Here is a 125,107-nt window from a genome sequence, read left to right on the forward strand (position 1 = left end):
CGAAGAAAGCAATAGCTGAAATTACATTTCAGGGTCATCGTTCAGTGTTTGATTTTTTGCACATGGTTCAGATTGATTTAGAAACAGAGTTACAACAGCCAATTGCTTGGATTGATGAGTCTGGTGGCTGCTTTTTTCCAGAGTTATATTCTGATGTTGACGAACCACATGTCTGCTTTTGCTCTGGGGGAAAAAATAATCAAGTTCATTTAAGTTCAGATCCAAATGGGACCCGTGAAATTAACGTACATCTGGATATTACAATTAATGGCAGTGACAGCTCAAAATCAGGAGAATATGGTGAGGCATCAATTTCTCATGTTAAGCGGCTTAAAGTTGAAGGAGAACCTGCAAACAACCATTATGAGTTGGAGGAGAATTACGGCAATTATGGTAAAGCATGTGGAGACGTTAACGAGACAATTGAAGAAAATGAACCATGGGCACTTTCTGCTTCACAAAACCCTGAGTTTGAATCTATACTTGGGAAATTGACCAGATTGGTTAGAGGTGGGAGCGATTTTTATACTGTGCAGGACAAGTTCCTTGTAGGTTTGGGTTCCTTCGTTGATGTAAACAACATAGTTGGAATTTATCGTGGCCCGGTGACAAGTTTTTCAGGGCAAACACGGCTGCAGTCTTTTCTAAAGCAGGTTGAGATCACTAAAAAAGATCGGGGCAATGCAAATGTTCGCTATGCTTGGCTCGGTTCTTCCAAACAAGATATAACAAGGATCATGGTTCATGGGTTTTGGCCCAATGAGAAGCCCCAATTTAAGCTTACGTGTGGCATCGGTATTCATCTAGCACCGGCAAACTGCTCCCATATAAGGTGTGCATTTCTTTTCAACATAAAAATCCCAAGCCTTTTCTATGAATTCCTCTTGTAGAACTATTATTGTGGTTACATTGATTTTGCTGTATTATTATTTTATGCAGTGCAAGTTATTCCGATGTTGACGAAAATGGCGTGCAACATATGGTGTTGTGTCGCATAATATTGGGGAACATGGAACACGTTGATCTTGGATCTAAACAGTCTCAGCCCAGTAGTGAAAATTTTGATAGTGGCATTGATGATTTTGAAAATCCAAACCATTATATAATATGGAATTCTCATATGAATACCCACATATATCCAGAATACATTGTGAGTTTCAGGGTGCCTCCAAGTGCCAAAGGTGATTTCTTTGCACCATACTTGTTAGGTTCTGTTGGTTTATTTATATTATGAATAACTCTTAGCTTCAACACACTACTTGTTTCTCAATGTTATTACAGAGTCTTCGGCTGGCAATGATAGCAAATCTGATGTGTCAGGAGTCACATATTCTTCTCATCATAGCCAATTGGTAAACATTTGCTTCTTTCATTGTTGATCTCCATAGCTCTAAATTTTTGTTGTAGAAGGGCAAGGAACAATATTAGTTGAGAATCTGACTTTGAAGAGTTTCAGATTAACCAGTGTGGACATGGCTGTAGGTAGCTTTAGTTTTTGCTGATGGAAATTCAAACCTTCGAACCTCCATATAACACTTTACGAGTATCGTGTTCTTATTTTTTGCTCTTTCATTTGTTTAGCAAAGCATCTCCTCTGTTCTCAATTCATCTTTTCATTTCTTAGGTTGGGGTTTGCCAGCGAGTTTCTCCTTTGGTTAAGCGATCTCAAGAAAAAGCTAGGGGGTTTAGTGTAAGAGTTCCAAAGACTCCTACATCACCTTGGATGCCTTTTCCTATGCTGTTTGCTGCAATCTCAAATAAAATATCTCCTGAAGATATGAGCTTAGTTGATTTTCATTATGATGAATTTAAGGTGTGTCCCGTCCAAGGGTTGGCTGTTTTTCTTTTGTATAAATGACATCTTATCCTCGTGATTACATTTTCATCTTTATCTTTTATCAGAGGAAAAAAATAAGCCGGGATGACCTAATTAGAAAGTTGAGATGGAGAGTTGGGGACAATCTGCTGAAGTCTACAATAAAGAGTCTCCAGTGCAAGGTAAGCAGCCGAATACTATTTTTTGCATTTCATTTTCTCATGATTATGAGGAGACAGATCTACATTTGATTTCTTTTAAAAAAATGTTTAATTTTTGGCAAGTAAATAAATTTGGGGTATCCAACTCGCTAGTCAAATTTTGTGGCATGTTAGTGCTTAGTATTCTAAGCATTAAATGTGAAGGTTTCTTTGTTATCTGTTGATTGAGTGAATCTTTTATATTTTTCTTAGAGTAATGGTGCATGTGGTTCATTTGTATTGGGTATGCGGAGTCTGATTGTTGCTAGACTGCCATTCGTGGTCAAGTGATTATGGGATCCATTCTGGATTGACTTGAGTGAGTTTGGCTTATTTGAATGGGCATCCTTCTAAAGGGAAACCTCTCTTGTCAAGGTAGCTCAACTCTTAGTAGGTTTTGTACAATCTTATATCGTTTACTTTTTTTCCCCTTGAATGACAGATATTTTATTGATTAGGAAGAAGAGAAGCGAAAGGGGAGAGAACCCCATGGCCGAGATGGTCTATACTCTCTACAACTGAAAAGCAAAACCACAATCAACAGAAAAAGCAGACTTAGAACAGAGCATAAAGATAAGGAGTTGAGGAAGAAAATCGAAAATATAAACTCGGGTCCAGTCAACCCCTGATCGAGCCAACCTGTCTTCCTCACTAGTAGCGAGATCCTAATATGGTGAAACTGGGCCGAGTATCTATCAATCTGATCATGAATCTCTTCAATAACATCGGTAAACCTCCAAGGATATGGGTTCCTCCTATCCATCCACCTGATGACATTAAGTGAATATCCTTCCTTGATCAATCCACCCATGTCTCTATGCTCGGCGAGCCTGATACCTTGCATAACTTCCCCCATTTTTGTCTCATTGGAATCCTTGACTCCAATAGATCCAAAGAAAGCCTACCTAGTCAAACCCAACTCATCCTTGAGAACATCCCCACTCCAGCCGATCCAGGGTTACTGAGACTAGATTATCAAAGTTGAGATTCACCATGCCTGGGTACGGAGGAGTCCATCAGGATAAAGACTCTTCATCCCACTCATTGATAAAGAAAATCTCCCTCCAATATCCTCAAGTCATATACTGGATATAAACTTAAAGCAAGGCAAAACAATCACCCACATGATAAATTTTTAATGAGGGCTTTGGAGGAATTTTTGAAAATGCGAGCATTCCTCTCCTTCCAAATAAACCAGATAGTGCCCAGAAGCATCACCCTCCATATTATTTCCCCCTTTTGAGGCCACACGGCATACAACCAACAAATCAACAGATCTACAACCCCAAATCTCCAAAGGATGCAACACTAAGCGTCTCTAGCTACTCTGCACTAAAGCAAGGCATGGTCTATTCCATTGATTCTCCAACGTCTACACAAAGGACGTAATGATCGACAAACAAGATCTTCTGGTTGTGCAAATGATCCACCGTCAAGATAGTGTCTAGAAAAGTAGTCCAACCAAACACACGTACTCTAGGCGGTGCAGGGATACGCCTTATTGTGTGCGAGCTAGAAACAATATGGTAATAGAAAGACTATGCTAAAAACCTCGGAGAAGTTCCAGTTCCAAGCCCTTTTGTTGCTTCCTTCCCACTTGATGAACATGGACTCAAGAATGTTCAGGAATTCGGAAATGCTCTCAATCTCTCTATCAAAGAAGTTTTGCTCGAAGTTACCTTCCAAGAGATCTTCCCTTCAACCCACTCGAAATACTCTTAAACGTTGGCATCTTTATCAGTGGCCACAATATAATGATTAGGAAATGTCTTCCTTAAAGACCTCTCTTTGCAACATCTATCCCTCCAAAACTTGATTCTATCCGCTTTGTATGCTCTATATCTGATCCCTTCTAAGAATTTATGGTATTTATCTTATCCCTTTTAAGAGTTTATGCTTTTGTCTCAAAATATCTATCCATACTATCAGGCCTCCACTCTTATACTTATGGTCAGAGTCCCAATTACATTTACAAGCACTATACTTGTTCTCTATGACTTGCGTCCAACGGTTATGCCTCTCCTTCCAAACCTCCAAAGCCATTTCCCAAGCAGAGCTGTATTTAGACCTCGAATATTGTGGATGTCTAGTAACGCCGGCTTTCATAGGTTTACACACCTCCCACCCTACAAGATGAAACTTCCTTTTTCCCTTCGAATCACCCCAGAAGAAATTCCTATGGATCTGCTCAAGACCCTTCATGACTCCAATCTTGCATCTGGAGAAAGGGAGGGAGGGAGGGAACCCACTAATACCGTGTTAATGCGAGTGATCCTGCCTCCGAGTGAGATAAGGTTTCACATCTACGACGCCGACCTTTTTTCCACCCTTTTGACTATCAGATCTCACATCCTCTCTTCTTTGGTTTCCCCTCACATAAGGGTAGACCTAGGCAGCTACTTAGAAACTGATCTATTGAGCACAAGAAGATTCACAAATCTCTCTCACTCAGCATCCAAGAGATTGCAAAAATTGGACCTTTGTCCTGTAAAGCTGTAACTACTTCATAACAATGGATTCAACTTGACTCATGTCTTCGTATTCCAGAGAAGCTCAAGATAATTTAGAGAAGTTTCTTATGGAAAGGTGTTCTTTATATACTTTGTATCATTATTGTACAGTTTATTATATTTGTCCGTTTTATGCTCTTAAATTCTTAATTGATGATATGTCCTTTTTATGCCCCATTCATATTGCTCAACAAGAAGTTGCTTTGATTTCTCTCAAATGATTTTTTTCAAAAGCTAACATGTTATAGGGGCAACGCTGGCCAACCCCTTATAACATACTACAGTTTTTGTTCTTTTGCAACAATAACGAAACTTTATGTAAAAACAATAGACTAAGAAGCTTACTCAGGGACCATTTCAAAAAGAAACTTACTCAGGGTGTCATTAATGTAATTTTTTATGCTTAAATCAACCGTATAATCCATTTTTAATGAACGGTAGGCTTGATTGCCTGTGATTCCTTCTGTTCAAGCATGGTGATGTCGACGTGTGATCCCCTGCTCCTGTTGTCTGTTTTGTTTCATTATACATTTGGTTGAATTTTGGCTTGGCCCTATTCTGGTCCGAGAGATGTTTTTTTTTTCTTTTTTTCTTTTTGAGTTAGACTTCTTGTGGCATTTTTCCAAAGTCACTTCTTCCAGCATTGCTGCTTTGCTGTGGGGTTTTTTGAAAAAACTGTTGTTTTTTTTTTCTTTGACTTTTCACTATTCTGTTTTTGCTGGTATGTTTGGCATTATTCAAATAATTTCTGTTTAGCTAAATGAAAATTTACTCCTTGTGGACAACGAGTTCCTTCTCAAAGAGCTTCAGGGTGTATTATGGAAATTCTTGATGGAACTATTACAATACTTCAGTGAATAATGTCCTATGCTCCAATCCTTGTTTTTTTTATCAGTCTTTGTTATTTTGATATGATTGGTGAACTTTATTTAAACAAAATAAACCAAGAAGCTTGCACAAGGGCCAGAGATTACCCTACAGGTAAAGGAGTCCTACGAACACCCTCCTTCACCAAAGACTTTACAACCTTGTTCTATTCTATCTGTTGGAGTTCTCTGCCACCTTGGTGTCAGTAATGGAATCCTTTTTTTGTTCAAATATCCTGTACTGTCCCTTTAATGAAAGGTAAGTCGGTTGTATGCGAACCCTTTTCCTGTTCATGCATGGTTATGTTGACAACATACGACCCCTTGCTCCTTTATTCTGTTATATTTCAATATACCTTTGGTTGCATCTTGGCTTGGCCCTGTTCTGGTCGGGGAGTGAATTTTTTTTTTCAGCTCCTGATTTCTTTTGGCATTTTCCCCCGAATCACACTTCTTCCAGCATTGCTTGGGTTTTTTGAATGTATTTTTTGCTTTTATTTCTTCGACTCTGCACTATTCTGTTTTTGTTGTTATGAGTTGCAGTATATAAATAATTTCAGTTAAGCTAAATGACAAATTTACGCCTTGTGGACTCTTAGTTCCTTCTCCAGGAGTTTCAGGGAGTATTACAGAAATTCATGACGGAACTATTACAAGACTTTGTTGGACAAAATCCTATACTCCAATTCTTTTTGTGCTTACTTTATCCTTGTTTCTGAGCACCAAGATAGTGAAAAATCGCCAGGAGGGCTGTTTTTATATTCTTATAATCAGTTCTCTTTTAATTGTGGGCAGATACCAGATGTTACATGTGAATCTGGCCGAAACCTATATGTTTTGGCCAATTCTATAAAAGTTCAATACAACATAAATATTTATACTAATAAAAGTGATGGTTAAGTTTTCTCTTAACCATCTTGGTTAGAAGTGTCATTCATCTCTTCCATCAACTGCTGAGGTTAATTCCAATTTACACTATCTAATTTCTGTTTAGATTCACAATTATCGATTGATGATAAATGAAGATGGTCATGTAGCAAAATCATCTTCATTGTGATTGGCGCACTTCAGTGGGCCCAGTAGGCATGTTGTCTTCATTTTTATTTTTTTTGAAGAGTAACAATTTTGTTAATAATAATGCAAGGGTTACAATCATGGGGACAAGATGTCCCTGCCAATAACAACAGTGGCTACATTAAGCCAAACCCCAACTATGTGCACTAATCCAGCCCCAAGACCAGAGTCATTAGAGATACATAATTACAAAATGAAGACCAGAGTCTTCATTTTTCTTTTGGGTGGTTCCCTTTTACATTATCAATCGTTACATGCCTATCATTCCCTATCTAATAAAACTAGGTATATCAAAATCATATTCATGTGCTCTGCACCTAGACTAATGTTAAAATAAGGTCATATGATACCCATTCTGTGCACAAGTAACAAACATGTTAACTTATGGGAATATTTGTGTTATTACTAAAAGGTGAGATTGGACTCTGTCAACATTAGGCAAGGACATTGGACTTCCCCTATATTTTCTTTCTAATTTTTATATTCCTGAAGAGCACTTCAAATTCTGATGATTTACTTGCCTGTTTCTCCACAATTTTTTTGCAGCCACCCTAGATCCCCAGTCGGTCTTCGTCGAATGAAAGTTGTCAGTGGCTTCAAAAGTATCTTTGATTTTCCAAGTATGTATGTACGATGTTGAATTCAGAGGTCATTTTGAGGGGCATTTCTACATCATGCTTGTTTCCGCAACCGTTATTTCTCCATGGCCGAGGAGGTTTTCTGTAGTTGGTATAGTATATTTTGCTCCATATGAAATGTGTCCACCTGAAAAACTAAATAGTAATACAGGCCACCCCTTAGGACAATGTGCAACATTTGCTATACTGTTATTTCTTTTGTTTGTCAATGACACTTGGTATTCTGTTATGTTAATCTTAATCGAATATGCGAGTATGTTGGTATGAGTTAACTGAGTGATCATCCATCCTTTGTCGTGGTGGGTTTTTCTGCCTGAAAAAAAAATCAGCCAAATGGCTCTTTCAGGAAACAGTTTCCTAATTTCTGGGTCAAATATAACGAAAACAGGCCAGTGTTTCCAGATGTCTGCATGTGTGAGGTGCATCAGCAGCTAGCTTTCCTCCAATTTTATTCAGTTTTCCTGTTGTCCATATTTTTCAGGGTATCTTTTAGGCTCCGTTCACTTGCGTTCCCAGGAAAGCAGATCCCTGGAAAACAGCCTCTTTTTTCCTTGACAAGACAAAATTCTGGCGTTCACTTGCTTTCCCGGGAAAATAGAATTACACATGTGGAATTTCTACAATAAGTCAAAAAATGACATGGAAAAGCCCATCCCCCCCCCCTCCCTTTAGGGATTTCATTTCCAACCAAAAACACTCGGATTTCGTTTCCCGGGAAAACTAGTGCAAAAAGAAGGGCAAGCAGTTTCCCTGGAAACCTTTTCCTGTGCAAGTGAACAGTCCAGAAATAATCAAGGGAAACCTTTTCCTGCACAGATTCCCTGGATTTCTTTTCCTAATGCCACCTCAGATTCTCGGGAAACATTTTCTTTTCCTTTCCCGGGAAAACAAGTGAACAAAGTCTTAGGGGCCGTTTGCATATGCGGATTTTAGAATCCAGGTTTTTAGTTTCAAAATAGTGTAAAAGAGGGTTCATGACAAGCTGCTGTAACGTTTCTTGGATTTTAAGTGAGAAATTCAATTTTTTAAAATCTCTTCTGCATCCTAAGATTTCTAAAACGTGGAAAATTGGGAGGATCTGCTACTCTCTTGCTGTCGGAAAGAAGGGCGAGAAGTAAAAAATGATGGCTGGTTCGCTTCTTCTCTTGCCTCTTGGCTACAATTTTGAAGAAATCCCCGATTCTAGATATGCGGATTTTAGAATCCAGGATTTCTTCAAAAATGTAGAGGAGAGGCAAGAGAAGAAGCGGACCAGCCGTCGTTTTCTGATTTCTCGCCCTTCTTTCCATCAGCAAGAGTGTAGCAGATCATCCCAAGTTTCCAGGTTTTAGAAATCTCAAGTTGCAGGAGAGATTTCTAAAACATGATTTTGTTACTTAAAATCCAAGAAACGCTGCAAGGCCAGCACACAGCAGCTTGATCATGAACCCTCTTTGTCACGCCCCCAAACTGAATTCCGGTCTAGGCACATAATAGCGCCACATATTCATCAACCCACGAATATGTAAAGCATTCTTACTAGGATGCAGTAAACAGAGCTACTAAAAAAATAACCAATTAATTAACTGTCAGAGTAATCAATGTGGAAACTAAAAATCTTTGTTTAACGGACTACATCAATTCAAACCGAATTAAATGACTAAATGTTCACTCAAATTATAGCTAATGTCTGAACTACTGAAAAATAATAAAGCTCTTAAACTGTCGTCCTTGCTCACTCCCAAGCCCACGAAATTATGCATCCTACTGTCCATCACCTGTAATATAGAATGCATGGAATGAGCTAATGCCCAGTGAAATAGATATGTCTACACTAAAAAAAAACATGATATCAATCAATAAAACAGAATAACTGGCAATATATGCAAAAGCTGTAACTGGCATAGCAATCTAGCTAGCAAATTGTATAACTGGCATAACTATGCATAACTGTATCTGTAACTGTGACTATAACTGTGCATGATGCCTAGTGTAGTGAGACTAGTACTGCTAGACTATATAGCCAACGGAACCTGCCTACTAACTCGTAGGAAGCTGAATCCCAACGATCTCGTACGGGATTACACCCTTGAAAATACTGCGTAGGGTGGTACTGCAGCTTGATCCGTGACTTTCCTTCGACGGCCTAGAAAAAGTCTCATACACTAGTAATCATGCAAAACACTTCGTCTCAAGGACGTTAAACTGTAGCATCCTTACTCGGACAACACCATGTCCTGATGCAAAAACCGTGACCCTCGTGTACACTAATACAGTCAATATCATCCTTACCTGGCACATACGTGCATATGGTAGATCCGAACTAGGAGTTAATACCACACTATGACTATTGACCCTCGTGTACAATAATACAGTCAATATCAATCAAGAACACGCATAACTTGCATAAGAAATCATATACAATATGTAGAATAACTGTGGTAGAACAAGTCTACTCACATGTAGTTCTTGTTTGATTTGTCTCCCACGAACAAGATCTTTAAATCACCGTGGAGTATCACCTACAGTTCATATTAATCCTTAATTAATGCCTTGGATTAATATCTAGGTCTTACGGAACAAATATGTGTCCCAAAACTCACTGGAAAAACCTCCCAAAATCGGCTCCTTATAGTGTGTTCGGGTGTCCGAGCCACCCACTCGGGTCTTTGAGATTTTTCCCCTCTCGGGAATTCTCCGGTTCACGTCTACGGGCGCCCGACCCTTGCCCTTCGGGCACCTCCCTCGGGCATCCGAACATCGCGATTTGGGTTTTCCAGAACCCGAAAGAACGCAAGTTCCTTTAGATTTCACTATCCGAAAATCCATCTATATTAATCTCCTCAATTGATTAGGGCAGATAACGCGAAAGAGCGCGAAGATCTTCAGGGAAAATCAATTTTCCTCAACTGTAATCAATGGTTCTTCAATCGAAGAACACAAGGCTTGATTTCATCGCTATAATCACGCTCTATTCTTTATTCCCAAGAGATTTGAATCTCTTAAGAGAATCAAATAAACCATAATTATATTACATACCTCTTGGAAGATAGATTTCCCAAACTTTTCTTCGTTCTCCTCGCTCAAAAGCTGCACACAGTTTCTCTTTAGGGTTTAAAGTTCCAAAATCTGTAGCTTAAGAGTTTATTTATAGACTCTTGCTTTTAAGAGTCCTAATTTAGCAGGCTTTTTGGAAACCCTAACTCATTCTAACTAGAAAACTAACTTGTTTCTAATTTATTTTAATTAAATAAATAAATAATATTTTTGGGACGAAAATAACACCCCCCCCCCCCCTAAAACGTCCAACGTTTTGTGGTATTTCCACTCTTTTACACTAATTCCATACTGAAACCTAGATTCTAAAATCCGCATATCCAAACGATAGTGTTTTAATTTTTAACAGTTCAGGAACTATCCATCCATTTAAAGGAGAACTTATTAGGGCACGTTTTGGCTACCGTGAGTTTTTTTCCTTAAATATTAGCTTACCCAATGGCAAGGGAGGCTGAGAGAGGGATAGCTACTATTCTTACCTGAAAACAAGGAAAAAAAAACTGTACCCAAAATATGATGACTTTTTCCTTGTTTTTTAGCCACTTCTCACTCTCTATTTATTCTTGCCCGCTCCTCCCACACGCACTGCCTCTCTCTCACCACTTGGATAAAATAATTTCATGAAAAAAAAAAAATTCATGGCGGCCAAACATGGCCTTGGGTCTTCCCCTCGCCCCTTCCCTAGGATTGGTGGGACTTACTATAGGGTAAGGTTTTAAATTTCGATTTCGGTCTATAGGGAGACAAAAACATTTCAATTTTTGTTTCCATCTCTATTGAAACACATGCCTTTGTCCCAAACTAGTTGGGGTTGGCTAATAACATGTGCTAGCATATTATGCTAGTATATGTTGTTTAATTATATTTATATGAATTCAATTGAAATGTGTTGTTATGTATTTTGTACAAATACTCATGTGAAGTCTATGTGAAATATTGTATGTGATCAATGATCAGAGAACGGTTGGTCGTAGGTGAGTTGAAGATGATAAAATGACCCTTTCTCACCTTACTCACTGCTGGCTAAACTAATATTATGTTACGTTCAATTCCTAATTGGCCATAACACAAGTAAATAAGAAAAAAGATAGAAATAGAGAAGGGAAAGAGATTGATTCGAGGCAATCAGACCTCCTAATGGCTCGATTCGAAAGGGACCATGACTCTCCTAGAACAAAGTCTCCTTTGTACTGTAAAATTCTTCTCTTCTTCTGATTTCATAGAATTGCTACTACATAAATACAAGCAAGATGGAATGCCACATCACAAGCTCATTTACCCACTAACAAGACACATCACAAATAACTAACCCCACAACCCTAAACTACATACACACAACTACATTAAAACTACCCATAAACATATATCAACTATCAAATTCCTCGATACGAATCTACAGAAAACTAGAAGAAGAAAGTCCCTTGATGCAAAGAAAACGACAGGGAAATATCACAACAACCCCTCTACTTCAGGGTCTGTTTGCATTAGGAACCCTTTTTTTTGAGTAATTTTATGGAAGATGAATTTTTTTGATGTTCGGCAAACTTATTTTCCATGGATTTTTTTTTCTCAAATCGAAGATTTGCCTGTTTTCAAGAAAAACTGCAAATTTCCAGACCCCTTATAAGAAAAAGTGGCACTGCCACCATCTAGTTTTTGGTACTTTCCACCCCACATGTTACTGTCGGGAATGAGAAGGACTAGGCAAACGAGTAATGTGGGGAACAATGGTAAGATGCAGTTTTCGATCCAAGACGGGGACATGCATGTTAAATCAGGACCGTTGGTTTTATAGAACATCATGATGTGATCCACATAATCTTGGTCCCACTCCGAACGGACATCCCATGGGAGATAAATGACTATAAATCAACGGTTCAACTTTTCTTGGCAAAACACTGAATTGATCTCTGAGGTTATGATCATCCGATCAAGGTATTCTTGACTGCTATGGTTGCCATTCATTTCAACGGATCAGATCATTCACATAAAACACAAGCGAGTCCAAGTGTCAAAACTGAAGGAGCATGATAGTCTGTCCTTTTACAACATGTGGGCCAGCGCCTAGATCAACGATCTTGATTAAACATCCCATCTGTTGATTATCAATATTTGCTCCTAATGGGGCTATTCTCCATGGGATAGGAAATCCTTGGTTAAGTTGTTCATGGGATTGGCTATCCTGCTTGGATAATTTTATCCTGATTGTAGAGAATATCCAATCCAATGAGGCTGTTCAGTGTTCACCACGAGGATTGTTAGCCTGGGTTTGTTTTATCCTTGTATAGACTTGCTATCCTATCCATCATTCTGGGATAAAACCTTACCATAACAAAATTGATGAAAAAAGGACACAATATTTTGAAGATAATAGTAATACAAGGAACATCTTATGAAAGGATTTGTATAGCCAATCATGTGTTTGGTTGGGATGATCTTAGAATCTATAAATTAAGTAGGGAAAAGATAAAAAGACTCATCTGTGTCAGAGTATTTCCAAACAGCTCTCTTAATGTTGCCATCTATATTAGGGCTGCAACTCGGGTCGGGCGGGTCGGGTTTTGGAGAACCTAACCCTACCCGAGAAATATCTCGGGTCGGGTCGGGTCGGGTTTTTTTCCGGAAAACCCACGATTCCCAAACCCGGCCCTACCCATGATAAATCTCGGGTCGGTTCGGGTCGGGTCGGGTTTTTTCACGTTGACGCAAATTTTTAAGGAAAATTCTTGTTTGGCAAGGCAACTCAACTCATAGAAGCAGAAATTACACTCACATTACACTTGAATCAAACAATGATGTAATTACACTCACATCACACTTGAATCAAACAATGATGTAATCAAACAATGTTGTAATTACAATCAAACAATGCTGAATCAAACACTTGAATCAACTCAACTCATAGAAGCAGAAATTACACTCACATACAGTAACAGTGGGTGCGTGGGTTTTCACTTTTAACTTTGGGATAATTACATTTACACCCCCTCTAGTTTCTGACACATCCACTTCTACCCCTATAGTTTAAAACGTGACAAATACACCCCTGTAGTTTCAATTTGTTTAAGGTTTGCCCCCTCAGCTGAAGGTTCGTCCATAGATTGAAGGGTTAGGATGATCCGATGGAGCTGATTTTTTGGGCACACCATATCTATGTCAAGACCCATCAAATGAACGCTTTGGATCATCCAAATAATGTGGGCCCCTACCCGATTCCAAACACTACCAAAAAATCATCCAAATAATGTGGGCCCACATTGTTTGGATGATCCAAAGCGTTCATTTGATGGGTCCTGACATAGATAGGGTGTGCCAAAAAAATCAGCTCCATCGGATCATCTTAACCCTTCAATCTATGGACGAACCTTCAGCTGAAGGGGCCTACCTTAAACAAATTGAAACTACAAGGGTGTATTTGTCACGTTTTAAACTATAGGGGTGGAAGTGGATGTGTCAGAAACTAGAGGGGGTGTAAATGTAATTATCCCTTTAACTTTTAACTAACAATAGAAAAAAATGTACATACTATAACTTATGTAACTCGGGTCGGGTCGGGCCCCTTCAAACCCGGCTCGACCCGAGATTCATGCGGGCTTTTGAATGCTGAACCCGGCTCGACCCAAAACCCATGAAACCTGAACCCGACCCAAGCTATTTTCGGGTCAGGTCGATGCGGGTCGGGTAAAACCCGGCTCGAGTTGCAGCCCTAATCTATATCATGGATTTTTATCTGACGTGCTTGTGAAGTCAAGTATTTTTCGAAAAGCACATTGGGGCCCACTTCAAAGAATGATCCAAACCATTCATTTGTTGGACCACAACATAAATAGAATGTACCCTACAGATCATCTTCATAGTATCAACAAATGAACGGTCTGGATCATCCTCTGAATTGGAGCCCACTATACTTTTTGAAAAATAATGGACTTCACTCACACACCATATAAAATCTCCTATATCAAAATTGGGATATGTCCATCATTTTATGATGTCTTAAAATGATGTCATAAAATGATGGTACCTAATATGCTCGGACCGGGTTGGGTTGGGTTGGGTCCAGACCTAGCCCAACCCGAGGTAGTATTATCCTGTTCTCAACCCTAACCTGACCCAACTCGAGCCTCGGGTCAAAGAAAGTCAACCATAACCCAACTTGCCTCCAAATCACTTAATCCTAACCTAACCTTTCTAACCCAATTTATCAAATCGGGCTAAGTTGGGTTGGGTTGCCTAGAGCCTCAAACCTAAACAAACCCTATTGAATTGGGTTGTCTTTTCCTAACCCTAACCTAACCTAAACAAATAAATGCAAACCCAACCCGAGCCGAAATGTGGGGTTGAACCCATCGGGTTCGGGTATTGAGCTCATCCCAAGTTGCAACCAAGGTTTTAAATTTCGTCAGTAATTCGAAATTTCGGATTTCGGTAATGACCGAAACCGAAATTTCAGAAATTTCATTAATGTCGGCAAAATATAAAATAAAAAAAATATTAATTTTTTATTCCTTTCCTAAATTTCAGCCAAAATTACCGCAATTTCGGCCAAAAAATTGACATTTCGTGTGTCTTTACCGAATTTTGGTTTCGGCTAGGCCCGAAATTAACCCCGAACGGAAATTTAAAACCTTTGGTTGCAAGTTGCAAGTGTGCAACCCAAGCTCTTTGGTAATGGTACGAGTGGAGTTATCAAAACAAGAATGGGGTGTCCATACCAACAAATTACCATAATTCCCAAACAAAAAATTTAGAAAGAGAGGTCACGTCAAAGGGTGTATGCATGTGAGCAGAGAACCGTACAGAGGCAGAAAAGGAAAAGCAGACACCACTCCGTTCTCGGGCGAATGAAAAAAAACAAATAATAATGAATGAATGATTCATTGAAAGTTACGCTTCTTTCTTCTTCTCTCCTTACCTAAACTCCGCCTTGAATGCCGGGCAGACAATGACACCCTGCCCGTCCCCGTCTCCGTCTCCGTCTCCGTCTCGTCCACATCACCCCCTTCTTCACAATCTCTGCCCGTCCTGCCCTTAAATGACGGGCAGGCAAAATCTGACACGGTCAGCACATTCTGCAGCGTTCAGGTCTGCCCGTTCGGTCAGCGAAGAAACAGGTCTCAATCATAAAGCAATGGAGTGCAAAATCATTTTATTTAGACTCGCTTCTCATTCGGTGCAGGCTCTGTCCGAGCTGACTCGGATTTTTTTATTTTACTCTTTGGATTTTAATGTCAACACGTCAAATCGAAACGTTTCTTATATATCGTTTTATACGGTTGAATGCTTTTTCTTCTTTCAAATATTCGTCGACGAGAATAATATTTACCATACCGTTGCTTCCCGCGTGATTCTCGCTTCTAAGAGAGAAAAAACCGCGAGTTCTTATTCTTTTTTCTTTTTGGTTCAAAAATCCTAGAGAGATGAAAAAAAAGTATTTTTTTTATTCTTCTTGAAATGCCTCCAAGAGTCAAAACTCCTAAACCCCATCTCATTTTGGCCCTATTTGATTTTAGGATAGTTTTATCTGGAATAAGGTCTTTTCCATAAGATTTCCAAATATCCAACCCTCATGGATCCTCAAATTGATAATCACACCCCCTATAAAATATTTTTCCAAATCCCAACATATAGAGTCCTTTTCTTCACTCATAATCACTGCACCACATCAACTTCTTCCTCTCCAAGTTTACCTCACCTTGACTCTAACCCTAAGATGAGAGCATGAATCCTAGTCATCCTTTTAATTTTGGTCAGAGGGATAGGTTTTCCTCAACAAAAAACTAAAGTGTCAATGTAATTGGCTAATTGGGTGTTGCCACCTCTTATCTCTTCCTTAAAACGCCCTCTCTACACCTATGTCTATCCCATCAACTCCTTGTAAAACAACCAATTTCTCTAGAAGCTTAGGCTGCAAGAGTTGGTGTTATTTAATCATTTATACTTTAATACTCCTCCTATCGAGTCTTTCCCATAAGCAAAAATCTACCAAAAAGCTCAAAAAAAATTTCTCTTTCGGTAGGGAAAAATCTACTTTAGTTGTCTCCATAGTCTCCCACTTCTTATATAGGTGTTGTAATATCTCGTTAAATACAAATTACTGTTACTCTCTCTAGGACCATCTAAAGATGGAGTTTTAATTTCTTACAACTTTATCACTTCTAATTAGTGGTTGTTCTTAAGCTTAGTTTATTTTTAGCTTTACTTTCAGAGGAATACTAAAACTGAAGGGTGCGCTTGGAAAAACCTGCCACATGGGCACCGCCTTGGAGCCGCATTCACCAATGTGCATTTCTTATTACTTTAATTTTATGCCTTTCCCTTTGTCGGGACTCTCAGGACCCAGGTAGAACTCACCCTTAAAAGCTAGCTGTTAAGGAGAGGATGTCAAGTCCTTATAAGCCCATCCACATCCACTCACTTTTCCCATGTGGGATCTTTGCTTTTGCTTGGAACCCCAACACACAGCTCACCTTTCACTTTAGAATTCCTCTTATTTTCATCCTTTACACAAGGAAGCTATTCTTTCCTTCTTTGAGATCTTAAAAAAGATGTGAGGATAAATGTACCGCATGTTTTACCGCAAATGCCCCCCTTTTAGCTATCTCCAACGATTTGGAAAGAAGATTGATTAGCCACAAAGGAACTATAAAAGAGGGGTGTTGCTAGTAAAAAAAAGGGTGCTCATTTATCCTGTAAAAGAAGTTCTTCTTCCACCTGATTAAAGCTGCTCTCTGTTTCAAAATTACTCAGCTTTAATAAATGAAAAGAAAAAGAAGTATTCTACTTAAAAACCGGTAAAAAAAAAAAGTAGATTTGCGGAAAGCTTTGAGTGGCTCGCCCATGCAAAAAGCACGATTTTTTTTTTATTATTTGGTGAAAACAAGGCGTCAAAGAAGCGTCAACTCACCCTGTCTTTTGTGCATTCATCTTTGCACGGTCTGACACTAAAACAGAGGCGTCAAAATCAAAACGATATGATATCGGCAAAAGAGAATGAATACAGAGTAGGGTGTCAAAATCAAAACGATAGGATTTGTGCCACGTGTCCTCATCGGCAGTGGGAATAAATGATAGAGTAATCATACTGAAATAATTTGACTCCCACCACTGCTAAAAAGGCAGAGTAGGTTAATAGCCTGCTTGTGTGTGCTGAAAAGGAGGGTGCGTAATGCGCATGGTGCGCAATAAAGGTTGACTCACCGTACAAGAGTCTCTTTACACCACTTTGCCTCCTAGTTTATGAGAACTGCTACGAACACACGCTCGTGTGTTCAGAATGTTCCTAGCAGCTATTCGTACTGCGCCACGTATCACATTGTCTATTAATTACTTGGGAAATGATATATTCGCCCCCTTTTCTTCCTCGGGCTACCCCTTCATGTGTGAAAAGAGTGGCCATAAATATAGTTGGGGAGGTGGTCCGGGGAAGAGAAGGGGCTAGGACGTAATTAAAATTCCAGGAAAATTAATGTAATACGAGAAGAAATGAGAGTCTGATACGGACCACGGATCACTCACATGACATTGGGATGAACTTGACCCCTCATCTGGTGGGTCTTATGATGGAAATTACGTGACTAGAAATATAAAAAGTCTCTCACTGTATAACTAAAATTTCAAATCGGTACAACACCAAATCAAAATTCAAATACTCAAACATATCAAAAATCAAATCCCTGTGGCCGAAATCGATTATTATGAGCCCATTCTCTACCCATTATAAGTATTTTAAGGAATATCAATTTTTTATTCTTATATATTTGATGTTTTAATCTAAATTTTCCATTTGAAAATGAAAAGAAATTTAAGATGGATGAAAACTGATATATCCAATTTTATTTTTCTTCATTATTTCCAATTTTAAGATTTTTTTCTATTATCTTTTTCTTCCTTTTTCTCTTCTTTTCAAATGATTACAATTCGTTTTATTTTTTCTTCTCCTCCTCAAGCATAATTTTGTCATATTAATTAAAGTTAGGAGGTTATATTCACCCTCCTCCCCCCTCTTTTTAAAAGTATTTTAGCCTCTTTTTTGTATTTTAGTAAGGGATTTGCTAGGGACCATCGCAGAAGGCATTTCACCGACCGGCTGTTGCATGAGAGAGCAGCCACATAGGCTCATTTTTTGACAGATTTTGTCCTATTCACGAGGTGGCTGCTCTATCATGCAATGGCTGGTCTGCGAAATGCCTTCTGCATTGGTCCCTAGTAAATTCCATTTGATTAAATATTACTACATTTCCAGCTCTTTCGTTTGTCTTTTCTTGAAAATAAAGTTATTTTAAAAAAAAGATAAACAAAAGGGTGGAAATATCATTTCGTTTCCAAAATGGAGATTTGTTGGACTTTGGCAATAAAGAAGGGGCTGATATTGCCATTCGTCACTTTATCTTATCTGCTTTTCTACCTAAATACAAACTGACATCCCATAAACTTGGGGACATGATTTTTTCACCCCCTAGGATTATGCGCCCCCCTTGTAACGTGGTTTGATGTAAAAAAGCGTTAAAGTCTGCCCACAATTCGTTGAAAAGGGGGGCGCATAATCCTGCAGTGGGGGGGCGGGGTGAAAAAATCATCTCGCTAATCTTGGGCTGTTTGGATGTAGGTAAATTTTTTCCGGAATTGTTCTTCATGGAAAATGAATTTTCTAGTGCTTGGAAACTCATTTTCTCATGAATGTTTTTCTAAAAATGAAAATTTTATTGTTTTTCAAGCAACACTGCGAACCTATTAGACCCTGAAAATTAATTTTCTACGGAGTATTTTTTGGGAAACGATATCAGCACTCCACTGTTTTGATATTTCAGCTCCACTTTCTTGTCTTTTAGTATTTAAAAGGCTGTCAAAAGGTTATTACAGATCCCAAAAAGCTCTCACAAGCCCTTTAAATGCTAAAAGACGAGGAAGTGGAGCTGAATTATCAAAACATTGGAGCGCTGATATCATTTCCCTATTTTTTTTCATATAAAATGTAATTTCTATAATTTTCTTCTCCCAACATCTAAACACCCACATGTGAGCTTGTTTTATTATATCTGCTTTTTCACATGTTGGACAATTACTAACTTAATTGTTATATTTTTAAGTGTATGAAAGTTGTAGTGGTTGTGATCCTGCCAATAATTAAATGCCCATAGTCTTCCATGGAGACTGAGATTTGGTTGTTGACATGTTGGTGATGAGGGAAGGGAATAGTACATTTAGGATTAAATATAGGACCACAAAATATAAGGTAGTTTCCACAAACACCAACATGGCTTCTTCCACCTCTTTTGAAAATGTGGAAAGAAGTTACAAATTTTTTTAAAAAGACATTACCATTTCATTTAATGTCTTGGAGAATAACACTATGATAAGCTTAATTTGGACCCACTTAACAGCAACATTGTTGAGAATTCCCTTGGAAAAATAATCCAATCTGATAGTGCACGAACAAACGAGAAGTAAAAATTAATAAAATCAAACCACAAGATGAACACTGAGATTTTACATGGTTCCATCCAGATGCCTGCATCCACAGGTGAGAAAACGAACTTTCACCAACGGGATTAATCCGCAAACCCGTAACCCATCCCTTGTCCTCCCAACCAAGACGGTAAGAGAACCTGAGAAAAAATCAATAGAAAACCTTCGATGGAAACTCTCTCTCCCTCTCTCCCTCTCTCCCCTTTTCTCGGTGAAGAGAGAGTGCTCCATATCTAGGTTTTTCAAAAAAAAAAAAAAAAAACCCTAAAGAGACATGTTACAGTCTTTAGTGGGGGCCCACCTAGGTATGGGACCCGGCAAGGTATGGGACAGGTTTAAAAGGCCTAGCTTAACGTGTTCTATCAGCTCTGGAACTTTTGGGGTATTGATCAGGTACCTAACATTTGGTAACAAAGCAATCGATCGATGGCTGCATCTTGGTAGAGTTTTTATTTGGTACATGATGATTATGGAAAGATCAAAGCACTTTTGTTTTGGAATTGATGGAAAGGCATCAACGATTTGCAGAGGGTTTGAACAAAATCAGCTTAGTGATCGAGGAAATGCACAAAGATGAAGAAAAGCATAATCTTGAAAATATTAATGTTCGAGTAGAGAAAATTGTGAGAATTGATGGCGACACAGATAGGTTAGTTGAACGCATTACCGAAGAGCATGTTGATTTTGTTCAACTATTCAATCTTCCTGTCATTTCGATGCGGCCCCGTGGAAAATCATATTTCTTTCCAACTTGGATCAAAACGGATTTTAAAGGCGGGATTCGAACCACTATTTTTGAAGAACATGAAAGCCTAATAATATCAACTATGTTTTTCAACAAGATTATGCCCAGTAAGATTTGGGACCCTGGTGGAATAAATTGTTTTCTCTAATAATCTAAGTTATATAACCTTGAGGACAAGGTTAACTCCAAGAGGGGTAGAATGTTATGTACACATCTTAGTGTTTTTATTCCTTTACTTTTGTACAGGTTTATTGGGAATTTTTATTGTGATGGAATCCTTTGTTGGTTGTGTGCTAGGTTGTTTTCTCCTATATTGTAGGAGTAGATTGGGAATTGATTGTTTGAACGAGTATTTGAAGTCGTAGGAGAATCTTCTATTAGTTGGTACTAGTCTTTAGGAGTTTTATAGGATTAGGTCTCTTAGTTATCAAGTGGTTTTATTTAGTATAAATAACTTGTAATTAGTCATTTTTCAAATTAATGAAACAATTTTTCTAGAAATTGTGTCTTTGAGCACAAAGGATGACAGACCCTTCCCTCTAAGTGGGTCAAGAGGTTGATCTTCCCTTTAAGAAGATCAATTCCGTTACAAACCAAATCGGGTTCGTAACATTTGGTATCAGAGCTGCCACCACGTCCTGTGTTCGAGTCACGGAAGGGGTGACTTGTGGAGAGGACTACATGGTAAAAAGCCAGAGTGAAGTTGCCACATAGTAGATCGCTGTGGAACGCCCGACCTGCGAATAGGGGTACTTGGAGAAAAGGCCAGAGTGGAATCCGTCACAGAATGGACTGCTGAGGAGGGTGGATGTGGAAGTGTGGTGGAATGCTATGGTCCTAAGTGGGGGCCCGCTTAGGTATGGGACCGGGTGGGCATGGGACCCAGCCTGGTACGAGACAGGTTTAAAGGGCCTAGCCTAACGCGTTCCATCAGCTCTGGAGCTTTAAGTGTATTGGTAAGGTAGATAACAAGACACTCTTTTTCTATTTTGGCTTTCACACGACAACTAGAAAATCTAGTTTGGGGAAACAAGACTGTTTCCCAACAAACTTGATATACAAATTTTATTTAGTTGTCTCAAGAGTGATGATGACATGGCTGGAAAATTACACTCATTTAAAGAACCCAACTGCGTGATTAATGACTTGTAAATGGATGTTTAAGAAAAGTGAGAAAAGATCCACATTCGATCGATTTCCATGATTGATTGTTAGAAATGTTTGAACCACACAATTTTCACATTACCATTTGCAAGTTGGTTTCCCTTGTGCCAAGTATTGAGATCATGTTGATATCATGTGGGTGTGCCCATGTCAAACTTCATATAGTTTTAAAACCCATAGTGCGTTGCAACTAAGTGCATTGCCCAGAAATTGTCTTGCCACTTTTTTGTTAAGGGCTGTGATTAAAACCATTTTTTAGTCAAATTAAGGTTAGCCGTTAAGTAAAAAAAAGAAGGAAAATGATATGGAGACCTAGAGTAGGACCTAAAACGGAATCTGTAATGAAAACATGCCATGTGTTAAAGAAGAATTTACTTTTGATGATTTCCCTAAACTTAAGGGATTGCTCACGTCACTACTGATGTTGTGGCGTGAAACAATTTGTTTGGTCCCCTTTTAGGTCCTACTCTCGGTCTCCCTAGCATTACTCTAAAAAAAAAGATGTAAGACAAGGGTTGGGCCTGTAGCTCAATGGTTGAGGTTTTGTATCTCAACCTTGAGGTCCGAGTCAACTCAATTAAGTAGTGAGTTGAGTTAACTAGGACAAGTTTTGAGTTGACTCAATGGGTTTTAGTACCGTGGCCAAGCCTTATTATAGAGCTATTTAAATCATAGTTGGCCTATGGACTACAAATAGGTGGAGAAAAACATAATGTATACTACAAGTAGGTAGAGAAAAACCTTATTGTGTGTATGATCGGGAAGAGTCGCTATCTTGACAAGTGCAACTTAGAAACTCTTCCTTTTGAATATAATAAGGGATAAATTAAGGATTGTAGTTCAATGGATTAACACATGGAATGGATTTTTTGGTAGCTCTAAAATTATTTGCATATTATCTTATTGAAATATATTCTTATATGTTAATATTGGTAATAATAATTTACACACACACAGATCCGAAGTACTCAGTCGTTTCTAAATAGGCCTTAATAATCGTATTTCGACATAAGATTAACTTGGAATAAGCTTATTTGATACATTTCGTTGGAGATAAAGTTTCGCAATGGGGTATTTATTATTAAAAAAAAAAATTTCTATGATTCCAAAAGGTTAATGAATCGATTTAGGGTTGTTTAGATAGATCAGTATAGTCATATTTTCTAAGTTTTCTGGTTCTGTTTAGGGAAAACCAACCCAAAATGACAGCAAAGGGCTCAGACTTAAAGTTTGTAATTCAGAAATTTAATAAAAATTATAGCTTCACTCTTTAGGAGCGAAGGGTGAAGGATGTCTTAGTTCATAAGGTATGGCTAAGGCAGTGAAGGAAAATGAGATGAAAAATAATAAGTTCCTGATATTGAGTAGAGGGTTGTTATCACAATTCAACTATATGTCTTGAAGATAATTTTATTTTCAATATATTGAAGGAAGAATCAATGCCAAAATTATAGGATAAGTTATAATTCAAACAGGTTGTGCCTAAAGTATTAATTATACAGACGAATGGGCAAAACAAGATTATTAGAGATATTCCTACAATCTCTACATGTAAAATCACTTCTCAAGATGAGTGGATATTAGATGCAGAATGTTCTGTTCATTTATACTACTACTGTGTAAAGAATACTTTGATATGTTCTAAGAGAGAAGGATCTCTGTAGTGTCGTTAAGTGATCAGTCTACTTGTGATGTTACACGAGTTGTGATGACAAAGATCAAAATGTTACATAGTGGTTCACACTTTAAGGTGCGGTGGGTCCCAAAGATGCAGAGAAATTTGATATTCCCTTAATAAGTTAAGACTCTAAAGGTTGCAAGTACTCAATTGTAGCCATAAAAATAACATGTGGTTGCATTGTTTTGATGAGGGAATATAACAATAGCAAATCATAAGATCTAGTAGGAATTATTACAGTGGCTAATAGTATTCCTTTGACCTTAATGGATGGCTGACAAAATCTTATGAAGGAAAGGATTTTAGGTATTGATCAGTGAAAATCCAATAAATTTCCTCTTTGTTTCTTTCTCATGCGAAATACGGTGCCTAATACTAATAGTATTCCTATCGTCTTGCTTGTTTCACACAACATTTTATCTTTGGAGTAGAGAAAATTGGCTTGTCCATTATCTCTCTTCATGTCCTGAAGAGCAAAGATATCTTATCTGGATCAAAATGAACTACTATAGAGCCATTGGTGTGAACTTCAAAGTGCTGATCTCAACATGTCTTGAAACTAGAGGTATGGGCCAGAATTTTGAGGGAGAAAGTGGATCACATGCTTATTCACTACAGGTACGCTAGAGAGGTATGAGCTAGAATTTTGGACTCGTTCGGGATCTTGTGGGTTTTTCCTGCTCACATATCAGAGCTCCTAGATAGTTTTATTTTGTGAGGTGGCCCAATAAGGGAAGGATCTTATGTAAGCTCATATTGTTTGCCTCTCTCCGTGTCCTTTGGAAAGAGAGAAATGCTCACATGTTTTTAAACGTAGTTAAAGTTGCATCTTGTTCTTATGCGAGGATCATCGCTTTAGCCATCTCTTGGGCTAAAGCCATCCCTAACTTCAGCTTCTATTCGGCCACATATACTAGACATTGCTGAAAGGAGATTTGCCTTAGTAGTACATGAGGCGATCATCGCTCCTAGATGTATCCCCGTGACCATAGATGGTTGAAGTTAAGTTTTGATGGCTCTAGTTTGGGCAATCCGGGGCCGACATGTATTGAAGGTGTTCTTAGAGACGAAAACGGTTTCTCCAATTTGGTATTCTCTAGGCCAATTAGAATCAAGGATTCAAATGACGCAGAAGTCAAAGCGATACTTGAGGGTATTGGGTTGGCGGAGGGTACAAATTTGGACAATCTAATAGTTGAGGGAAACTCCCTTCATGTTATCACATGATTGGATAGGAAATCTCCCACTCATGGAGATTCTCTCAGTTTATTGATGAGATATTTGACCGCATGAAGGGTTACCCAGTTCGTTACCATCAAGTTAGGAGATCGGCAAATGGAGAGGCACACCGGCTAGCTCAAGCTGGAGTGTCTAGACCGGCATTAGAGATTTTTTATCTTTTACCCCCCTTGAGTTCAATTGCACTTGTAGAGTTTTCTTCTCTTTTTCTTGTTCTCTTTGATCCCATGACTGCCTTGGTAGTGTTCTTATCTTTCTAATAAAATCTCAACATTTAAAAATTTTACATTTCTTGAAACTAATGTTCGCCTCTCTTCCGATTTTCTTGCTGGCCGAGTTTGATTGAAGGAGAATCATAAATCCCGACAAATTTGTTCTCAAATGCAAATTGCCTAATTTAAAGATCTAATTAGAGTACCCAAGATTTAACTTTGAGATGTCAAGATGTGTTCACATGCGTTTATATGGATTGCATTTTAAGGGCATGTTTGGCTACAACTGGATTCTTTTTAATGGAAATCCTTTTTTCCTTGAAAAATTTTCAGTGAATTTTTTTCTCAAGAAAAACACATCTATAGCATGCGTTATCTTTTTCATGGTTCTTTTGATAAAAAAAAAAAAAAAAAAATTTACCTAAAAAATGGGTTACCAAACCTTAGAAAATTATATTTTTCTCATAAAAAATTCAAGTAAATTGTTTTTAGTGTAACCAAATATAAAAGACATAATTCAATGCATGCCACCCCAACAAAAATAATCTCACAAATGAACAACCATAAGACATAATGATGCAAAAACACAGATGGTATGTTCCACATATTTCTATGAGGTGCTCATGATTTGGTCTGCCAACAGATATCGGCATGATCTAGTCCATTCATTTGGATAAAATTGCATCCCTGGATTGATCCTAACTGTCTAATTGGTACCATCTAAATGGATGATTTCACATTTGAGTCCCCAAATTGGATGATTAGCCTATCCATGGAAACCCCAAGGCTAAACCGATTGGACAATTTTCACGGTGGGACTAAACTCAAGGTTTCTGAAAAATGTCTGATGTAAGTCCATGAGATAGTAACATTCCCCTTAAGTAAATACTTGGTTAATTAGTAGTTTTTATATTTTTTTGAATGACTATACGGAAAAAAGAGTTATGACTTAGCTTTCCTAAGATTGACATTGCCATCAACTATTCTAAAGACTTCAGATCAAAGCCTCAGTTTAGGATTTGGAATGAGTTAAGGACATGCATTTGTTTTACCACCCCCCCTCTTCATTCCTGACACACCCCCTCTAATCCGTACGTAATTTCACACTTTTCCTTTGTTGGAAAGCTATAAAGTAACCACGTGACCATGCAAAGGAACGAAGAAAGCGCACCAACTCTTTTGTAAAAAATTCAAATTGTTTATCAGAAGGGCCGAATACAATTACCAAGGATCACTTCATGATGTTCTATATATGATAGTGAGAGGACATCTCTCTCTCTCTCTCTCTCTCTCTCTCTCTCTCTCTCTCTCTCTCTCTCTCTCTCTCTCTCTCTCTCTCTCTCTCTCTCTATGATAGTGCAACTTTTGAAATCAATTAGATTTCATATTTACGTAGAATAATATATATTATGCTTGGGCTCTCACAGCTAGATATGGACATGCTTTTTCACTCCTCTCTTTTTTCTGCTTTCTGTCTCTTTTGTCTCCTTGTCTTTCTTTCTTTTTTACCCTCTTTCTCTCTTTTTCTTTCTTCCTTTCTCTGATTTTCAAGTGGGTACCGGATTCTCATCACATTCCTCCAGAGAATGATTTGAAAATGAGTACCTGATATCAATGTGGCCTGCCCAAAGTGAACTCCAGATTGGGCTTCTTGGGGCTTGTTCCTGAAAGGTTTGCTTCATTCAAATCTGATACTATTTCATAGCTTAAGCATTTAGGGTCCATCTCCCTCTGAAAACCAAGGAAAAAAAACCCACAAAAAAAAAAAACTTTCAGAAAGGATAGTAGTAGTAGTAGTAGTACAAGAAGAATAAGAAGAAAAATGTAGACTATAATTCTTAATTTACAAGAAACTTGAAAAATCCTTCAAGATGTACCCATATTTCCTTGAATTTAGAGAAAATGACAAAAGTTTTCAAATGACCAAACAACCCTTTTAAAGATCTTTGTCTTTTCTGCTCCTTCCCTTTCACATATAATCTCATGGGAACTTTCAATATTTCTTGAGTCTCAAGGAGATGTCAGCACATCCCATCCATGTTCAGGCACATATCAGTCATTTCCATAGGGAATATAATACTTCAGTGATGGGTTTAAGTGGGTACCTCAAAAGAGAGTTTGCTTCCTGTGGAATCCTTTGTTTTTTCATGCAACCAAGCTCCTCTACTGCAAAACAGCATAGAGAATATTTCCATTGGTGGAAGTCCATGCATGAAAAAAGTATACTAAGAAAAGAAACCTCTCTTTTACTATTAAGCTGTTATAACTTGTTAGCTTTATCAATTATGCTGATTGAAAATAAAGTTGAGTCCCATGTGATATCCCATTACCCATAAGAAGAAACTACAAGGAAGCTTCAAGTTCAAAGGACTTTGCTTTTGAAACAAGGTTTCTATGTTATGGGGCCCATTTGCATGCCATAGGTGCCCACAAAATCTTTAGGACAGAGCTCTCCATTTCAGGTTGATTTTATCAAATGGATCAATGTCTTGGAATGAGAGATAGAGAATGGTTAGCTGTTGTCTTGTAAACTACTATCTGTCAAACCATTCAAAGGGATTATTATCCCATCATAGAGTTCCAATGTTCACTAGATCTTGGACATAGAGAACAAAAAAGCTGTAATACTATCTTTGCTACTTTTAATTTATGATCACTTGCTTGCAGACTTTATATATTTGGACTCCCCTCTTTATTTAAAATTTTTCTATTTGGATGTCCATAGCTTTTTGGGAATTGTAACAACCAATGAGATAAGTGTAAAATACGAGGGGTGTCAATATTAAAACAAGGGTATTGTCTGTCATCCCCCTATTTTGATGATTATACCGAATTATCTTAGCATCCTGCATGGATTTCCTTTAATATCCATGTGTCAAGTAGGAAACCCTGGCTGTATTCTAGTTGGGCTCTAATTTAAGGTTTTCTATCTAAGATAGAGCCCGAAATCATAACAGAATTCAGATCACCTTCTCCAGTAGATTAATTCGGGGGTGGCTTAATTAAATGCAAAGTTAATGTGGTTGCCTTTATTCTGATTTTTCACAAAATAAACAAATCCCCTAGGGCCCTTCAATTTGCTTTTGTTCCATTTGTATTTCGTACACTAATCTCAGTAGCATAAGATATATTAGATATTTTGATAGATATACAAGATTTCTTGAGTTTCTTCCTTTGTGAATGCCTAGACAGTTTAACTGTTCATTAAAACAGACTGTTACTCTTTTTTATTCAAATAGTTAAGTGAAAGAGACAATGATATGAAGGTAAATGAATGTAACGTAACTATCATTACCCATTTGGATTGGCAACGAATCAAAACTAAATATACCCTTCCTCTGGATTTTTCTGAATACCCAAACTCCAATAACAATTGGTTCTCAAAGCCCAGTCTCATTCTCAAGTTTTAAACTCAAAGCATATCATTTTCTTAAGGCTTTACTTTCCTCTTTCATTAAGAACTACAGACTAAGAATATGATCATAGAGTTAAGGCATATCTGTAACCATTATCTTACTTGCATATATATAACTCATCAGATTTTAAACCAGCAAATACAGCTAAACTAAAAAATAAATTAGAAAACTTGGTTGAAATTTAAGTACATTGTAAGTTCTTTCCTTAAAAGTCTTCTGTATGACTATGTCATGACACATTTTGGAGGATTAGGCTTTCAAAGAAGTTTCTCAAGTGCAAGAACCTAAATGCACTATTCACATCATAATAAACATAATAATATCTCAGCACCTCTGAACAAACAAATTTTAACAGACAAAAATATACACAAAAAGGACAGAGTTTTTTTTTTTTTTTCTAAATATGAGAAATGCAAAATTACCTCGAAGAATTGCTCCAAAGGCTCTGTTGGACTGCAAGATCGGCCCCATGTGGGTTGTGAATGTCAAGCAATATTTCATCAGAAATTTCTCCGGCCGACCCATTTTCAAATCCATCGGATTGGCCTAGGATAAAAATAACAGTAACCCACAATTATAAATGCTAACTTCACAAATAACAACATAATTTCCTCATAAAAATTAATTAAAGAGAAATCAAGCAAAATACAATTTGAAGGAACTCAAGCTGATATCACCTGAAGAAGTCGCGGGTCGATCGGTGGTCTTAACAGTTCGATACATCTGCAATTGTACATATAGATGCTTAAATATCACATATTTTTTGAATGATTAAATATTAAATATTTTACATAAAAGATTAAGAACAAAGGGAGAAAGCTCGATGCGATCCAACGGTCAGATCTTTCTTTATCTGAATACATTGGCTGATAAAGTCTCAGAATTTTCAATAAAAATTATTTCAAGAATGAAAATTCATGGTGTCACGAATCTGTGCAAACTGTGTCAGTTCGTATTTTTCAAAGAAAATGTCTAAATTAGTAAATACATACGTATAGATACGTGCATTTGCGTGTATGTGTAAGGTTAACTATGGTTTTAGGCTTGGTTAGAGGATGGAAGGAAAAAAAAATCATTGTGAAATGATGGCCTGTGACGTTTTCTATTTCCTGTTTTTTATTTCTCCATCTTTTATGGAGTCAAAGAGATGTGTTTTTTTTTCCATCACCGATGCTATAAAACACAATTTAAAATTATTACAAAATGGGTGCAATTTAATCTAATAAACTCATTCCAAGACTTGCCTAGGTTCCCCAAAGACTCAGCTTGTCCATTGATTTCCATAATATTTTTTTTCATGTTTCTTTTAGTAGCAGGTTTTCTGCTTCTAAGTAAAAAGCTGCTTCTTAATTTGCAAAGCTGAAACATCTCCAAAAGAAATCAAGAAGAAAAAAACAGGAAAAAGATGGCTCGGTTTTAGACCCTTTCATAGGCAATTGAATTTTCAAGGTCTCAAGGTAGAAATGCAAATGGGTATGCTTGAAAAAATAACCAAAAGAAAATAAATGGTGATTTTTTTTAAATTTTTTTTTTTTTGTTTTGCTGTTTCTACGATTCATTTCTTCTTTTTGGTGAAGATCACAAAACCTATTTGAGATTACTTCAGGAAAAAGTTTTTTTTTTACCTGTAAATGGGATTTCACATGAGCCAAGGTGAGATCTTTTACATCCATGAGCTCAAGCACTGACTTGGGTGTAGCTCCTAAAACCACCAAAAAGAACAAGGAACAAAAACCCATTAAAATTATTTTCTTCTTAGTGAAAAATGATAATCTAATAAGAAATCATGTGTAAAAAAAGAAGAGAGAAAAAAAAGCCTACTTTCATGTCCACCCAATAGCTCGACCGCGTGAACAAATCGCGCATGGAGGGTTGTAGTCCATCGCATTCGCGGCGCTCTCATGCTACGCTTGGCGGGATACCTCGAAAGGAATCGCGATCTCATGATCCCTTGTGAAGGAAAAGAAGTAGAAGTAGTAGTACTAGAATTAGAAGAATCACATGGATTTTGGTGAACATAAGGAAAAGGAGGGGTATGGTACACAGGAATTCCCCTAATAGGCCTTAAAAATCCAAGGTCTTGATGAAATCCACCTTGGTTTTGATGGAAATGATTATGAAGATGATGCGGTTGAATATGATGGGGATGAGTTTGAGGGGAATGAATATTGTTGGTATTATTATTAGAACTTGAAAGTCTAGGGTTTGATAAAGAGAGCTCGAAGGATGAATCGGGTTTCGTGGTTGAAGGGATGATGTTGTTGGTGTCTAGAGCTCTCCTCCAAAACCCCAAATCCATCTCTTCATCTGTTTGTCTCCAACTTGATGTGGGTTTACTGTTTGGAGGGCTAATTTGAAGTGATAAGTCTGGTTGTGCTGGAAATAGCTCCATCACTCACAAGAACCTTCTTAGTAGAGATACACCTATATTATCTTCTTTTCTCTTTGTCTTGTTATACGAATCCTCTATGTGGGTCTTCTTTTGACAGCTTTCAGGTGGCGTTGCAGGCGAGATTGGATGGATTTTCAGGTAAGTTTTTTTTGGGTTTTCTTCTGATGGGTTGGGTGAATTGAGTGTGTTGGAGAGAGAGGGAGAGATTTTGAGAGATGGGTGGACGAAAAATGACAAGGGGTGAAGTAGATTGTTTTTTTTCTCTTTGCTTGTTTGTGTGAACTGTGAAGTATATGCAAGAAAATGACACTTAAAGGCAGCTAAAAAAGAGACGAGAGACAGAGAGAGAGAGAGAGAGAGAGAGAGAGAGAGAGAGAGAGGAAAAGGTGGGTGTTTTTCTTTTGTGGACGTGGGGGTGGGAGAAAGGTAAAATAAAATAAAAAAAGTAAGAAGAAGAAATTGGCTTTGGACTCAGATTCCTTTAACGTGTGGGTATGTCTCTCAACCACTAAGGATACCAGTCATACCACCCCCTCTCATTAAATTGAAAGTTTGGTTGGGGCTCCTTTCCACAAACCCTAATTCTACATCTTTGGATTTGACTTGATATGAAACCCTAATCTTTGTGTATCTTGGGGGCATAAAATCAATCCATTTCTTGTAACACCCAATATCCATGTCACTTTCTTGTTTCCACCCACATTCCTTGTACCCCTTTCTAGTTTCCTTGTGACTCATGCTCACATATCTCATTCTCTCCCCTTCTCGGCAATTTCTCCCTTTCTTGACATATATACTGAACACTCAGTGTATATATGTTATTTCTCATTATATGTTCAAGATTGTCACTAGTGGTTGTGACTGGGCCCCTCTCCACAGCACCATTTGATAACCCGAACTTTCAGTATATGTACTTAAGCCATCTCTTCTCCTCTACAAAGCAGTAATTATATTTGTTTCTCTCTTTCTTTCTTTCTTTTTTTTGGAAGGGGAGGAGGTTGAGATTTTTACCTATAAATCCCTCCTATGGAGAATACATTCTAATTAGCCGTCAATAATCATGATTTAGCCAAAGAGTTTATAACTTTTTCTTTAAAAAAAATTGCCAATAAGTCCTAAATACTATTTAGGAGTAATATGTAGTAGTTACTAAAATTTCTTTGACAAAAGTTCCCTTTGAGTTACACTAAAAAAATGATATTTCTAGTCCAAAAATTTTGGTTCTTGTATTCTTATGAAAACTTTAACCGACTTCAGTGAGAGAAGCACTAAGGCCCTGTTTGGATTGCAGGATTGTTTTGGAAAAGTTTGGAAAAAAAACCTTTTCAAAAATTTCAGCTTCTCCATTGTTTGATTCTTAGTTTTATAACTCCCTTGCGTTGTTGTTGACTCGCCCAAGTCGACTCCCTTTTACCTTAGCCGCATTCTTGTCAAGCAGTCTGTATTTTACCTGACATAGTCAGTGAAAACTCCTTTGACTCTCCCAAGTTACGATTGCATGTATCAACCGAGTACTTGATCATGCCCAGCAGAGTCGACTAGGATTTGCTTTAGCCGTATTTTAGCCCGCATTCGCATTTTGAAACACTCCTCTGATTACGCTTGAAACAGGTATAACTTGAACCACCACATTTCAAATTTTAATTATAGGGACCTTTAATGTATAATGACACCATTCCAATTTATCAATTCCCTCTAAATTGTGTAAACGGAAAAAAAATTCTGGGAAAAAAATTCTGCAAGAAATGTTTAAAAACATTTAGGCAAAAAAAATCATGATTTTAGAAGTAATTGAAGGTTATTTTTGTCAACAAAAATTCCTTATAGTTTTTAGAGACGATGAAAATAAGTTATGAGAAGGTAAACCTGTTGGCCCAACCAATGAGTAATTGGGAAATACTTTGCAAATTTGGGACATGTAGGTAAAAAATCCTTTTTTTTTCTTTTTTGTCTGTCTTCATAAAATTTATTTTTTTAATGGGACAAGGCAATGCCACATTGCACGTAAAATGAGGTGACATGTGGCACCAAATAAGTGGAAAGATGATTTTAAAGAATTTAAGTTTTACGTACTTAAGAAACTTTCACCTAACGATGTCGAGAAATATGACTGATTTAATTAAAAAGGTAATTCTATAGGCCTGTATGTTGATTTTTCAATTTTATAACAACGTATTTCCAAACTCAAGCAGATTTTTACTCTGCTAGCACACAATTATTTTTGGGTTTATTACTGTGGTACTCTAATTCTATGTATTTATTACTTTTTACATATGGTACCAGTATTATGAATTCATTTGGAATATATAGAGGTATTTTACTAGGCAATTTCGCGGAAAGTCATTTTCGCACTTACTTTCGAAGAAGGGGACAGCCACAGAGGCTCACTTTTTAGCAGATTTTGTCTTATTCATTTAGTTTATCTAAGGTGGGTGAGCCCACAAAATGTTATTTGGCGAAATTGCGTAGCCAAGTACAAAACTCATCTTATCACACGAGATATAGGCATAAATTCTGGTCTATCCAGTGATAAATTGGTGAAGGGGTGTCTGTATCACATGGGGATAGTGACAAAGGAGATATACGGACAGAAATATGAACCATGCAATAGAGAAATAAGAAAAAAAAAAAACAATTCTCTGGTAGAAAGAAGACCCTTAGCTTTTAATGCCTTTACCGTGTCCAAAGCATCGATAAGCGTTATTGTTGGTAGTGTTCTTTGCTTTTAGTGCCCTTTCTATCATAGCTACATAGGCATTTGGAATCGTATGGGGTCCCTTCATTAACCGACAGTCAACACATGCCTACCCACAAAAAAAAAACACATTACCTTACCTCTCTCTCTCAATAGCTTACCCATCTAAAACATTACCATTAATTTAGGGTTTTTACACTAGTAAACCCTCTCTCATCAAATTTTTTTATCTAGGGAAAACCCCAAAAATGAAGGATCCTTCTCATGAATATCTTATTTTGCAAGCTCATGGAGAAGAACCCATCTCACCATATATAGATCACCCTTCATAGAAGTCCATCTAATAATCACATCTCAAATTGATGAAGACAGCCCAGTAGCTCTAGACCCTTCTCATGGATGTTGAATTTGAGGTCATCACATTTCTTATTCATGAGAGAAGGCCAATAATCCAGAATCCCATTAGTGCCATCCAACCCTAGTCATATATTTTAGGGAATCACATTTCATTTCATGGGAAAAAGCCTATATAATCTTAGATCCTTCATATAGATATACAAGGGCATCGCATTTGTTTTCATTTTTATGAGAAAAACCCAAAATTCTTAGCCCCTTCATATATCACAATTCTTATTTACGGAGGAAACCTCCGTAACCAAACTGAATCACATGATATCCACCAACTCAAGCCCAACCTGCGATAGCATTCCCTCAACCCTAACCTGACCCAACTGAGACTCGGGTCGAGGATGGTCAACCTAAATTTCTCAACCCTATCGCGGCCCGTCTAACCCTCTTTGTTTTTTCAAAATTGGCCGGGTTGGGTTCAGGTGAGCCTAGGTTGAAAATAGAAAAAATACAAAAAAAAATATAACCCTATTATTGGGAAAGTTGCCTTATTTCCCACTGTGCATTGTGGGAAGGCTGAAGGCAAATTTAGAAAGTATGATTCTTTGGGTTTTTTAGAAGACATAAAGTATATAAACCCTTGATTACACGAATAGGTGGAAGGAAAGAGAGAAAGAGAAGGGAAGAGAGAGAAGGAGAAAGACTTGGCCGAACCATGTAAAATCTCGGGTGTTCATCTTGTGGCTTGTTTGTCACTTTTACTTTTCCGTTTAATTTATGCACGATCGGATAGTTTGCCCGGCGGATTTTCTCAACACCTAAAATTTTGAGAATCACAATAAAATTAGAGGACAAAGGTCATGTCCGAGTTGGCCAAGGCCTCACTCATAATTAAATCGGATTGTCTTTGCCCAACCCTAACCCGACCCAAAATTAAATCGGATTGTCTTTGCTCAATCCAAACCCAACCCAACCCGAGCCGAGATCTCGGGTTGAACGCATCGGGTTCGGGTTGAGCCCAACCCAAGTTGCAACCCCGGTGAAAACCCAATTACCAAATATATTTTTTTATGTAAAGGACCTTCTCATTTGTATATAACCCAAACCTTCTAATTAGATGTAAAAACCCAGTAGCCATGGATTTTCTCAATGAGATTAACATGGGATCCCCATGAAAAAACGACAGTAGATGTTGCCTGGAAGAATCAGTTATTTAAAAACTCTTTGCTCCTCACAAGATTTCTGACAACATTGGAAGTCATGCCCTTCTGTGTATGCGTGCGTGTCTATGTCTATCTATCACTATTACTAAATTATATAATGTTGATGGCCCTAGACACAATGAAGATCAAAACTGACATTTTGTTTTCTATAGCAATATATTTATAGCCAAGGAGTTAATGTCATGAAAGGGAGCATTACTATTCTAATCAATCAATGTCAACTCTTCCTTGGAAATGAAGATTAGGGTTCTATATTTACATGTTTAAGGAACTTAGAAAGGGTAGAAGCATCTGACCATCAAAGAAAATTGGATGCTACAGACCATGTCTCTCTCCCATGGAACTTATAAGGAATCTTACATTAATACCTGAGAAACAGTGCTTAGAATATTGAGTTTCCCTTCACCCTTGACTTTAGAATGGTTAGACCACGTGATTTGGTTAATTATACAAGGAATTTAGATGAATTGAGAACAATGGAGTTGAACACCATTTTTTAATGCATTCAATGGAAATCTTGCTTGGGATGTTCATACCAAAATACCCAACATCACTATTACATATGAAAGACTGAAAGATATGGTGACAACAAAATCCGTAATTGACTTTTAGGTGTGTGTGTGTGTGTGTGTGTGAGAGAGAGAGAGAGAGACGGGGGGGGGGGGGGGGTGTAGAGAGAGAGAGATTCAAAACTCCACCACATAATCATGTACTCGCCCGAGTCGACTCCCTTTTACGTTGGCTGTGTTCTTGTCCAAGTCTGTGTTTTGCCCTATATAAATTCATTCAAAACTCTTTTTACTCTCTCGAATTATGAGCGCGTCAATAAAGTACTCAAATGTGTCAACCAAGTACTTGATCATGTCGTGCCGAGTCGTCTAGAATTGCCTCTGGCTATGTTTTGACCTGCATCCGCATTTTGAAACACTGATATATGAGGAAAGTGTTTTAGAGCCCGAGCTTAGATAAGCTTATCTGAGCTCGAGCTCAAAAACTCATGTGGGCCCACATTTTTTGAGGTGATCCAAAGCGTTCATTTGAAAGGCCCTTACATGGATAGGATGCCTAAAAAAAAGTAGGTCCATAGGATAATCCTAACCCTTCCATTCGTGGAGGGAAAAAATGGGCAGATCTGTGGAGAAACAGTATCTGTCCATTTTCCCTAACTTTGGTATGGGTTAGGATGATCCTATGGACTTGATTTTTGGTACGCACCCTATTCATGTAAGGGCCTTGACATTGAGAGAGAGAGAGAGAGAGAGAGAGAGAGAGTATCTGAAGATTTTCTGAAGAAAGTATTTGAAGATTTTCTTTTCAAGTGGTTTGAATATGTTCATGAAAGTATCTGAAGATTTTCTTTTCAAGTGGTTTGAATATGTTGATTACATAATACAAATTTGTAAGTAATTGGAAGGTGTTGCTGCCAACAGGTGACTGCCACTCTTTCAATGTCAAGGACAGTATTGATGTTTTAATTCAGTTATCTTGATGTGTGTATTTATAACTGAACTATAGAATTGTGGAAGCAAAAAGATCGGAAGGTAGATGATTTGTCACTTGCTAGTTGTGACTTGTGGATTGGGAGTTTGATGGCGAGTTCTTGGCTTTGAGAGATACTTTTCATTGGACCACATGTGACAATAGACGACAAGCAAATCAATGGAGAAAATCATTTATCTGAATCTGAAATTTAGATATGAATCAAGTTTCGAGAGAAAACACCAAGAAACTTCATGGCTAGGATGGATCTAATGAAAAACAGATAGCTCCAAAATGGAAATAGATATACAATTTTGACCTAGAGCATATTGTTGAACTTGTGTGCCCTTTAATTCAAACATAAACAGAACTTAATGCTCTAACTTCATTTTGCGTGGATTAAAATTATCATTATTTTGATATGGAACATATGGCTCTCTACCTTTGTTCTTCCTGGAAAACTATCATTCAACCATAAATTTAAGACCCAAGTTTACTTTTATGCTGATCACAAGTGTCAATCAATGTTTCAAAATGCGAACGTGGGTACTCGGCTGACTCGATCATAATGTGGGAAAGTCAGAGGAATTTTAATTGACTGAGAAGAATAAGAACTCGGCCAAGGTAAAAAAGAGTCGAATCAGGGTTCGATTAGGATGCAGGAGAGCTTTGAAATAGTGATATAGACCTTCACCCATTATTTAAACATAGTGAGGCCCATGGATGAAAAGCTCATTAACCATACATATGTTCATGTTTATGATGGAGATGGGTCTCACATCATCTAGTTTGTTTGGTCTGTCTAATGTATTTTTTTTCCATACAATAATTCCCCCATCATACCTAATTTATTATTAGATCTAACCATATGTCTCACGCATCGTCTTTTTGTCTTTTTTATTTCTCATTTTGAAGATTTTATGCTCATATTGTCAATTCACTACCCCACATGTTCTTGGTCTTGCATACTTTGTAACATTCTCAATATTTAGTTTGAAATCTCTATTGTTCGATTCTTTGGCTAACCTAACTCACAGGCAATTCTGTTCTTTGGAATGTGAATCAAAGCTTTCAAGGTCCCATCGAGTTATATAAGAGTATCTACGAGTGTTTTTCAAAGGGAACATATTACCTTGAATGCCAAACAGAGAGATGATGCTAAATGCTTACTCAATTCATCCACAGACATGTCAAATTGGAAATCTCTCCTTATGACTAAATGGATTTGTTAGAAAAAAGATCCTATGAAACGGGCCCATGTGAATGGATGATCTAAGCCATTCATTTGTTAATGCCAGCTGGTAATAGAATGATCCTGACCCTTCGATTTGTGGAGATTTAAATTGGACGGCACGGTGTAGAAACATTTACCAATTGAAGGGTTGGGATCATCCAATGGCCACCATTTTTGGGGCATAGCCTATCTATGGTGAGTATAAAAAAAATGAATGGTTTTGATCATCCATTCATGTGGGCCCTGTTTTACTTTTTGGCTGTACGATTACTGCACAGCCATGCACAGTATAAAAGGCTAAAAGCTCTGTTTTTTAGATCCCATTTCAGTAGGACTGTCAATGGAGAGGGCCGGACCGACGGATCCAATGGACTAGCCCACCTATAGTCCGGGGTAGATACAATTTCATATCTGCAGGGTCAGTCTAGAATTAACTTCAGGATCTAGTTAAGGCCCTGTTTAGGATTTTGAGAACCAATTTTGAGCCCAATATTGATTATTGAGAACACGTACTCATCATCCAACCCTTGATGTTTGATCCAACAGCAAATATCAAGGGTGGTACTTCCATCGTTCCACCTTTACGTGTTTATTTCTCCTGATTATTGGACTAAAAATTAAAGCTGTGTTTGTTCTTTTCTCCATTTTTAATAAAAATTCAAGCACTACTTCTATGAGAATCCCTCCTTTTCACTCTCATTCAAACAGAAATTTGAGTTTACTAGATACAAGTAGAGAAAGATTATAAGGATGATTGCGGTGCACTTTATACTCCACAATCGATCATAACCGCATTTTATACCTGCGAATCCGAACCACAATGCAGACAGTACAAGGGGATCAATGGTGACATCAATTCCAGTATCTCACATGGAGACCTATATGAAATCAAACCCTTGATCTTGTTGAAAGTTGACATTACTGTCTCAATTCACTCTTATAAACCATCCAAGCTTCTCCTTTTATTAAGTTAGTTCCTAAGTAAATGACTTGATTGTCATAAAGAATAAAGAACTTGAAGGGAAGCAGCAGACTATTATAGAGACCAGTGGCATAACCCACTTTCTCAAAAGAATTGATAAAACAATATACATCTGAACTGAATCACATCACTCTCTACCTCTCTCTCTTTCTGTCTGTCTGCTTGCTAGTTCCCCTGCCAATGATGAAAAAACCCGGCAGAGAACCGAAGAAGAATCCAATGATCGTGCGAAGGCCTCAATTTGAGGCTCTGCACAAAGAATCCAGTTTTTAGTCTTCTAAACTCACCCTGTTAATCGCCGCCCCCTTCAGAATCAATGTCTATTTTCTGTTGTTAGACCCCCCATTAGAAATGGAGTTAGTTCTGTCATGCCCTAGAAGACACCCCAAGCTTTCTGGATTTTTCCTCACTTTCTGGCAATCGACATTTTGATCCGGATTGCTCACTACTGGGAAATGACGGGCCTCTGACTTTCAGACGCTTTGACCCAATCTCAATAGAAGGTGGTTCTATGGCAGCCTTTCTAGTGTTAAGCTGAAAATTATCCTTTCTTATTTGTTCTACTGATCTAGGTTTTGTGGCATTACCCACATTGCCCAGTTTTGTGTCTGTTGATGGTGACTTGAACTTGGAGATTGGAGAAATTCCTGGGCAGGCCCTATTTGGAGCAGAAACTGGAGCTTCTTTAGAATGAATAGCTGAGCCTAAATGCAGCTCGGGCTTGTGGTTAATGGAGTCTGGCAATGGCAACTGATTGTGCCTGCCTTTTTCATGGTGTTTCTTCAGCCGTTTAAGCACCTATAAAGAAAAATTGATGCAATTGTTAATCACATATTTGCCCTGTTGAAAGTTTATACAGAAAGGAGGATCACATGCTTCTTTGTGTCTGTAACCAGAGACATGACAAACTTTGGCCCCAGATGATAAAATGATAATGCTTTATTTAAAATGGGTAAGTATAGAAATAACACAAAACCATCTTTAGATGAAACAACATATTTAAAATGAGAAAATGTAGGAATAAGAATTGCCCAAGCAACAGATACACATTTCATTTTATTTTTTTGGTAAGACCTATAATCTTCGTAAAATTCAAGAAAATAAAAGCTGGAAACATTACAAACATACAGTCATCAGCAGGCCAGTACAGCCATTGAGGAAAGAAATTAAGAAGAAAGGGTCATTAAAAACTCACTTCTTCAGATATAATGAATGCACCCACCCCCTCCTAAAATATTACAATAAAAAAAATGTCTACTGGTGTCCAACATGCAAACATCTACCAAGCCAACCAAATGGCCTGTTATTAGCTTTATTCCACAGATTTTCTATGAATTCTATCTAACCTTTTTTTTTGTTTGTTTGTTTTGAATGGTGAAGATTCATTAAAGAAAGGGAAGACTGAGATGGTCCGCCCAAAAAGAGTACAGACAGGTTAAAAATACAAACGAAGAAACAAGGAATATACAAGAAGAAAAAAAAAATTAAAGGAGGCAAAAAGTCAAACATCCTAAGGCCCAATCTTCCAACCCCTTCCCGTGCTAATCTATCAGCTTCACTATTAGCCGATCTTCACACATGACAAAAAAAGATGAGGATCCTTCAATCCGGTCCTGGATCTCGTCAAAAAAGTGCACAAATCTCCAAGGAGGCACAACCGTCCCTTTAAGCCAGCGAATAGCATCTAAAGAGTCTCCTTCTACTATTGTGTTATTCATTAAGCTTTGATCCAGATGCTTTATGCCTTGATAAGCCGCTCTAACTTCACTTTCACTAGTGTCAGAGACTCCAATAGGTCCCGAGAAGGCCCAAAGGGTTCCTCCATAGAATCCCTCAAAACTCCACCGATACCTACGGGGCCTGGATTGCCCAAGCTAGAGCCATCAAAGTCCAATTTCAAGATGCTTTCTAGCGGGGCCTGCCAAGCTTGATTGATCGTCAATCGGATTTCTCTATTGAAACACACCTCCAACCACCCCTCCCAAAGATCATATGCCGAGACGAATTGAAACAAAGGGGTGGTAGCCCTAACCCAGGCAATAACAGATGCAATTATTTTTATATAGAGAAAAAGGGGATTTGGCTCCCCGTCAAAGATTCTTGCGTTTCTCTCTTTCCAAAGGATCCAAATAGTAGCTAATAAGCAAAGGTCCCAAAGCACTTTACCTTTTTTATTCCACGGGGTTGCCACCCAACCTGCCAAGCTTGATGTGCAGGACTTAGATGTGGCACTAGTTTTTCAAATTCTATCTAACCTATGGAGTTTAAATAAGTGGGTTTTCAAAATAGGAGAATGACTCCAACTGGAACAGAAAAAAGCATGTCTTTCGGCCCTTGTCACTGGGGGTTGGTCTCTTCAACACTCTTTCAACATGTGGGTCCCCTAATTCTGAGGGTTCAAACTAATGTCCTTCAAAGTAATCCCACATATTTAAGAGATCATGAATACAGCTTACGATTCCAACTTGCTATGCTATTCTTCCTCCAAATTATCTAATGTTCACCTTGCATAGAATGCTTTGTCAAATCTCACTCACTGTCCCGAGATGAATTTAATGAAATTGGTAATAAATGTCTATCAATATGCCTACCCCTCCCTAAGTGTTATCAACAAGATGAGGGTCTTTCACCATATTGCCAGTGTTGCTTGGGCATGTGTACCAAGCTTCAAGTGTCTGGCACTGCTACATCCAGACTGTCACAAATATCTTTCTAGGGAATTCCTCAGAAAGGGAGATTCTCGGGACATATTAATTTTTTATTTGTGGGGTTTATATCATGGAAAAAGATAAAATAAAATTATTTATTATATATAAAAATATATAAATTAAGAAAAAATAAAAATAAAAAATATCGTAAAAATATCTTGATATTATTGTGGTAAATGAAAATATCACTATATTTTTAAAATTCTTGGAATTATTTTGGGATTTTGCCATTTAATCAAAATATCGTGATAAAATCGCTATATTTTGAAAATATCGGAGATATTTGAGACATAGCATCCAAAAATCTAGACATGGGGACAGTTTCCTAAAACAATAAACGAAAAAGTAAATGAAACAATAAAGAAAGAAATGAGACAATATTGAATTGAATAAAAAATTTAGGAAAATAATCCAATCCAATAGCAAAATACCTATTTCAAGAAGGGGAGTGATAAATCGACCCATATATCTTAAATCGACTCCCCATGTGTCTTTCTCTCTCCTCTGGGTTAGAGAGAAAAAGACACATGGGGGGTCGATTTAAGATATTTGGAAGTCAATATCACTGCCCTTTCAAGAAACCATAACCTACACAAACACCATGTGATGAAAAACCAATTGCTTTATAGAAAAAAAAAATAGAAAATCCCCGCCAATGAAAGGAAAAGAAATGACCCTTTGAAACCCCATGTGAACCCCAAACATGCCATATGACATGTGCAGGGGCATCCATCTCTAGTAGAATGCCTTGAAGCCCCAATGCACCTATGACCTAACACCACTTGATGCCTGAACTACAAACCCCTCGACTGCTACCGTTCTACTACCTTGCCCTCGCCGTGTCCAACATTAAGCTCGAACCTCATGACCATAGTTAGCAAAACTTCGTTTTAAACAGAAAAAATGCATTTTGTAGGTTTGTCGTTTAATACGTCGTTTAAGACTTTTATGGCTCTCTTTTTTTTTCGAGGAAAATGTTTAAAACACATATCACACATTTTTTGGCCAACTTTCCCATTTGTAAGTGGCAAAATTTTAATTTATAAATGACGAAATTGTAAACGTTTTTTTTTCTTGAATGGTTGCAATTTTATTCAATGAGAAAAGGGAGACCGAGATGATCCCCTGGTAATTACAAGAAGAATAGAAGAAACACAAAGAGCAAAAAAATGCAAAAGAAGAACAAAGTCATGGAGAAAGAAAGTCGAACATCTCTGGCTCAGGCCTTCCCACCCCTTCCCTTGCCAACCGATCTGCTACACTATTAGCAGCTCTACGAATGTGACTGAAAATAATCGACGACCCAAGCACCCGATCTGAAATCTCATTAAAGAAATGTGCCAATCTCCACGGAGGGACAGCCGAGCCACGAAGCCACTGAAAAAAAATGTTTGAATCTCCCTCCACAATAACCTTATCCAATAATGCATTGTCCAAGCAGTTAATGCCCTTGGAGACCGATCTAACCTCCCTCCGCCTAGATCCGCCTCGCTAGCGTCTGCCATGCTTGGGGGACCAAAAAAGGCCCAAATAATAGAGCCCTCAGAGTCTCTAAGGACGCCTCCAACTCCTGCAGGATCTGGGTTGCCAAGACTTGACCCGTCAAAGTTCAATTTGAACAGCCCACACGGAGGAGCCTCCTAATGTTGTACAATCAGAGGACGCCTCTCCACACTGAAACAAATCTCTTTCCACCCCTCCAATAGGTCATAAGCGGAAACAAAACGGAATGATGATAATGATCTCGCCCATGATATTGATAAAGCAACCACGAAATTTTAAACGCATTAAATGCATTTTTTTCGTGTTTTCGTTTATTTGACCGTTTTTATTGCTTTTTAAAAAAAAACCAATACTGTATTAAACCTGAATTTTTCAGGTCCCTTTTTTTTTATGTATTATGTTTTGTTAAGACTTGAGGGTTAGGAGCATAACAGAGAACATGACTGGATAGGAGAGAATGCAAGAAAATGATCCATGTCGACAAACCCAACTAGTGTCAGGATTTAGACTTAGTCAATTTGAGCCTGGGAGATCCTTTCACCTTCTTCACGGAAATTTTCTAAAGGATTCATTAGCCGACCCCAACTAGTTTGGGACAAAGGCTTAGTTGAGTTGAGTTGAGTTGAGTTGAGTATCATGTTTTGTTAACTATGTTCATAACCCTCCTGCACAACAACCCAACTGATACAAAGCCCTAAAGCGCTCAACTTTCCACATGGATGTGAGGCACATACGTGCCATGGTCCACTCCATCAAGTCCTAGACTTGGTTGTTCAAGGCATGAGGTTGTGCCATGAACCAATTTACAAGACCATATGCCATACACAAGCAATTAAAAGCCAACTAAATAGGAGACATGGTTATGCCACGCTCCACTCTGCCAAGTCATCTGACTCAATCAATCAAGGGACATGGCCATGCCACGAGAAGACACGCAAGACTAGAAATCTTGCGTAGAGAGCTAAAGCCTACATGGACAACAGGCATGACCATGCCACTTGTCCAATCTGCCAAGCACTTCAACTTGGTCGTTTAAGCCACAACAAAATGCCATGAACTAGCATGCAAGACCACCACCATCTCAAATGAATGGCCAAATCCAACCAAGTACAAGCTCATGCAAAGTCATTCATCGTTGCCACAAGAATAACTACGATTTTTTTTTTTTGAATGGTGCAATAACTATTTTGTTTAATGATGATTCTCCCCCTATCCTCAACATCGATCCTTGTGCATAATGCCGATTAGAACCCAACAAACCATCATTGTCCTTGGTCATCATCCTTCAACCAAAACAGTTGGGGTGTCCCTCAAGACAACTCGCAATTCGCACCCAGATATCCCTTAGGTATTTCAGAAATTCCACTGTCCAAATATTCCTCTAGCAAGGTCAGGCCCCACCCAACTCATCGCCCAATCATCACGGCCTCCCCCTTTGTCCTTTGGGTTCAAACTCAAAGTGAAGAGTTATCCGCATAGCTCACCACAGCATCCCTGTCACACAACCCAATTCCTATCATGGACCACCAAATGCCCTTGCATATAGCCAGTTGGCCTGCTCGACTCACGTGTTTGGGCCCAACTTGGCACTCTCAATGTGCACATCATGCCTGCGTCCCACCTCGTCACCAACCAACTGATTTGACCATTAAAACCCCCCTACCCCCACTTGATAACATCGATGCCCTTGTCAACTTCGAGCAATCTTCATCAATCGGCTCCACAACCACAAACAATTCAGAATTGTTGAGAACAGATTCCTCTAGACTAGGTGCTTCAACAAATTGACTCTTTCAAACCAACTTGCTCCCTCTGATTCCTATCTGACCCATTATGCACATCTAGTCTTCCTTGAATCCAGCCGCATTCCTAGGTTTGACATCCTCCCAGTCCTCTAACTTTTGTGCTAACACTAGTTATTCATTCCCTTAAGCTCACCATTACCCAACCCTCCATAGTTGTGCCCACTAAACACTACAAAATAAGTGAGTTGAACAATCTGACTTAAACTCATTTAAGCAATCTCATGATTCCCTTTGGATTCTCAGCCCCTAGAGCAATCTTCCAAAATAGCACACTTGCTCTAGTTTGGCTTCAACTCATGCAATCTTTCACATATTTTCCCACTTCAAGTCTCCAAAGGTGAACTGCACCTTACAATACATTCAACTGCCGATAGGACAAGCCAAAGAAACCAACTCAATGGTCACACCACCTCCGAGAAAACTGACTCTCCCCATGGGGAGAGGTCAACTCCATGCTTAGCCTAACATCATTCTTCACCTACACGATGACCTACTTGCTTAGATACCAACAATAAATAACAGTCTTATTGGGTCCCCGTTGACCCCTCGAGTCTTTGAGCCTTTCACCACGTACCCCATTTGCCAAGATCCATCGATGCTCTCCAATTACTACCTATGCAACTAATCTATCACCTAGTCCGAAAGGTCCTTTCGTCTCACGCACGGTAGTCTTCAAACTGGCAAGCATTGTATGAGCTCAATACCACCGCAACAAAAACACATGCTTGAACAAACCACACCATGAGACACCAATCAAGGCCTTCGAACGCATCATCCTAATTCTCAACAATCACGCCACTAAAGCTTCCAACTATCATAGCATTCTCGTATCCTCTTCACCGTAAGGATGTATCTTCAGCACTTGAGACAACGGCCAAGGTTACCCTTTATGGCTCTATGCTTTGTTACCTCGGCATTAACACTTCACTCCAAGATCAACATGCTAGTTCCTCAAACTGGTTAGCCTTCGCTTTGAGCAAACATTCAATAGAAGTTCCTCGCTCAAAATGATTTTCAATAGCATACCATTTAACCTTAAGCCACAATGTCAATCCTAAAAAGGGGACATCATTCCTTTGTTTTTTTTTATAGGAAAGCAGGGATCGAACCCCTGACCTCAGGGTGAAAGAACATATTCTTTACCAACTGAGCTCGAGGCTCAACCCCAAAAATGGACATCATTCTTAAGATATCGTAATAAAAATGTTTTGTATGTTCCGTCTACCATCGACTCATGTCAACGTGGTCGCGCACCACCACACTCTTCAAGCTCAATTCACACTATTTCACGCAATCCATCTTTGGTCTCCACCAATATACAACTTCACCACAAAACACACCATGTTTTGAGGGAAAACCATTAAGCACACACCAATATCATTTCCTTTGGCCTCTGCCATAATAGGAAGTCTGAACACTACTACATGGCCAACCCATCTCTCCTAGTTGTCTTTCACCTTCTGAAGTGCCGGCATATTTAGCACACAAATCCCTTTGGAGAAGCTTCGCTGCAAAACCAAAGTACCAAACCACTCCTTTATGGGTAAATCCCATCTGCCACTCTAGAACTTGTGTTGAACACATGGGTCCCCTGGCAAGTGCCTACCAATTCTCTAACAATTGTTAGTATTCACTTCATGAAGCTTTGAGAAAATTCATCCAGCAAAGTTCGCTACATCAAGAAGAACTCTCTGCTCATGCCACTTACAAAAAATGGTGCACTATTCAAAATATAGTGCACCATTTTTTGAGAAAATTCTCCCCTTAGCCTTTAGAGCAGTTCTTGCCTTACACACGACACAAACCATCCTCAGTATATTTTATGGTACCTACACTTCCACGCAGTTCTTGATACAGGGACGCATAGCGATTTGGTCATGGCCCACATGGCGTGGATGGATCATCCAAAAAGGACGAGACGCGCAAATCCGATGGGCCTCATTTATCCTTAATAGCATGTTTTGTGATTTCATTGCTTTCGCATGTGTGCTTGGCATTCACATGAATATGCATTGATCTCACATATGCTTACATTAGCATATTTTTGGGAAGTTATTACATTCATGATAACATTAGCATATTTTTAGGAGGTTATCACATTCACGTTAGCATTGCCTACTTTGGCTTATGCATTAGCATTATCTTCCTTCTTTTAGGTTATAGCAAGTTATTGCATATTTAGTTGCTCACATTTTAGCAATAGAAAGTTTTTAATTTTATTGAGTTGTTTAAGCAACAACTGCATGTTTCTGTTTTCTTGTATTATGTTATTTAGAATATTTCTTCTTCTACTTGTAAGGACATCTTGTTAAAAGGTAATGGGAAAAATGAAAAGGGAGATTTTTCCCTGAGATTATTTTCTGGGGCAACGTTTTGCCCTTTCACCCTTATATTGCCTAGGAGTTCACTCCTAAACCAGACGTTTCTATTGTTTGCAAATTCTCGTGACCTTCTCCACTCATGTTGTCATTCAATCTGCCCAATATCAGTTCTTGCCTTCCACACGACACAAATCATCCTCAATATATTTTATGGCACCTACACTTCCGCGCTTCTGCTCTTTACTCCCTTTTCCCAGAGCATCCATTCTGTCATCTTGCACTCACATGCCCACACTTCACATGGAAGCCCACACATTTTTTCCGTGTTCAATCTTATGTTCCTTAGACCCATCCCACACGTCAAATAGATTGGGCACCACAAACTCAATTTTCCAAGCTGCAAGAACAGGATTAAACATTTTAGCTCCCAATCCAACTTTAAGCTCCAACTCCCTTGTGGTTCTGCACCCGAGGGATGAACCAATGAGGATGACCATCATCACAGCCATGCTAGGTAGTGACACTTCCGATACCAAGAATCCATACACCAATGTGCCAAAATCCTTTGATACCAACTGGCATCAGACCATGCACACGCAAATGTGTCCTATATTTGCTATGATACCAACTGTCACATGGATTCTTTTTTTCTTTTTTTTTATGAAGGCTTGGTACCTGGATTCAATTTTTACTCCGCAACAATCCCATGTGGTGCCCCAACATACCATATGCCATACGTGCCCGACACCTGATGCCTCACAAGAATGGTCACGGCTCGCCCTTATCATGCCCAGCATTACGCTCCAACCTCTTCACCCTCATGCATCATGAGCTAAAGTGCTAAACTATACAAAGCCCTAAAGCAATGCACAAGTTCCCACCTGGAAGTGAGGCACATCAGTGCCACACTCCGATCCATCAAGTCCTACAACTCGGTCGTTCACACATGAGGTCGTGCTTGCAAGACCATAAGTCCTGCACGAGCGAAAATTCAATCGGGTACAAGGCATAGTCATGCCATGCTCCATGCTGTCAAGTCCTTCGACTCGTTTTCTCAAGGCACAGGGTCGTTCCATAAGTAGGTATGCAAGACTACATATGCTGCCAAGACAGCTAAAGCCAACCTGGGCATAAGATGCAACCAAGCCACGCTCCAATTAGCCAAGCCCTTCCACTTGGTCATTCAAGCAACAACCCATTCCATGATGAACTAATTTACAAGATCAATGTCTCGCATAAATGGCCAAAGCCAACCCAATTTGAACTCATGGCAAGTCATCCATCCCCACTATAATACGCATTGTGATGCTTACGATTAACACTCCTTCTAGCCTCAGCATTGATCTGCACGTGCAATGCCGCTTGGAAGCCAACGAACCTTTAATGTCCTTGGCCTTCATTCCTTAACCATGGAAGTTGGAACTTCCCTCAAGTTAACTTGCAGCCCACACCCAAAGGGCCCTTAGGGGCACTTCTGAAATCCAACTTGTTTCATGCATCACACCTCAAGCCCAACAAATTGGTTTGACAGGGACAATAGGGATGTTTTAGCAATGGGGCTAACCCAGTTGTAATTTCTTTATGATATTTTAAATAAAGTTCCCATAATAACCCAAAAAAATAATAAAGAAACATAAAGGAAACAAAACCCATGGCATCAGAAGGATTAACAATACTTTAAGTGGGTGGCACACTGCTCAAAGGAACCCCCTTTAGAGAGAATTAGCAGGTGAGACCATTAAGTAAGAAAAAGGAAGAAAGGATCAGCAGGTTGGACCATGAGAAGGTAAGAAATAGCATAACAAGCTGCACTTTACTGAGAGCAAGCAGAGTATGAACAAGCCTCAGAACAACTGACTAGAGGCTCTAGCTATCTGCAGAAGTCTGCGGATCTATCATAGTTTACAGGGCAATGGAGGATGAGCAGCAAAAGCAACGGGATCATATAGATCCAAACCCATAACTTCGCGGATGTTTCTCATAATTTAGGAGCAATATATGGTTTTATCTCAGTAAAACAGCAATATGCATTCCCAAATCAGCATAAACAAACCAGAAATATTCAAATATAACAAGGATTTTCAAAAAATACCAAGCTTCAAAATTCAACCATCAAAAGAAATCTAATTCATCCAATCAGATTCCATACTACCACATGAAGAAAACAATCCTCTAATGAATAAAAATCACATGTCAGGCAAATCTATCCAAGAAAATTAGATCTACTAAAAACCACCTAAATATGACCCAAAAGGCTTCATAGGGTAAGATAATAAGGAGTTGGAAATAGGTTCAGGTTAGTATGGGTGACAAGGGTAGAGCTGGTTGGGCCAGAACTAGGAGTAAAACTGATAGGAAAAGGGATAAAAAGAAGATGAAGGTTCAAAGGGTGATGTTGGGGGAAAATATGCTATAGAAATTAGAGGGCAAATGGATTGTACCCGGTAAGACGTGCCGGACCTGAAGCCTTGATCATCCGCTGCAGACAGTGTCGGAAGAGAGCAAGACAAAGAGAGGAAAAACTGGTTGTTCTCAACCGAGAGAGAGAGAGAGAGAGAGGGGGGGGGGGGGGGGGTGTAAGAAGGCGACTTCTGAACCCAACTGTGGGATGTGAGTGAGGAGTAAAAGGGGATAGCTTATGAATCCAACCGTGGGGGGTCAAAAAGAGTAGTAGAAGGGACCGGCTTACGAATCCAACCGTGGGTGGGGGAGTGCGTACCTACACACAAGAGGGGGCTTCCCTTATTTTTTTTAAATGGAAGGGGGCTTCCCTTTTTTGATTTCACAAAACTTGGGTTGAGAGGGGGGTGTTGGGTACTTGTGTTTTTATATAAAAGGGGGGGGGTGGCGTGATTTAAGTGGGTGAGCCCCTAAAGGAAACCAATGGAATAAAAGAGAGGATTAAGTGAGTAAGTGGTGGGCGCTTTTAAGAGAACCAATGGTATAAAAGAAGGGTTGAGTGAGGATTAAGTGGTAGGCCATGGTATGAACTTGGGTTTAAGTGATGGTAAGCTATGAGGAAAATGAGAGAATACGTTGATGTGAACATCCCCGGAAATAGGGTAAAAAGTATAAGAGAAATAAATCCTAAAAAAGAACTAAATAAGTCTCTCATAAAAATAATAAATAAACTAAAGTCTACAGATGATGGATCATATCTACGATGACAGAAATTGGACTGCACACCACAAACAGGATTAGATATCATCCATCAAAAAGAAAATATACAGAACATGAAATTATACCTGCTGTTCAGGAAATTTCGAGGTAGATATGTTGTCCAATGGTCTTTTCTCTACATTCATAGTGGCTCTACGCTTAACTCTAAATATTTCAGAATCAGAGTCATCGCTGTCTTGAGCTACAATAGGCATGGCCTGCACCCCAGAAGAACTGTCTTGATTGGTAGTAGAGTGTTTATTATAAGATGAAGAGGGTTGTGAAGAATCAGGTGCAGAGCCTGACACTTTTACAGAACTCTTCGTTGGAAAGATTTTTCCTTTGTTAACATTTAAACTCCCCTGCACAATGAAATTTAAGGAAATAATTTATATCATAAAAACAGCACAAATTTAAAATAGGAAGCCTGTGGTTCACCCAATGCACAATGGTTAGAAACATGGAAAAAACAGAGTATATCCACAATTAACCACTCAAAATGGAAAAGCTTACATCATCGTGCAAGGAAGACCTTTCATCTGGCACTACGGAAGAACATATGGTTGATGCAGTAGAAGTCAAAGTAGCTTCTGGCATATCAGAGTTAGTAAATTCTTTCCCAATATTCAGCATTGGTAGACAATGAGAAACACAAGAAGGACTTTGTGATTGTCCCTGAGCTGGTCCCACTAATTCAGGGTTCATATCAAATTTTATCTCACAATATGGAGTGTATCCATCTTCTTCAATGCAAGATGACAAATTCGGCTGCGGACATGAATCATCACCTTTTTGGATTTGAATAACCTCCTCTAAAATTCCATATTCTTGCTCAAACTTCTGGGATGCAGCTTCCATTTCCGGAAGACCGTCCCTTACAACGAGAACACGATTGTCGCCACATGAGCAATCCCTTGCCTCAGTCTCTGAATTGCACAAACAGGGAATCAGACTTGATAAAGAAAAAACTCCAAATATAAAATAGACAATGATTTGTGGACACGGACACGAGTGTCGCGTGTTGACATGGACGTAGAGTGTTGGACATGGCAAACCGCCAAAATTTAGAAGAGGACACGGCTAAAATAGAAAGTATTTATAATCATAATTTGTGGATACGAACTTGCACGTCGAGTTTTGACACAGATACAAGTTGTCTGACATGGCAACATGTAAAAATCTAGAAATGGTGACACATATATATAAAATTACTGATTACTATCATAATTTATAACAAGATAAACACGGTTCATTTAGCAAACTAATAGATCTTAGAATTAATCAACTATAATCTAAAACAAACATGAATTAATCAAATAATAACGCATTCATCAATTTGATCTAGTTCCCTTCCATCTTCAATATGCCACAACGAGAAAGGAGACCAAAATGAAAAATGAATATAATATTGGAGTAGGAGTTTGAATAGGGTTTTAGGTTTAGGAGAGAGGATATTACAGCAAATATTAGTTGAAGAAGATCTAAAAGAAGAAATTATAATAAAAGAAGAGTTAATGATAAAAGAGGTAAACGCAGTATTCTATGATAAAATAAAATGAAACTTGACACGGTACAAAAATGTGTCCGCACGCCCACATTTAAAAGTGTCCAAAGGAGTGTCGACACTGCATCACACGTGTGTGGGCAATAAATTCGAAGTGTCGGCTAAATCATAGAAAATAGATGATAACAGCACTTAGTAAGTCTACAAGCAAAATAGTAATAGACAATTACCATGGCGAAGGCAGATAGGATGCAAATGGCAGTTGCATTTGATGTATGTCACATAACAGTCACGTTTGCAAAGGCTGCACAGTACAGTTCCTTGGGAATTTAGAGAAAAGCTTGAGCATGCTCTTAATTTCATGATTGACCAGCGAGCACGATGCTGAAACCGCATGAGATGCACAAAGGAAAACTTTATGCAACGCTGAGAAATCAAATCTGTTGACGAAAGAACCAAATCTTTGGGTTCTGTAACTGACAATCTCTTAGAAAGCAGCATAGCTTCTTTACAAAGAAGCTCCTCATGTGGAAGGAGAGGCATCCTATTAAGAAGTCCATAACGTTGACTAGCCACTGCCCCCAATGGAAACCAATCACCATTTGCAAAGTTCACTGCCTCGCCACAATTAAAACCTGCAATTATATAAACAGAAAAGTAATTTGTAACAGAATTAGCAGAAAGTGGCATAACTTTACCTTAATAAGGATCAGTTAGTCATGGAACAATAAATTGGAAAATGAGTACCAGAGAAATAACAAAAAAAATTTTAAAAATAATACTAGAGCATCTTACCATGACTGAATCCAGCATGATATGCCCGAGGAAAGGTGATAATGAACTCCCCAGGTTTTTGTACAGCTTTATAGACGGGTACACCGTGTTCTAACAAAATATTTGGAGGGAACATGGTTGTCTTGCCCAAAAGTACATCGAATGCCGCATTATCTCCTTCCGTGGATAGAATTCCATGAGTGTAAACATGCTCCCGAACTACCGTTTCAAAGTTGGGAGCTGCATGACCTGGAATCCCATACCATGTTTTTGATGCGCCACAATGATGATAATTCATGCTGCCGGGGCACAAAAAAAGGTGAATAAAATGCATTTCAAACCAAGAATAATGAAGATATGACACCCAAACGCAAGAAAATAATAATTAGATACCTATACAAGTAGTGATCCTCCACATGCCATGCAAACATACTGAATAGCATTCCGATGTAAAGCATGGGATCTGTTACTCCCTGAAATGAACCTAATATGTTAAGAAAGACATTACAACCGCTATTAAATATAAGAAAGCGTAAGAAATGAATAACAGTACCGGAATATCAGTCTCCAGAAGTCGCAATGTAGAATTGGGTAGCCGAGAGAGCTTCTAAAAATCACAACATACACAAAAGTAAACCAACTATAACAGGAGATAACAAACAAAAAAACCTGGTCAATTGTGTTCAAATATTAAATGTAGATAATTAGAAGTGGAGCTAGATGCTGTGGAAACAGCTAGTATATCTCCCCAAAGAAACTGCCAAGTGTTACCAGGAAAACAAGAACTTGAAAAAAATTTAAACAAAACACAAATGTGGACAAGGAAACAAAAGATGGTTTAAATCTCTAGTACATCGGTATATCCCAAGTGGCAGCAACCAAGTACTCACAGCAGGAAAACAAGAACTTGAAAGAAATTTAAACAAAACACAAATGTGGACAACGAAACAAAAGATGGTTTAAATCTCTAGTATATAGGTATATCCCAAGTGGCAGCAACCAAGTACTCACAGCATGCTTTAAATCTTTAAGAAAAATAGACGCAGGAAGGAGAGATGACAACATTCATGTTATGCTCTTGTATCCCCATTCCCCACACAAAGAAAATTGGGTCGTGTTCGGCAAGCATTCTCATTCTCTCCGTAGAATCGGGCAGGAAACGGAACGATGAGAATCTACGGAGCGACTCCGAGTCGCTCTGCAGAATCCCATCTTTTTCTCAGGCAGAAAAGTAGAATTTTAAGAAACAGACCTAGCGGGTCTCTTTGCCGAACGAGAGTTTTGGCGATTTTCTTGCTGATGTCATTCTCCGCGTCTAATAAAACGGGTGAATCCATTTTAATCATGATTGCCGAACACACCCTTGATTTCCGATCAATCTAATTTTGGTTTTCATTCAACTTAAAAACAGGAGCAGTTTAGCATTGTTGAGTAAAGGACAAAGAATTTCCACTAGAAAAAAGGACATGAGAGTATGAAATTCTAAAAGAATCAACACCTTTAAGTTCCATTTGCTTTTTCCAAGTTGATCGTTAGGAGAAGATGAAAAGGCACTGCCATCAATATCGCATGCATACTCAACAGTTTCTGTCTTCCCACATGCTATTTCATGCCAAAATTCCTCTTCCAAGTACTTAGCAGGAAGACATCCAGCACTAAAGTATCTTCGAGCAAACACCTTGTTCGCCATTTTCTCAAAATCACGGAATGTATAATTTCTGAAAGACCATGTTGATATTCACAAACTATAGAAACTAAAAAGACAAGAAATTCTTTTTCTGTTTAAAATAATAACTTACCTTCCACTCATGAAAAAGGTCATCTTATCTTCTGTGTCCCACTCTGCAAGCCGTAGAGGCTGTACTCTAGTTGTAAACCTGAAACCCACTTTCTCTTTCATCAAAACAACACCCGCAGGGACGGAAGCACTCAAAGGGGATACAATCTTGCATATACCTGAATGTCAAGAGTATGGATTTACTTGCATGTATTTGAGCATAAGAAAAGCGAAAACACCTAGCATTGAGTGAGAATGAATTTTTCAAATAGTTGAACTAACAAAAAAGTGAAAAAAAGTACCGTTCACACTCCTGCGTATGTATAAACTGAATGAGAATAAATTTTTAAAACAGTTGAACTGACAAAAATTGAAAAAGTACTGTTCACACTCTCGTGTATGCATAAACTATAGACAACAACTATCCAAATAAATGCATTTGAAAGATCCATCACAGGATGGTATGCTCTGAATTGACTAACATTTTTTTTTATTCTGACCCCAAAACTGTAACACAAAAGAAGACAATGACCAAGACCAAATATGGCTTTCTGCAACATAAATATTATGGGACTAGTATTTATCTACAGAATAGATGACTTCCTATAACTTTAAATATCAGAGAAAGGTGGAAAGGTAACTGCAAGAACAGAAAAGAAAAGAAATATCATGTTACTACTACACAACAGGAGAACATAAATCAGGAAAGTATGATAGAACCAAAGTCACCTAACATCTTTAGGAGGTAGAAACTGACATAAATCCAACATGACTAGTGTGAATTTGAATCTACTCCTGAAACTGCAAATCTGTGTGAGAACTAGGCTGCCATTTTAAAGAGGTACCCCTAGCCAATCAAGATGGTTAATGAGAACTGGCATCTATACTGGCCCACCGTTTCATAAACAAATCTCTTCCTGAAAATAAATTGGAATATCTGAAAGAAATAAGCAACAATTTTAAAAAGTAGATATTTTTTCTAATGTTATTATGGTTTTAACATTAATAAGGATTTTGGTATAGGCACTCTTCAAAAACACAAGAGGTTTAAAAGGATCAAAAAACAGAATCTCCTGAGTGTAACCCATATTTCACTTGATTTATGAATCATGCCCTCCAGCACCTTTTCGGATATGTCTGATGTCTGATTCCCATTGTTCTCTTACATTTATGCATCTAGAACTGAAATACATGTTCTCAGAGATGACCATCTCGGAAAATAAAATATAGTGCCTTAGGTTTACTGAACCTTTTTCGACTATGAGAATGAAACTATCACCTCTCCCTTCTAAACCCTTACGCAATGTTTCAAAACGAGGATGAGGGTCAAAATGCAGCCAAAGCACTCCTATTCGACTCGGAACGAGGAGAGTCAAAGGAGTTTTGATGATTTCGTAGGGCAAAACACGGCCTCGGACAAGAACGCGGCCAAGGTAAAAGGGAGTCGATTCGGAGGATTCCACGATGGCGCTGGGGAGTTTTGAAACTATGTCCTTAAGGGAGACATGCTGTTTTTTCTTTCTCAGCTTGTTTTGACCTTTTATCTACATAATCAGCATTAACTCTAGGGATGTAGTATGGATTATGTCCTGCTGACTGGAAGGGAGCTATGAAAAGAAGATCCTTCTATTTATGCTGTTTATTAGGGATCATGAACGTGGTTATAAAGGTGCAGGAAAAAATTGGAAGTGAGAGATAGGTGTTTTTATTGGACCCCTTGTGTAGCACACTGCATAGACCTATTGCTGGAGAACCTGGAAAAACCATAAGCGTTCTCTATAATAATAGCAAAATACCATATTGAGAGAGCTTGAAAGATAACCGGGTTCATATAAGGGTGGTGCTACTAAAGAGGAACAAGTTTATTGGTGATAGCCACTGCGATGTTTGCCACAAACTTCTTAGCAACGCAGAGCCTTATTACTCATAAGAAATTTCTCCAACAAATGTTTGCCTCCAATAATTTGGCAGTACTTATGTCAACCTGAGCTAAGAATGGATATTGTTCAAATATTGTCGGATAATTCTTCCTAGTCCAGTGGATCACCAAGACAATCCAAGACAATCCTATTATGACGTATTTATATGTGGCCATGGATAAGGCCAAGAAAGCAAACATGTCAATTTGGAGGGTGATCAATAAAAAAAGCGTACTTTCACACCCTGCCTGATCTTGATTCATGAATTATCAGGACATCCACCTTCCTTTCCACTGTGAGATCAGCCATAACCTCCTTCGAGGTTGATCACACCCACTTTCACAAGCAGAAAAACACATGTCAAATATTTGGCCAGCAAACTTCTGGTGTTGCATCTCCTTGGCATTCATGGGACCATCTGGAACAGAGCACCAGCCCATGTTGAAGATAGACAACTGGAGCTGAGATTGCCCTTGGGAGTCCGAGGCATAATGGCCATGAAAAGCCCCAGTGGCGGAGAAACCTGAGTCGAAAGGGAAATCTGACCTGTAGAATGGGGTGCCAAAAAACAAATCCGACCTTCTCAAGGGTGAGCATGGGAAAGAAGAACAAGGTGGCAGAGATAGTGAATCCTGATTAGCGGCTGAGGCACTGTTGCAGCTTGAAAAAGCACCAACTCAGAGGGGTTTTGTCTGTGTGTGTGTGTGTGTGTGTGTGGGGGGGGGGGGGGGGGGGGAGATGGACCAAACATTCCTTGGGTTGGTCATAGCACATGGGCCAATCCCAACCAAATTGTGGCTTGATGTTTGGGCTTCCTTAGGACTAGTAACCAATACATTACCTTTACATATTCTAGCCTCAAGGAATTCGGACATTTCATTTAGCTCCTTGGGAGAAAAGACCTTCCAAGTTCCATCAACATAAGGCTGAAGTTTTGTAATTACACTTTTTTTTTTAATGACAAAGATTCCATTAAAGCAAACAGAGACCGAGAAGGTACCCGAGGATACATGAGAAAACAACCCGAAGAGAAAGAAAAAATACAAAACAAAACTAGGGGGTAAAAAATCAAAGAGTTCCAAGCTTTCTTTGAACACCTCAACTCTTGCAAGTCCTATCTGCTTTGGCATTGGCAGAGCGCCTAACATGTGAAAAAGAGATGGATGCCATCCCCACCCTATCCTTAATTTTATCAAAATAAGCTGCAAAACGCCAAGGTACTGTTTTTGATCTATGCTGCCATCCCCACCAACTACTAGTTTGTTTAAATCCACATTTTGAAGCGACTTGATGCCCTGATGGATTGCTCTAACTTCAGCCTCATTTGCATCTGCTTCACCAATGGGTCCTCTAAAAGCCCAAATCACTCCTCCCTCATCGTTCCTCAATAGTCCACCAATACCTGATGGGCTTGGATTGCCCACACTAGATCCATCAAAATTCAACTTTAGGATGCCACGAGAAGGAGGCGCCCAAGCCATGATTACTTTGGGCTCATTTCTATCCGCCCCACATATCTCTCTCCAACCATACCATAGATCGTATGCAGAAACAAATCTAAAGGACGGTAGAGTTTTCACAAACGACATAGTTAAAGCAATTGCTGTATTGAAGATAAATTGTCCTCCCTTTGTATAACCTTTGAAAATACTTGCATTTCTTTCCTTCCATAATACCCATATAGTGGCTAAAAAGGACACTTGCTAGAGAATCTTCCCTTTCCCTTTCCATGGGGCCATCCCCCAACTTTCAAAGAGCTTGAATAGTTTTGTCATTAAACTTAACAAAAATCTTTTTTTGGAGGTTTGCACATCACTACTAGTTTCAGATTCTGACACTCGTACCACACCCAAGAAACATAGCCTTGAAGCTTTTTCTATAGATGAGTTGGATTTTCCTTTCGGTAGTATTCTAATAAACTGTTAACAAACACGTTTATGCCCATAATCTGCAAAAGGCCCTGCTGTTGGGTAACTTGGTGCTTCAAATACATGTTTTTTTCACCAACAGAATCAGCATTTTGCATAAAAAGATAGGGCAGAAGTCAAATAAAAACAATTCAGTTACAACGTAAAGACTAAAGACTTGCATATGAAATGTAAACTCCAGAAACAATTTTCACCAAACTAAAAGAAAATGACACAATCAGAAAAAATAAGCCATAATCAACAACAATAGAATAGACACTCCTAAATTAAAACTTTGAAAAGTGCCAAAACACAGAATTCAATAAAAACAAACCCTAAAAGCTGAAATTTTCCAAATCAAATTATCAAACTATAGCAAATTAACATACAATTTAAAGCACCAAAATAGAAGCATTATTTTCAGTTAAACAAATGACGATATAGTTGAAAAAAGACACTTGAAGTTCCTAAATACAATACAGTTGGCAAAGTCAGACTCAAGCTGAAAAAGAGTTGACAGAAAAACACAACTATTAGCATTACTTCGAGTTGAACATATAGAACCAGATCAAGGAAACTTCAAACAATAAAAACCTTACCAAATTTTGAAGCAATGGGTGCAATCTGTTGCAGATAAATTAAAGGATCCTCAAATTCCTCCTTTGTGGGAGTGAATACAGGACAGTCTGGAATTTTATCTATCCATCCTAAATCAGTTGTGTCAAATTTATCCACTATGTGTTTTGAAAAAATATCCTTTACATCAGAAGCACCCCTTATCCGAGAAATTGCATCTGCATTTCCATGAAATCTCATTCCACACGATGATGAAGCTTTCAAAACATCGCCTCCACTTCTTGTCATCGTATTATTAACATTTACTCCTTTAGGCACAATGCCCAAATTCATTTGTTGAAGCCTTTTACGCTTCAGAATTTCTAGTGCATTCTTAGCCTCTCTGGACAAACAAACCCTTCCTTCCACCTACCAAACAAGTGAAACTAGGTCAGAAAACACACTTTTAAAGAAATATTTAATCGAAATGCAATTTACAGATTTATGCAAATCACGTATTTCGAAATAACAAAACCTAGCAAATAAGGTGAATGGCAGTGTATGCACTGAGACTGATAAGGAATCTATGTAGGCACTGAGACCGATAAGGAATCTATGTAAGCACCGAGACTGATAAGGAAACTATGAATTGTGGGCATGGACACGAGTATCACGTGTCGATACGGACACAGAGTGTCGGACATGACAAACTCCCAAAATTAAAAAATGGGAACACGCCTAAAATAGAAAATATAAGCACGCGGATTCGAACTCCACACAGATATGAGGTGTATAGCATCACAAACCCTAAAAATCTAGAAATGGTAACCCACCCATACAAGTACATACATATAAAATTATTGATTATTATCATAATTCGCAATTATATAAATACGATATTCATTTAACAAACAAATAAATCTTAGGAATAATCAACGATAATCTAAAATAAACATGAGATAATCAAATATATATGCATTCATCAATTTAATCTAGTTCTCCTCCGTCTGCAATATGCAGTGAAAAAAGGAGACTAATAGGATACAATGAATATAATATTAGAATAAGAGTTTGTTTAGGATTTTAGACTTGGGTAGGGTATATGGCAACAAATATTTAGTTAAAGAAGAGATAAAAGAAGAGTTTATAATACAAGAAGAGTTAATAATAAAAGAGGTAAACAGAATATTCAATAATAAAACAGAATATCACATTTGACAAGGTACAAAAAAGTGCTCTGACACTTCTAGCATTATATTTAAAAGTGTTGAAAGGAGTGTCGACACGTGTGGAGTCTGTGGACACATGTGTCAGCAATAAATTCAAAGTGTCGGCTAAATCATAGTAAGGGATGTACATCCATGTCATACAGAAACCTCAAATGCATGTATTTTGGCAAGTCCATCCCGAATAAAATTTCTACTACTTTAGATTCATCAAATTTCCTATCCAAAGTTTTAAATTTCGACCTAAATCAGAAATTTCGGAACACCGAAACCGAAACGTTCCAAAACGGAAATTTCCGAAACGTACCAAATTTCGGTCAAAATTTTGGAAATTTCGGCGAAATATAAGATAAAATATTAATTTCTTATTCCTTTACAGAATTTCAGCAGAAATTTCGGAAAAAAACGACATTTCAAGCGCCCATCATGGAATTTCGGGTAAAATTTCAGTTTCGGATAGGAGCGAAATTAGCTCCGAAAACCGAAATTTAAAACCTTGACTACATCTTACAACATGCTTTCGTAAACAATACCACACTTTTTACCCTACCCCTCCTTTTACTAGAAAAACAAAAGAGGAGAGAGAGAGAGAGAGAGAGAGAGAGCTGTTAACTTACCGACTTCTCCAAAAGCTTGTTATTTATCTTTTATACTTTAACACTCCTCCGCACGTGTGGCCCACTTGGCAAACACATGGCACATGTGGTCCCAATTTGATCCGACCATTGCATGTGGATTTTCACTATCGGGGAGGTTTGAACTCGAGACCTTTGGCTCTGATACCATGTTAACTTACCGACTTCTCCAAAAGCTTAAGCTGTTGGAGAAAGGCGTCACTTATCTTTTATACTTTAACAAGAGCAACTTAAGTTGAAAATCTATATGATTTTTTTTCCAACAATATTTTGGTACCCCTTTATTCCAATATATCCAACTATGCTCTTGGTACATAATAGGGTACATAATAGGTTAACTAAAAAGTTGGACTAACACAAGATTAAATGTTAACTAACCAACTTCTCCAAAAGCTTAAGCTATTGAAGAAAGGCGTTATTTATCTTTTATACTTTAACACTCCCCCGCACGTGTGGCCTACTTGGCAAACACGTGGCACATGTGGTCCCACTTTGGGCTGACCATCACATGTGGATTTTTGCTATCCAGGAGGTTTGAACTCGAGACCTTTGGCTCTGATACCATGTTAACTTACCAACTTCTCTAAAAGCTTAAGGTCTCGAGTTCAAACCTCCCAGATAGCAAAAATCCACATGCGATGGTCAGCCCAAAGTGGGACCACATGTGCCACGTGTTTGCCAAGTGGACCACACGTGCAGGGGAGTGTTAAAGTATAAAAGATAAACAACGCCTTTCTCCAAAAGCTTAAGCTGTTGGAGAAGTTGGTAAGTTAACAAAACCATAAAATTCATAATGCATAAATTTTTCTTTTTTATTCTTTTTGGATGGTGAGCTAAAATTGAACCTGCAACATCAAGGTTGAGGCACAAAGTACGATCCAATTGAACACACTATAGATAACATAATATGCCTATAATACCTATTACAGCAAAATGCAGTTAGACAAATCCATTGTAGTTATTGAATATGTTGCTATATATGTTTGCACCTGTGGACTGTGCATGTGTGAGATTTAGGTGCACTGCGATATACATTGGCCATGAGAAACTAATTTGACTGCAGTTGCAATGGTTGGATAGATTGAGAATTACATATGCAAGACGACCCTAGAACCATTTCTTATCAGTGCTCGAGACACATACAAGTACATATTGGTACAGAGGACATATTCGGGTATCCTGGGTTTGATTGAGAATCACATCCACAGGGCCCTCCGATCTCTTCTTCGAACCTAGAGGCAAGCTCCCTGACTGTGGTCATAACTTCGAAAAGGGTGTCCTTCTCACACATTGAAAATGCTCAAGCAATTTACCATGTTTTCTTTGTCTGTATTCGTCAAGGCATCCTTTCTACTCGCGAGAGCACAAATTTTGGAAATAAGGACAGTATATAGTAATGATAAATGTGCTTGGGTGATGTGGATCCAATGGGGAGCTCTTAGGAGATTTTTTGCAGGGGTTCCCTTCAGTTTAGTGTTCCTCCAATAATAATAATTTTAATATTAATAATATAAGTGTCTAGGCAATTTTTTTTTGTATAGTAAGTGTCTAGGCAATTTTGCAGCCCTTATTTTTCAAGATAGAAGTGCCACCTCATATGAATTAAATGAATAAGACAAATTCAACTAGGAGGTGTTCTTCTCTCTTGCAAAAGATGGGCCTGAATTGGCATTGCGCGAAATTAAAGACACTCCATAATAATAGTAATAAAAAAGATTATGATGATAATGATAATAATACTAGTAATAATGATAGTAATAATAACAATAATAATTATGATAATAACAACAATAATAATAATAGTGTGAAGAATAATAATCAATCCTAATGATAATAATGAAACTAATAATAACAAAAATAGGAATAGTAATTCATGTGTATACAATACAGAACCGAAAAATTCTCGATCTTGGATTCGTTTATTTATCGCAACGTTGATTCAGTTAAAATAAATATTTATTTGTAGATCAAACAGCCAAAAGAAGATATTTAGACAAAAATAGCAAAATAGTTCCTCTGCATATTTATTTGTAGATCAAACTAACAAAAGAAGATTCTTTGGACAAAAATAGGAAAAAATTTCCTCTGCAATTACGAAATTAACAACAATCCTAACAATCTATCACTTAAAAAACTTAAACGCCTATATGAGATCCAACAGAAAATCAACAACAACATAATGCGCCGTGAGAAAATCCGAATACAAAAAGACAAAACAAGAAAGAAAAATAAAACGGAAAAAAAAAAGAAAAGAAATCAAAGATTTAAACAACATACCATTTCATAACGCCTTTTCTCAAATCCTCCGCCGTAAAATCGAATCGGCAAAAGAAGAGCAAAAATCCTTCAAAACAAGAACCCTAAAAAACGATCTGCAACGTTTCGGATCCAAAAAACACGGCCTCAGGCAAAAGGCAAATCCACATTACACTCCAGATATAAAAATATGAACAAATCAGGATCCGAGATCGGAAGTTTCTTTCTGATGAGTAAAGGAACAAAAAAACGGCCGAAAAATTCGAAGGTTTCTTAGAAGAAAAGGGAAAAAAAGAGGCCGAAGGAGTATAAGAAAAGAAGATACCGGCGGAAAAGAAGGTTTTCCGGCGAAAACAGGAGGTTTTCCGGCGAGAAAAGAGAACAGAAGAGGAATAGTACGAAATCTAGAAAGGAGGTTTAGAATAAGAAAACCGAAAAAAAGGTAAGAGAGGGGTATTTAAACTAATCGAATAAAAAACTAGAAAAAAAACAAAAAATGGGAATAGAAAGCGGTAGTTGTTGGTGGTTCAACCAAACACCGTTTGACGGGAACGCGTAACGTTGCCCGACGTTCCGTTCTTTCCTTTTTACCCGACGTGGAACGGATGTAAGTTTACCAAAAAGGCCATTGTCCACATGTGACGGTTAAGATAACAATAATAACAAGCACAATTAATTGGGGGTATCTTCGTCATACAAAAAGGGTGTTTATTTCAGTTCATTAAAAGACGTATTTTAGTTTCGATCGGAGTCCAAACACACACACCTGATGTATTAAATGACCAAAATCGCCTTATCAGAACCCAAATCTCTTGGCAGTATTAGTACCATAGCGAATATTTAGCAGAGGGTTATTTTGGTCACTAAATAGTTTTTTCCCAAAGTATACGTTAGTTAACCTTTCTTCTTACCGGTCAAAGAAAATGGAAAGCTTCTAGTCCTAATAAAACGAGAAAAAGACGCGGGTCTCTATTTTCTCGCGCGAATAGAGCCTCAAACGAGGGAATTTCCATGGAATAAGCGGGGGGTGTCAATGGACTAATTCAATGGACACAAACAGTCCAATGGATCTAAATGATCCGAAGGTTAATGAACTGGATTCGATCTGACCGTGTCTATTAGATCATTATCCTACGTTCAAAATTATTTCGGATCGTCATCATACCATATTAGCAAAATGGTATTTTAAAAAAAATGTTTTAAAAGGATTGCCATTTTTTGCTATTTTTTGAACATTTTTGTAGGCTTGCCAATAATCCGTTTAAAACTTTTACAGCAAAAAAACAGATGAATACTTTTAAAAAACATTTTAAATATATTAAACGTGTTTATTTGCCCAAAATTATAAACTCAATAAACACGTTTTTCATGTTTCGGATTACAATGTTTTTGGAGGGGTGCAACTTGGGTCGGGTTGAGGCCAACCCGACCCGACCAGATTTCCAATCCGACCTGAGGAACCCTTTTATCCAACCCGAACCCAATCCGACCTAAGTTCAAGCCGACCCAACCTGAATTTTTAAGCTTACAAAAAAAAATCATAAAAAATGTCGGGTTGGACCATAATAAAACTCTATTTTAAACAGATTTTTTTTTGAAAAAAAAAAAAAAAAAAAAAAAACTTATTTTATTGGTGTGCCGTTTAATACTCATTTAAAACTTTCACAATGCAAAAAAAAAAAAAAAAAAAAAAAAACAAACGTTTTAAACACATTTTTTTTGCCAGCTTTCGAATTTTACCCCCACCATATTTTGTAAATGACAAAATTTTATACTCATTTTATTGTGTTTTCGTTTTTTTTTACTATGTTTTTTTTTAACCGATACCATTTTAAACTCGAATTTTTGTCGTCACGTTTTTTTGCCGAATCATGTTTTGCTAACTATGGGTTGAACTTAGGTCAGGTTGCTCGAACCCTCAACCCAAACCCGACCCGAACCCAACCCGGGTTGGGAAAACTCAACCTAAACCCAACACAAACTCAATACGACCCGACCTGACTTGACTTTTTTCGGGTTGAACCCGACTTGAGTTGCACACCCCTAGTTTGTGGAACCAATACCATTTTTTTAAACCCGAATTTTCCCCTTCCCATGTTTTATTTCCAAAAGATGTTTTTCTAACTATAACCCCAAAAGTAGCCACAAATCCGACAGAGCATCCTAAACCCAAGCCCCGCAAATAATGTAAGTAAGACCTAGGACACTTCGATGGACGGTCTAATTCGAAATGGATAGAGATCCCAATGGATGGTCCAATAATCCAATTTGAAATGGATGATTCCATTGGACGGTCCAATTTGACATCCGACCGATTAGCCCTCTAAAGTAGAGCAACCAAGACATGAGTGGATCCGATCCGAACTGGATCCATTGACACCCCAAGAAGGATCCATCCCATGCCAGGCATCTTATCGTGGGCCCAGGTCTTATAACGTAAGCGTGTGATACTATAGCATTTTCCATAAAATACAAAGATGGGCGAATGCCGAGAAATAGGTGACGATGCCAATACTCGCTTACTTTCCATAATCTCGCGGTATTTTCTTAGTTTCCCGCGAAATAAACGGAGGTGATTTGGAAAGAACTCCCCTACACTCTGTTCGAATTATGGAAGCCTAAACGTGGCGAAAAAATTTAGGTCGATGAAAAAATCAAAGGTTAACGAATCGCCACGTGGCAGTCGAAGAACGGGATTAGCTGGCGGTTACAGCTGGTATCACGCTGTATGACCGGCTAGCCTTCAGCTACTCTGGCGGTCACGAGAGTAAAACCGACAATGGTTTTATACTTTTCGGCGGTTTTTTGCTCGGGGGCGGTTTTGCTTTTGTCAGTTTCTGGTTTTTGCGGTTTTTTCATGTAGTCGTTCCTGATTTTGCTTTTGTTACGCGGAAGTTGGTGTAATGATTACTACGAAAGCGAGTTTCTGGCGCTCACCCAGTTTCGCTCGGCTCAACTCGGCTTTGACTCGGGGCTAAATCGGCTCCGTCAATGTTTTCTTTATTTGCAAAGGGAGTCCTCTACTTTGCTTTATTTGCAAAGACAGCCATCTAGCTTCCACAATTTGCAAATAGAGTCATCAAGTTTTCTGTTTGAGAGAATTTTGCAAATCAGGTCATGCCATTAATTTGTTACCAAAATACCTACTGTAGATGGTTATAGAGTCACAAAAGACCAAAATGTCCTTATACGGGAAAAGATGAAAATTAACTTGTAAAAGATCAAAATAGATATGTTTTGATGGGATGGATCCCACCAACTAAATTGAAACCCATGTCTTGAGTAGGGCCTACCATTTCGCCTCATGTTTTGATGGGGTAGGACCCACGATCTCCACCCGAGCCCATGTGGATGGAGGGGCCACAATTTTACACGTCATATTCATCATTTTCCCTCATGCTTTGATGGGGTAAGACCCACGATCTCCACCCGAGCCCATGTGGATGGCCCACAATTTTATGCGTCATATTCTAATAGGGTGGTGCCAAGTTGATAGAGTAAAAAGAGATGGGGGCAGATGAAAACAACTTGGGTAGAAACTATGAGGTAAGACTTGATGGCTAGGAACATAACAGAGAATATGACCTTGAATAGGATCGAGAGAATGGAAGAAAATGATCCATATAGACGAATCCAACTAGTGTCAGGATTAGACTCAGTCAATTTGAGCCGGATATATTCTTTTACCTTCTTCATGAAAATTTTCTAAAGGATTCATTAGCCGACCCCAACTATTATAGGACAAAGGCTTAATTGAGTTGAGTTGATATTCTAATAGGGTGAGCCCATTTTTTACACCCATACGTAAGAAAGCTAGTGTATGTAGAAATGATATTCACACACCCTTGATTCAATTTGGTCCTTTTATAATGTAAATTTTCATCTTTTCAAGTACGAGGACATTTTACTTTTTTTCGATGAGTCATAAAAACCTTTCATGGGTAATTTGATTACAAATTGATGGCATTACATGATTTGCAAAATTCACTCAAAAGTGATGACTCTATTTGCAAATTGGCAAACAAGAAGACTCTTTTTTCAAATAAAGCAAAGTAGAAGACTGATTTTGTAAAAACCCCTCCTTTATTCTCCTTATCCTTGTATCTTTGCATGTTCTTATGACATGACAAAAAATGCCTTTTAGACTTACTTAAATAACAGTATTGGATTACAAATTTACCCGAGTCAGCGGGATCTTTCTCAAAGAGAGAAACCGGAAAGACCAAATGACCAGAAGACCCAGGTTTCTTACTTAAATTATTGAAATGTCAGAGGTTCAGGTGAGTAATTGAGTAATGCCTTTATGCAGGCACGACCTCCCATAAATACAAAGAGGCAACCCATTACTGCTTTATAGTGGGCCCCACCATTTGGCTCATCAAGACTGTCCGTTATAGTGGGACCCATCCCTATATCTGAAATGTGGATAAAAGATTCTGATTCGATAAGAGTTCGACAAATGGTGAAGCAACCATTATATATATAGGTACAAATCCTTGTTCAGTGCCACAAAATCTATACTACATATCCCCGGACCCTCCCCCTCCTATATTTTAGTGGGCTTAAAAATTGTGCAGCTCACTTTTGGAGGAGAGAATAGCCTTTATTATATGGGATTTGCTAAGCAATTTCACAGAAAACCATTTAGCAGCTACATTTTGCATCTGAGAACGGCCTAACAGACTCCCTTTTTTAGCAGATTTTGTCTTATATATTCATTTAATTCATATGAGATGGAGGTTCTCTTGCAAAAGTAAGCCGCAAAATGGCTTTCCGTGAAATTGGCTAGCGAATGCATTACTAATAAATTCAGATTACCCGTTAATTTGCATTACTAATAAAAAATTAGGTTTAGTTTTCCAATAATTTAGACCCAATTGCCATTGGAATGTCTTAGATTTCCAGACTCGTTTATTATGAAAATAGGTTCAAATTTTTTGAACCATCCTTTAAGATCTGTTTAAGATATTGAATTTTTTTTTTCACGTCTCAATCTCGGCGATTGAACTATCCATTATCCGTTTGGCATCAGACCGGGACCTCTAGGTCTCTTTGTCATGGTCAATCAGATCAACGGTCGTGATCACCAAGCACATATGCCACGTACGCACTAAGTCATGGCTGATCAGATTTTCTTGCCATTTGATATCTTAAAATAGATAAAAATTAAAGGATGAAAGCATCAGAGCTAAGCAATGGTGCCAAAAAAATGACCAGTTGTTACAAGGAAAAATATTAGATTATGCTGATATCAACTAATTCCCTATTAAAATTTCACCAGTTTAAGCAAAAGTTGTTTGACCTTCAATCATTCAAGCTTATCTTAACCATTACACCTGCAACAACAATATATAACAATAGCATTAATATAAAAGACCAAAGTGGAAAGTGGTACAACAAACCTCCCGTAAGAAGTACATGTACTATAAAAAAATAGGGATTTGCTAAGCCATTTCGCAGCTCACTTTTGCCGGAGAGAACATCCACCTCAGATTAATTAAATGAATAAGACAAAATCTTCTAGAAAGTGAGTCTGTGTGGCTGTTCTCTCCGGTCAAAGTGAGCTGTGAAATTGCGTAGCAAATGTATAAAAATATACTTGAATTTTGGAGAGAGATATCTTTATTTATAACTCATTAATTTCATTAAGAGGAGATTGGGGGGGGGGGGGGGGGGGGGGGGGGTGTGGTGTGGGCAAGTAGGGCCAGGTTTCAATAAGGTTAGGATGTAGTGGTGGCAATGTGGAGGCCACAAGTTGCTCCAAGCTTAAATGGTGATTTGAGAGGATATGAGAATATTTCTTTTATACTTTATTCACATTCACGGGGGATTCGAGAAAGGATACTGTTCTGATTCTTGATTCTATCGATCCAAACGCAGCCTAAGGGTGTCTGATTTGTTTACTTGAGATGGGAGGTGGTTTCTCTTTCGTATTACTTAAAGTGGGAGCAAGGAGAAGGTTGGTGTGGTTCTAGAAAACACATGCTCGATGTGAGTGGAACCACAAGGAGCGCATGGTTTCACCTATAGCTTGACTATATATATATATATATATATATATATATATATATATAACGCAACTGTTAGGTTTTTATCTAACCTGAGGTGACCTTAGCAAATATCCCTTATGATCGGATTGTGACCATTGGTGAAGATCACCACACGACATTCTCCATATACATATTGCACACATACACATCTATTGATTTCTAAATTATATTTATATTTATTATTTTGTATAAAAGCCAATTTTCTAAATAATTGCCTTTATCAATCCCGGGGCATGTGCATTGAGGACTTTAGGAGAGGATGAGTGCCACATCAATTGATTAATCAGCTTGGTGTGACTTATCAGGTGGATGATAATATCTCAACTTGTGAGATGATAATTGTGTTTGGTGGATGTGAGTGATTGATGTTGGAGATGAAAAATCTGTCACGCCTCGGCCCCGCTGTGTAGATGTTGTCTGGTTCTGGGTTGCAACCCTCCCCGATTTTGTTTTTCTGCAGAAAATGTGTCTATATAGGGAGAGGAGAAATTCGCATATATAGCCCAGTAACTTTTCCCCCATTTCCGATGTGGGATCTTTCGATCCACGCCCTTAAGGCCCAACGTCCTCGCTGGCAAATCGTACTGGATGGGAGGTCCCGCTTTTATACCATTACGTCATGCCCCGGCCCCATTGTGTAGATATTGTCCGGTTCTGAGTTGCAACCCTCCCCGGTTTTTTTTTCTTTCCGCAGAAAACGTGTCTACATAGGGAGAGGAGAAATCCACATATATAGCCCAGTAACTTTTCCTCCCTTTCCGGCACTGCTATGTAGATATTGTCCGGTTCTGGGTCGCAACCCTCCCCGGTTTTGTTTTTCCGCAGAAAACGCGTCTACATAGGGAGATGAGAAATCCACATATATAGGCCAGTAACTTTCCCTCCCTTTCCAATGTGGGATCTTTTAATCCACCCCCCTTAGGGCCCAGCGTCCTCGCTGGCACATCGTACTGGATGGGAGGTCCCGCTCTGATACCATTATGTCACGCCCCGACCCCACTGTGTAGATATTGTCCGGTTTTGGGTCATCTACCCTCACCGGTTTTGTTTTCCAGCAGCACTAACCGTACCCTACCCACTCCGCGGGGCCCTCCCATTGGAGATGCTGAAAACGCATCTACATAGGGAGAGGAGAAATCTACATATATAGCTCAGTAACTTTTCCTCCCTTTCCGATGTGGGATCTTTCAAAATCTCTCCAAGTTGGAGCTGAAAAGTTCATCTTGAAAGCATCTTGGCCCTTGGTCCAAGGTAAAAGAGGAGCAGAGAGGACCGGCAAGGAACTTGGGAAGGCTGTGGGGCTGGAAAACAACAGAAAAGGAAATCATATTTTAATATAGGTATTTTGCTTTCCATCCCCGAACTAATGCTCTCCTCACTCACCACCTCCTCAAATTATCTTTGTCTATCACCTCTCTATTTCATTCTTATAGGTAAACAAATACTCCATGAAATATTTTTTCTGTGGGTTCCAAATATGTCTTAGAGTAAAATCAAGTTACTTCCTTTTCAGGGGTTGGGCATGTAGCTCAATGATTAAGGGCTCTGTTTCTCAACCTTGAGGTCACAGTTCAATCCCAGCTTAGCTACAAAAAAAAAGTTTCTTCCTTTTATCTCCCTCCTCTTCTCAATGATCAAGAGATATTTAGAAGTTGGGTGAGTTTGGCTCTAGTTTATGACATGTACTAGGAGTTTGGCAATGGAGTTGGTATGGCTTGGCTCCCTTCATCCATTGCATGTGAAGTTTGGCATGTTTTGCCCTCTTTTTTTTCTATGTGGACCCAAGCGACGTGGGGGTGCTATTTCCACGAGATGTCGCGATTGGGCCCACCCACATGACAACGGCTTCATCTGACCGTTGATCTAGTGGGCCTGGTAAGAAGATGTTACAACTGAAAAGCGCCTCTGAAGTGTGACCAATCATTGTATTATGCAATCTGCAAGTACTGATAGATATAACCGAATGCTTCTTGAAATTGAAGGGGGAAAGAAGACGAGTCACTTTCCAAAACATGTTCTTTAACAGTATGTCTAAATCCATCAACAAAAATGATAAATGTGGTCCATTTCAAATTGGACCATCCAGCGAAGTGTCTTAGGTCCTGCTTAGGGTTGAGAGAGAGAGAGAGATTTTGATTGTCAACTAAATGAAAAGCATGAAGTTGAGTAGGATTTTTAAATGTAATGAAAATAGCCCTCATAAATAGGCATAAATGAACAAACTTAGGAAGGGTATTTTTTACATTTGTGCCCTCCATTCGGATCTAGGAAATCCATCGAATTTCTGCTGCATCTAAGTCACGATCAAAAATAACTTCTGACAATTAGATACAGGTCCAATGGACAGGGTTCGGATCCAGCTGTTATGCCCAAATCAATCCTATCCATTAATGTTCGGATACTTTGGATCCATCAGACAATCGGACCTTTTGAGGCCATTGCCATCCCAATCTAATGCCTCTTAAACAAAATAGGGAAAATAATAGGAACACCCATGTGAATCACATCACCCACACAGTACAACCACATTTTCTTATTTGCAGTTCTTGTGAAACAACCAATAACTCCAAAAGCTTAACCTGTTGGAGAAGGCGTAATTTAATCTTTTATACTTTCACACTCTCCCTCACGCATGGCTCTCTTTGGCCATTGCATGTGGTTTTTTTACTATCAAGGAGGTTTGAACTCTGGACCTTTTGTTCTGATACCATGTGAAACAACTAGTTACTCCACACGTGAGGGGGAGTGTTATAGTATAAAAGATTAAATAACACCTTCTCCAACAGGTTTAAACTTTTGGAGTTATTGGTTGTTTCACACTCCACCTCACGTGTGCCCCTCTTTTGGATTTTGCCTACACGTGGCACATGTAGGCACTCTTTTGGGGTTGGCCAGTTCAAGTGGATGATATCTTGGAAGTTTGAACTCAGGACCTGTGCTCTCATACCATGTGAAACTACCAGTAACTCTAAAAGTCTTTTTGAGTAATTGATAGCTTAATGGTTCGAGCTTATCTTTTCTTTTTTAATTAGCTTGTGAGAGCTTTTTGGGAATGGTAATTACCTTTAGACAGCTCTTTATGTACTAAAAGACAAGATATGTTGGCACAAACATCAAAACATTGTTGTACTGATATCATTTCCCAATTGGCCTAGAATGATACAATCATACTTGGCCCATCTGTATAATGTATAATGTCAGCATGATCCCTGACCCTTTATTTACTGTTGCAATTCGGGCTTATGTTTTTGGAAATTCGGGTTGAACTTTTACAGGTTGATTTCAATTCATTTGTTTTTAGCAAAAGCTGAACGTAACAAAAGTTGCACCCATACATACCTTTATGAAGTATTCTTGACCTCTAGATGAAATAATGTAAAAAGCAGAGTGCGGGGGACGACCACGGAACGTTAGGGTTGACAATTCCTAGAACACAACACGCGTGGTCAACTGTCCCCCGTGCCATGGACGTGTAGAGAGTAGCCACCCTTACCTTGACACCCTCCAAAGGGCCTTGCTCATTTTTATTAGGAAAATGATTTGAGACCCCCCTGAGGGTTTGTTTGGATCAAGGGAAAAGAAAATTTTGAAAACAAAATATTTGTTTCCCTTTTTAGGGAAATTGTTTGTGAGCTTGAGCTCATATAGCTTATATGAGCTCGAGTGCCACAATCACATGAGTCTCACATTTTCTGGAGTGGTCCAAAGCATTCATTGGGAAGGCCTTTACATAGATAGGGTGTGCACCAAAAAATCAGGTCCATAGGATTATCCTAACCTATCCAAAAGTGGAGGGAAAAATGGACAGACACTGTTTGTCGATAAATCTGCTCATTTTGCCCTCCACTTTTGGAGGGGTTAGGATGATCAATGGACCTGATTTTTAGTACACATCCAATCTATGATGGAGCCTTACAAATGAATGGTTCGGATCACTGCAAAAAATGTGGGACCATGTGTTTGGGCACTCTAGTTGGTTTGCAATATTTAAAAAAATTATATATAATATTTTTTTATTTTGGAAAAGAATCTTTTGAAAATATAGAATGAGAACATGCCCTTACTGTACCAAACATGCGCAGGCAATTTTCTACTCATGTCTACATCATAACAGAGTGTACCAAAAGAAGGGTCCAGATCACACTAACATCAAGTAGGCTTCTCAAATTGCGCTTACCCAAGTGCGCCTCATTATAAGGCGTCTGATAGTATCACTCCCCATAAAACAATAAATAATTTCCACTCGGCTAAAGCCTAAAGCCGCAGCTTAGGGTCGGAGCTCATAACAAAGCGCGTAAAAAGCCTCGAGACAAGGACGGGGGTCGGTGTTCAAAGTTTTGTAACAGTCAGAGCTCAAACGCTTTACGCATTTATTATCGTCACCGAAAATAAAAACTAACGGTTATGAAACTCTCCACCACCTTTCCTCTTCAAAAGGAACAAAAAGAGGGCCCATCTTTTCATCATGTGTAACTATGTAAGCACTCTATCCAGCCCCTGTTTTTTCCCAATTTCTCTTACCACTGAAGATTCAATTCAGATCACATATGGGTTTGGTTTTTTTATCCCCTTTTGCCTAATTAGCCATTTTTTCTACCTTTTTTTGTCGTCTGTAGAGTAAAAAAAGTAATAGAATATCAGTTGAATTCTATGCATTTGGGACATATTTGCATTCAATGGTCAAATGAAAGTGTGGAGGGAGAAAGGTGTATTGGGAATTTGTACTTTAGCCTTTCCAAATCTCCATTGATTTTTTATTTTCTAGCCTAACTTTGACTGGTATTTGGATGGTGATGGGTACTGGTACAAGACATAGTCAGCCATGTGTGTCTAATTGAATAGTGATTTTCATTAAACCTTGACTAATGTCCGTGTGGAATGGAATTTTATTTGACCCTTTTATTCTGGCTGAAATGATTAGATTTTAAAATTTTCTTGTAGGTGTGAGACTCAATTTTGTGAAAATAATTGAAGAGTTTCTAATTGCTTCTCTCTCTCTCACAGAGATAAAGATGACATTCCAAATGGACAAATTTACTCATGGCAGAGCAATGAAAATTCATTAAATCATTTTAAATTGGTGAAAACAATGAGACCCATATCCTATTTGAATTGAGTTTCATTAAGGATTTGTTTCTTTTGGCATAAAATGGATGTAAAACAAATTTTACGCCCAATTTTTCACTTTAAAATAGGCATAAAATTTGTTTTAAGCCCATGGCAGAGTTGAATGAAAATTCATTAAATCACCTTAGATTGGTGAAAACAATGAGATCCATGTCCCATTTGAATTGAATTTCATTAAAGCTCTATTTCGTTCAACGGAAAATGGACATAGAACAAATTTTACGACTATTTTTTACTTTAAAATAGGCATAATTTTTTTTTTTATGTCGAAAGAAACGGAGCCCAACAATCCAGGTGAATTGACCCCATGATCTAATGTTACAGATGGTTAAGTGTGGATAATAACCTTTTAGTCTTAAACAACTATATTAGTATTTTCTGAATTTCTGTGTAAAACTCCTCCTCAAATATATATATTTTAAATGGCTTTGTCTGCATCCAAATGCCTCTTTAGTAGCTTGCTCTAGTGTGTAATGCCTTCTGCTTTGGCTTTTAGGGAGTAAGGGTTGCAATGTTGGGGTAATGGGGGCCAAAATACAGACCCAATTTACCACTTTAGTGAAGAGGGGAACAACCTTTTTGCTATCTGGTAGTGTTCTTAAAAGAATGCATGATGGGATTTGGATTTAGGATAATGATAGGGGGACACATAACTAGGATCCCTCTTGGGGACTACTGGTGACTTTTGGGCATTTGTCCCTGTTGCTTAAATGAGCAAAATGATTAATAGTTCACTTGGTTGCTCCTTAAAGCAATAGTGACATGTCCTCTTCTCATTGATCTGGAGTTTCTAGATCCGGGTTAGATATTTTTTATTTCTTATCACCTTGAGCACTGGTGTATTTGTAGTTGTTTACTTCTTTTCTTGTTCTCTTTGTTCCCATGACTGTATTGGTTGTGGCCCCGCATTTTTAATAAAAATTTTAAGGTCAATAATCCAAACACAGCCTTTGAGTTAATAGCTAAAACCTTAAAAAGAAGGAGAAGAACTTTCAGTGTAGATGGATCTTTAATGCAATGCGTGCTTAATTCTAATATTAAAGAAAGATGAGGATTGCACAAAATAGAAAAAGAAGAAAAGGGAAAGGTGGAAAAAGACATCTGTGATTGGTGGGACAAACTTGATACGAAATGAAACAGAACCCTTATATTGGGTGACACAAGTCCCACAGGAGATAATGTGCAGGTCCTGAAATTTGGCAAAGAGGGGACCTTAAACAGGGATTGAAATAAAGGGATAAGGGCAAGATGGCCAATGTGGGCTGCAGTCTATATTCCTTTGAAGCCTATAGAATATAAACGACCTTGTAATTTGTCCTTGTGCCCGTCAGCTAAAGGAGAGAACAGGGTGGCTTTCCTTTTGGAAAAGTTTCTTTCTTTTAGGAAACTGATAATCTTATACGGTACTATAGCTTTCCATGATAATTTACCCATGGATCATCATTACCCAATTTCAATTTTTTAACCATGAATTTAAGAGATGAGATTAGCAACTTAAAATAAGTTTTTTTTAATGGTGGTAAAGCTTCATTGAAAAAGAGAGGAAAATATAACCCCATAAATGGGCCACTTGTTCCGGTGTTTCAAAATGCAAACACAGGTCAAAAGATAGCCAAAGCAAATCCTAATCGACTCGGCACAACACAGCTGGGTACTTGTTGACATGCTCATAACTAAGAGTCATCAACGGAATTTTGATCGACTTTGTAAGGCAAAACGCAGACTCGGACAAGAACGCAGCCATGATAAATGGGAGTCTACTCTAGTCCATGATGACCGAGGGGTTGAAACCAGGATTTGTTCTATTATTTCATCGAATAATGAATTGGTACTTACAAAAAGGAACAGTCTTTCTGACGAACGGGAGATCTTCTAAAATGACAAGTGTTTCGTACACAAGACAACGTTTTGTCTTGATAGAGTACAGCAATTCCATTTCTAAAATCACAGATATAGACTTTTAAATGGTGAGTAGCTACTCGACGGCCTTAGATGTGTGTTCCTACTCAATAATTTTTGGATAACAATATATGGGATTGTCCTTTTAGGAGGAGGGTAGAGGAACCCACAATACAACAAAAAAAAGGAAGCCAAAAGGCCCAAAACATGACCTTCAATTGATCAGAGAGAACATGCTGAAAAACAATGCTCAACATGATGGCAGGGCTCACAAATTTCTCATCGCAATAGAAAATGGGAGAAAGATGCTGAATTGAACATTATGGTCCCCTGATGATCCCACCAATGTCCCAATGAGCTTCGGGTTTCATTAAAATGGGTGTTCTTTAGTTTTTGTGTAGGTGGACAAAATGAACTACTGATTGTTCTTGTCTTTGCTTGTTTGTTTTGTTTCTCGAACAGCTATAGATCGGGTTTTCTGCCTTTTTGTTACTGTTTGGAACTCTCCTAAGACAAGGTCAATTTAGGTTCTTGGGTACAATCAAATCTACTTTCTAGTTACATAAGTCTGATTTTTCTTTTGTTGAGAAGTTTGATTCAGTCAGAAGAGCACAATGATCAAGTCTCTCATTATTTTTCTTTATTGAAAAGGTTGCTTCAGTCAGGCTGAAACCAAACACACATTGTGTCGTCCTGGTCGTTCCTTTTATTCTGTTTTTTAGATGTTAAATCCCTAACCCGGAAGTCATTGACAAATTTCTTTTTAATAACTGTTGTTTATTTGATGTGTTTGACAGAATACAGAAATCAACTTTAGTAAACATATCTCAAGACTTGAATTCAAAATAATCACCATTATTAACTAATTTGGTGCATCTTAGATGCATGTGTCTTGAGCTATCTTAATATCCACAGCCATTTGTGGAACAATCTTCAGCTTGGCATTTCTTTGTATATTATAGATTTTTAAAATTTCTATAGAAGTCCAAATACAGTAAAAGAGGCTTTTAAAATATCCAGCATTAAATAATTCTTTATGAAGATAAGGAAATGGTAATAATGAATAAAAATCTACTTGTTCTAGCTTAAAAACAGGTATATTCAAGTCTCATGTATTCTGGCCTCATTCTACACATTCCACATGGGCTGAGATGACAAAAATTTTCATTCTATTAATATCAGAAGACCACCTTTCTGTCTCATCGGATCTTCGCCGCTGTCATCCCCTAGTTCCTGGGAATTATATAGCAAGATTCTTGTACCAGGTTTCCATGTAGGCTTCAACAAGGGTCTCCAATTCAGCGCTAAAATCTAGCTGCTAGTTTATCAACTGAAATTAAAAAAGGAAATTGCATTAGAATACCAAAGAAAAAGGAATATTTAAAATAACCCATCATATAATTCTTAAATACATACCCTTTGGCTATACTGCTCAGAAGAACAATAAGATCATCATATAATTCATAGACCAAATGAAAATGGGTTAAACATAAGTGGCATACAACTAACGATTCAAGTCCACTTTCCAGCTTTGCGACATCACAAGTGCCAAAAACTGGCTAGGACTATAATGCAGGATGGATAAGAAAATAATATTGAGCAAGAGTCTAATAAACCCCTCCTCTTTGTGTGTATATAGTCCCTTCTTTTTCCTGAGAAAGATAACCAATTATTCAAAAACAATGCAGAACGTGCTGAGTATATAGTCCTTTTTTTCTGAGAAAGATGATTATTTGTTCAAAAACAATGCAGAACGTGCTGAGATTGCCAATCCACAGGCGAATCTTTGCTTACACCAGCCTTCGTCAACAAATTGGCTAGACTGTTAGCCTCCCCAATGAATATGAATAAAAACGAAAGACCCCTACTCTATCCCTTGATAAGTTTACAATCATTTATTGTTTCTGACAACCCAGCTAGTTCGGAGGAACTTGATCTCCATAACACCTGTTTTAAACAAGGTTTTAAATTTCGGTTTCAGTGTCGGTTTCGGCCACTGCCGAAACTGAAACGTTTCGGTTTTGGGCCGAAATTTCGGCCGAAATCATGTAAAAATATGATTATGATTTCGTTTATTTTTTTTTTAATTTCGACCGAAATGTCTAAAATTTCAGTGTCAATTTCGGTTGAAAATTTGGCTATTTCGGTGGGAATTTCATAGATTTTGGTGGAAATTATAACATTTCAGTGTACATTTTTTAAAATTTCGGTGGAAATTTTGTAAAAATGTCCAAAATGAAATTTCAGAATTTCAGTGAAGGCGAAATCTTGTAAAGAAACAACTTCATGTGAATTTCGTTTCCGTTTGTGCCGAAACCGAACGTTTCGGCTGAAATTTAAAACCATGCTTTCCTTCAAACACAGGCTGAAAAAGGCACCATTGGCTTCCACTAACCATACCCTGTTTTCCACATCACCTAATGACGACAAGACACCGTCTAAGACACTCAACAATTGCAGCAGGCTAGTAGATTCAAACTCTTTGGGTTTCTACGAAAGGCCCACTTGTTATTGAAGACTCTTGTCCCTCAATCTCCACATTATCGTTTGCTTCTTCCTCAAAAATGTTCTCCAACATCTCCCTCGTTGCCTTCTCCTCAGCGGGACCTTTATCATCTCTTACTTTGATGTGCATTGCTAGGCTTCCCTCTGCTACACCATTGACAAGACCACTATCCTCATCCTTCTTGGATCAAGCTCTTCTCTGCTGCCAAAAACCTCCTCATCTATTAACTTAAGCAAAGTTACTGTGAAAGACCCTTCCTTTTTTCTGCCCTTAATTCTCAATTCCCAATTCCCAATACAACGCTTTTCACCAATCGCCCTTACAAAAATCTGCACTTGAGGAGTGAGAAATTGAGCCACATGGTGGGGAAAATCTTACCTAGCCATGTACTTCCAAGGCCACATCATTGCTTCGCAGGGAGAAGACCTCTTCCATGCAAAGTGAGTTGGCTTCACCCCCTATGCTTTTTGGAACAAGCACTCGTCGGTCGTCGCCTTCTTTAATCAATTAAGTTGCACTTTGGTCCCTGTGTTGCCGCCACCTCTAGCTCCAAGACACAGGCTCTTAAGCCATGTGCTAAGCGACAACAGTATGCAGCTCTGTTTAAATTTTTAAAATTCAATCCCTTGGTCTCATCCTGATTCATCCAACCAGGGTTAATCACTTGTCTGTGGAGCTGCTCTTCATCTTACACATTCGATCGTCTCATTTTCGACGACATTTTCATAACAAATGGTCAATTTCAACGCTTCTACCAACATTTATGTCCCTAGCTCCTCGGGGTGGATTCTCCTCCAATATTTCAACCAAATAATCTTCATCCTCCACATCGATTAAGAAGAACCCGGTGTTTTTTGAGCATGGTACGTTTTATAAACATTGCGGAAGCTCTGATTTCAAAAACTTCGCCCGTTAAATCGCTAAACCGGACACGTAATCACGCCGAAGCCGCAATCGAAACCACAATCTGACGGGATGGAAGATGACCGGAAAACCCTGAGGGGGTTTGTACGTACATCACGAGGGAGTTTGTAACTAAACACCCGTTAGATCTCAGTCCGAAGAAGATGGACGGGAGAGATCGAGGGTGGATAGAAAAGGTGTTAGAGGGAGAAGAGGGCGGAGAGAATCTTACGTGTGTGTAGAGAATGAGCCATAAGCTCACTTATACAGAAATAGGAAATTTGGTAATTCCCAAATTACCCCCAAAATCTCTACACTCAAGTACAAACAAAAAGCCCTCCTTCTTCGACTTTATTACAGCCGTGCCATTACTGATCTAAAATACCAAAATACCCTCAAGGCATCATGATAATTACCAACCTGCCTAACCCAAAAGGCAGTCAGATCAATGGCACAAAACTAAGCCTTTAGCAATTCTAACCATCCACACATGATCTCAAATACTGAAACCTAACAAGTGAGACCTCAGGGAACAATCATCTCCTCAACGAGAGCACCGTACCAAATCTCTATCTGACCAGAACGGCAACATCACAATCTCATCTAGCATGCCCTAGACCCACATGATATACACCGAGATGAACTGCTCTAATCCCAAAGAGTCCCCATCCACCTCAGCATGCACTTGTTCATTTGTTAAGCAAATTGATGTTTTGCAAAATTATTTTCCAAAATAACATATTTAACTATATAAATAGATTTAGAAAATAATTCGCAAAACGATCGATAAAAACCAGATAAAATTGCCACGACCGATAAAGATAAACATCTTGCACCTGTAGGTAGTGATCTATATCACGTGTCGCACCCAGTGCACACGCCATGGTGTAAATCTGGAAAGCATATAGCAATCCGGAACTAGATATATCGTCATGCGGTTACACCATGTAGGATCAGTCCTCAACGACTGTAAGGCCCTTCCGACTCATCTCAAGAATGCCTCATCCTGGCTCTAAAACAGGTCTATCGTCCTGATCTCCTGTGGAATCAAGGCAGCCAATCACTTATTCAGACATCCCAGATGTCAATGCGATCAGCCTCATCCCGCACATCCCAGATGTCAGGGCCGGTTTATGCCGTGTGAGTAGCAGACTGTACCTGTTGACGATCATTAATTAATCTCATCGATTAACTAAATCCATCTAGTTAATTAAAATGCATCCACATAAGCATGAGCATAAATGCAAAAACAAGGCTATCTCAAATAGCGAATAATAACTATCACATGTACTAAATATGAGCATCCACATAAGATAAATGTTAATGAAATAAAATTTTGAAAGGCCACAAAAACTCCTACATTTTGCGCGTACTAGCTTGCGTTGGCCTACTGGAAGTCCACATCCTGCACCTTCCCAAATGCTTCTCCCATTGCCAAAAGGGTACCCGTGAAGAGGGATCCCATAAATCCTAAGCCAAGCTGATCACTCAGTTACCGACTCCCAAATCCCAATCTCTACATGCTAAAAGGTATTTAAGAGGGTCAGAAAACCTTCTCTCCATCAATGCAAGAACTGCTTCCACCTCCTACAAAACAAAAACGCTAGGATATCGAAATGTCATGAAATGGTAGTTAGGGGATGGGTACAATATAGGAAACTTAAAGATTCTGAAATTGTATGCCTTCTACAATTGTTGTGTCTTCTTGAAGGATGTTTGGTGTTGCAGGTTATCTAGGACGAAAGACTATGGGCACTGGATGCAAGAGAAGAATTCACAGTGAAGTCATTTTACTGGTCCCGATTCCCTTTCGAAGGGGCAATGCTTAACTGGCAGAAGGTGTGGAACAAGCATGTCCCGACAAGAAATCAATCCTTATGTTCTGGTTACAAGTGAGCAAAACATATTGGTGTTTTGGTTTTCTTCTAATGTTTCTGCTCCTCTCAAAACGAACGAGGCCGAGGCCAGGGGACTTCTGTTCGGACTCCGGTGGTATGCCTCTCATAACTTTGGCCTGCTAATAGTGGAGGGGGACTCTTCTAATGTCATAGCATGGGCTGGTGATCAAGGTGGAGGGCCATGGAGATTACATAACTGAAATTCGGGATCTTGTTAGGAGTATTCGTCCACAACTTACACATCGGAGGAGATCTGCAAATTCCTTGGCGGGCACTTTGGCAAAAGAGGGAGTCAACCTACTGACAACCAATGTAATCTGTTCTGAATCCCAGGCCTCTCAGCAGGCATAGATTTGCTGTATAGCTATTTACGCTTATATACTGGGACATCTTGTCCCCACTTTATATTCAATAAAATTCCTGTTAATTAAAAAAACTAAAACACAATGTTTGGGGGCCTGCCCTTCATCTCCTCTTAAAACTTTTTGATTTAGTATCCTTCACCAATGATTCTTCCCAATATGTGCTTAGTGCATTTGGGTGTATGCTAAAATAGCAATTTGGGGCATTTGAGATTTCAGTTTTTTTTTTTTAATAATATTTGAGATTTCAGTTTACAGATAAAAAACAGAATGTAAAAAGCTCCTAGTTGCACCAAAATTGCAATTTGAGGTATAATACAAATACACCCTCATTATGAAGTAGCTTGAAATGCTTTTATTTTATTTATTTATATTTTTTTGAATGGTTGCGATTTGATTAAAAGAAAGGGCCAGACCGAGATAGTCAAGCCCAAATACAAGAGGAACAGAGAAGAGAAAGCAAGAGAAAAACAAACAAAATACAATCACGGTTTTATTTTTATTTTTATATCAATCCATTTACAATGCAAATTGAAGATTCTTCCATTTCCAAAATTCCATACATATTCCGAGATGTGTACCAACATGTCGGCATCCATAGGGTGTGTTTGGATGCACACCCAAATTGCCTTCGATCATCCATAGGGGTGGGGATGTATTTTATCTAGGTTTGGCATCTCATGGGTTTACCCTTTAACATTTTCTGAGTAGGTGCAAAATTGGGCGGGAAATCCATGGAAAAAGAAAGGAAAAGTTTTGTGGAGCCTATGCTTGCTAGCAACTATCTGGATCCTATGGAAAGAGAGAAACGCTAGAATCTTTGAGGGGAAAGCCAAATCTCCTCACTTCCTCAATATCAAATCATTGCTTCTGTCATAGCGTGGGCTCGATCCATCCCTATGTTCCAATCTGTCTCGGTTTATGGGCTTTAGGAAGGATGGAAGGAGGTGTGTGCTAGCAGGAAAAACCGTCCGAAGATCAATCAAACTTGGAAATGCCCTCCAGAAGGCATTGTGAAACTTAATTTTGATGGCTCTAGCATAGACAACCCTGGTCCTGCAGGCATCGGTGGACTGTTGAGGGATTCTGATGGTAGAGTCCTTTGGGCTTTTTCAGGGCCCATAGGACACTTAGATGCTAGTGAAGCTGAAGTTAGAGCGGTTCATCAGGGGTTAAAGATTTTAGACCAAGCTCTATTGGATTCCACGATTGTAGAGGGAGACTCTCTAAACACAATTCGATGGCTTAGAGGATCGGTTGTGCCCCCTTGGAGATTTGTCAGCCTTTTTTATGAGATCCAGGATCATATCAATGGAGCTTCTATTATCTTTAATCATGTTAGGTGATTAGCTAATAGCGAAGCTGACAAACTAGTAGGGATGGGGTTGCAAGATCGGGTTTAGAGATGTTCGGCTTCTTGCCCGCTGACGGATTTTTCCTTTTTTGTTGTTTCTATTCTTGTAATCTTCTTCTATTCTGTTATTCTCCGGGGTGGACCATCTCGGTCTCCCCCCTATTAATGATATTTTACCATTCAAAAGAAGAAAAAAACTTGCAACGTACAAAGGTCCAAATAGCAAACTGGATGCACATCCAAGTAAACCAATTACGGCTTTTTGGGTAAGTTCCATTTGATTTTTTTTGAATGATAGTTCTATTTGATTTTCTATGAAAATAAAAACATAAATAAGCAAGACAATATCTCTAGAGATTAGAGCAAGCCATGAAAAGACTCATCAAGGGGAAAAGTAGAAAAGAAAAAGAGAAAATAGTGTTTTGAACTGACTGGATGTATTTGGGGATTTCGCCTTTGCGAAGGATGGAAAGAGAGTGTTGAGCAGTGTCAATGAGATCGGCAATGTTGTGGAGGGAACGCTCCTCTGAGCCAAGCATAAAGATTGCACGGACCTCTGCTTTCTTGGCGAGTCGTGCTGCTAGATTCAATGGCAATTTAGGGGAGTTGAGGCTCCGCAAGAGTTGGCGATAGAGAGATAGAACGGCCGCCCGATTCGTTGCCAAATCCTCAGCCGTTGCCCATATCAGACTCCTCGCCATTTTACACGCCTTCTAAATCACTAGATAGTAATGAAATTTCACCAAACAGAGAAATTAAAGAGTGAGGAATTATGATAGAAAAATATACAACAACAAATGAAAATATGGGTTTTTAACATGTCTCTTGCTCAAAAAGAAGGATCAAAGAAACATTGAGAAAAATGAGAACAATAAAAAAATGCTGGGTGATCAAACGAAAAAATGGTGAGTTCTAATGAAACTACTTCAAACCGAGTTTGCAATAGTTTGTTAAATAGGATTCTTTGAATAGTGATAATTAATAGCAAATAAATCTCAAAACATTCGTCGAAGTTCAAAGGGCATACGAAGTTTATATTTTTGTTTCCAACTTATTGGCTCTCAGCATATGTATACATGTTGGTGTGATTTGGTTTGCAATAACGAAACATGTTCACAGAATTGTTCGGTTGATGATAATCTATATTGCAATAAGGATACATGTTCACGGAATTGTTCGGTTGACGATAATCTATGATCATTAAAAGGAAGTGTGAGCAAAAATAGACAAGGAGCCACTCCAATTAGACATGCTACAGAGCTGCCATTAAAGTTGTCTGGAACTTGGTGAGTGGTGATGTCTGCCTTTTGGTAGTCAAAGAAAATTACCCACTTAGATATGACAAAATTGCTTACAAGTTACAAATCCTGTAGTTTTTAATCCACGTTATATTACAAGTTATGTACACAAATCCACTTCTGAAATGTAATGTTATAGGCTTATAGCACTTATAGCGTTAACTTTTTTTTTGCATTTGGAATATTCATAAATATGTAAACCTGAGTATAATGGGGTGTAACGGCCGAACGTTGGTGCTGTTCTTATTGAACATCCCTCTACCTCAGATGAAAACAGCAACAAACACAGAAAAAAAATAAAATCCAATGATAGGATGAGAAAACCTCATGTCACTGCAGCCCAAGTTTGATTTCTTATTGGAAGAAATCCCATCCGTTTCCTCACCTTTCATCCCTTTGGCTCTGTTTGGATATAGGTAGTTACCTTGTAGATTAGTGGTATAAGCAGTCAATAGAGAGGGGACAAACATTTGATTTACCTTGTAGAATAGTATTAAGTAGTCTTTGATTGCCAACCTCCTAGAGCAGTGGGGAGAGGGTGTCATTACCAATATAGAAAGAAAACAGTGTGAAGGAAGAGAGAGAAAAGCAAAAATTTCCAAGCCAAATTCCTCCTTTTTTGAGAAATTTGGCCTGGAAAATATAAGGAGGGGACATTATTATTACCAAAAAGTGCATTTCAACCTCGGACCTCAAGCAGAGGCTCGACCCCACAATTTAATTATTTGCGAGATATCTTAAGGTCTTACTAATCCGTGGTTGGGTCCCGTGAAATCATCCCAGCCAGTGAAATTGAGTGAGAACGATCCTCTACTGTGCAAATCCCACAAAGAGATACAAGCCATAATCACGCTCTGACACAAACTGTACACTGTCCTAATAAGAGTGACTTGTATACCTTTTACCACTAAATATGAAGAATTCTGAAATTCTGGTTTGTAGGATTTAGAAAGGCGAAGATCCCTTCATATTGGTGATCAAATGGTTTGAAAACTCCATGCATAACATATGTGTTCCATGTCTATATTTGGGTTCTGCATTTGAGACATAATTGTATACTTCATTTGTGATTGTGTTTCACCTTGGTAATAGTGTACATAACGAAGCATTAAAATGAATTTGCAGGTTCTTCTGGATATGGCGCAAAAAAATGTATATAACAATTCCCTCATGTGTAAGACTTTTTTTTTCCGAAAATTAGTCAGTCTTTTGCTTCCAATTCAGTATATAGGCTATGTCAACTCTCATCTAGTCTAAGTTAATGGCTTTGTATTTGTCTTTATGGATTAAAAGCAACGACGAAAGAGAACAGGATATACTTGACGACACTCGGATGGTTAAATCCACCGCAGAAATAGATTGTTACTGATAAATATAGTCCAACAATAGCAAGCCATTGGTAGGGGTCAGTAGCTCTCCCATGTCAGGGAGATAGCTGGAGGTTTCAGTTTTGGTGCATTTTCCCAAAAGCTGTGATTTTTGCATCTTAACCCCGGTCACTGACATGAGCAATCAATCATACTGTCCACAAAAATTTACATTCATTGATATCCAATGAGCTACACCTTCCATGACATAAGAAATGAAAAACCTCAGAAGTTTCTAGTCTCAGTCACCAAGTGTAAATTGTGTAATGTCATGTCATTGACTATCTCCTAGATGATCTAGTAACAACGCATGACAAAAGAGGACAAGAGAAATGAGAGAAATTATATATTCTCTCAATAGGAAAACTACTATTTCACATTTTTAAACTGGAAACAGTAATTTACACATTTCCAAAAATTGCATTCCCTCATATAAAACGGCGCGCTTTCCACTGACATATCATATCTTAGTCTTCTAATTTGAAGACCCTAATACCAATAGGATCAGCGCCCTTTGCTGTTCTAAAATCCCAATACCCCCACCAAACAACATCACCATAGAGATGACAATTGCTACCACCATAATCTGCGTAGCAATACCCAAAACCTTATTACTCATTCTAATCAATCTTCCTAAATACCAAGACTCCTATTTCTCACCCAAACTCTCAATATATCAGAACCCTTAACCATCCAATCCCCCTAACAGCAAAACCAACTACCCTCAACATCATTCTAATTTCCTTGGGTATCCACAACCCAGTAACTCATTCCAAACCCTAAAAGAACCCATCACCTTAATCCTATCCCAGTTCTTCTTAAACACCAGACTCCAAATTCTTCTGCTGATTCAAAACTCAATAAGACCAAAGAAATATGAAGTAAATAACCTAGTCACACAAATCTCTATCCATGAAAATCAAAAGCCATTTGTAATCAGATCAATATCTCTCTAGACACCAATCACCCTAAAAACTCAAAAGCTATATGGATAACAAAAACAAGTAACATGCCAAAAGAAACTTGGAAAATCCTCATTATGCCCAAATACACACATCCAACAGGCAACAATCACAAAATCTGAAAACAGCATAAAAGCCTCAGAAAAAGAAGAAATACCCAGGAAAAAACAAAGAACATACCTTCTACAGGGAGAGGTCGGAATACCCTTGAATCTTGCCCAGAGGGAGAGATCGGGAGGGCGTAAAAATGCCCCAATGTAAGTTGAGAAAGTAGTAGTTGCTTGAAACCTTTTAGTCCCACATCGGATGAGGAGAGAAGTCTCCACCCCGAGCACTTGTATATAACAGAGTTGACGCTGAGGTTCAAAATCACGCAGCCTCGTGGTGAGCACAGAGCGAACTATTCTTTCGCCTTTTACTAAAGAATACCGTGTGCTCGCCACTTTAAGAGGTATACGCCTATTTTTGGAGGGCTATTTTTCACCCTACGGTGAGAAGGGCCCTAACAAATTTAATACAAAATTTTTCTTCTTACATAAGATGTTTTCGTAAGGTGGGGTTCATTGAAAAGTGAAAACAACTGTTCGGTGTTTCTTTTGAAGTGGTACTACCACCTTCACGTGACTTGACGCGGTCGGGCATCAAATAATATCTCGTAATAAGATTTTATCATGGTTTACCGAAATTTGGCAACCTTTACCAAATTTCAGTCCGAAGTTTTGAGAAAATGCCTTGTTTTATTTAAAAAAAAAAGTGTTACAAAATTTCGGAAATTTTGTTTCAAGATACCGAATTTCAGATTTCGATGGGGTCCAAAATCGGTACCGAAATCGAAATTTAAAACCTTGGTCTTTATATGGTGCCGGACCTCAAATACCGTCAAAACGGTACCCCCCTTCATATTTGATCCAACAGCTACCCACTTTTGAAGTACCACCTTCATGTGACTTGACGGTAGGCCATCATATAATTTCTCATAATCAAAAGAGGCGGATATATCGCTACCCAAAAGAAAAAATGGAATAAGTAAGGCGGAATTAACACCTGGGCAGAATTAGAGATGGGCGGTCGGAATGGAATTTTTATTAGAAATTTTTGAATTAAAATTTGGGGTTTTTGCAAAAGAAGTCTTGCACTTTGCTTTACTTGCAAAGAGAGTACTTTGAGAATTTGCGAAAAGAGTCATCTTGAGCAAATTTTGCAAATCAGGTCATGCCATCAATTTTTAACAAAAATACCCATGTTAGATTTTTGTTGACTCGTTGAAAAGACCAAAATCTCCTTATACATTAAAGACTAAGATTAAAAAGACCAAAATACATATGACAGTCAAAGAACAATTTTGAATCAAGGGTGTGGGAATATTATTTTTACATATACTAGCAGTCATATGCATGGGTGTCAAAAAGTGGGCCCACCCCATCAAAAGAAAACAACGAATTGGCTGTTTACAAACAAGCATTCAATAAAGCAATATGCAAATATTATGTTATGAACTTGATAGACCGGGTGAGCCATGAACATGAGCTATAGGGGTGACGGAAAGAGAGTAGACGTGTAAAGTTGTGGGGTCCACCATATAAATGGCTCTACCGTGGTACCTACCACATCAAAGCACAAGGCAGAATGGTGGGCCTCACTTAATCCATGGATTTGAATTGGGTTAGTGGGATCCACCTATCAAATCATTAAAGCATAAGGCAGAACGGTGGGCCTCACTTGATGCATGGATTTGAATTGGGTAGTGGGACCCACCTATCAAATCATATCACTGACTTTCATGGGTATTTTGGTCCTTTTGCTAGGTAATTTTCATCTTTTTATATAAAAGGAAATTTTGGTCTTTTACGATTAAAAAAATTATGGGCATTTTGGTCACAATTGATGGCATGATCTGATTTGCAAAATTCACTCAAAGGTGGTGACTCTATTTGCAAATTGTGAAATTAAAAGACTGTTTTTGCAAGTAAAGCAAAGTAGAGGACTTCTTTTGTAAAAACCCCTTAAGATTTTAATTTTGCTCCCCATCCTTTGAAGGGAGAGCAAGAATACCATATAGGGACCACATGGTCCAAGTCACAACCGTATAGGACCTCCTATTGGTGGAACTCTAAATGAAGCCTTAATTATCATGGGAGGTGTTAGGTCTAAAATTGGTAACAGGTTATGGTAGGGCTGGATGGTCCGAGCTAACAAGTCACGGCTGAAGGGCTGGTTGAGTCCTGCGCTGCACAAGGGTACAGACAACAAAAAAAAGGGTCAGAAGACCAACCTGGAGTGTTACTCCGGACGGGCGCTTCGACACTCAAGTCAGTATGAGCAGGAGTGCAGAGCAATGTCAGAGCAAAAGCTTAGTTTTTGATTCTCAGATTTCAGGATCCTCACCTTAGTACAAGTGAAGGCTATTTATAGTGATTCTGAGCCACCTGTCTAGGACAGGTGGTAGTTCTGAGCCACCTATCCAAGACAGGTGGTGGCCTCTGTATGGACCAGGTCTCATACCTAAGGAGGGCAGGTGGAAGTCCCTGATTGGTCCAGGTGTCATACCTAGTAGGGACAGGTGTTGGCCTTCCAACGGTCCTTGTGAGGGCCACGTGCCAGCAGCCAATTGGATGCTGAGTTCGGACCCATCAGTGCTGAGTCCGGATCCCATCAGTGCTGAGTCCGGACCCCATCAGTTGCCCCCTGGTTCTTCGAGCCATGAGAGTGGCTAGAAGAAGCAAAGAGAAGGTAAAGACAGCGTCTGACCGGCCTTAAGGCCTCTGGGCAGCTCAGGCCGGACTCGGATTCAACTAGGAGGAATCGTGGCCGGACGGGAGCCTCCGGGCGCCCTGGCCTGGCCTTGATGTTTGGCCTGAAGGAGCACGGCCGGGCAGAAGGCTTTCGGTTATCCAGTACGGCCAAATTTTGGACCAGAAGTCTGGCCGGCCAGGCTTCCTGGGCATCATAGCCGGGCGTAATTGGTTCATGCGGTTCATGCGGTCCTGTCCGGCTAAGGCTGTGGACGGCCAGCCGGGCAGGTCTTTGGTCTTCGAGCGCTTTGTCGTCTAGCGATTGCGCCATATCCTGTCCGGCTAAGGCTGTGGACGGCCAGCCGGACAGGTCTTTTGTCTTCTAGCGCTTTTGTCGTCTAGCGATTGCGCCGTATCCTGTCCGGCCAGCCGGACAGGTCTTTTGCCTTCTAGCGCTTTTGTCGTCTAGCGATTGCGCCATATCCTGTCCGGGCAGCTGGACAGGTCTTTTGTCTTCTAGCGATTGCGCTATATCCTGTCCGGGCAGCCGGACAGGTCTTTTGCCTTCTAGCGCTTTTGTCGTCTAGCGATTGCGCCATATCCTGTCCGGGCAGCCGGACAGGTCTTTTGTCTTCTAGCGCTTTTGTCGTCTAGCGATTGCGCCATATCCTGTCCGGCCAGCCGGACAGGTCTTTTGCCTTCTAGCGCTTTTGTCGTCTAGCGATTGCGCCATATCCTGTCCGGGCAGCTGGACAGGTCTTTTGCCTTCTAGCGCTTTTGTCGTCTAGCGATTGCGCCATATCCTGTCCGGGCAGCCGGACAGGTCTTTTGCCTTCTAGCGCTTTTGTCGTCTAGCGAATGCGCCATATCCTGTCCGGCCAGCCGGACAGGTCTTTTGTCTTCTAGCGCTTTTGTCGTCTAGCGATTGCGCCATATCCTGTCCGGCCAGCCGGACAGGTCTTTTGCCTCCTAGCGCTTTTGTCGTCTAGCGAATGCGCCATATCCTGTCCGGCCAGCCGGACAGGTCTTTTGTCTTCTAGCGCTTTTGTCGTCTAGCGATTGCGCCATATCCTGTCCGGGCAGCCGGACAGGTCTTTTGTCTTCTAGCGCTTTTGTCGTCTAGCGATTGCGCCATATCCTGTTCGGGCAGCCGGACAGGTCTTTTGTCTTCTAGCGCTTTGGAACCTGTGCCTTGTATTTAATGCAGACGGCGCATTTAATGCGAACGGCGCATTTAATGCGGCAGGTGACGTGGCGCACTCCGGCTGGCGGGAAAAGGGCGGGATTTTTCCCGCTCTTCCCAGCCTCTCTATATATACTGAAGTTTACTCTTCATTATTTACTTTTCATCTTTTACTCTCCTCCTCTTCTGCTCGGCTATTCAAGTTTTCTGCTCGCTTCGGATCAGTGAGCCCGGAGATCTTCGTCCAACACTTCAGTTCGGTAATCTCTTTTAGCTTTTCTTTTCTTCCCTTTTTAATGTCTAGCACTAGTTCGGAGACGGACTCTAGCTCAAAGGAGTCCGGTTCGACCAGTACCACTACGGGGTCCGGGGCGGCAGAGAGGGTGATGCCGGCCTCACCTATGGAGGCCGGTGTTGAGGACGAAGAGATAGTAATTGTACTAGACGAGGAGAGCGGTGAGGAAGTGATTGTGGACTTAGACACAATCCCGGTCCGTGGGGACGGACCGGACCGGGTAGAAACCAACGACGATGAAGAAGACGTTGAAACGGCAGTTCCTCGCTCGCCGCGCATGCCTGTCGAGGTGATAGCGGAGGCACAGATGGAAGCCAACCCACAGTATAACATCGGGGCCCTGTACGAGGTGAACCATCTGTGGCCGGGCAAGCTTCAGACCGTCAGGGACAAATACTGTATTCCTAGTCGGTACATTTTGAGGGCGGCTGTTGAAGGGGATCGGGCCAGCAACGATAGTGCAGACCTCTGCCTATATGAAGAGGCCTTACGGGCCGGACTTAGGCTCCCCTTCCACCCCTTTTTTGTTGACGTACTGAATTATTACGGGCTGGCGGTTACACAGGTAGTCCCAAACTCTTGGAGAACGCTGGTCGGCTTCTTGTACCTTCTGGGAGTCCGGCTCCGTAGGAACCCCACCGTGCCCGTCTTCAGGATGTGTGCGCACCTGAAGAGGCATAAGGACGGCGGCTGGATCTACATCAGCCAGAGGCCGGAAGTGAGAATGATCACTGGGATACCTACTTCCATTCACACATGGAAGAACAGGTTTTTCTACGTAAAGGACACCGAGCCGGGCTCCCACTGGCCGTTCTCATTACAATGGAGAACGCCAGACACTCTTCTCCTTAGTAAGAAACCAGCCCTTGAGGACTATGACCACATGACCTTCGCTCTGATCAAAGAAGAGCTCAAGCGAGGTCAAATACACTGCTCAGAATTCGAAGAGGAGGCCGAGCTGGTAGCGCTCGGGGTCAGTCGTGCGACGCCGGCACGTATGTAGACTTTTTAGGCCAGCATTTTACTTTCCTGAACTGTTCTTCAATTTTTTATAGTTCTGACTGCGTTCCGTTCTCTCTCGCAGAAATGGTGAAGCAGATGTCCCTGTTGGACAGAATCAAGCAGACCTCCCAAGCGTCTTCAGCGCAGGAGCAGCCCCAAGCCAAGGGCAAGAAGAGGAAGGTGCCGGAGTCGACTCCGCCGATGGTCGCACTGGCTAAGCCTCTAAAAAGCAGCCGGGCGACGCATAAGCTTGCCCTATCGAGCCGGGCAGATACCACGGGTCAGAGCTCCAGGTCTGGAGGGATGACAGGGCCGCAACACGGCGGGGCAGTTCTGGGCATCGCTGCCGCCACGACGGTTGGAGGCGACAACGTCTTCCGCCCGAACTGGGCCGTGCAGAAAACGGACACCGGTCTGGGGGATACCCGGGTGGCCACGGAATTGATGTACAAGGGCGTCCTCCCACGCGACCGGTTAGAAGTCGAGAAAGAGGTGCCGGAGACCTGCGAAGCGGCAATCAGCTCCGCCCTCTATCAACTCCAAGTCTACTCGAGGGACATGGCTAAGAAACGATATCTCTTCTCTGAGACGATCACAAAGATCGAGTCCGAGAAGGCCCAGCTCCAGAAAGAGAACAGCGAGCTCACCGAAGCCGTCCAGATCAAAGAGGCCGAACTCAACAGCTTACAAGACGAACTGCAGAGGGTCAAGAACCAGGCCGTGCAGGATCTCCTAATTTCGACAGAGAGAGCCGGAAAGAAGGAGAAGGCGGCCGTGGAGAAGGCCGTGAAGGAGACCGAGGAGAGGAAGGAGGCTCAGCACTTCGACTTGGGCCTCCAGGCCTATAGGGCGGGTTTCCTTCTCTGCTCCGAGCAGGTGAAGAGGCTTCACCCGGGCGTTTCTCTGGACGGACTGACCGTTCCGTATGCGCCTCCGGAGGGGGAGGATGATGAAGAGGAAGACGAACCGGACTCCTCCCGGCCTGTTGAGATGGATGCGGAGGTGACTGTGGCCGCAGTCTCCTCTGCTGAGGTCGGCGAGCTTGCAACCCTCACTCCTACAGAGGTCGTCACCGAGGGAGTGGCCGAGGAGGAGGCCTGAGTAGTAGCCCTCTTGCTCTTATCTTTTTTTTTGGTGGCATGTTTTTTGCACGGTTCGTAAGGCCCATTCTTTGTAAGCCAGCTCGGCGAAGAGAGCAATTTTGTAATATGAATACTGTGAATACAAATACACTTTTGTTCAACTGTTCGTACGGCCTTCTTGTTTTTTATACGCATAATTTCTGTGCTGCTTCCTTCTCTTTCTGTCGAACCGGAGTGGTTGTCCGTCGTTGACCGAGAGGGTCTGTGAGTCCTTTACAGCGAGAAGGTCTGCAAGCACCGAGCTGGGAGCTAAGTATGCAAACACTTAGATTCTTTGGAAGTGGTTTCCACTGCGGGCGTCCTCGGCTGGAACTGATCTCCAAGCCACTAGGATGAGCCGGAGTGCACCACTACTGCTCGTCCTAAGTCTGCGAGAACCGAGCTGGGAGCTTGGTACGCAAACACTTAGGATCTTTGGAAGTGGTTTCCACTGCGGGCATCCTCGGCTGGAACTGATCTCCAAGCCACTAGGATGAGCCGGAGTGCACCACTACTGCTCGTCCTAAGTCTGCGAAAACCGAGCTGGGAGCTTGGTACGCAAACACTTAGGATCTTTGGAAGTGGTTTCCACTGCGGGCGTCCTCGGCTGGAACTGATCTCCAAGCCACTAGGATGAGCCGGAGTGCACCACTACTGCTCGTCCTAAGTCTGCGAAAACCGAGCTGGGAGCTTGGTACGCAAACACTTAGAAAATATTTGAAAGTGGTTTCCACTGCGGGCGTCCTCGGCTGGAACTGATCTCCAAGCCACTAGGATGAGCCGGAGTGGTCCAGTGCTGTATGTTGGCGTTTATATAAGTGACTCAAAGAGGGACACTTGTTTGGGAAGCTTATTTTATTCATTTCGGAACTTGAATAATTACAGCAGTTCTTTACAAGTCTACGAAGGCAAACAAAATTACTGATAGTAGATCCGAAGATTTCTAGAATTCCAGGCGTGCGGTAGCATCTGTTCGTCAAGGGACTCTAATCGATAGCTTCCTGGGCGGACGACTTCTTTGACTCGGTACGGCCCTTCCCAGGTCGGAGAGAGCTTGCCTACTCTTCTTGGTTGGGAGACGCAGGCCTTCCTCAGGACTAGGTGGCCGGCACGGAATTCTCTTGGTCGGATCTTGACGTCATGATATCTAGACACTTTCTGCTTATAGGCCGCAGCCCTGATCTGAGATTCCTCACGAACTTCTTCAAGCAAGTCAAGGTTGGCACGGAGTCCGTCCCCGTTGAGCTGCTCATTGAAATGGACGATCCTTGGGGAGGGGACGCCGATGTCAACCGGGATCACTGCTTCTGTTCCGAAGGAGAGATTGAAGGGTGACTCGCCTGTAGCCGTGCGCGGAGTAGTCCGATACGCCCAGAGCACATGATAAAGTTCGTCAGCCCAACGCCCGGCCTTGCCATCCAGTCTCTTCTTTATCCCCTGCAAGAGGGTCCTGTTCGTCACCTCTGTCTGCCCATTCGTCTGAGGATGTGCCACAGATGTGAACCTCTGCTCTATCTGCAGGTCTGAACAAAACTTTCGGAAGTTCCTTGAGTCGAACTGCTTGCCATTGTCCGTTATGAGTACCCGGGGGATTCCGAATCTGCACACTACTGATTTCCAGAAGAAGTTCTGTACATTCTGCTCTGTGATCTTGGCCAGAGGCTCTGCTTCTACCCATTTGGTGAAATAATCGATGGTGACAACGACGAACTCACGGCCTCCAGAGGCCGGCGGGAAGGGGCCCAGAATATCCATTCCCCAGACTGCAAAGGGAAGAGGACTGATGATCGGGGCCATCAGAACGGGGGGCTGGTGGACGGCCGGAGAGAACTTCTGGCACTTCTCACACTTTTTCACAAGGCTCAGAGCATCCTTCCTCAATGTAGGCCAGTACAGACCTCTCAGGAGGACTTTAATGGCGAGGGCCTTGCCCCCGAGGTGTTCTCCGCAGATTCCTTCATGGGTTTCCTGCAGGGCTAACAAGGCATCACTGGGGCGGAGACACTTTAGATACGGGAGGGTATACGACCTCTTGTACAAAGTCTCACCATCCAGTGAAAACCTTGCTGCCCGCTGCATGACCTTACGGGCCTCCTTTTTCTCTCCCGGGAGCTCCCCGCTGCGCAGATACCTGATGATCTCATCCATCCAGCACGGCTCATCGTCGATCTGCATCACTACGGCGGACTGGCCATCGATACTGGACCTCCTCAGAAACTCCATGCGAATTTCTCTGAGAGCGGTGTAGCCTGATGCTGCAAGCTTCGATAGCACATCCGCCTTTACATTCTCTGTTCGGGGGACTCTGACGACCTCGAAGCTCTTGAACTTATCAGCCAGACTGCGAACCCTTCCCAAGTACTTGATCATCCGCTCTTCACGGGCTTCATATACCCCCTGGATCTGACAGACGACCAGCTGTGAATCGCAGTACGCCTTCAACCTCTGAGCACGGGTCTGCATAGCGAGATTCATTCCGGCTATGAGCGCTTCATATTCTGCTTCATTGTTGGACGCATGGAAACCAAACCTCAGGGCATAATTCAGGACGAAGTCCTCTGGTCCAGTGAGAACTAGTCCTGCACCACACCCTGTCTTGTTCGATGACCCGTCCACATACACTTCCCAGAGCGGCTCTTCCAAATCCGGATGCGCGCTGACGGACTCAGTCCCGTGGGGCGGGGCTGCTATGGACTCGATTCGCGGCTCGAATACAGCCAGCTCTGCTTCTGGAGAAGGAACTGCTACCAACCTGGGGTCTGGATCTGGAACTGTACACTCAGCTATGAAGTCTGCAAGAATCTGAGCTTTGATTGCCGGCCTGGGCAGATACTTGATATCAAACTCGCTGAGCTCCACCCACTTGACAAGTCGGCCTGAAGTGTCTGGCCGGTGGAGGATCTGTCTGAGGGGCTGTCCTGTCAAGACCCTGATCGTGTGCGCCTGGAAGTACGGCCTTAGCTTCCTGGCCGCCATAATGAGGGCGTACACGAGCTTCTCTACTCGCTGATATCTGGTCTCTGCATCGTGGAGGACCTTGCTGACATAGTAGATCGGCTTTTGCTGGTTAGACTCTTCTCTGATCAGCACTGCTGCAACTGCCAAGGGTCCCGCTGAGAGATACAGAATCAGCTCTTCTCCTGGCTCTGGCATGGACAACAAAGGGGGAGAGGATAAGTACTGCTTCAGCTCCTCGAACGCTGCTTGACATTCCGGAGTCCAGGGCGCTGTGGACCCCGATCCGAGAGAGTAGTGAGGTGAGGGGAAACTGGTCCCCACACCGTCCTCTGGATCATCCACGTGAATGAGAGCTCTGCCAAGGAACTCTCGAAACGGATGCCACCCTCATAGCATAGCACGAGTGGCGATATAAAAAGAAAGAGATATGTCTTGATCCGGAACCGGGGTTCGAAACCGAGACATACCTATAATAACTCAGAGTCGCCATCCATGGATAGGCCATGGAACCTAAAATCAAATCCTCTGTGCAATGGATAACCAGAAATATATATGGGTTCGTGCCTGGTTACGAATGGGGAAGGTCTGAGAGCACCCCCAATTCGCCCGAGTGCAAGCACTTGGTCTCTTATGCCATTTTCATTAATTCCAAAGAAGTTTGAGTAAAAATCATGTGAAATGGGAACAATCCTCAGGAATCGTCTACCTAAGCATGCATTTCCTGAGAATGGAGAAATAAACACGTAAAATGAAATGAAAAATGTGTCACCTAAGCAAAGCTAGGTTATGAGTGACATGCCTAATGGGTGTCTAAGTTTCTGGTGGACACGCACATGCAAGCTACAACCAAAGGTATAGTATCAGTACAAGAAAGTAAGAAAACATATCAAAACATGAGACACAAATCTATGCTATGTATGACGGGACAAGACAAGTCCTAACTCTAATGCAGGACTGGACTCGGACCAGAATGGCCATCCATCCTAGCTGCACTACGTATCCCGGCCTCGGGAAGAATCGGAGCCCACGTAGTTCGATGCCCTATTCAAAATTATGATGCCTAAGACACCTAGACCTCTATCCTAGACTCGATCTAAAAGACCGGACTAGTTATTAAAGCTTCTTGAACTATTATTTAAATTCCAATGAATGGTGGATTTTAGGACATCCTATATGCCCTAACTAAATGCAGATTGATTAGCCTTAAGCTAATGCAGGTGGTTCCTACAATCCTATGTGTAACTAGGCCGTGCAACCTAATGAAAACCACGGGATGACTATATGCCTAGTCTAGCCATCGGTTCGACTAAATGTCTAACCGATCGACTCGAGGCCTCCTAACTCTAGGGACACTCACACGACAGGACATACCATATCAATACAAATCAAGACAAACTCCTAACTCTAGAACACAACCTAAACAGCTAGGACATACTCCTAACTCTAGAGGAAGATCTTTTTGAAAATGGTTTGAATATTTTTGTAACTTTGAAAGATTTAAAATTTTTATTTTTAAAGGTTTGGCTGGACTTGGGATGTGGATCCCAAGCTGCACTACGTACCTCGTGGAAGAGGATCAAGCCAACGTAGTTCGAAACGAACTCTCTACCTATCAAACACTTACGGCAAATCAACTATGCTCTAATAATACTATTATAAGAGCAAATGAGTCAAAGACTCTCTAATGACAGTAACTGGAGAATAAATGAGTCAAAGACTCTCTAATAAAAGCGACTAAAGGATAAACGAGTCAAAGACTCTCTAATAAGAGCAACTGATAACAGTGAAATGAGATAACGAAGTCAAAGACTCTCTAATAATACTGCAAATAAAACAGATGAGTCAAAGACTCTCTAAAAACGGAAACACGAGTCAAAGACTCCAATGACACCAACTAAAAGATAAATGAGTCAAAGACTCTCTAAAGGAAAAGAAATACGAGTCAAAGACTCCACTAACATTAACTAAAGGATTAATGAGTAAAGACTCTCTAAAAGAGATAAAAAACACGAGTCAAAGACTCCACTAACACCAACTAAAGGATATATGAGTCAAAGACTTTCTAAAGGAAAAGAAATACGAGTCAAAGACTCCACTAACACCAACTAAAGGATAAATGAGTCAAAGACTCTCTAAAAGAGATGAAAATACGAGTCAAAGACTCCACTAACACCAACTAAAGGATATATGAGTCAAAGACTCTCTAAAGGAAAAGAAATACGAGTCAAAGACTCCACTAATACCAACTAAAGGATAAATGAGTCAAAGACTCTCTAAAAGAGATGAAAATACGAGTCAAAGACTCCACTAACACTAACTAAAGGATATATGAGTCAAAGACTCTCTAAAGGAAAAGAAACACGAGTCAAAGACTCTACTAACACCAACTAAAGGCTAAATGAGTCAAAGACTCTCTAAAGGAAAAGAAACATGAGTCAAAGACTCTACTAACACCAACTAAAGGATAAATGAGTCAAAGACTCTCTAAAAGAGATGAAAACACGAGTCAAAGACTCTACTAACACCAACTAAAGGATATATGAGTCAAAGACTCTCTAAAGGAAAAGAAACACGAGTCAAAGACTCTACTAACACCAACTAAAGGATAAATGAGTCAAAGACTCTCTAAAAGAGATGAAAACACGAGTCAAATCAGATAATATAAGATTGAAAATCTGTGATCAAGATGAGATGAGATAGCATAAGATTGCTTTCAACGGATGGATCATGAATGACTAATCCTATGAGATCTTTGGAAATGAATGGGATTTACATCCTAACCCCAAAGGAAAAGTTTTTTAATCTTCGCACATTTTATCAGTGTTACCTGAAGGCATCAACCCTAACCATAATCTAGCGGAGTGGAGAGAGGATCTCGACTCATGACTTTGTTTGTGTACCTAGGACCGATCGTAGCCATTGGAAGATGGACTACGGCCTAATCTAGACACAAATGGGTAGGATATCCTAAACTAGGCTCACACACGTGATGCACATGTGTTCGTATACTACATGCATGTGTGGGTTAATCTAGGGGTAAGGCCAAGAGTTCCCTTAGCGCGAATCCATGTTCGATATACTGTACCAGTGTCCGGCGTATCAGTACGTGAACAAGAGATCCGTTTACGTACCATAAAGGTACTAGGCTAAGGGTGGAATGCTTCTCTAGCACAGAGGCACCAGGTGATGAAATCCCAGTCAACCATGCTAGATAACACTCCGGGTTCCTAAAATAGGATGTGTGTGCATGTGAGATGCAGGTGTTTAGATGAAAGTGATGTAAGTGTGTGCAATAAGTTCGCGCAATCTATGATGCCTTCAGGTTTTGTTAGATTAAGTTTGAGTAAATGTGATGAGAAAATAAAGCATACAAACTAATCACAGCACCAGGATTTTACAAAGGAAATCAGTGATTCCTAAGGTTTCTATTTTGATAATTTAATGATTGAATATGTGATGGAATATTATGATCTGGAAATTTTTAAAACAATTTGATTTTAATTCAATTTACTCAAGGATTTTAAAAGGTTTCAATTCAGATTGTAGATTTACACATCAACATATAACAAATCTTTTCAGAACAAGATGAAATTTTTACAGTAACTTCTCCTTAATTATATAAGATTATAATAAAAATTTCATAGATTTTAAATATGGTTTGCTATTAGTTTTTCAATGTTGAAAGTTTCTGTCCAGATTGTGAATTAACACAGTAACGTATAGCAAATCAATTCAAAACAATATGAAATTTCTATAGTATGTTTATTACAATAAGAAAGGATTACTGTAAAAGTTTCATAAATTTTAAAAATGATTTACTATTAATTTACGATTTTACAAATATCCATCCAGATTATGAATTAACAAAGAAACACATAGTAAATCAAATCCAAATCAGTTTAAACTTTATGAAAACATGTAATTCCAGTAGTAATTATCAAACAAATATTTTCAGAAGTTTTCATTGCAATTTACTATTTTTATCAGATTTAATACAGCATGCATGATTTTACGTAAAAAATCATAAACAAATATCCAACAGAAACCAAAAATCTTGAAAAAATCACGGGAGATTAGATTAGATTTAATTTGCATCTCATCCAAATTTCACTTTTGAAAACATTATAGAGTTTTTGAAAATTGGTTTTTTCCAAAAATACCCCTAGAGTTAAATGAATTTTTAAACCCTTTAAATCAAATCAAGAATTCATAAAGAAATTCGTACTAATTCAAAATCTTACAATTATATTATGTTTAAATTTTCATTGATTTTGGATCTATGTTGACATCTTCTTAAATTCAATCTTTAGAATTTTACCCCTTTGAGGGTAAAGTTCAAAAGGTCAAATTACGGTCAAAACGAAGTCAAAATTCTTCGAAATTCCAGATTTCTACACTTCTTAATGTGCAAAACACTCAGAGATTGAAAAAAACATATTTTGAATAACAATAAGAAAAAATAAAAATAAATCACAAATTCTATCCTAGCATGCTTCTAGTTTAAGATATATGAAAGAGGGTTTTGGAATACCAACCTTGCTAGCTCTCCTTGTCTCTAGGGTAAGTAATCCTCGGATATACGCTTTGTCTTACCCTTTCAATTAGCAAAGAAAACCCCCAAAAAAAAATGTTGCCGCCGATCCGTTCCGCCGTCTTTCACTTTCTCTTAGAGGGAAGGATTGGGAGGTGATTGGGAGAGATAATGGAAGAAGAATATAGGGAAAGGGATTGGAGGGAGTGATTGGAAGAGATAATGGAAGAGAAAAAGATAATGGAAGATAAATCTCTCCTTTTTCTCCCCTTTTTTATGGATGGGAAGGAAGATATATATAGGGAGAGAAAGAGAGAGAGAGAGATGTGTTGGTGGAGAGCTCATCATGTTGTCCCTCTTAGTGGAGAATCCATCATCATTCTTCTTAGTGGAGGGCCCATCATGTTTCTTAGTGGAGAATCCATCATCATTCTTCTTAGTGGAGGGCCCATCATGTTTCTTAGTGGAGAATCCATCATCATTCTTCTTAGTGGAGGGCCCATCATGTTTCTTAGTGGAGAATCCATCATTATTGTTCTTAGTGGAGGGCCCATCATGTTTCTTTAGTGGAGAATCCATCATTATTGTTCTTCATAAGAGGCCTCACAAGAGGCCCTACTGAGGCCCCACAATGTGGGCCCCACAACGCGGGCCTCACAACGTGGGCCCCACAATGTGGGCCCTCGGTTGATTCGAATTTTAAACAAATGTTCAATGCGGGCCCACCAAACGGGTCCAAATTCTCCCTCGCTTGGATTCTTATGAATAATCTCTCTCAACCTCTCACGGAAAAATGCGAAACATGGCGGAAATGATCGGATGGGGTTTCTCCCAAGCATAGCGAACTTGGGTCTGGTCAAAATGGGGTGTCTACAGATGCCCCTCTTTGGCAGAGCGTGTGTAACACGCGAATGGCAAAGCTGAACAGACGACACATTTTGACTGACCCGAAACCAAAACAAAGCAAATTTTTGGGTTTTCAGTTTTAAAACGATATTCACAAAGATAAAACTCTACTAACAATAGGGAGATAGTCTCTCACCGACTCTTAACTCGGCAACTAAGACATCTCAAAGAGATAGTCTCTCCCTAATACTCATGACTCGACTAATTAATAAAAAACGAACGAACGATTACAAAAACACAAACATTTTTTCTTTTTCTCTTTTTTTTTATATATCAGGCTAAGCCAAAGTACACATAACAATTGCTCAAAGAGCACAAACCAAACAAACAAACCAATCACTTCAATTACTCAAAGAGCTTTCATTTTTTTTTCTTAGAAACCACGTTGCAATTTGTCTAAGACAAGCACAAACTCAAACACTTAAAGAGTTTTTCCTTTTTAGAAACCTGCAAAAATAGGCCAAAGACCAATGTATTGAAACTCGTCCAAAACAAGTTCAAAACCAAACACTCAAAGAGTTTTTCCTTTTTAGAAACCTGCAAAAATAGGCCAAAGACCAATGTATTGAAACTCGTCCAAAACAAGTTCAAAACCAAACACTCAAAGAGTTTTTTTTCTTTTTAGAAACCTACAAAAATAGGCCAAAGACCAATGTATTGAAAGTCGTCCAAAACAAGTTCAAAACCAAACACTCAAAGAGTTTTTTTTTTTTTTTAAATCATGCCGATCAGTCAAAGACTCGACCAATTATTAGGGTAATCGAATATTCAAGCTAAACTCAAACTTCTAATACCCGAGGCGAGACTAAGTCTCAAGCCCAGCGATAGTTATACAGATCATTGCTGAAAATAAATCTGTGTAACTATCCGAGTAACTCTGACTCCTCTCTTTCAAGGTAGCGAATCACTCCGGATCATGCGGTTCTGCTAAACAGTTCCACGTAAATCCAAATTCGTAGGTCCTGCTAAACAATCCCCTACAAACCTCTTCGCAGATACACATGACTCCTAACACGTTAGGAAGCTGCACATTGCGGAACGATGATTAGGTAAGTCACTACTTGACATTACAATACTAATCATCAGGGTACTAAATACCCGGGAGAAGGAAGAAAAGACCAATCCGTGTAACACAGGATCAGAAATATTTTCCCTATTAAAACATTTCAAAAAGACCAAACCGTGTAACACAGGTTCGGTAATTTCCATCTCTATTAAAATCTTTCAAAAAGACCAAACCGTGTAACACAGGTTCGGTAATTTCTATCTCTGTTAAAAACTTTCAAAACGACCAAACTGTGTAACACAGGTTCGGTAATTTCAAACTCTGTTAAAATCTTTCAAAAAGACCAAACCGCGTAACGCAAGTTCGGTAATTTCAAACTCTGTTAAAATCTCGTCGATCAGTCTAAAACTTTCTCGACCACTTATTAGGGTACTCGAATATTCGAGCTAAACTCAAACTTCTAATACCCAAGGCGAGACTAAGTCTCAAGCCCTCCTAACACGTTAGGAAGCTGCACATTGCGGAACGATGATTAGGTAAGTCACTACTTGACATTACAATACTAATCATCTGGGTACTAAGTACCCGAGACGAGACTAAGTCTCAAGCCTAGCGATAGTTATACAGATCATTACTGAAAATAAATCTGTTTAACTATCCGAGTAACTCTGACTCCTCTCTTTCAAGGTAGCGAATCACTCAAGGTCACGCGGTTCTGCTAAACAGTTCCACATAAACCCAAATTCGTAGGTCCTGCTAAACAGTCCCCTACAAACCTCTTCGCAGATACACATGACTCCTAACACGTTAGGAAGCTGCACATAGCGGAACGATGATTAGGTAAGTCACCACTTGACATTACAATACTAATCATCGGGGTACTAAATACCCGGGAGAAGGAAGAAAAGACCAATCCGTGTAACACAGGATCAGAAATTTTCCCCTAATTAAAAATCTTTCAAAATGATCGAAGAAAAGACCAAACCGTGTAACACAGGTTCGGTAATTTTCACATTCTATTAAAAACCTTCAAAAGGAATGAAGAATTTACCATCTTTGATCAATTTCACTAATGGGCCAGTCATCTCTTACCAAGAATAACTAGGAACGCATGATCTTTGCTGAAAGCAAAACTCAAATAGATTGATGAGATTTTCAGGTGCTGACTCTCTTTAACAGGTGAGAAGCATTTTGATGAGGTTTGAAGGATGCAGGAATAGATTCTATACTCCACTGGGAATTGAAGTTTCTGAAACTGACTCCAAAAGAAACAATTTGATCAAGGAATTCAACTCAAAGAGTATGTTCAAGCTTCTCTGGTTTCTATTTGCTAAGAATAGATATCCCAGTTATCATTGTGTAATATCTTTTATGACGCAAGTCATAAAAGATGCCCCTAGTATGATGTGCTTCCATGACAAAGTCTTAAGAAGGCAGAACCAAGGTAAGTAGAGAAAAATTGAGTTTGCATGAGTTCTTTCTTTGGTATAGTGGTAAAACCATTTCCACAAAGGCTGAATGTAAGAATTCTTCATTTTGCTCAGTGCTTGAGGCTTTGATGTTTCAGGCAGGTCTGAATAACAAATCTCTTGCCCTTCTTTGATTCTTAAACCAGGATCTACTTTGAATTTTCTTTTCACTTTGGAAGGTATACACCCATTCTCTCCAGTGCCAAACACTTTTGATTCTAAAAGAAAACAATGATAAACAAGGAACAGACTCCTGAAGACTCTTTCAAAGAAGACTTACAATATTCAAATGATTTGACTAAATTTTGATTCACTCTTAAATCAAATGTATCATTTTTTAATGGTAAGGTCAGCCACTCTCAGAGTAGTCTCAAAAACTATGTCAAGATGGCCTAATTTCCTCCATCGGGATCTCCGTCATAGTTATTACCCCCTTCGGATTGCTCAGTTTCAATGCCCCTAGTTTAAAAAGGTGTCAAAGTAAGCCTCGCTGACACTATTCGGATTTCAAGATCCTGCCTTGTAGAGGTTGCTTCTCGGTCTCCTTGATTTCTCTTTTCGGAAGAAGTCAAAATTAATGTCTTCCAAGTTTTCAGTCTAAAAGACCACTTGTTTCAACTTTTGCTCTTCAAGTTTTCAGTCTAAAAGACTACTTATCTCAACTTTTGCTTGCACCCAAACTTGGGAATTCTACGTAACTGAGGAACTCCTTCTGCTTCTATTCAACTCAACTTTTCATGAGAAGTATTTGCCTCTGACTAGATTGTCTCTTCAACTTTTCTATCCAGCAGACCACTACCCTTATTTTCTGATAAGTCAATCCCTTTGCTTGTTGACTTAGCAAGAAAAACAACTTTCACCTTTCTCTAAGTCGCCCTTTCGAGTTTTCAACCTAGCGGGTCTTCAGACTCTCATTCTTTTCTTTCTGTTTTTCTTTTCATTCGCCTCGAACCTTTGCTTGTTTCACCAGAAGGGCTTTCTAGGTGGGCTTTGGTTCAAAAGGGTTGAATACCTAAGGTTCTAAGGATTTGGACCGAATCTGGTCTAGCCAGACTACCTACGTACCCCAAAGATGGAGGATCAGATCCGCGTAGTTCGCTTTGGGGTTTTTCAAAGAATGGTTTAGCATTTAGCTTCAAAATTTGAAAGAGATTTTATTCCAAGGTTTGACCGAACTTGAATTAATCAAGTTGCCTACGTACCCCTGAAGAAATGGGGATCAGGTCCGACGTAGTTCGGGTGCATAAATGCCCCGGGTTTATAATGTGTTTGAAAAGAAATTGTTTAATTTTGCTTTTGGCCCAAAGGGTTTATAGAAGGATTTTTAAAAGTTGGGATTTTGGCTATAAAAGCTCAAACGATTAAGGATGGCCTCCTGATGTATTTGATGTACAAGCTTTTTTGCTTAAGGTTCAAAGCCTTTGAATTTTTTTTTTTGAGGAGTCTGGCGGTTTTCTGGCAAAACTTCAACCACTGTGCTCCACTCCCATCTCAAAGATCTTGAATTTATGCTCAAGATTCCACAACTCTGTCTGAAAATCTTCTCTCAATATCTCATCAGCTCCACAGGATGCCTGACGCGTATCTCTTTAAAATTTTACTCTTCAACTGGATGTCTAAAGCAGATGAAGTCTTGCTTTGCTCAACGACAGGGCAGTCCCCTGGTTTATCCTTATAGGATCAAGCAAAACTACCTCAAATCCCTCTAAACAGGTTTATCAATTCTTTGCGCTCCTTAGGAGATAAAGTTTTTCCAATCCATCCATCCCGAGTTTCGGATTTCGATACCACTATCAATGGCTTTGATTTCTTCTTTAAGTGGCTATGCTCGACGCGCTTCCTCTCGTTCGACCATCTTTCAGATCTCGAGGTGAATTTCGTTTGCATTCTCATCTGAGAAGGGGGTCTTTAGTTGTTTAAACATTAGATCTAAGAGTGAATCATAGAGTATCAAAGATATGAAATCAACAATTTTATTGAATTGAAGACTGTAAGTACATTGATGATTTTTGACACACCTCATTGGGCTCTTCATCAGTTCTGATAGAAAACAGAATACTGACTCCATATAAGAAAGATTGACAGACATGACTTCTTCTTTTTTCTTTTAACATCCACATGACTGAACTTTTTCAACTTAGAGAGAAGAAAGTTGATGTACGCTCAAAGACAAATCTAAAGATACAGGACACTTCTTCAAAGGTAGTGAACTGACACTGAAAGCTTATAGGTGATACACCTTTCCTCATGATAATGATAACTATAAAGTTCAATCCCGGAGTAGAAATCACAGAAAAGGCAACTCCACAAGGTCTAGGTTAAATGGGGCAACAAAAGGCTTATGTTGACAATGTGGGTAAAACAATAGACTGCCTGGATCAAGTATGATTAGAAATAGTCAGTCTTTAGAAAAAATGGTCTTTCGCTAAACATAGACTCTTGACTTGGAAGCACACACACTAGATCAATAGTCATGGGATAAAGATTCTGAACAAACAGAGAAAAGAGTAATCTTGAAATACACCAAAGGGTATTTTATTCTAAAAATCAAAGAAATATTGTCTATGAAGGTCAAAGCGAAATAGACAGTGATATTATGACCTACATCAACAGGGTTTCAATGAATTCTCAATCCACACCTTGAAGTCTCATTTGAGTATAACTGCTCTTCTTTTTGGGAATGAAAGAGTCAGGAACGATAAACATCCATAATCAAAATAAATTTCGATCTCAGCAATGATCATGCACTCAAAGAATACAGGTAAGATCAAACTTTTCCATTAATGATTTCGATATGATCCAAGGGTAAAAGATATATGATAGGTAAACATGGATCAAAAAATCAATGGCTCAGATAATAGACCATGGCCATAAGAATGACAAAAGTAGGGTCAAAGACCAGATCTAAAATCTGAATGATGGATATCAACAACTGTACGATCAATATGAGATGAAATGATAGACCATGGTCATAAGGACAGCAAACGAGCTATCGGCCAGATCTCAAGACAAACAGGTTGACAAATAAGGATCTAATCCTACTAAATGATGTATACATGAGAATCAAGACAAGGCAGACTGACTCCAAAGGATAGCAATCATGCTTAACATACTTTTGGATAAAATCCAGCAGCATAACGGCTATACGAGGAGGTCAAGGTCCAGACTAAGTAAACTGACTCTAAAGAGTAGCCGTCATGCTCAAAATGTTCTGGATAAAATCCGGCAGCATAACGACTATACAAGGGATCACCCTAGCTCAATCGAAAGGTATGAATAACGGTTACTAGAGAAGGGTGATCAACAGATGGACTAACCAAAGGTGAGAATATACAACAATGGGTCAAACCCTATAATCAACAGATCAAGGGCTAAACCCGGCCAAGGTAATGACGGTCAAAATCCACTGACTAGATCTAGATCTAAATTCGGAATGGATATAACCGACTGAAAGGAATAAGGAATCTCTGACTAAGAGGAGAACCATAATATACATAATCAGTATATATAAGTAAATACACATACACACAAATCCTAACCAGGGGCACCAGCCCTAATTCTAATCTAACGGAGTCAAGGAAGTCTCGACTCAAGACAGACTGGTGAGTGTACTAGGACAGTGTTGTAGCAATGTAAAAATGAGCTACCCTAGTCTACAAATGGGGCAAAGCTCCTCTAGGCTCCACATGTGTAAGCAACAGATGTTCGACCCTATATGAATGCAATATACACACGGGTACTCCCTAGTTGGGCTTCACTAGGTCAGTAAGTATATATATAATATATATAAAACAAAGTAGGGCTCCGGACTCAATCTAATGGGTACTATGCGTATGAAACATACTTAATATGCTGCAGCGCTGGCGCATAGCTTGGAAATAGATTCAACAGTACCATCAGGATGTAATAACATCCCAGTCAGGCACGCATTGAATCTATCCCATGGAGCCAATAATGAAAAACAATGAAAAATAATAAAAAAAATAAAAAATATGACAATGCATGATGTGCAGTGTGTGAATCCTTTGTTTTAATTACGCACCTACCTGGTGCCCCTGGATTCTAACGATAGAGTTCCCATTTAAAATGATTTTAGCTCAAATTTCTCCAAAGTTAATAAAAATGGCATTTTTAAAGAGTTAGGCAATGTTTCAAGAACTCCCCAGCAGAGTCGCCAGCCTGTGGACCCCGATCCGAGAGAGTAGTGAGGTGAGGGGAAACTAGTCCCCACACCGTCCTCTGGATCATCCACGTGAATGAGAGCTCTGCCAAGGAACTCTCGAAACGGATGCCACCCTCATAGCATAGCACGAGTGGCGATATAAAAAGAAAGAGATATGTCTTGATCCGGAACCGGGGTTCGAAACCGAGACATACCTATAATAACTCAGAGTCGCCATCCATGGATAGGCCATGGAACCTAAAATCAAATCCTCTGTGCAATGGATAACCAGAAATATATATGGGTTCGTGCCTGGTTACGAATGGGGAAGGTCTGAGAGCACCCCCAATTCGCCCGAGTGCAAGCACTTGGTCTCTTATGCCATTTTCATTAATTCCAAAGAAGTTTGAGTAAAAATCATGTGAAATGGGAACAATCCTCAGGAATCGTCTACCTAAGCATGCATTTCCTGAGAATGGAGAAATAAACACGTAAAATGAAATGAAAAATGTGTCACCTAAGCAAAGCTAGGTTATGAGTGACATGCCTAATGGGTGTCTAAGTTTCTGGTGGACACGCACATGCAAGCTACAACCAAAGGTATAGTATCAGTACAAGAAAGTAAGAAAACATATCAAAACATGAGACACAAATCTATGCTATGTATGACGGGACAAGACAAGTCCTAACTCTAATGCAGGACTGGACTCGGACCAGAATGGCCATCCATCCTAGCTGCACTACGTATCCCGGCCTCGGGAAGAATCGGAGCCCACGTAGTTCGATGCCCTATTCAAAATTATGATGCCTAAGACACCTAGACCTCTATCCTAGACTCGATCTAAAAGACCGGACTAGTTATTAAAGCTTCTTGAACTATTATTTAAATTCCAATGAATGGTGGATTTTAGGACATCCTATATGCCCTAACTAAATGCAGATTGATTAGCCTTAAGCTAATGCAGGTGGTTCCTACAATCCTATGTGTAACTAGGCCGTGCAACCTAATGAAAACCACGGGATGACTATATGCCTAGTCTAGCCATCGGTTCGACTAAATGTCTAACCGATCGACTCGAGGCCTCCTAACTCTAGGGACACTCACACGACAGGACATACCATATCAATACAAATCAAGACAAACTCCTAACTCTAGAACACAACCTAAACAGATAGGACATACTCCTAACTCTAGAGGAAGATCTTTTTGAAAATGGTTTGAATATTTTTGTAACTTTGAAAGATTTAAAATTTTTATTTTTAAAGGTTTGGCTGGACTTGGGATGTGGATCCCAAGCTGCACTACGTACCTCGTGGAAGAGGATCAAGCCAACGTAGTTCGAAACGAACTCTCTACCTATCAAACACTTACGGCAAATCAACTATGCTCTAATAATACTATTATAAGAGCAAATGAGTCAAAGACTCTCTAATGACAGTAACTGGAGAATAAATGAGTCAAAGACTCTCTAATAAAAGCGACTAAAGGATAAACGAGTCAAAGACTCTCTAATAAGAGCAACTGATAACAGTGAAATGAGATAACGAAGTCAAAGACTCTCTAATAATACTGCAAATAAAACAGATGAGTCAAAGACTCTCTAAAAACGGAAACACGAGTCAAAGACTCCAATGACACCAACTAAAAGATAAATGAGTCAAAGACTCTCTAAAGGAAAAGAAATACGAGTCAAAGACTCCACTAACATTAACTAAAGGATTAATGAGTAAAGACTCTCTAAAAGAGATAAAAAACACGAGTCAAAGACTCCACTAACACCAACTAAAGGATATATGAGTCAAAGACTTTCTAAAGGAAAAGAAATACGAGTCAAAGACTCCACTAACACCAACTAAAGGATAAATGAGTCAAAGACTCTCTAAAAGAGATGAAAATACGAGTCAAAGACTCCACTAACACCAACTAAAGGATATATGAGTCAAAGACTCTCTAAAGGAAAAGAAATACGAGTCAAAGACTCCACTAATACCAACTAAAGGATAAATGAGTCAAAGACTCTCTAAAAGAGATGAAAATACGAGTCAAAGACTCCACTAACACTAACTAAAGGATATATGAGTCAAAGACTCTCTAAAGGAAAAGAAACACGAGTCAAAGACTCTACTAACACCAACTAAAGGCTAAATGAGTCAAAGACTCTCTAAAGGAAAAGAAACATGAGTCAAAGACTCTACTAACACCAACTAAAGGATAAATGAGTCAAAGACTCTCTAAAAGAGATGAAAACACGAGTCAAAGACTCTACTAACACCAACTAAAGGATATATGAGTCAAAGACTCTCTAAAGGAAAAGAAACACGAGTCAAAGACTCTACTAACACCAACTAAAGGATAAATGAGTCAAAGACTCTCTAAAAGAGATGAAAACACGAGTCAAATCAGATAATATAAGATTGAAAATCTGTGATCAAGATGAGATGAGATAGCATAAGATTGCTTTCAACGGATGGATCATGAATGACTAATCCTATGAGATCTTTGGAAATGAATGGGATTTACATCCTAACCCCAAAGGAAAAGTTTTTTAATCTTCGCACATTTTATCAGTGTTACCTGAAGGCATCAACCCTAACCATAATCTAGCGGAGTGGAGAGAGGATCTCGACTCATGACTTTGTTTGTGTACCTAGGACCGATCGTAGCCATTGGAAGATGGACTACGGCCTAATCTAGACACAAATGGGTAGGATATCCTAAACTAGGCTCACACACGTGATGCACATGTGTTCGTATACTACATGCATGTGTGGGTTAATCTAGGGGTAAGGCCAAGAGTTCCCTTAGCGCGAATCCATGTTCGTGTAGACACCCCATTTTGACCAGACCCAAGTTTGCGTTGTCTGTGCGAGTCTCGTCAAATCAGTGAGTTGGGGTCCCAAATTGCACCCTGAGCTAGCTTAGGGTCCCACCAAGGTCCCTGTGAAATTTCGTCAAGATCCGACCACGTTTGCCTAGCGAACGAGCTAAGTGTAGACACCCCATTTTGACAGGACCCTAAACCCGCGTATTCGAATGAAATCCCGAGGTCAGACGGAAAATGAATGAATGTGGGGCCCGTTGATGTGGGACCCATTTGTGTGGGGCCCGCTGATGTGGGGTCCGCTGATGTGGGACCCGCTGATATGGGACCCGCTTGTGTGGGGCCCGCTTGTGTGGAACCCACTTGTGTGGGGCCCGCTGATGTGGGACCCGCTCGTGTGGGGCCCGCTGGTGTGGGGCCCGCTGATGTGGGACCCGCTTATGGTCAAAGAGAGAATAAGGACGGTCATCATTTCCCTTGTTTTTAAATTGCATGTAATGAGTATGTTTTGATTTTTTTTATGGCATCCAATGCATTTGATTATTGTTTTTTATTTTTTTTGCAAAAATATAAGGGAATTTGGGGAGACAAGAGGGGGACAAAAAAATTCTCATTTCTCCCCTCATGATGACTCGTGATGGGTCTTCTCTCGCGAAGAAGAAAAACCAGAAAAAAAAAGAGGCAGAAGAAACCAAAAAAAAGAAAAGAAAAGAAGGGAGAACGAGAGAGAGGACAGTGAAAAAAACCAGAGAAAGACCAAGGAAAAGAAAAAAAAGAAAAAAAAAAAAAAAAAGAAAGAGGGAGAGAAAGAGAGAATTGCAGAGGGAGAGAGCTCATCATCTCCGGCAAATCCGCCGGAGATCCAACCTTCATCTCCTCTTCCCTCAACGGCCGCCACCACCGCCTTCTCCGGCAACCTCTACACCTCCAATCCTACGGCTTCCATTTTCTCCGGCCGTGTTCTGATCGTCTTCCCCCATTTTCCTCCGGCCTTTTCTGCAAATCTGAGATTCATTTTTTCCGATCTAAGCTCCGATCTGAGATCCTTCTCTGATACTTCTCCGATCCATCTCCGATTCATTTCCGATCCAAACCTTAGCTCCGATCGTCTTCTCCGATCTTTGTAAAAGAAGGTATTTCCCTTCATAATTCTTCTCATTTTATTTTTATATACTTTCAATGCTTATGCTTAGAACTGGAAATTTAAATCATGTTTTCTCTGGATGTTAGCTTTTCCTGTGTGATTTTTTTTTTATATACAAAGTTTATGTTTCAGTTGATTGTATTTGAGTAGATTTGAATAGGAATCTGCTTTCGTTGTTTTAATGGATGTTCCTAACAATTTGGTTAAAAAAAAATAATAATAATAATAAGAGAAAAAAACTACTGTGAAAGGAAGTCTTCACTGGATTTTCTGAGATTTTGATATTTCTAGTTATGAGGGCCCGTTTGTGTGGGACCCGTTTACGCTGATGTGGGACCCGCTGTGTGTGGGACCCGTTTGTGTGGGACCTGTTTATGTAGGGCCCGCTGATGTGGGACCCGCTGTGTGTGGGACCCGTTTATGTAGGACCCGCTTGTGTGGGGCCCGCTGATGTGGGGTCCGCTGATGTGGGACCCCTTTGTGTGGGACCCGTTTGTGTGGGACCTGTTTATGTAGGGCCCGCTGATGTGGGACCCGCTGTGTGTGGGACCCGTTTATGTGGGACCCGCTTGCGTGGGGCCCGCTGATGTGGGACCCATTTGTGTGGGGTCCGCTGGTGTGGGACCCGCTCGTGTGGGACCCGCTAATGTGGGGCCCGCTTGTATTCAAAGAGATAAAAAGGACATCATCATTTTCTTTAGATTTTTGCATGATTTTTAAGCATTTAAATGATTTTAATTCATTATTAAATGTGTATGCTTAAAATCACGATCTGCATGAGTGTTTCAAATCCGTTTCGTCCCAAAATTTAATACGATGTTCTACTTGAATAGAGTAAAATAACTGTCAGATCGGATCGGACATTGGATCAAAGGTTTTCAAAAATTTGAGTGAAGAGTGGTATTTTATTTAAAATAAGGGTGAGTCTTAGCCTTGCTTCCCCCTTTGCAAGGGCAATGATAAGGTTACTTGGAGCCCATTTTTGTGTGTGTTTGGGAGACCCGCCCGGTCTCATTCTCTCGTTAGTCCTCTTTGTGTGCCGTTTGGTTTTGGGGAACACCCTACTCGGCTTGGCTTCATACCCCTACCCTTATGGGTATTGGGTTGCACATTTGTTGCACCCTACGGCTAGGTAGCTGTCCGGCCCGGCTGGGTGTTTCACCTTTGCTAAATATGCACAAGGTCTCTTATTCCTTTTAGACCCGCCCGGTCTCATTCTCTTGTTAAACCTCCTCTTTGTGCGCCGTTTGGTTTTGGGAGAACATCCTACTCGGCTTGGCTTCATACCCCTACCCTTATGGGTATTGGGTTGCACATTTGTTGCACCCTAGGGCTAGGTAGCTGTCCGGCCCGGCTGGGTGTTTTACCTTTGCCAAATATGCACAGGGTCTCTTATTCCTTTTTACGTCATTTGTGTCTCGGAGACAAGCCTCGTCTCATATAGAGAGTTTCCCCTTTAGGAGGCTTACCTAGCCTCATGTTAGAGTAGCCTCTCCTTTTAGAGTTGAGTCTTTAACTCGGTAGTGTTATTAGAGAGTCTCTGACTCATTTGTTCCCCCCCTTTAGTGTTGTTAGTTCGGAGTTTCTCCTTTAGAGTTGTTGATTACTTCGCTCTTATTGGAGACTAACTCAGTCTTATTAGAGCTTTGCTTGCTTGGGATCTTGGATCGTTTTCTCTCTTTTTGGGACACTATCTTTCTTGTTGTGGTTCGTCTCTTTGAGGCGTTAGTTGCTTATTCGGGGTTTCCCCTTTTGGATTTAGGGCTTTGCCCTAGTTTATGGTTGTTCTTGCGTGTTCCCTTTAAGATTGAAAACATTTAAAGATTCTGAGCATTGGAAAAGCTTTAAAATCCAAAAAAACATTTGAAAACTTTAAAAATATCAAAAAAACATTTGAAAATATAAAAAACCTTAAAAAAAATCTAAAGTGTTGAGTGTTTCTTTTAGAAGCGTAGTTTGAGAGTTCGTTTCGAACTACGTTGGCTTGATCCTCTTCCACGAGGTACGTAGTGCAGCTTGGGATCCACATCCCAAGTCCAGCCAAACCTTTAAAAATAAAAATTTTAAATCTTTCAAAGTTACAAAAATATTCAAACCATTTTCAAAAAGATCTTCCTCTAGAGTTAGGAGTATGTCCTAGCTGTTTAGGTTGTGTTCTAGAGTTAGGAGTTTGTCTTGATTTGTATTGATATGGTATGTCCTGTCGTGTGAGTGTCCCTAGAGTTAGGAGGCCTCGAGTCGATCGGTTAGACATTTAGTCGAACCGATGGCTAGACTAGGCATATAGTCATCCCGTGGTTTTCATTAGGTTGCACGGCCTAGTTACACATAGGATTGTAGGAACCACCTGCATTAGCTTAAGGCTAATCAATCTGCATTTAGTTAGGGCATATAGGATGTCCTAAAATCCACCATTCATTGGAATTTAAATAATAGTTCAAGAAGCTTTAATAACTAGTCCGGTCTTTTAGATCGAGTCTAGGATAGAGGTCTAGGTGTCTTAGGCATCATAATTTTGAATAGGGCATCGAACTACGTGGGCTCCGATTCTTCCCGAGGCCGGGATACGTAGTGCAGCTAGGATGGATGGCCATTCTGGTCCGAGTCCAGTCTTGCATTAGAGTTAGGCATGTCACCCATAACCTAGCTTTGCTTAGGTGACACATTTTCATTTTATGTGTTTATTTCTTCATTCTCAGGAAATGCATGCTTAGGTAGACGATTCCTGAGGATTGTTCCCATTTCATATGATTTTTACCCAAACTTCTTTGGAGTTAATGAAAATGGCATAAGAGACCAAGTGCTTGCACTCGGGCGAATTGGGGGTGCTCTCAGACCTTCCCCATTCGTAACCAGGCACGAACCCATATATATTTCTGGTTATCCATTGCACAGAGGATTTGATTTTAGGGTTCCATGGCCTATCCATGGATGGCGACTCTGAGTTCTTTTTAGGTACATCTCGGTTTCGAGCCCTGGCTCCTGATCAGGATGTATCTCATTCGTTTTGTATCGCCACTCGTGCTATGCTGTGAGGGTGGCATCCGTTTCGAGAGTTCCTTGGCAGAGCTCTCCTTCACATTGTGGAGATCTTAGAGGATTGCTGTGGGGACCTCGCGTCACTCGCCGCACTCGTCCTCTCAGGATCGGGGTCCACAGGCTGGCGACTCTGCTGGGGAGTTCTTGAAACATTGCCTAACTCTATAAAAATGCCATTTTTACTAACTTCGGAGAAATTTGAGCTAAAATCATTTTAAATGGGAATTCTATCGTTAGAATCCAGGGGCACCAGATAGGTGCGTAATTAAAACAAGGGATTCACACACTGCACATCATATGTTATCATATTGTTTATTCTTTACTTATTTCATTGTTTTTCATTATTATTGGCTCCACGGGATAGATTGAATGCGTGCCCGACTGGGATGTCATTACACCCTGATGGTACTGTTGAATCTATTTCCAAGCTATGCGCCGGTGCTGCAGCCGTAAACACTGGGCGTACTTGTGTTTACAGCAGCCGATGAGCAATGAAGCATACTATGTATAACATTGGGCGTACTTTTGTTATACATATTAAGTATGTTTCATACGCATAGTACCCATTAGATTGAGTCCGGAGCCCTATTTTGTTTTATATATTATGTATATACGTACTGACTTAGTGAAACCCAACTAGGAAGTACCTGTGTTTATATAAGTATATTGCATTCATATAAGGGTCGAACATGTGTTGCTCACGCATGTGAAGCCTAGAGTTAGGAGCCTTGTCCCATTTGTAGACTAGGGTAGCTCACTTTATGTGGCTACAGCAGTCCTAGTACACTCACGAGTCTGTCGTGAGTCGAGACTTTCTCGACTCCGCTAGATCAGGTTAGGGCTGGTGCCCCTGGTTAGGGTGTATATATATATATATGTGTGTGTATAGTATATTATTCTTAGATTAGGGCTTATCCTTCCGAATAAGGTTTCTCTATCTAGTTCAGTCGTACCATTCTTTCAGACCCGGTCGATGACTCTTGCTCTTGCTTGGTCATCATCCAGATCGCGGTCTACCCTGTCATCTTTATCATATGATTATTCCTATATCTCGGATTTATATCTGTTTTTGTCGGTTGAGATCGGGGCCTACTTTCTACTGAGATTTTCTGACCTATTATCATTGATTAGAGTTCGTTTACTATTTCAGTTTTGGATCAGGCCAATGATTCTTGTTCACCACCTTTTATAGCCTGGGTTCATTTCTTGATTCTTTGTTATCCATTCTTTTTGCTAGCTGTTAGACCAGGGCCTGTCTATCAATGAAGTTTTCTGGTCTATCCATTAGCCACATTGTTTCATTCCCCAGCCTTCAGACCTGGTCAGTAATTTTCCTCTATCATTATTCTAACTATGGTCTGCCTTTTGTCTCTCGAGTGTTTAGTTGTGTCGTTCCTTTGTACATAACTTATTTGCTGAGTCGATTTCTAGTTACCTTCTTGTACCTACACCATTTGTTGAGTTGATTGTCTAGATTAGGACCCATTTCCGGTGGGTATTCCTGGTCTAATTCTTCCTATCTACATTCTCTTGATTTGGTTGGTGGCATTTCCCTTGCCATTGTTGAAACCATAATCTGTCATCTCGTCGTCATTCATTGCCAGTCTTTCATGTGATTACATCTCCGTGGTGACCATATTCTGCTTACTGATTGTGTGCTTATCTTGCCATCATTATTTGAGTGCAAGTATCCTTGCTGAGAGTCCTACATTACTGAGTTTCTATTCATTTACCCTTATGTTGAGTTGTGAGGATCACCCTGTATAGCCGTCATGCTGCCGAATTTTATATAAACACCTTGAGCGTGATCGCTATCTTTTCAGAGTTATCGATAAGTCATGTGCTTACCCAACCATGATCCTTCTTACAGTTCTGCTGTTGGTTTTATCCAAGGGAGAGATGTGTTTGTATTATCTCTTGTTTCAACTTGTGTATAACATTTCCATAAGATTGCCTCATACTAAAGTCAGTGTCTGTCAATTCCATGACATGAGTCTGACCTAATTGACCTCACCCATTTGTTGAACCAGTCTCCTTTCATTTCACCTAATCAAGTCAACAGGACATATATCTGGGTTGAACCCCAAGTCATTGACATCATGGAAGAAGGTGTACTACTCATATTTTCAGTGCCAGTTCATCTGTATCGAAAAAAAAAATGTCATGTGTTGTTAAGGTTTGTCTTTCATTAAGTTTGTACCAACTTTCTTCTCTTAGAGTTGGTAAGTCTTACTATGTTAATGTCAAAAGAAAAAAAAAGAGTGTGTCATGTTTGTCAGTCGTGTTCATTCAGAGTCTGTCGTTTACGTCATTTGTCAAGTTTAATGTAGAGCCCATCGAGGTGCGTCCAAAAAACAAAGAAAAAAAAAAAGAGTTACTGATGTACTTAAGAGTCTTCAATTCAATAAAGTTGTTGGTTTCGAATCTTTGATGTTCTATGATTCACTCTTAGATCTAATGTTTAAATAACTAAAGACACCCTCTTGGATGAGATTGCAGACGAAATTCCCCTCAAGATCTGAAAAGGTCAAACGAGAGGAAGAGCGTCTAGCATAGCCACTTGAAGAAGAAATCGAAGCTATCGATAGTGGTATCGAAATCCGAAACTCGAAAAAGATGGATTGGCAAAACTTTATCTCCCGAGGAGCGCAAAGAATTGATAAACCTGTTTAGGGGTGTTTAAGGTAGTCTTGCTTGATCCTATAAGGATAAACCAGGGGAATGCCCAGTCGTTGCTCAAAGCAAGATTTCATTGGCTTTAGACATCCAGTTGAAAAGTGAAGATTTTAAAGAGCGAAACATCAGACATCCTTTGGAGCTGATGAAATATTGAGAGAAGAGTTTCTGGCAAGGAAGTATGATAAATTTGAGTCCTAAAAAAAAAAAAAAAAAAAAAAAGAAAAAAAAAAGAAAAAGAAAGACAAGGGGTTGTGAAACCTTAAGCATAAATTCAAGATCTTCGATGTGGGAATGGAGCACAGCGGTTGAAGTTTTGCCTGAAAAACCGCCAGACTCCTCAACAAAAAGATTCAATGCCTTTGAACCTTCTTCACTCAAAAGAGCTTGTACATCAAATATATCAGGAGGCCATCCTTGGGCGTTTGAACCTTTATAGCCAAGATCCCAACGTCGTAAAATCCATTTGTAAACCTTTTGGGCCAAAAGTCAAATCAAACCCTTTCTTTCTAGCCACAATATAAACCAGGGGCATTTTTTTTAAGAAGTTTGAACTACGTTATGACCTGATCCCCACCTCTTCAGGGGTACGTAGGCGTCTGATTAATTCAGATTCGGTCAACCTTGGGGATAAAAGCTGAATGATTCCCCTTTCAAAATTTTGAAGCCTAAAGCTAAACCATCCTTTGTTTAACCCATGGTGAACTACGCGGATCTGATCCTCCATCGTTTGAACTTTAAATATCCCACCCTTTTGAACCTAAGCCCACCTAGAAAGTCCTTCTGGTGAAACAAGCAAAGATTCAAGGCAAATGAAAGCAAAAACAGAAAAAAGAACGAGAGTCTGAAGACCCACTAGGTTGAAAACCCAAAATGGCGGCCTAAATGAAATCATGTGCTTGCTAAGTCATTAACCAAAGAAGTTGGCTTATGCAAAGGCAAGGGTAGCGGTCTGTTGGATTGAAAATTGATGAGATACCGAAGGAGTTCTTCAGTTGTGCAGAATTTTCAAAGTTTGAGTTGTGACTTCTTTTGAAGAGAGAAATCAAGGAGATGGAGAAGCAACCACTACACAAGGCAGGATCCCAAAATCCGAGTAGTGTCGGCAAGACTTGCTTTGATACTTTTCTAAACTAGGGGCATTAAGACTGAGCAATCCGAAGGGGGTAATAACCATGACGAAAATCCCGATGACGGAAGGAAGTGCCTCTTGACATAGTTTTCGAGATTACTGTAGGAGTGGCTAGCCTTACCATAAAAAAATAACATATTTTATCTAAAGGTGAATCAAAATGTAGTCGAGTCCCTTAAATAATCTATACCTTCTTTGATAGAGTCCTTGGGAGTCTATTCCTCATTCATATTTGTTTTCTTTCAAGGTTAAAAAGTTGTATGGCACTGGAAGGAAGGGGTGTATACCTTCCAAAATGAAAGATCCTGGTTTAGGTATCCTACTCGGACAGGCTGAATATGTCAAGTTTCATGCAGTTGGTGGTGGAAAGAGCGAACCTCCAATAGTGGTCAATGAAAGGAGAAGTCTTTGAGCTTAGCCATTATCCCATCTTTATTCCAAAGAAAGAACCCATGCAAATCCAAAATTTCTTTATCTATCTTTGTTCTACTCTCCTTGGGACTCTTGTCATGGGAGTACAATGCACTAGGGGCATCTTTTATGACTTACGTCATAAAAGATATCAAGCATACAAAGGCAATCAGTGCCAGTATTTACAACAAGTTGAAGTAAGAGAGATGCGAGCACGTCTTGAGCCAAATCTCCGAGCTCTTCAAATGAGCCCTCTTTCTTAAAAGAGTCAATTCCCAAAGAAAATCAATTTTCCCACCGGAGTTTAGAATTTGCTCCCGCAACCTTCAAACCTCAGCAGAATGCTTTTCACTTGTTAAAGAAGGGTAAACACCTGAAAGCCCCGTCAAGTACTTAAGTCTGATCCTCAGCAAGGAACTCATACTCCCAATTTTCTTGGCAAGAGAAAGCTAATTCCAGAAAAATCTAAAAAATCCAAAAATCAATTCTCCATTCAATAAATTAGTCCTCTATATTCATTCAAGGCTCTTCGTGGTCTACCATTTAGGAATACCATGGACCCTTGCTTCCCGAGTGGCTCTTCGTGATCTGACTTTCGAGATATATCATGGACCCACTATCCATACTCATTCTATTCATCTCCATTGCTTGTCATTATCCTTGTTCATCCTTGGCTCTTCATGGTCTACCAGTCAGGTACACCATGAACCCTTGCTCCCTGAGTGGCTCTTCGTGATGTGTCCTCTCAGATGTATCATGGACCCACTATTCATAGTCATTCCATTCATATCTTTTACATGTCATTGATCCTTCCCTTAATCATTGCTTCCTTGGCTCTTCACGGCTTATCACCGTGGACCCTTGATCCTTGCTTCCTTGGCTCTTCACGGCTTATCACCGTGGACCCTTGATCCTTGCTTCCTTGGCTCTTCATGGCTTATTACCATGGACCCTTGATTCTTTCTTTCTTGGCTCTTCATGGCTTATTACCATGGACCCTTGACTCTTTCTTCCTTGGCTCTTCATGGCTTATTACCATGGACCCTCGATTCCTTCTTTCTTGGCTCTTCACGGCTTATCACCGTGGACCCTTGATCCTTGCTTCCTTGGCTCTTCATGGCTTACTACCATGGACCCTTGATTCCTTCTTTCTTGGCTCTTCACGGCTTATCACCGTGGACCCTTGATCCTTGCTTCCTTGGCTCTTCATGGCTTATTACCATGGACCCTCGATTCCTTCTTTCTTGGCTCTTCACGGCTTATCACCGTGGACCCTTGATCCTTGCTTCCTTGGCTCTTCATGGCTTACTACCATGGACCCTTGATTCCTTCTTTCTTGGCTCTTCACGGCTTATCACCGTGGACCCTTGATCCTTGCTTCCTTGGCTCTTCATGGCTTATTACCATGGACCCTTGATTCTTTCTTTCTTGGCTCTTCACGGCTCATCACCGTGGACCCTTGATCCTTGCTTCCTTGGCTCTTCATGGCTTATTACCATGGACCCTTGATTCCTTCTTTCTTGGCTCTTCACGGCTTATTACCGTGGACCCTTGATTCCTTCTTTCTTGGCTCTTCACGGTTTATCACCGTGGACCCTTGATTCCCGCTTTCAAGGCTCTTCGTGGCTTATCACCATGGACCCTTAATCAAAATTTTCATTCAACTGTTGTTCTTTCTTGTCTAGTTTGGTAAAAAGTTGGACCGCAACTCTATCTTGTTATTTTTGTTGTTCGTAATGAAAGCCTGGGTCATGTTTTACATGATTCGTTGTTCTGCAGTATACCGCCGCCACCCACGTGTGGATTTAGGTATGCCTGCGTTTGTTTCTTTGGTATGTTACTATGTTATGTATGGTGAGAGTTTCTCTTATGTTTTGATTGCCGAGTTATGTGTCCCGCCTTTTACCAAATTACTCATAAGTCATGTTGAGTGTTGAATTTCAAAACCAAAATCCATTTTATCCTTGTAAGTATCGTTCTTAGAACCGAAAAATCCCAAAAAAATTTCTTTTGTTTTCGGGTCGATCAAAATGCGTTGTCTGTTCAGCTTTGCCATTCGCGTGTTACACACGCTCTGCCAAAGAGGGGCATCTGTAGACACCCCATTTTGACCAGACCCAAGTTTGCGTTGTCTGTGCGAGTCTCGTCAAATCAGTGAGTTGGGGTCCCAAATTGCACCCTGAGCTAGCTTAGGGTCCCACCAAGGTCCCTGTGAAATTTCGTCAAGATCCGACCACGTTTGCCTAGCGAACGAGCTAAGTGTAGACACCCCATTTTGACAGGACCCTAAACCCGCGTATTCGAATGAAATCCCGAGGTCAGACGGAAAATGAATGAATGTGGGGCCCGTTGATGTGGGACCCATTTGTGTGGGGCCCGCTGATGTGGGGTCCGCTGATGTGGGACCCGCTGATATGGGACCCGCTTGTGTGGGGCCCGCTTGTGTGGAACCCGCTTGTGTGGGGCCCGCTGATGTGGGACCCGCTCGTGTGGGGCCCGCTGGTGTGGGGCCCGCTGATGTGGGACCCGCTTATGGTCAAAGAGAGAATAAGGACGGTCATCATTTCCCTTGTTTTTAAATTGCATGTAATGAGTATGTTTTGATTTTTTTTATGGCATCCAATGCATTTGATTATTGTTTTTTATTTTTTTTGCAAAAATATAAGGGAATTTGGGGAGACAAGAGGGGGACAAAAAAATTCTCATTTCTCCCCTCATGATGACTCGTGATGGGTCTTCTCTCGCGAAGAAGAAAAACCAGAAAAAAAAAGAGGCAGAAGAAACCAAAAAAAAGAAAAGAAAAGAAGGGAGAACGAGAGAGAGGACAGTGAAAAAAACCAGAGAAAGACCAAGGAAAAGAAAAAAAAGAAAAAAAAAAAAAAAAAGAAAGAGGGAGAGAAAGAGAGAATTGCAGAGGGAGAGAGCTCATCATCTCCGGCAAATCCGCCGGAGATCCAACCTTCATCTCCTCTTCCCTCAACGGCCGCCACCACCGCCTTCTCCGGCAACCTCTACACCTCCAATCCTACGGCTTCCATTTTCTCCGGCCGTGTTCTGATCGTCTTCCCCCATTTTCCTCCGGCCTTTTCTGCAAATCTGAGATTCATTTTTTCCGATCTAAGCTCCGATCTGAGATCCTTCTCTGATACTTCTCCGATCCATCTCCGATTCATTTCCGATCCAAACCTTAGCTCCGATCGTCTTCTCCGATCTTTGTAAAAGAAGGTATTTCCCTTCATAATTCTTCTCATTTTATTTTTATATACTTTCAATGCTTATGCTTAGAACTGGAAATTTAAATCATGTTTTCTCTGGATGTTAGCTTTTCCTGTGTGACTTTTTTTTTATATACAAAGTTTATGTTTCAGTTGATTGTATTTGAGTAGATTTGAATAGGAATCTGCTTTCGTTGTTTTAATGGATGTTCCTAACAATTTGGTTAAAAAAAAATAATAATAATAATAAGAGAAAAAAACTACTGTGAAAGGAAGTCTTCGCTGGATTTTCTGAGATTTTGATATTTCTAGTTATGAGGGCCCGTTTGTGTGGGACCCGTTTACGCTGATGTGGGACCCGCTGTGTGTGGGACCCGTTTGTGTGGGACCTGTTTATGTAGGGCCCGCTGATGTGGGACCCGCTGTGTGTGGGACCCGTTTATGTAGGACCCGCTTGTGTGGGGCCCGCTGATGTGGGGTCCGCTGATGTGGGACCCCTTTGTGTGGGACCCGTTTGTGTGGGACCTGTTTATGTAGGGCCCGCTGATGTGGGACCCGCTGTGTGTGGGACCCGTTTATGTGGGACCCGCTTGCGTGGGGCCCGCTGATGTGGGACCCATTTGTGTGGGGTCCGCTGGTGTGGGACCCGCTCGTGTGGGACCCGCTAATGTGGGGCCCGCTTGTATTCAAAGAGATAAAAAGGACATCATCATTTTCTTTAGATTTTTGCATGATTTTTAAGCATTTAAATGATTTTAATTCATTATTAAATGTGTATGCTTAAAATCACGATCTGCATGAGTGTTTCAAATCCGTTTCGTCCCAAAATTTAATACGATGTTCTACTTGAATAGAGTAAAATAACTGTCAGATCGGATCGGACATTGGATCAAAGGTTTTCAAAAATTTGAGTGAAGAGTGGTATTTTATTTAAAATAAGGGTGAGTCTTAGCCTTGCTTCCCCCTTTGCAAGGGCAATGATAAGGTTACTTGGAGCCCATTTTTGTGTGTGTTTGGGAGACCCGCCCGGTCTCATTCTCTCGTTAGTCCTCTTTGTGTGCCGTTTGGTTTTGGGGAACACCCTACTCGGCTTGGCTTCATACCCCTACCCTTATGGGTATTGGGTTGCACATTTGTTGCACCCTACGGCTAGGTAGCTGTCCGGCCCGGCTGGGTGTTTCACCTTTGCTAAATATGCACAAGGTCTCTTATTCCTTTTAGACCCGCCCGGTCTCATTCTCTTGTTAAACCTCCTCTTTGTGCGCCGTTTGGTTTTGGGAGAACATCCTACTCGGCTTGGCTTCATACCCCTACCCTTATGGGTATTGGGTTGCACATTTGTTGCACCCTAGGGCTAGGTAGCTGTCCGGCCCGGCTGGGTGTTTTACCTTTGCCAAATATGCACAGGGTCTCTTATTCCTTTTTACGTCATTTGTGTCTCGGAGACAAGCCTCGTCTCATATAGAGAGTTTCCCCTTTAGGAGGCTTACCTAGCCTCATGTTAGAGTAGCCTCTCCTTTTAGAGTTGAGTCTTTAACTCGGTAGTGTTATTAGAGAGTCTCTGACTCATTTGTTCCCCCCCTTTAGTGTTGTTAGTTCGGAGTTTCTCCTTTAGAGTTGTTGATTACTTCGCTCTTATTGGAGACTAACTCAGTCTTATTAGAGCTTTGCTTGCTTGGGATCTTGGATCGTTTTCTCTCTTTTTGGGACACTATCTTTCTTGTTGTGGTTCGTCTCTTTGAGGCGTTAGTTGCTTATTCGGGGTTTCCCCTTTTGGATTTAGGGCTTTGCCCTAGTTTATGGTTGTTCTTGCGTGTTCCCTTTAAGATTGAAAACATTTAAAGATTCTGAGCATTGGAAAAGCTTTAAAATCCAAAAAAACATTTGAAAACTTTAAAAATATCAAAAAAACATTTGAAAATATAAAAAACCTTAAAAAAAATCTAAAGTGTTGAGTGTTTCTTTTAGAAGCGTAGTTTGAGAGTTCGTTTCGAACTACGTTGGCTTGATCCTCTTCCACGAGGTACGTAGTGCAGCTTGGGATCCACATCCCAAGTCCAGCCAAACCTTTAAAAATAAAAATTTTAAATCTTTCAAAGTTACAAAAATATTCAAACCATTTTCAAAAAGATCTTCCTCTAGAGTTAGGAGTATGTCCTAGCTGTTTAGGTTGTGTTCTAGAGTTAGGAGTTTGTCTTGATTTGTATTGATATGGTATGTCCTGTCGTGTGAGTGTCCCTAGAGTTAGGAGGCCTCGAGTCGATCGGTTAGACATTTAGTCGAACCGATGGCTAGACTAGGCATATAGTCATCCCGTGGTTTTCATTAGGTTGCACGGCCTAGTTACACATAGGATTGTAGGAACCACCTGCATTAGCTTAAGGCTAATCAATCTGCATTTAGTTAGGGCATATAGGATGTCCTAAAATCCACCATTCATTGGAATTTAAATAATAGTTCAAGAAGCTTTAATAACTAGTCCGGTCTTTTAGATCGAGTCTAGGATAGAGGTCTAGGTGTCTTAGGCATCATAATTTTGAATAGGGCATCGAACTACGTGGGCTCCGATTCTTCCCGAGGCCGGGATACGTAGTGCAGCTAGGATGGATGGCCATTCTGGTCCGAGTCCAGTCTTGCATTAGAGTTAGGCATGTCACCCATAACCTAGCTTTGCTTAGGTGACACATTTTCATTTTATGTGTTTATTTCTTCATTCTCAGGAAATGCATGCTTAGGTAGACGATTCCTGAGGATTGTTCCCATTTCATATGATTTTTACCCAAACTTCTTTGGAGTTAATGAAAATGGCATAAGAGACCAAGTGCTTGCACTCGGGCGAATTGGGGGTGCTCTCAGACCTTCCCCATTCGTAACCAGGCACGAACCCATATATATTTCTGGTTATCCATTGCACAGAGGATTTGATTTTAGGGTTCCATGGCCTATCCATGGATGGCGACTCTGAGTTCTTTTTAGGTACATCTCGGTTTCGAGCCCTGGCTCCTGATCAGGATGTATCTCATTCGTTTTGTATCGCCACTCGTGCTATGCTGTGAGGGTGGCATCCGTTTCGAGAGTTCCTTGGCAGAGCTCTCCTTCACATTGTGGAGATCTTA

The 125,107-nt window shown here is 39.8% G+C and overlaps 4 protein-coding genes and 1 non-coding gene across 7 annotated transcripts in view; 2 read left to right on the plus strand and 3 right to left on the minus strand.

Annotated features, from left to right (window-relative positions):
- LOC143884857 (inactive poly [ADP-ribose] polymerase RCD1-like) overlaps window positions 1-7,371 on the plus strand; it is an 18,384-nt gene extending 11,013 nt beyond the window's left edge. Inside the window, exons 2-7 of one of the 3 annotated variants that reach the window (XM_077388678.1) lie at window positions 1-832; window positions 940-1,181; window positions 1,282-1,352; window positions 1,625-1,813; window positions 1,903-1,998; window positions 7,013-7,371. The exon at window positions 1-832 is cut by the window's left edge and continues 511 nt beyond it. In XM_077388678.1, the coding sequence (XP_077244793.1) occupies window positions 1-832; window positions 940-1,181; window positions 1,282-1,352; window positions 1,625-1,813; window positions 1,903-1,998; window positions 7,013-7,021 (1,439 nt within the window). In that variant the 3' untranslated portion in view covers window positions 7,022-7,371. Of the gene's footprint in view, window positions 833-939; window positions 1,182-1,281; window positions 1,353-1,456; window positions 1,540-1,624; window positions 1,814-1,902; window positions 1,999-7,012 lie in introns of those variants that run through there. The other 2 variants (XM_077388679.1, XM_077388680.1) reach the window with 2 other exon arrangements.
- An 18,426-nt stretch (window positions 7,372-25,797) lies between these two features.
- LOC143884858 (putative transcription factor KAN2) lies at window positions 25,798-30,867 on the minus strand. Its single transcript, XM_077388681.1, has 6 exons — window positions 29,881-30,867; window positions 29,685-29,761; window positions 28,737-28,782; window positions 28,482-28,605; window positions 26,749-26,809; window positions 25,798-26,374 (listed from the first exon to the last, which is right to left on the minus strand). The coding sequence occupies exons 1-6, from the start codon at window positions 30,449-30,451 to the stop codon at window positions 26,255-26,257; spliced, it is 999 nt and encodes a 332-aa protein (XP_077244796.1). The 5' UTR covers window positions 30,452-30,867; the 3' UTR covers window positions 25,798-26,254.
- Window positions 30,868-38,360: 7,493 nt separating this feature from the next.
- On the minus strand, window positions 38,361-62,888 carry LOC143884859 (lysine-specific demethylase JMJ13-like). Its single transcript, XM_077388682.1, has 11 exons — window positions 62,483-62,888; window positions 58,389-58,773; window positions 53,986-54,142; window positions 53,685-53,904; window positions 52,740-52,793; window positions 52,580-52,659; window positions 52,208-52,485; window positions 51,643-52,047; window positions 50,422-50,834; window positions 49,995-50,270; window positions 38,361-39,210 (listed from the first exon to the last, which is right to left on the minus strand). The coding sequence occupies exons 1-11, from the start codon at window positions 62,483-62,485 to the stop codon at window positions 38,779-38,781; spliced, it is 2,703 nt and encodes a 900-aa protein (XP_077244797.1). The 5' UTR covers window positions 62,486-62,888; the 3' UTR covers window positions 38,361-38,778.
- A 13,692-nt stretch (window positions 62,889-76,580) lies between these two features.
- On the minus strand, window positions 76,581-86,620 carry LOC143884860 (COMPLEX 1 LYR-like protein). The gene is made up of 3 exons (XM_077388683.1): window positions 86,368-86,620; window positions 82,993-83,281; window positions 76,581-76,867 (listed from the first exon to the last, which is right to left on the minus strand). The coding sequence occupies exons 2-3, from the start codon at window positions 83,259-83,261 to the stop codon at window positions 76,864-76,866; spliced, it is 273 nt and encodes a 90-aa protein (XP_077244798.1). The 5' UTR covers window positions 83,262-83,281; window positions 86,368-86,620; the 3' UTR covers window positions 76,581-76,863.
- Window positions 86,563-86,674, plus strand: LOC143885639 (U5 spliceosomal RNA). Its single transcript, XR_013253520.1, has one exon. It is a non-coding gene; the product is annotated as a U5 spliceosomal RNA (small nuclear RNA).
- Window positions 86,675-125,107: the final 38,433 nt, after the last annotated feature.

This window comes from Tasmannia lanceolata, unplaced genomic scaffold (assembly GCF_043159265.1).
Source record: "Tasmannia lanceolata isolate RefF3 unplaced genomic scaffold, GAP_Taslan_0.1 ptg000008l, whole genome shotgun sequence".
Lineage (NCBI taxonomy): Eukaryota > Viridiplantae > Streptophyta > Magnoliopsida > Canellales > Winteraceae > Tasmannia > Tasmannia lanceolata.

Bases quoted from the DNA above. Each gene is read 5' to 3' on its own strand.
- LOC143884858 (XM_077388681.1), bottom strand. From the start codon at position 30,451: ATGGAGCTATTTCCAGCACAACCAGACTTATCACTTCAAATTAGCCCT. The intron at 28,606-28,736 runs GTGATATCAGCT...TTTTTATCCTAG, and splicing joins TCGACCCGCGACTTCTTCAG to GCCAATCCGATGGATTTGAA. The intron at 26,810-28,481 runs GTAATTTTGCAT...GCTGTTTTGCAG, and splicing joins CTTTGGAGCAATTCTTCGAG to TAGAGGAGCTTGGTTGCATG.
- LOC143884859 (XM_077388682.1), bottom strand. The intron at 52,794-53,684 runs GTGTTGATTCTT...TGTGATTTTTAG, and splicing joins AAAGCAAATGGAACTTAAAG to AAGCTCTCTCGGCTACCCAA. The intron at 39,211-49,994 runs GTATAATTTCAT...TTTTCTTTATAG, and splicing joins CGAAATTTCCTGAACAGCAG to GTGCTTAAACGGCTGAAGAA.
- LOC143884860 (XM_077388683.1), bottom strand. From the start codon at position 83,261: ATGGCGAGGAGTCTGATATGGGCAACGGCTGAGGATTTGGCAACGAAT.